Source organism: Orussus abietinus, unplaced genomic scaffold (genome assembly GCF_000612105.2).
Source record: "Orussus abietinus isolate OABI.00-Male unplaced genomic scaffold, Oabi_2.0 scaffold44, whole genome shotgun sequence".
Taxonomy (NCBI): domain Eukaryota; kingdom Metazoa; phylum Arthropoda; class Insecta; order Hymenoptera; family Orussidae; genus Orussus; species Orussus abietinus.
Window position 1 is genome coordinate 471,770 of NW_019394518.1, and position 138,669 is coordinate 610,438.

Consider the following 138,669-nt stretch of genomic DNA (forward strand, 5'->3'; position numbering starts at 1 on the left):
CGCAGGAGTTACCAATGCCGCGGCGTTGCCGGAGCCGGTGGAGGTTGCCGGCAGAGCAGCCTCAGGACAGAAGAGGGCGTCGCGTCGGGGTAAAAGGATGGACCTTCTCCGTGCCCGGACCCCTCGGTTCTTCCATTTGGCAGAATATAATGACTCGTGTTCCGGCAGCTCGGGAGTTCGACTCGCTCCGATGCGCGCCCGGCTCTATTCCTCGTACCGGCAACGAGGGAAACGGGACGAGGACGTCGTTTATGACTGGAAGTCGTGCAATCCTCGCTAAACCGAGCCCAGGCGTAGATTGCTAGCTCGGCAACCGGTTCGCCGTTTCAATGTCCAATTTTGAACTCGTCTTAACGTTTACGAGCTTTTATAGAGGATGACGCGGCTCGGAAAAATATTTAACTCATGATATAAGTGTACGTGAATAAAATGCCTTGTTGCAAACACTTATTTCTTACTAAATTTTACAACAATTTTAATGATTTTATTTTTGCATAAGTACTCTTGTCAATATCCAGTGTCGCAGAATTAAAATCCTTAAGGCGGTATGAATGTGGCGTCAAACAGCGTTTATGAAACTTTTCTCCAAACTGGATGTATCGAATCGTATCAAACTTTATAATGTGAATATGGAGGCTGTAAGGAAGGTTCTGACACCCATGAAATTTCAATTTTTTAAAAATGTGTTAATAGAAGTTTGTTTAATCTGTTATAAAAATCATATTTCATGAATGTCAGGACCTTTCTTATGGCCTCCACATTCGGGTTATAAAGTTTGAAACGATTCGATACACCCAGTTCGGAGAAAAGTTTTATAAACGAGACCTCTTTGACGCCACTTTTGCATCCCCTTAATGGTGGAAGCAAATTTGTACATTAGGTTTGAAGGAAATATTCACAAAGGGACAATGGCAAAATGATCGGAGGTCCATGGGCGGCCTTATTCCAGGGATCACGGGCGAGAAGACGTGACCATTGCCTAAACAACTGATACGGCTAAACCAAAATTGTCCCTACGAACAGTGGACAAAAAGGACACTCAGTCTTGAACGCCAGAATCGAGCAGTTGGCTCTTATTCGGAATACTCTAGTTTTAAAGCATACACGCATATTTGTCAAATAATAAGCCATTATACCAGGCTGCAAGATATACAAAATATAGGAAACTGTCAATAGTAGACACATGTATTTTTAATACCTCCTACAGGTTGATGATCACCCAATCATCCTATCTCTTGTGGAATGTGAAGCATGGAAATGACTGTTATAAAACGATTTTGTTTCGGCTATTGGTGGAATCCGTGAAAGAAATCCCGCTGGTAGTCCTGTTTATTCATAGAGACGTAAGCTTTCGCTATCGTCGGCCTATAAATCCGGAATAGTTACTCATTGCAGTTCACTCGACCGGTAGAGTAAACATTTACTCGCCTTTGCTTTCGCGGTCTACAAACCGCGCGTGTCTGCGATTATTCTCACGTATGTAGGTGAGCGATATGTAGTCGGTTGTAAGACACACTCTTAACAAATCTAACGACCCCAATCATATTAACTGTCGCAACGATCTTGTAAGGGGATAATACCGTGGGTTTTTAGCACACTGCCCCCGAGAACAGGAAGCATATTAAGTACGTAAAAAGATTCTCAGCTGGTGGCTCGACACCGGAAATGACTCCACGAAATGCTACATTCGAGTGCGGGGGAAAAAACAAACGCATGCGGGTATTCCACTCTTTCGAGAAGGATGAACGGAAGACTTGCTTTTATCCGGCTGTTTGAACGACGCGTAACTTCGTCGCCTCGATATTCTAGTAAACTGCGTCGCGTTTATTATTAGGACACTCCGACTCCTTAATTACGCAGTCGAAAGATACTAAATCAGATTTAGGAACTGGGCTACGGTTATATGTAGACCAAACGCGCGGACGAATCGATACGTTGCGCAGGTTTCGCGGCTTTTCCAGAACACCGCATTTTAAATTCAGTCGCTAAACAGTGTATCCTGGGAAAAAATCCTTCCTATGAAAGTTTTCATATACGTTATGCCGAGCAACTTTTGTGGGAAACATTTTTTTCTAGAGCGCATGCTTAAGCCTGTAATTATTAATTTTTGACACCGGGTCTCTGGAACGGTCGAGATGGATTCATTATCACTCCCTCTCCTGCCACGCGATATGCCATGTTCTGGATACATCGACTAATAATCCTGAATGGAATATGTACGTTATTAAATAATTCTTATATTCTATTATAATTCTGGGAAGAGTTCAAGAACCGTGACACATTCTCGCAGAAAATCCCTTTGGAATCCGGATTCCCCTATATTGTCTCATATTAATCGCTTCGCTCGTTGTTCTAATCATAATTCCAAAGAAATGTTACATCCAATTTATTCGACTCTATCTGTGGCGAATAGTTCTCAGAAAAAAAAAATTCCTTTAAACCGAAGAAATATTTTGTTAATTCTTTGAACGAGTATTATTTTATTTGAATTAGCATACACGTGTATTCTTTGAATTAACAAAATATTTCTTCGGTTCAATGGTATTTCTTTTTATTTTCTCAGGGTAGGTGCACCTCCGTCGTTCGATAATTCTCGTGAATTCGAAATCGCGACGTCGCGTCGACGTCGTCATCGATTGTCATGTATATTGTCTGCGGTTTTTTGCTATACTGAAGCAAAGTCGAGGGTCGACGCAGTTTTCGTCTCAACTGCGTTTGGGATTTCGTCATAGCTTCCATTCCATCGATCGTTCTCGGGATTTCACCACACAATCTCGGAGTGTCGTCATTACTAACACGCTGTACACGATTTTACTGTATCATCGTGAATTCTTACGCCTCGTGGGATCGAAACGTCGCAGTCAGCTGATTCACTTCGTACTTCTCGTAGATTCGATGACGTGGCTCCTTCCAGGTGTACTTACTGAAAATTGATAGATTAAAATAATGATAAATTATTGCAGTACCGAGAAGTATCTTTTGTAAGCATGGCATGAATTAATTACCCTAATTACACGGTAATCAGAGGCTCTGATACATCGTTAATCTGGATATGGCGAATCAGTCTTTTTTGGTCAGAGGTTCGTCCTCGTCGTTCGGATCAACCCTGACACGTTGCAGTCTTCTCTCTTCCAGGTCGTGGGCCAGGTTTTGCAGCAATTCTTTGAACACGTAATTGTCCAGGTTCTTGGCGATGTAGTACAGAAACAGCCAATCACCGAAATAATACTCGTGGGTGACGGTGAGAACGGTCCAGGGATTGTGCTTCCCAGGACAGGCCATTGAAAAGACGAATTTGTTGAACGCGGTGCTCCTGAAAAATGTATTATATGAACTTTTGAATAACTAATATTATGTTTAAATTCTCTAGACTACGGGTTATTAGAAAATTCCTGGAGGCAATTGAAAGAACGAGCTTGTTAAATAATTCCTCCTGAAACATTGATAAATCTCTAGACAACTAATTCCGTGTTCACGTTCACTAGACTACATGTTATTACTAAGAAAATTCCAGGGCAGCATCTCCGCCCCAGTTTGCAGGAGATAAACACCTTGCGTGCAGAAGCATCGTTAAGATCCTCCAGAGCAAGCCCAGGGCGGTAACGACGGCCACTATAATGAACCAGAACCAGAGAAAAGTGTAGATCTTCTCGTTTATGATGTTTAGAGCCATTACGCAAAGTGCATCGTGTCTCTGTATGCCGCCAGAGGCACCATACTTATGGAAAATGCATTTGGTCACTTTGGGGAAGATCACGTCCAGAGGGTCCACCTCTCCCGAGTGATTTTCGGTGACGGAAGTCCCTAGGTCCAGAAAACTTCCTCCCAGGAAGGCATTAGTTATGTAAATCTGCATCAAGACGTTGGTTAGGTTGAGCAGTTCGCAAAGTCCCATGTAGTAGGCCCAAGGCCGGTTTATATGCAGTCGGTTGATGAATGCAGTTCGTATTTTCTGGATTCTCTCATCCCGATCTTTCCTCGAAGGGACCTTCACGTTTCCAGTTACGATCTCTTTCTCATTCAGGGACAAGGACGCCATTTGCAGACCGGATACCAAAACCTTTAGGCGGCCTCCTGAAACGGAAGTGCACCATCGATAAGCAAGCCGCACATCCCACTCGTATAAATGCTTTTAAATGACCAATCGTTTCCAGTAACTTGCAGACAATCACTACCGATAAGGTGTAACTCGTGGTATGTCTGGAATCTCTCGAAAAATGATACCTCTTCAAATTACCGCGTCAATTTAGATCACTTCCTGTGACGTCTTCTAGACGCCATTTTTCTTCAACAGTTTGAACACACGTAGCTATTAAATTGACAAGGTATTACTCGATTTAAAATTGCACTTACGAGTTACTCCAGTGAAATAAAACGGTAGTAATTATGGTATCTGTAACGGGAATTGCGAGTAATTATAGAGGAGGTTCTGCCGAGTCATGATTACTCCTCAAGAAACCCACGAGGCGAATTCAAATGGAAAGTACTGCTGCTTTCGGTGGTAAGCTTGACAAGAAAGAGTAATCACGTCTAAAATTGTCATTACATCCGTGATTTTACGGTGTCATTGAGTGTACTTGCAATTTTCATTCTTTTATAGGACTTTGTGGATCAGTTATTCTGGAGCGAAATTTAAATTGATTGCTTATGACGCGGATAGATTATCGCTTTGATGTGCACCGCTCTGTCGCCGTTTATCATTTACCATTTATCTCTAATCCTACGATCGAACTCTAAGTATATTCGTTACGTGCGATCGCAGAAAATGATACCAATCGGGTTCTTCAAACTCGAATCGAACAGACCTTCGATCTTCTTCCAGAGATAATGAGGAATGTAGAAGAGGATCGCTTGGAAGAAAAGAACAAAAGGAACCCATTGATAATAAGCGTGATGTATCACAGGGTCGTTTTTTGTCGCTGGTCCAATTCCTGGATGAGGAATGTCGCCTAATTCTATGGATGTTATGTTCAGATGTTTTACCTAAAAGAGAAGTTAATTATTGATATATGTCAGAAAGAATTAATATTAACGTGGAAATATAAAATCGGTATCATATGATTACCACTGTGTAGGTCGACGTAAAGAAGCAGAAGGTGTTGATCACGTCTGATCTTATAGCGTTATCAGCGATGCACCTTCAAGGAAAATGAAATGATCGAAAGGAATTCCAAGGTGTTTTAAAGAATTATAATATTTTAATGCCTTACTTTATGTGTTCCCCAACAAACTGTCTGGATGTCACCAGAAGACAACTTACGAGTAATGCAAGAAAGGTTGCTCTGTAGTGTAATCTGAAAACTGGTAATTGGAAGTCGGTATAAAAACACTATTTATATTTATATTCGAATTTACTCTATATCATTATTCAGGTGCAATGAATTGCAATGCCCTTTGTTTTCACCAAGAATACGTTGAAAGTAACAGAAAGTGGTTTACCGCTCTGTTACTAGCGGCACATATTAAAAGAAAAAATATGAAACCGCATTTTATTACCTTATCCACCCTGAATAATAAATATTGAAACATTAAAGAGGAAATTCCTTACAAATTGTCAAAGAAAACCACTAAAAGCCGCAATGTCTATCTCACGTGATGAAAGTACATTTTCTGCCACTTAAAATTGTAAACCATGTACTTTCTAGCTACAAATCTATCTCCCCCTCCCACAATTTAAAAAAATCACACAATACAAAATTGTCTCTTTCAGCACTTGTTTATTTTACCGATATTATCAATGGCCACCGAGTTTTCATTGATCTTCAACTTGACATGGTCCTTGAGGACGGCGAAGGTAGAGAGAACCGTGGTGGCCATTTTGCCCGATCAACCCGTCAAAAAGCACCGATTTTCCAATTTTACAGGACTTGAGAAAAATGTGGAACCAACGATCGCAATGTTTCTTAAAGATCTTAGTTGGTTACGGATCTCGGCCATACTGAAGAGCTCCGATGGTCTTTGTCTTATCTTTGAGTCAAGCTGTACACATACATTTCTGAGTGACACGCTTAGGGATACGTACAGTCGAAGAGGCATTGTGAAGTCTAGCGTGATAAGGAGTGATAAGCTGGAATCGAAAGGCCTAATATTTTGTGATAAATCCAGAGAAACGATCTTCCGTCGAAGTCAGCATACTTTCGACTCTTCTGTAACAAAGGCAGCGTTGATTTTGTATAAACTTTCCCGGATCGACTTAAATAATGCCGCCGCTTCATTATTCAATATGTCTACTGACTCGAGACTGACCTGATAGCACGGACAGTGAACCGTGCGAACACTTTTGTTGTTATCCCCGCAGTCGATTTCTTTTTTTATCCACGGACGCGCACATGCACGTAAGATGAAAACGCTTGACTCGGCCTTTAGCCAAGTTTTTCTTCCGACGTGCGATATAACGCGCTAAAAAATCTCGGTTTTATCGCGAACTTGAGGAACACCGAAGATGTGGCGACATCGACGATCGCGACTTGTCGACTCGCCAGCTCGAAGGTAATCTCTACCTTCTGCGTACCTCTTTCACAAAGCGACACCTTCCTCGCGACTTCTGCTTTTCTTTTACCTGTCGATGACCTGTACGCGGCGAAGTAGGGAAAAACAGGACGAAAAGGAGCGAAGAAACCGCGAAGTTGTCACCGAGACGCTTCTCGGTTTCGAGTGGCCTCTCTCTTCCGCGATTTTTGCACGCGAGGACTCTTCCGCGCCTTCGCCCAGCTATGCCAGATGAAACGAGATAGAATAGGATGAAACGGGATGGAGTAGAATGAAACGGGACGAAGGAGAACGAACGAGACTTCTCGGGGGCAGCGAGCTCTTCCTGAGATGAAAAAGGATGAACAAGGGGCGGCTACCGTTCCGCACCCTTCTAGAAGACATAAACAAGATAGATGCAAATAAAAATGGCTAAAGTAGCGAAAACCTTGAGGTGTTATCACGATTTTTCTCCGGTAATGTTTTATTTTCTGCCTACTATCTATATCACTATCAAGAACCTTGGTCGAGTTTCGCGCCAAGTCGTCATAAAATCGACGTAATACCGCGAGGCCCAGGACTCTTTACCCGAACCAACTCCTCCATTAAAATCACACAATATTCTAGATAGTTAAAAAAATAAAGATAAGAATTGTATTCTAATTTTAAGTTACCGCAAGGATATTTAGTAACATTCACGCGAAGGAAGGAATTCATTTCAGGTAAGTTTCAGTTCCGTCGTCATCTTCGTACCGTTCTTCTCAATTAATTTATTACATGCCTACTCTTTTTCAGTCACGAGAATTTAAAAATAAGATGACACGAATAAGCCAAATCCTAATTACCACTTAACGAACACTTGATATAAAAAATCTGAAATTATGAGAAGAGCATTTACAAGACATGGGCTCTCTACAAACTCGACGTCTGGATCGCCTCCTTGCGTTCATAATACCATTTTTCCTCGCAAGAAAATCTCGTCGTAGCCACTCTTCCATGCTGTACTTTTCTTCCTCTACCTCTTGAAAATCTTTCCTCTTCTCCGCCCTGGTAGCCCTAAAAATTGAGATAAAATGATGAATGATTGAACTCAGCTCCCAAGCGTCGGTTCTCGGACTCACCGCAGCCTCAAGGTGTGCCCTTGGGGCCAGAGAGTCGAGGTTCTACATTTACATGGTCTCGGCCCGCTCCTTGCTCTTCCGCTCGGAATGCCTCCTTACCTTAGCAGAAAGCCGGGAGAGGAAGGGGCAGACTATGGGCCCCGGTCGGACGATCGTGGACTGACCACCGACCACCAACCACCGGACCGTCCCGCGCGATCAAGGAACCGGACGGTGACCGGCCGTTGCCCTCGAACGAGCCGTGCCAACGGGCCGTGCCGCGAGCGAGTCGGCCTCTTCTTCTTTTCGTCTCACTGCGTCTCCCGCCTCCTCCGTCTCGTCGGTCTCGTCTTGAGTCACGTGCGAGGAGACAGGATTCGAGGCTCGCTCGAAAAACTGGTAACGGCTTGACCCGTGATGCGCATCCTCCACTTCCGGAACGGGAATGATCCTCCACTTTCCAAGATGGCGTCAGACGCGCCATTTATATTGACGCCTTATCCGTTGCAGATCTAGGTGGAGTTTGATTTGAAATATAGGAAATTAAATACACATTTAAGGAGACGAGAGATGTTTCACTACGAAAACGGTTCAATGAAAGAGATGGATTGCCTGGAGTGAAAGTTATTCGGCGTGCACGTATTATCACACGTTTCCAAGATGGCGGCCTCCAGCGTCAGTGGAACTCCGAGGGAAGGAAAGTCGGGCTCGTTCGTAACGTGAGAAATGATAGAAAAGACCATATTTTGAGCCGGTTTTTTCTTGAAGCACGTGCAAGGAGGCAGGATTTGAGGCTGGCTTGAAAAACTGGTAACCGTTTTACCCATCGTGCGTAACTTTTACCTGTACTTTTGGAGCGGGAGCGATTCTCCACTTTTCAAGACGTCGCTTACTGACGCTTTTATCTGTAACAGATGTCCACGATGCTGGGCATGAGGAATCCATATAGGAAATTGGATACACGTTAAGGAGATCCAACGACGAGGACGGTTCGATAAAAGACGTCTGGGGCGAAAGTTTTATTCGAGGTACATGTATTATCATACGTTTTCAAGATGGCGGCCGCCGGCGTCAGCGGAGCTCCGAGAGAAGGAAAATTACCGGACTTGTTTGTGACACAATAAGGGATAAAAAGGTCACTTTTTGCGACGGGATGATCTAATAGAATAGGTACTAGTGATATTAACCTATTTGCCTCCTAAATGGCGTTACTAATATGGACTTAATACCACGTACAGGTGGTGCATTGAATAGTCGCAATTATGCGTAAACGTGATTTAGATAATTCTTCCCCGGCAATGTTCATATACCTTCTCCTTACGTTTGCCAAAGGTAGTAATACTAGTGTTTATTATCGTATCGCATACAGCCGCGTTGGTGGTCTCGCGTGCGGTCGCTTTAAATATCTTTATCCGCAGACATGCCGACTCTCTTTTGTTGTTTGTTTGTTTTTTAAATAGAAAATTATTTGACCCTCCCTGAGCATTGACGGTCACCTCCCAGCCCCACCGAGCTAATTCCAAGCCTACTTGGCATACCTAAACGCATTCATTGAAGCCGAGTCGAGTTATTTCGGTACCGGCTCTGCACGCGTCAGCTGACTTTAGCAACAAGTGTTTCGGAATCACTCCCAATTGTAGAATTACGGTCTAAAGGAGCAAAAAAGTGGACGAGGGCGAAATCCTATACCCGGTCTCACCCGTTTAGATCACCGAATGAAGTTATTTCGGTACCAGCTCTACAGCGATCAGCTGATTAATGACGGTAACAGGTGTCCGAGAGTCACTCCTGATCCCAAATTCTTTTCAGGACAATTTCTACGTGGCCGTCCCTTCGCACGTGACCAGGAACGATTTGAGACAACAAACATAACCGAAAGTTAAATCCCCCACACCTGAGTCCGTTCATTCACATGCTAAGTGGAGTTATTTCGGTAGCAGCTTTGCACGGATCAGCTGGCCACCGATGGCAACAAGTGTTTGCGGACCAGTTCGTATTACTAAATTGCACTCCGCCGAGAAATGAGTTGGAACGTTTCCAAACTCTCCAAGAATGGATTAAATGCTTCCACACCACGCAAATTCAAGATCTCTACCCCGCGCCGTGGGAAGTCCTCTCCTGGAAAATAACAATTCATTAACTATACCCACCCTCCGCATAATTACATACGCCGGTCTCAAATTCAAATAAAAAAGATCCCAATAATTTCAAATCCTCAACATTTTCTAGAAATTCACCCGCATTCGACTTGATTTATTGTCGACGTAATTTCAAGTATGTGCACCGTTGAAACGGTATTGCGCTTCTATAACATTGCTTTTTAATTTTTATTCAGACATGGTGTACTAATTTTATAGTACTTACATATTGATCTTCCTACTCGATTTCCGCTTCAATTAATAATTATACCGCGTTCTAATTCTAGAAATTGATTTACAACTCTTTAATAACCGTGCTATTGTTCATTTTTAGCACGTAAAGTGATAAGTTTAGTATGTACTAAAAGTGCAGGAATATTTTTAACAGTGTTACTGAATTCGATATGTACTTTCCGGATGGATAAAAAAGGTCGTTCGGTAGGTGATACGAACCTCCTGTAGGAGACCAAATACTGTCACGTGCTTCACCGATTGCACCCAACCTTCAACCGTTTAACGAGCCGACACTGTAGCTGCGTGTGCAACTACGCGAGTGCGCGTTTAAGACCCGCAATTGCACGCAACGCACGTAAGCGCGTTCCAGCGCATCTCGTTACGGCCCTACGTTGCTCCACCTCCCGGGAGCTACAATGACGCTGTTACGTGTATTTATAACATAATAATGCACAGTAGGGAGGAGGACCCCCGGCTCTAATTCCGACTTGATTGAAGGTCGATCCGGAGCTGCAACGTGGAACTGTAGCGAGTCAATTGGTGCACACGATTTCCCAACCGAAGACCTGCATCTCTGCATTCTTCCTCTCATGTTGAAGACGTTCCAAGGCACTTAACCGATTAAGTCCTTCCGATTAGGCTCCTTCACGATCCCAGAGTGAAATTGCTGCAATCGAGAGGAAATTACAGGATTCGGCGATTTTCATCGGCTTTTTGCGATTTCCTTTTAGAAAGATAATCAGTGTTTTCGCACGTACTGTGGAAATCTTCGTTTATTCTGGGGAGATTGTTATCCAAGGACAGGATATACCTTATCGACGGACCCTAAATCTTGGAATGTCAACGTAGGTGATGTAAGCTCTAAAGCAAGAGCCCTAAATTGGGTTGCGACATGACCAGGAAAGTTCCATCGGAATCGAGCGTGTTTTGCTGACTGTGAGGGGACTTCAAGACATTAAGTGCTCGAGAGACGTCAAGGGATCTTTTGTATTGTACTTTTGACTAGAAATTTTCTCAGCGAAAAATTTATAACAGCGTTCATGTCGAATACAATTTATTGTAACGTGAAGGAATGATGGAAAAATTTCCGACAAATCGAGTGTATCTTGACGAAAAAAGCTTCAAAAAATTAAGTCGCTATGCAGTTGTCATGGGATTTATGTTGTACTCCCAGCTTGGAATTTTCTGCGATAAACATGTAAAACCGTATTAATATTGAATACAATTTATTTTGATTTGAAAACATTAGGTAAAGTTCCATCAGAGCGTACCCTGCTGATTGCGAATTCGCGAGATTAAGAGCTTTTTATCCATCATGGGTTTTTTCTGTGTCGTACTTCTGATTAAGAATGTTCGCAGTATAAATTCGAAATAGCGATGATATTCGATGTAATTTGTGATACGAGAACATGATGTGCAAGGTGCGGATGTTCGCACGAGATTTCCGGAAAAGGCACACTCATTGTGGTTAGTAATGGCATTCTACGGATTGTTCAATGATTGCAATAGCCTCGAGGAACCTTGCAATTCCAGCTCACGGAAGTGACTCAACCGATTAGTTGATCACTCTTTAAACGAATTCAAGAAAGCGATAGTTACCCGGCCGCCTCATACCTAACTGTAAATTATTCTAAGGAATTGCAGGGACTTTCTCATGTACGCGTTTACTCGAACCCAGGTGTGGAGATGGAATAATTCAAGGGAACAAGAGGCTTCCATGTATACTCTTTATTTTTATATTTTCCTTCCCATACAGCGAGCTCTCCTCGCCTCGAATTCTCCTCCTAGCTGTACATTTTTCTAAAAACGACACGTGGAATGTGCGACATCCCTTGGGAGTTCCATCACGGTCGGTACTTAAGAAAGCGACAAAAGCTCAAGCAGTGCCTCCCGAATCTTCTTGGCGAGATTTTCTCCCTAGATGAAAATAATTGTCAGTTTCCTCGGCGTTCCTGTAACTTATCCTCGATTAATTACAATATCGGCAACATGCCACATAACGTTGGTCCTCGTTTATTGCTAACATTAGACATACCAGAGGAGGCCAACCCAAAATTCATTTAATGTTGGCACGTTCGCTTGCGAAGTACTTAATTAGCGAGCGGCCATTTTTAATGTTTATAATAAAACATGATTTATTCTCGCCTCATTAAGAAAAGCAACGGACAACTTTAAAAATTAAGTTGTACCCGGCGGAATGCAAAGTGGAGTCCAGAAAAATAATTGACAAAGGACGCCGCTCACAATCGGCGCATTTTTGTTCTTGTTATAATGATCTCGTGTTAAAAATGATAAATTCTGTAGTCGTATTTTTGCACGCCGTCCAAAAACGTTTATTATCCGAATTAACTCGATGTCAGAGGTTTCAACTCGTTATAATTTAACAGTACACACTATTTATGTTGAAAATCCGAATTTAGAGGACTTTTCGCAGAAGAAGAAAGAAAAGCTCAACTTTACTTTTTCACGTAGCTGAAAATGGGGCGGGGAAAGAAATTACCATGTCCACTTCTCATAATCATTGAAGCTGCTTCGTTATTATTACAGTTATACCTGAAGTCGATTCGAATCATACATACCCTGCTACGAGTTACATTAAATATTACACTTTACTGTACTCTCATTAGGCACACAATGGATTAACCACTGAAAGTAGTTCCGTATAAAATGAGGAAAAAGTTTCGTATAAAACGGCAACGGTACGCGCACCGTTTTTCGAATGACAATTTCACCGGCTTTCCCCGAAAGTGAAATCGCTCTGCATTAAACATGATTTTCATTAAAAAAAAGAAAAAAAATAAGAAGAAGAAGAAAAACAAAGAGGGGGAGATAAATGCATTAGTTCGGATAATAAACGTCCTCGGCGTACAGGGACACGTGTACCTTCACAAAACGTACACGTAATTGTCCCCGCAGTAATTGTTGCACCGCGTACTTCGTAAACCTACGAACGATCGTTTTGCAAATTTCCATACCTCCTCCCGGATATAAACATAAGCGACGACAGAGCGAGTTACTACCATCTACATATTAACATACTACGGAAGATGCGTGTTCCCTTCCTCTCGATAACTCTTACAATATTTGATTATCGCTAACCTACCGTCAAGGTCTGAATCACTCATTTATCCGTCAATTCCAATCGAGCGGGTCACTTCAAAAAAACGAACAATGGGATACATCTCTTAAAAGATGAAAAATCCTCCTCTACCGAAATTTCATTGCAACAAGTACACGGTAAAGAAAACTCACAGGACTAAATTTGTCGAATTACTTTTAAAGACTTTGCTTCCGAAACTGCGGCTTCTCATAGGAAAGCTGCATAACGAATTTACGCTGTTACTTTCATACGTATTACACGATGGACATCATTAGAGCCGTCTGATATAAATTGATCCGAGACGGCGCGTCCGAGATAATGAAATTCCAGTTGAAATAACCGATTCGATTGGGGCTCGTAACCTAGTTGACCTTACATCTAAATCTTGCGTAGATTGTGCGTACACATTTCGTACAGTTCTAACAGTCAGAGCGCGAAATCGCGGGAGAACATGTCCACGAAAAGTCGCATCCTCCCTCTCGCTCGTCGATGAAAAAAAAAAGAAAACAAAAAGGAGAAAAAGGGAGAAAACATGACTCCGCGATATCAACTCCGATAATTTTTCCCAACCGAGGGAAAAATCCCCCAAAAAATCTCGGGGATTTCCGCGTCTAGGCCGAACGACATAACCTATTCCGGCACATCTCGCCGAGATACGTTTACGGAATTAGGCACTTCTCGTCAACTCGGACAGGAACACCGCCGTCCATTTTCCTCATAACGCAACGCATTCCTTCCCCGTCGAATTTCCATAAATCCGACTATTCGTTGACAATGATTCCCATAAAAATCACCCTCGATGTATTGTAAGATCGGGAACTCAGATACGTAATCAAGTCGCACCCGAAAAACGCATACAATAAGCATGTAATAAAACTATTAATATCCACGTAAACGGAGCAATTTGTTGCCGAGTGTATTACGTAGCGAAATAAATTCCGCATGCTCGTTACAAGCGTCTTCGTGTGCGGCCTGCCTTAAATTATTCTGGCTGTCCATTAACACCCTGAGAAAAAACAAAAAATATATGCATCTCACCAAAGAGATATTTCATTGAACAATGTTAAAGAAATATCTTGCTAATTCAAAGAATAATTATCCTACTCGGACTGAAATAAATTGTCATCCGAAGAAACGTTGCATCCAATTTATTCCAGTATTATTTAAGTTAATTGATGATTCTTTTAAGTAAACAATTATTTCCTCGGCACCATTCAAAGAAATATTCCTCAGGTTCAATGGAATAGTCCTTATCAACGCAGGGTCGGTAGTTTCCCTCATCCGGCGCGATATATATATATATATATTTTTCTCTATGCGTCTTCCGATTGCAAATGGCGTCCATTCTTGCGTCGAGGTGTTTCCCATCGACGGCTCGTTTAATACAAATCCGATTCCTAGATCTCGAATCGAAAGCTCGCAGGGATTCGCGGACGCGGGAATTACTTCTACGGCCGCGTAAGTAGTGACTAATTGTAAGGTCGATTAGAAAATATACGACTATTATGCGAGTCGCGTCGATCTCGATCGGCGTAGGCTGCACACGCGAGCCCTCTCTCTACCTAAATCTCTATATATGAAATACGAAAAAAAAAAAGTCTCCCGGGAGACACGCGTGGAAAAGGCTGGAGTGTTCGAATTCCTGGCAGTCTTACTTTGAGCGTAGATTTTTCTCTCAAAAATAGTATCACTCTATACTAGTCAGTAAATACATATATATCAAGGTCGGGAAGAAATACCGAGGAATAGCAAAGACGAGAGTAAGGCAGCTACCGGAAGTCGCGGCCACCATCGCCGGAAGTGTTCGCCCTAGCAAAAGAGAAAAAAAGTAACGAAGAAAAAGAAAAAAAAGAAAAACAAAATGGCGGATCAAGACGCGCGATCCGAAGCGCTGCCCCCTGGCGGAGATTAAAAAAGAAAAATCCAAAGAAGACGAAAACGTCCAACGAGAAACGGAATCGCTCTCGTAAGGACTGCGACCGATGTCGCCATTTTGTTATTCGACTTATCCGACCAGTTGTACTCGTTAACGAATAATTAACGAAAAAACGTAACACGAGGTCGCGAGAGGCAGTAACGCAAATAGGCAACGGTGAACACGTGGAACGAAGGAAGAAAGAAAAGCTACGAAAAAAAAAAAAATAGAAAAAAAAGGAAACACAGGGCTTCATGGAAAAGGCCCTCGCCTGGAATGGAATATTTCCTCATGGGAAAATCTCGCGCACATATACGCACGCGTATATGTACATAATATATGTATATTATAATAAATCTATCTATCTCTCTATATCTATGACCTAATACATTCTACCGCAGTAGCAAGACGATTGGTAATGATAGAGATAATTCTACTGGAAGGGGGGGTCGGCGTTCAACTTTGTCAAGGCTAAACTGGCAGGAATTTGTAGGGTTGAGATGCGAACCGCATGAGAGCGAGAAAATAAGCGGCTAGATTTTGGGAAATTCGAGATAAGAAAGAAAATTGGCTTCTCTACAATATTTCTGAGTTTTCAAAATGTCTATGATTTATCTCCATTGTTCCCACGATATGTCTCTTTTGGTACACGTGAAAAAGGCATTAAAATTGCACTCGTGCGGTTCGTCACGTTTCTGGAAGGATAACAAGTCCTTACGAATTTCGAGGAACGGAAAAGTCCGTCCTGGGACTCCCCCTGACTAATATAAAATACCTAAAAGTCGAATATTCTTGTCGAAAATATTTCTCAGAATACGACTTGGAGACACACATAACCAGTTCGTTGAATTTGCCGGTTAACGAGGTCGCACCTGTACGACGTGGAATGGATTTTTATAGTTCTCGGACCACAATATAGTCGATGTGGAATTTTGCGAGAAGCCACGGTCAAGCAAAGTCAAATATTGGTCGATTGCGACATTCTGGAGAGGCCACGTATTCGACGAATGAATTTTCGAGGGTATTTACCGAGAGCCAGCGAGGAGGCCCAAAAGGGATCACAAAGGACGCGCGGATTCAAGATGGCGACGAAGACGCGCCGTGAGAAAAAAATTCAATATGAATACAAAAAGATCATTGCTCGTAAATCGATGATTGCAGGAATTTAATACCACATAAATCCACTATCGCAGAGGCGACGAATGTCTTTTTTGCCGTTAGAAACGCGCCTGTAATTTAATAACTGTACAAAAATTCCTAAGCCGGTTAAATGAAAACCAGGCTATGTAGGTGGTCCGGGCAGTCTACTGAGGGGGAGGGGTCAAAAATCGTCAGCCGAGTTCTTCGAAGAACATTATTGTCGTAAGGACCCCTGGGAGAGGACCAGGACCCACAAAGGACCGTCGAGGGTCTCGAGGCCCTAAGAAGACCTCCGAAGGCCATTTGCAAGATGGCGGCGATGGCGTCCTTGGGGGTAATGGCAGATTCAAACTTATCCATACTGTACCCATGCAGAGCAGACAGAGATATCGCTTTCCTAAATATATATCCGGAATCTATACGTTTCCGAATTCACATCCAAACGTCCGTGTTAATGTCAGTGCTCGGACGGTGATTTCAACCGACGTTTTCACTGAACGGACGGTACGGTACGAGCACTGACACATCTGAACGGACACGACGTAACACCGACGTATTACTGCAGAAAATCAAATGAATTCCATATTTTTCTCTCTATCTCGATATCCAAAAACGTACGATACTAAATAATGCACAAATGTAGCACAGATATTTCACAGATATGTTAGAATCGCCCTTAAGGCGATGTGAAACCCTGAAACCAATCGCTTCCATCGCCCTGGCTGAAATTCCAGCACAAAGTTTACATGCTCCTAGTTAATGTCTCGACTTTCAAAATTTTACTTTAGAGAAAATCCGGCCAAACCAACAAATTATTATTTTTTTAATAATTTCGAAAGCATCGAGACATTCCTGACGTACGTATTAAAATTTCAGTCAGTTCGGTGATACGCCCTTAAAAAAATCTTTCTCCGAATCGACCGGTCTTCAGGGTTTCACATCACCTTCCCACCAGGAGCCCAGGAGAGGGGCCGAGAGAAAAGGTGAGATACGCAGAGAAAGGTAAGAGAAAGGACGCCGTCCCCCGTTTTATCACACGGTTAGTCTACGAGACCTCGGGGCCGCGGACCTGGGGATCCGCGGGGCCCGTCGTCGAAGTCGTTGTCGCTACTGGATCTACACGAGTCCAGGCCTAGATTCTTGCGATTTATTCGAATGATTCAAACGATTTCCCCGATTTCCACGATTCGAACGATTCGAACGATTCAAAATATTTGAACGATTCGAACGATTCAAAAAATTTGAACAATTAAAAAATTTCGCACGAATTAACGCCTCAACTCGACACATGGGACCTGGACGGGACCAGCGCGGACCCTGGTCGATCCCACGGGATGGCTTTCTCAGACGGCGTTCCGCGCACCTGCGACGCATCGCTGCTTACGTCGGCGTTCATGGAAACTCGCCGTATATACAATACACTAACAGTAATTTAGTTTCTCGACGAAATCGCTATCGGGTCACCCTGAGACCGAACGCGGTCCAAAGATCCTCCGGATCGACCATGAAAGGAGGTATCATTCCCATGATTCTTAAATCGCAGCAAGAACCAGAAATTTCCAAGATGGCGGCTGCCAGTTCGCCAGCCCGAGACGCGTTTATATCCTCAATAACTCCGCCACCGCATATTCCTTGAATACCGAAGTTAATCTCAAAGGCAGCGACAAATCCCACCGTTTCTCCCCATTCGAACAAAGAAAGGGTATTTCACCTAACCTCGACGTAGTCGCATCTTTAGCACCTTGAAGAGACTCGAATCCCGCGCGTTCCTTTGTCCGGCCCCAGAGACGCGTTTACGGGCGACCCGACAAGGATATCGATTCCCGAAAACCAAACACCAGCCTACCCCAACCCAACGCGTAGAACCCGAGGGAACTCGTCGATCCCCCTCGTGGATGGTCCGATTCTCGCTATCTCGCTCCATTATCGGCGATTAAACGTGGATGCGTCGTTTCGGAAAATAGTCCCGCGCAGAGCGGAGTCTGTGCTCGACGAGGTCTTCCAGGATGCGTGGTACACACGTCGTCCGTCCGAAGACGTTCGAAAACGTCCCATGGGGATCCCATGGAGGTCCATAGGGTCCCGGGGGACCCCGCAGGGACTGCGGTTCGCGATGGTCGAAAAAAGCGATCCCTTCTTCGGAAGGGTTCTAGGTTGTTCCCGGACGGAAGCCCATCGACGTCGAGCTATCCCGTCGACCGATCAGTGACCGCAGAAACTCTTCCGTTGGTCGCGCGCCTCGCCCCGAAGAGGGCGCGCGTCGTCTTCGAGACTCGGATTCCTAGACGTCCTCCTTGCCCTCGAGCTTCTTGGCGAGGTCGGCCACGAGCTCCTTGTAGACGAGGGGGTCGATGTTCTTGCCGAGCTGATAGAGGACGAACCAGTCGCCTATCTGGCAGTTGCGGGAGATGGTCTCGATCTGCTCGTGAGGCGAAAGGCGCGACCTGGCCCTGAGGAGGACGAGTCGCAGCTTCGAGCCCGCCACCACGGCCGCCCGGTAGGCCAGGCTCAGGCCGCTCAGGACGGCCAGCAGGATAAACCAGAACCAAAGGAAGACGTAGATCTTCTCGTTGACGATGTTCAGCGGGAGCACGCAGAGCCCGTCGAACTTCTGAACGGTCCCGGAGGCACCGTACTTGTGGAAGGTGCACTTGGTCACCTTAGGAAAGACTCTGGACATGGGGTCGACGCGCTCCTCGGGCTCCATCTCGGTGAAGCTGACCACCTCTGAGCCGTAGGTCGTGAACTCGCCGTCCAGGAAGAAGTCCATGAAGTAAATCTGGCCTACCACGTTGACGAAGTTGAGGATCTCGCAGAGGAAGAACCGGAAGGCGTAGAAGTTCTGGGTGTGCAGGTTCGTGACGAAGTAGTCGACGAGGAGCTTCTTCCGCTCGATCTTGCAGTCGTCGTTGACAACCGGGCAGTTCAAGTCGAGGACGAGCATCTTTATGCGGCCGCCCTCCCAGGACTTCCACAGGTACCTGGGCACGTAGAACAGGATCGCCTGGAAGAACAGGGTGAAGCAGACCCATTGGTAGTACTTGTGGTACTTGATCTCGTCCTCCCCCTCGACGTGCGCCGCCACCCCTGGCTGCACCACGTCTTTACCGACGATGCCCATCCGGTTCGGGATCGTGAAGGTCGAGTAGATCCAGCAGTAGGTGTCCATCACGTGTAGCGGGATCTCGTCTACGATGCAGTCGATCGGGTCGCCGATGTATTGCCTCGAGGTCACCAGCAGGCTGAACGCTATCAGGATTATCACGGTCGCCTTGTAGTGCAACCGGAATACGTTGTTGTCGATGCATACCGAATCGAGCTTCAGCAGGCCCTTCACGGACCCGAACACGTCGAACATGGCTGCCGATTACCGGAGCTTGTCCCTTGGCGCTCTCCTCTCGCTCTCTTCCTCTCGTCGTGCCGTCCGCGCGCCGCCTGGCCCCTCGTTGAGTCCTCCGGGCGCTCCCGCTTTCCCCTGGGCCGCTCGCTCGCGTCTAGCTCGCGCCACCGGGTGCCCGCATCGGCTCGCCGCCACGCGTCTCTCTCTCTCCGTCTCCCTCGCTTCCAAGCGCCCCGCGCTCGTTCTCTCTCTCTCGCTCTCGCACCCGGCGCGTCCTCGCGCTCGGTTAGCTTCGCTTACCGGTCTTGCCACTCATCGACGTCCTCCGCGCACCCGCTCCGTTTTCCAACCCTTTCCTCCCGCGGAGAACGACACCTCGCGACCCGCACTCGTCGCTTCTCTTTGGACGCTGATCCCGCGGGACTCAACTCACTCACTCCTGCCTGGCCACGTAGGATCCCCTGCGAATCTCTCCTCACTCGGTCGCGAGCGCTCACGGGCGTCGGGAACTGACGACGGGATCGCCGCGCCGCTTGCCGCCGCCGCCGCCAGGGGTCCCTCCTCCCCTCCCTTCACTTCGCAGCCACTTCCCCTCCCGGCTCTGGAAGGACCGCTCCGCGGTCACCGTCCCCTGGCGCGCCCTCCCCACTTCTGCCCTTCCCCTCCCCGCGCATGCGTCCTACCAAGAAAACTTTCTATTACCATGGCGACCCGCCGCCACCGAGCGATACCGACGACGCGCGCGGCGCCCGACCGAACTAAGGGAGGTGCGCACCCTATGCAGCTCGGCTGAACTGCAGATTAGTGTACTAATTTAAACGGTCCCTTAAGGTGAAATTAATGGGTCATTCTATGTATATAAAACGTTGAAATATTTAATATAATAATATTAAATTTTTCTCTAAGGTGGGAACACTGAATTATTTGAAATTTCAGCATATGATTATGAAGACCCTAAGGAAGAACGTTGTGCTCATAAAATTTCATTAAGAAATATATATATACCCTTGGTTCTAATTTGAAATGAATAAAAACATTTTCTTTTCAAAAATGAAATTTTGTTAGGAAGGTTGTTCCTTAGGGCTTCCATAATCACCTGTTGAAGTTTCAGATAATTCGGTGTACCCATATTGGAGAAACATTTTATAAATATTTTAACTTTCTGGTTTCGTAACACTTTAAACTTACGTTATAACGTGTAATTACTAATTTATTCCCAACAGGTGTAATGATCGATCAAAGTATATTATAGTAAGTGAAAACTATACATTTACTTTATTGCCGATATTTAGAAAACTATGGATTTCAGTATTACTCGGTTTTTAAAGAACTGACGGCTGCTAGTACTTTACAGTGTACTTGAAATCGTGAAATCAGTGGTTTTCCACGAATACCACTTGAAGCTAACGATAACTGCTTCTTGGGAGTTTAAATTATTATTTCATCGAAGAACAGACCACATTTTCACGCGAGTTTACTTGGTTTCAGAAGGAGGTTCGAGATATTTGGTTAGGCGCTCGTATATGCAAATGTCCGCCGATTTTGGCCAAAATCTCTCCGTCGACCATGACCCGTCCCGGAATTAATTAACATTTTCAAGGCGGGAACGTTCTGGCAAACGAGTCGAAAAAAAATCCAGTCCAGCGATCGACTCCTTCTTGGACGAATCCTCGATTTAATCGCCGGCTCAGAAAAAAAGCGTCGATTCAAGATAATCGATTTTAATCGGCTTTGTCGTTTTCCAATTGCTCAACACATCCGTCGATACATCTAAAATGCGGAGTTTAACAATTTCGCAAACAGGGCGCAAAAACATCTGTAAGCCTGACACGTATTCTCCTACAGCTCTTTCATGGGAATGCAAATCAGTCGAGTGGACGTTAAGGTTAGAGAGAAATTAATTACCTCGGATTGAGTAATCATGAGAGCATTGATTCCTTAAGGCGACGTGAAACCCTCAAAACTAGTCGATTAAAAAAGAAAAACGCTATTTTTTTAATCCTACTCCATCGAGTTGACTGAAATTTTAGCATACGGCTCATGAGCACCTAAGAAATGTCCAGACCCTTTCGATATGTATTATCTTCAATGAATAATGTAGGCACATTCAAGAAATCATTTTAATAAATGAAGAATTTGAAAGTGTGGACATTCCTTGGGTGCTCACGAGTCACGTCCTAAAATCTCAGCCAATTCGGGGGATACCCTTAAAAAAATGTGTCTAATTAGAATCGACTGGATTGAGAGGGTTTCGCATCATCTTAACAACCGATTCCGGGAAGAACGGTCAATTCTTTTTGCTTTTTCAGAGCAAGAATTCTGACTCCGGGTGCATCGAGTCGGAAAGCGACACCACAAGTTCCTGGCGGTCTTCTTGAGTGTCTTGGAGACTCCCACGAGAGCTATGACGCACCGTAGTGGGGAGTGGAGGGGACCTACGTGGCCCAGAGGGGACCAACGGGGCCCAGAGGGGACCAACAGGGCCCAGAGTGGCCCGGAGGGACCCAGAGGGGCCGGGGAGGACCTGTGCCACCTACCGAATTCCGATGTGCTCGCACGGACCCACGTAGGAGCGTCGCACGTTGCCAGTTTTCGACTCTTACCTTTAAACTCGACCGACGACATTGTTGCCAGAACGAGGGAGTTTCCCCGAGGACTGTGGAACGTCAAACCGGTGGAATTACCTGGTCAGGAGTTACCTGCAGGCCCAGGCCCCCGGCCATTATTTATGGCCACCATATATAGCGAGTCCTTTTCGAATCTAAATCCGGCAAGGAGAACCAGAATTAGTCGAGACTCGTATTCAGGATTTTTGACGTCTATCGATACATGTCGAAGAACGTATAGAGACGGACATGAATTTTTTACGGATATTGTCCAAGCAGGGTATGAAGGGGCACCAGAATTAGTCGAGACTCGTATTCAGGATTTTCGACGTCTATCGATACATGTCGAAGAACGTATAGAGGCGGACATGAATTTTTTATGGATATTGTTCTGTCAGGGTATGAAGGAAAGGGATTTATGTCCAGGGTCAAAGCAGAATGCGAGGAGTTCTTGATGCGTTTTGGTACTAAGAATCGCGGGAAATCAGCTGGAAATCAGTGGGGGCATTGTTCAAAACTAGAGATAATGAAAGAACTCGTGGAGTCATTAGAAATCAGTGCACGTAGGAAAAGAATTCAGTCATAAGATGAAATTTTACTTGCGTCAACAAATGTGCATACCTGAATACGAGTCAACGACATTTTTCCTTAGAAACGATTTTGTTATTTCGACAACAAAAAACCGAAATTCCATTCATGGTTGCAATATTCTTTCCCAGCAAGAAATTTTCTCTCGCTCCTTCGTTCGAGTAGTGACAACAAAATTTTTTTAGCCGTTGCTACAAATTCAGAAAGGTTTAAAAATTTACTTTCTGCATCCAAACGAGCCGCGTATTAATACTGTATTCCTCGGCACAGTTAATCACTCGTTACCATCTTCCTGGCAGTTTGATTTAAGCGCGCAATTATCTTTAAAGAAACGTTGCCAACAAAATTCGTTCGCGAACTTGTGAAATAATCTAATATGTTATGTCTGTTAGGATACAATTATCGATACAGGGAACTTATCGAAAAAGTTGGGAAGCTTAGAAACGTTAATTGGAAAATACTCGACAAAAGCGAGCTTTTTCATTTATGTTCAGTTTCTGTCTCCAAATTCGCTTCGGGGTAAAATGTAACGGTGCTGTCTTTGTAAATTGTTAGCGGAAGACTCAAGGCTCGAATAGCATTCGTTGGAGACGATTGGCCGATCCATCGGCTTGCGACAAACGACACCGACTTACGACTTATTGCAGAAGAGGCCTTAGGGGAACTGCTCGTGGTTGACCATTAGCCAGGTCGTGGTCACACGCTGAGGTACTCACGATACGATCGTCTACAGGTAACAGATACGCTGCAGGTTGTTCCCTTCTCATATCCTTGAACTCGATCGTCCTCGATGAACTCGAAATTGAGTTTACCATAGTTTCAGGAACCCAAGTACAGAAAAATGGAAATGAGCCAAAGATGAGATTTTATGAAATAAACTTTCCTCTCAAAAAGGTACGCATCCGTCAAGCGATCGCTTAACGGAACCCAGGTCATTAAATAACATTTAGTCATTCTTATATTTCAATATCAGCTGTAATATAATAGAGTAGTTAAGGTTTTAGAGTTTTTTAGTGGAAATTGAATTTACAATAGTTTCAGGAACCCAAGTCCAGAAAAATTGAAATTTAACGGGTCATTGGAAGAAGCGTAACCATTCACTCCGCTAATTGAAACAAGAAGATCATGGTGGAAAGCACAATTTTTCCACTCGAGAGACAACGGATAGAAGAAGATATTCTCCGGTGACGCAATTCGAGCTCAAAATATGTGTCTATCGTGTTAAGGTTCCTCAGGTAGGACTGAGTGACACTCAACAATGCTTCAGACAATGATGAAGCAACGACTTTTATTTCGCAGTGGATGGCTCGCAGAACAAATACCTGATAATACGGTCCTGTTATCACCTAGGTGGAAGTTTGCTGCTCACGGTTCTGAAGAGTATAAAAGTGTAAATGAATAATCGCTCGCGATTTTGATCGCTAAACATGACGTCAGATTTCCTTAGACAGCTATATCCCTGCAAAGTGGACGATAGATACCGATCAAAGGTTTTTCGAGTAATGAGACTAAAACGGCTTTTAAAGAGTTTTAGAGGTATGAGTTTTCTCAGTTATCAGAATTACAGTCATGCCGAGCATGACCATGATATTTTTCCTCAGATAGTGCAACAAACGGGTGACCTCATCATTTTTAGAAAATGATCATCTCGGTTCCTTAACCAATAGGAGTAATTACAGGAAAGGAAGGAACTCTCATGGTGAGGATATCCGTGATTTTTGGGTTAATCTTATTTATCGCATTTGCATGCCAGACATACAAGGACTTATTCCCAAGGCTGAGTGCGGTGTATTGTCCTGCATCGTGCGTATATCATCAGTTTTTGATTGACCAACGAGTTTTATTTCTCCCAATCTTCATAACTCGTAACTGTCCACGCGCTCTACAGCGTTTAATATCGGTAACGAGTGCTGCGTACGTAATATGCCCTCTCTCTCCGTACCTCCTTGGTGATATTACGACTGGTGACCTAAAAAGCCAAGGGATACCGTCACGGATTGTTGCACGCGAAAGTAAATCTTTTCGCAGTGAAGAACCGATAGCAAGGCGACTTTTTCCATGTTTCCGACTGTTCGTTATACGGAGCAACCTCCTAGATAAGTAGAACAATACCAGTGGGAAACCGAGTTTCGAATCTGGTGATAAAAAAGATGGTGTCCTTACGTTTAGAGAGTAGAGAAGTAGACCGAGTGATGCGAAACAGATACCAGGAAATGAAATTCTAATTTGACCAAACCACAGCTTCCCCTTAGAGCGGTACATATCTAAAATAGATAAAAGTGATAAAGTTCGAATGATATTTACTTTGGCTTCAGAAAATAAAATTTGTTACAGGAACGTTTCCACTCTTTCGCCATGGAGTTTGAAAAGCAAAGCTTTTGTCATTGTCGCTTAAATGGAATTTCCTTGATCGTTCTGGTGGACTTCTCAATAGACGTGAGAGAGTCGTATCATCTAACGTTGCGACATCTTCAGAAGTCGAGTAGAAGTAGAACACCCTTACGTCCCGAAATAGGTCGGTCCTGTGGCGCAACGGATAACGCGTCTGACTACGGATCAGAAGATTCCAGGTTCGAATCCTGGCAGGATCGTTATTTTTTTTTTCCTACCAGGGAAAATTTTACCTGCGCCTGCAAAGCACGCTGACGAGCTCCACCGCCATAAATGCTGGCTGCTGACAAAGAAAAATGCCATGGCAGCGCTAGCGTTTACTCACATTTCTTCGCTATCAGCAGAAATCTTCGTCGACAAGTTCTCTTGTTCCCGCCATATGTTGGAACTCGACTTTAAAACAGAGAACTTTAATTAATTGTTAAGAGTACCTTCTTATGTAAATATGCTTGAAATATTACAATTTTTCTTATATATAATAAAAAATGGAAGCGTACCAAAGAATAGAACACTTATCTACTTAATTTTTACAGTGACTTACTATTGGTATAGAAACATGTGTTTTCGAATAATTATTGACGGTTATAGTGAACATTTTTACGGGTAATTTAAAAATCGGCCAGGTTGAGTTTCGACTTTCAAGAAAAAGTTACCGTAAAAAGTATTTTAAAATCGCCGAAATTTTTATAAAACGCCCAATCTGGACACTTTGTACGGGACGACTGGAAGATGGCCCGAGAACAAGACTCTAATCGGCCCTGAGTAGGACACTAATAGAGAGTAAGAGCAACGTGAGCGTAACTCGCGGGTCAAATAAATTAACCTAACCTACCTATCGTGGCATTCTTGTTGATGCTCGAGGCGCGAGTCGGAGCTCGATACGTGATAACGAAACCTCTGCGTGTCTATTTCTGCAGGATCGGAGATTCGGTGAAACGGGCTCCGTATCGCAGAATGGGATCGAGAAGTTCGGTTCGCTTCGAGACAGTCGTCTGCCCTTGACCCGCCACGGACTCGACGATCCGTCGAGACGAGAGAAAGAGAGTCGCCGGCCGCCATCTTTGAAGCACGCTGGAGAACGGTCCAATGGTCCTTTCCATAGCTGAAAAATTCAAGCGCTCGTCGATGTTTTCACCGTAACGACACTATTTAATGCAACTGTAAATTCACCTCGTCCTCCTTGAATTAAAACCACGCGTCGCTCGAATTTATTGTCAAGCTGGGAAGAGGCGTCGAATACCAATACCGGAATTCCAAAATGGCGGCGGTCCTGTAAGCATAAATTAGCGAACACAAAGAAGCATCAAAATGTCCATTTTACATAAGCACTTTTTCTGGTGTAGAATTCTATTCCGGTAGGGTTAGCGCGGAATGATTGATTAGCGAGTTACGCGACTTCTTCCGGAGTATGCTGAAAGGTATGCACTTCGGTGCGTGCTACCGAGTTGACGTACGGCTTAATTAGTCGGAGAGCTTAAGAGAGACAAATGTCCGTGAATTAACGTCTACGTTAACTGGAGGATCGCTATTCTTGGACTGCACCGATGTCAAGGATTTGTCATAACTGTACGTTTGCGGTAAAATGCTGGAAATCGCTTAGTAAATGGATTTATTCGGGATACACAAGGTCGATCAACGGGTTTCCCGACTTTTTTAGGGTACGCTGAAGAGGAGTCAACGAGTACATGTACGACTTAATTATTCGAGGAATTAGAGAAGAACATCCATTATTTAACAAGTATGTAGACGCTATTCTTGGACTGCACCAACGTTAACAAAATGTCACAGCAGTAAATCTACGGTAAAATACAGGAATCGCATCGTAAATGGATTTATTCAGGATACCCAAGGTCGATCAACGAGTTTCCCCACTTTCTTAGGGTACGTTGAAGAGGAGTCAACGAGTATATGTACGGCTTAATTACTCGAGGAGTGGAGAGGGACAAACGTCCACGATTTAACATCTACGTGGACGGGAGGATCTCCACACTCGGCCTGCATCGAAGCCAGCGACAGTGTGCTAACGTGGCGCGATTCTCCTAAGTGTAAGTCCCTGGTGGAAGGGCGAAGAACGGCCCCGATAGCTGCTCGTCGACGGTAAAGTCACGCTGGAGAAACCAGCATGGAAGGGAAGAGAAAGAGCGGAGAGGGGCCGGTTTTTCTGGTTTTAATCGGGCCTTGCAGCCTCTCCTCGAGCTCCGTCCATTGCTGGGCATTCCAGGCCGCGATTCGCTGCTCCAAGGGTTCTCATGCCCACCTCAAGCCCCCTGGAAGGGTCCACTCCTGCATCCAAAATGGAACAATGGCTCAAGAAAAATTAACCACCACTTGACATCCATCCATGCTAACGTCTCAGTGGATCTCCTGACTTTGGACTTTCGATCGACCGTCCTGTCTCCTTAAGCTGCGATAACTCGACACAAACCGTTTACGTTTTGGCGTCTTATTGATAATGATGCGCATGGCTTGTATCATTGCACCCTGCGTTGCAGTCGCGCGGTGATTCCGCAGTTGGCTTCTCATCGCCTTAAAGGGTTTCTTCTTGCCTTTTCCCGCCTAAGGCTATGAATGTCGTAAATTCTCCCTGTTCCTAGGAATCGTTGCAGGAGATTGTCCCGAACCTTGAAGGTCTTGCATTCTTGTCGAACCATGCAGGGTAATCCTTCCAATCTGGATATACAAGTGCGAAGGCTTGGATTATTTATAACAGGCTCAGAAATATTAAGGAGGTACAGTGTCGATGAACTCACGTGTTCAAAAGTCGCCTTCGAATCCTTTTAATACATGAGAACCGAGTCTGGGTGCGGCCAAGCGCCGCGTGGAATTACCGATTCTTGCCCGTTCGGAGAACTCATTTTTCCCCTCCATAAATCCAACTTCGTGGTTTCTCCTGCCTGTGCTCAGACAATGCAGAATACGTGCGATTTACATTTCTAGCCGTTACCTTTGTACAAAGACTTGACTAGTCATGTGGGCCTGCAAGACCATTTACGTATGCGGAGGGCGAATTAAGTCCGATTGTAGATTTTACACTATCGCATTTATAATCAACCGATAAGGCTGTAAACTGGCGGTGCATTAAATTGAACCGAGTACGAACTCATTTAAATGTTTAGAGCGGCACACAGCCACGGATTTGTCGATAATATCAAGACCTTATGTTTGCAATGTCGGCCGAGTATACAGCGACTTATCTATTTTCCAGATGGATTTTCATGCCTTCTCTCCTTGAGCTAGAAAACTCTGCAGATCTACGAGCAGTTAACTCTGCATTAACTCGTTAATTACCATCCGGCACACATGGGTAAAGTAAATTTATACGGACGACGAACTCCTACGAATTGGATGAACGTTCCCAATGCAGTGACTGGTGATCGAGTTTCGCTGCCGATAATGAAAGGTTTATCTGCGTCTGAAATGCATTGAATAATTTTTCTTCAATTATAATTCACGTTGTACTGAGGTACTATATATTTTTATTTACTTGCCTGCGGCGCCACTTTCAGGAAAACTGGACTTTACGTCTTTGCCGTGAGTAGTCAAGAAACGAAGACCTCGATTGCCGACATGTCCGGGTTTCACAAGCTTTTCAGAAAAATCATTCAAGGACCGGACGCAGATTCCAGCCGGTGCGTGAAAGGATTATCTAACGATCTCGTAAGCAACGTAATGTCGGCAGAAACTCGTTATACGGAACGTAACATTAATCTTAAGTTGCTCTCCTTACCCGCAATTACCTCGGATTTTGAAGAGCAAGGTGTAAAATCAATTAATTAATCGTATCATCACCCTGTCGAATTCTTTCGTTTCACGTCCATATATGGCTCCATTAATTTAAAGCTGTGCGACTAGACTGTATATTTATTGTACGTCACTATAAAATCGTGTATTAATTGTCAATACATAGGTTAATCGTAGTGCTGAATTTCCGGAATTATTGTGTATTAATTTTTTGAACTTTCGCAGAGTTTTTGGGATGTAGAAATTCGGCAATTCTCTGCCGTACGAGAAAGTGTTCTTTGCGGTTATTTGCGCCATCTGTGAGAGGATATTTAAACACGCGGTTGATTGCAAAAAATTCTTTTTACAACAGGTGGCGCTACTTAGAAAGTCTCGAATCACGTGATGAATATCGGCAGAGATAAGTAAGAGCTGTGGTAAGCTGCATCTATTTAACGCCGAAGCGAAGATCGTATCCGTTTAGTTCAGCTTCTAAATTGAAGTGCGTGTTGACCTCATAGACAGGGCGCAGGTAGGATCCGAAATTTGTCAATGAATTCGAAACGGAAACGGAACCTCGTCCTAATATAACATTTTTTAAAACCTTTTAATCCATTTCATCAGACGTCGCGATGACTTAGTTTTTTATTTCTCTTTTAACTTGACCTACATATCTTATATGAGTCTGGACGGTGCTTTCGGTACGTCAGATTTATCACCACTTTTTGTAGAATTCAAAGTTAGAGTGATTACGAAATAGAACGAATTTTAGCACCCTTTTTTGTTTTACTTGTTACAAAACAGGTAATCTGGATACTTTTTTTTTTTAATCGTTCGCTGATAAATCGCGAATACGAATTATTCTGCAACAATTTTAAGAAATATAATAAATGTGTCAAATTTAATTTCAGTTATTAGTGAGTATGTGCAAATTATATATTAACATTTATTCTGTTTGCAGTCTGACCGTCACATATCAGTTGATTCTAGAAATTCTGAAACATACAAGCACAAAAATGTCAATCTCGGTATGTTTGTAAAAAGTTAAAATTTATATATATCCTAGCATCCATTGATCGACACGTATACATTGTTGTTTCTATGAATTTATGCAGGAACACGAAAAGGCCTACACACCTTCGGAGTGGAGCAAGAGATACGAATCTGACAAATTATTATTATATTTCCATAAAAAATCACAAGAAAGTAAGTTGTGGTGGATTTAATTGGAGTTATTTTAAAGAGTGACAAACTAATATATCATTTTCAGTTACTAACGAAGCACAACGCATAACAAAGTGCGAACTCAATGTACCTTATAGCACATCAGAGCGCACCAAGTATGACATCTATGGCACGGATTTACCTAATGGTATAGGATTTAATTTGAGAACTTACAATGAAAGTCATCTACAGCAAATTTAAAATTACTATCGCTAATGTTATAGATGCTCCTATCTTCTTATTCATTCATGGAGGATACTGGCAAGAATTTTCAAAGGACTTTGCTGGGTTTCCTGTTAAAGTCCTTGTATCAAGAGGAATAAAAGTTATTGTAGCTGGCTACAATTTGTGCCCAACAGGTAACATCTACATGGTAGAGGTAAACCGATTTACAATTCCTTTACATTCTTGGTATGTCTTATGCAGTGACATTCTCTCAGCTAATGCAAGAAGTCAAGATTATGATGGAAGAAATTTTGAAGCTTGCTAAAGATAAAGGATCAAGGTGAGAATCTCATAAGTTTTTAGGCGTAACTTCGTATTTTTCTAACATAATTATTCTTTTGTAGTTGCGTTTGGGTAGCAGGTCATAGTGCAGGTGCACAAATGGCAGCAAGTCTTTTGCATGATACCGCCTGGTTAGCTCATATTGCTGAAAAAAAGTATGCCGAGTTGTTGAAAGGTCTGGTACTTATCGGAGGGATTTACAATTTGGAGCCTTTACTCAGTACCAGTTATAACAATGCACTTAACTTGACTAAGTACTTCTGACAGTTTGACTTTTATCAACTAAATCCTTGTTTATATTTGCATTTTTTTAAATGACAACTCGCTATTTATCATTTCAGTAAAGAACTCGAGACATATAGTTTTGGAAGTACGGACACATGTGGATTAAATCCAGTGCAAAATTTAAAAGTTATTGTAACTGTTGGAGAATGTGATTCTCCAGTATTTATCCAAGAATCCCGAAATTATGCACAGGTATTTCTAGAAAGACAATTGATTTCTTTTACACAAGTTTATATACCATTGTTATTAAAAACAAACCGTTACATGTTTATTTTCAGAAACTCCTAGAATTTGTTGACAATGTGGAATTTTTATTATTACGTAACTCAGTCGACCACTTTGACATAGTGGAAAACTTAACAAATGATAATTTTGCCCTGACAAAATTAATTATTAAAAACGTTTATTTGTAATAGCTTTAAATGCTTAATAGTCCTGCAGAAAAATTAAATGCGAAAAACGAGTCATTTTCAGCATATAATACAAAAGAAAAAATGTGTTCAATAATAGAGTGCAAATGACAATGTTGTAGGTAAGATTTATAATGTGGCAATTATTTTTTTATATTCACAGTGATACAGTTATTGTAAGTATATTTTTAACTAAAGATAACATATACACTGATTGCATTTGAATGAATGTGTACCACTCTTGTTGAAAAATAAATTTCACAAAAATACATATTTAATTACAATAATTAATAAATAATTATGGGATACTGGAACATTTTTAATTCTAATTTTTTGTACGCACTTAAGCATTAATAAATATGTGCATGGTTGAATATGTACAAGAATATTTAGAATAAATCCCATTAAAAATATTTAAATAAGCTATATTTCTCATGTAACTACAGCTGATAACTGACAACTTATTAATATTGTACAATTGCAGAATAGTTTATTAATATAATTCAATATTATTTACTTATTTTTAAAAGTCTTGTAGTAGTTTTGACAGTACAAAAGATGTATGCTTCTAGCCATCCTTCATTACAAAATGGCGCACTGAAAGTGCTTATTCACAATTGTATTCTTTTGGAAACCTATAAATTTATAAACCATTAAGCCATACCTCACTCCATGAAGACTCTTTTGAATTAAGGAAGGTTTTGACATTTTTCTCAGGTGTTTTTGGAGCTATCAATGTCACATTTGGTTGAATTAATCGCAGAACTGCATCATTATCTGCTAGTTGTTTTATATTTTAGCCTGTGCTATCTAGTTTGGCAATTCACGTATACGTGCGTTGTATGACTTCCATCATTGGACTATTTGGTGAGTGACCAATGTTAGTTGGATGGATGTAGGAAACTCGACGGGTAGTAACGAGATTGTTTAACCACGTAATTCTTTGTGACGTTTTGTATACTGATGACATGGCTTTTTTTTGCCGGTATTAGTATAGTTTTACCACCATTAAAAGCTGCAAAGGTTTTGGAATCAAGACGAATAGTTTTTATGGGAACACGACCAGTAGGTAATTTAGGTGAGTCTTTTGTAAGATCGACGATAGCTGTTGTTTCTTCCTTTGATGGACTTATCAGTTTTGGCTTCACCGCAGATTCTGGACTGTCTTTCCAGGAGCCAGGAGGTTTTGCGAATGCTCGCACCCTTAGGACTGGCATTTCATCCTTTTTAATCTCCTGTGTACTATTTACAGAATGCACTGACACAATTTCAGGTACATTGTCTACAACATTTAACAAAATCGAGATGCAAATTTACCTTATTATTATATTAGGATCCTCACACAATAAATGTTAAAACATTTAGTACGCACCTTTGCAAGTACTGATGGTTTCAAAGGGAGTCAAAGGAGGTACTGTTGCTGTTTCAGGCATTATCGATGAGACCTTACCACATTTCTCAGGAGACTTGACTATTACATCCTTCTCAGCTTCTTGTATCGATTGAGTTGCAGATTCAATTTCATTAGATTTTGTCACACGTTCATCTACACTTTCGGTGTCAGATTCAACTGTACTTAAGGCATCTCCTCTGGTGTTTTCTTCACTGCTGTGGTTTTGATCACCTTCACTCTCATCTTCCTCTTGATCCGATTCTTTATCTGTCAGCTCAGATGAATCATTCAATTCCAATCCACCAGTTTCTTGTTTTTTAGCATATGTTTCAAAAACTTCAGCAAGCTTCTTCTTTCCTTCTTCTTGGTTCTTTTGTAATTTCTCACTTAAGTCTCTAGACTTTTTTGCTGGATCATTATCTTCTTTTTCCAGATAGAGAGAAAAGGTATCCCAATAATCTGCACGTCGAACGTGTTGCAAATATTCGCCTATACGGGTAAACGCATCTTTTGCTATAAACAAAAAAGGATTTGCAAATATGCACAAATTTATTTACATCTGCATCGCTAATGTTTGACTTACCAATTGCTTCCTGGCGTTTTTTAGTTAAACCTAACTGTTTCTCATCATTGCATTTTTTAAGGCAAGTTAAAATATCACCATAATCAGGGAAGATCACCGCACTTGCAGAGGAAATGTTTTTAGTGGACTTATTTCTTCTAGAAATCTTTGAATTTACAAAACTACATATCGCTTGGTTCAAACAGTCTATTGGAGAGACTTTTATAGATTTTGGGCGTAAATATGTACGACCAGCATCAGCACTTTCTCCTGAAAGCTCGCACCACTTTGTGTACAGTTCTACCATTCTTTGCTTATACCTTTCAGTTTTAATATAATTACTATCATTATCATCATCAAAATCAACTTCAGCTTCCTCTAATTTTTTAATTCGTCTCTCACAGCGTTCCATTGCATATTCCAACTTTTTGAGATACTTTTCAATTTTATGTTGTTTTCTGTTATTTTCAGGTTCTTTTGGAGGATGATCTTTTGGGATTTCGCTGGTGCTTGGTTTCAATATTTCATTACACTTATCATTTTCTACTCTAGTAGTTACAGAAGCTTCATCTTTATTCTGCTTTTCTTTCATCACATTCATCACATCCACAATGTGTACATAAATCTGTTTATCATTTGATAAAATAGCTTCTCTTTTCTCATTTAATAAATTCTTAAAAGTGGAGGAGTTTGCAAATGCTGGAGCTAACTGTATGTAACGTTTCTTTAACTTGCTAACAATTTTCTCCATTTCCTTGCTTGAATCTCGTTGGAGGCACAGATTTAGAAACATCGGAAAAGTGTCATCGTCGACATGATACACATCAACTTTTTCTTTTACAACCAATTTTGGTTTTTCGACAAATTCTTCTACCGTAATGTTTACTTCATCATTCTCCTTCTTCGTCGCATCTTGAGGCATCGATGTATCGGTTGTATTAACAGATGACTTTGAATTTTCATTGCCATTTTCTGATTGCTTTTCCTCTGTCACACTGTTAAAACTTATTCTATTTTTCACCACACCTTGCGGTATCGAAACATCAAGAGCGTTGCCAGTTGATGGCGAATTTCTCTTGCTGTCTTGAGGTTTATTTTCTATTAAGCATATCAATTTAATTTTTTTCTTCGCCATGTGATTAGTCATAATCTTGGGTACATCACTGATTTTCCTCTTCTGAGGGATTTTACTTGTCTTACATTCTGCCAAAGACCCGTTACTTTTACTTGGCTGTAACAATAAATACCTCCCTTAACGTCTCTTCGCATACGACTCAAGTATCATCTACAATATGTAAATAAACATTTTTTCTCAAAGTTTAGTCTCATTGTCACTTACATTTTTTTCATATCCACTGTCATGAGTTTTAGATGATAACACACTTACAATTTAAACACTAGGAATTAACATTACTGAAATGGACGTCTTTAGAATATAAACAAAGTCGGTGTGTGCGTAACGAGAAGGTTACGAAAGGTTATGAATTTCCCGTTTTACCAAGTCTTAATCTCAGTTGCAGTCGAAATGTCGAAGATAAATTTCAAAGCGACTACCGCGCGCGCAACACATGAGACTCAGAAAGAGTAAGCTAACTTTCAAACCTTTAACGGCACGACTTCATCGTCGGAAGAAAGGCAGATGACCTCGGTCTCCATTTCAATTAAATTCCTGTCCAGGGCTCTTCACATTGGACCACTTATCGAAGAATTGTCAACCGTGCAACCATAAAAAAGATTGCCACGGAACATAACGACTACCGTTCCCTTACTCCAAAAGTCGTACGAAGGAAATATGCGCAAACCTGTCGGAACCTGTCCAAACTTGAATAGCTTGCAAACCTTCGTAAACGAACCTCGAGCTTTATCCATAAAACGGAACTGACAATGGCGACGTTGCGCTTCACGAATAGTGCGAGCACTAGGGAGCCACTTTCATGTCACGCAGAACACGAAATCATTACTGAACATTTCTGTTGCTTTTCAATTGGTGGAAAACCAATCGGCAACAACAGCTTAGTTCGTTGAGAACCGCCCATAAGGTTGTTTCTGGGATTACCCTAGATGTTCTCCATTTAACCCTAGACGTCTTCAACATGACGTCATTTTTGGGTGTGTTCTGTTACCGCCGCCATTTTAAATTTAAGTCAACCAATCACGTAACTGGAAATCGTGTGGCTGACTGCTCTTGCGCATGATTCAAGGTTAATTTACTGCGCAGGCAGGAATATGTTCTCGCTTCCTCATTTAGTACATCGTTAATAATTTGTTTACCACGTTCTTGATTAGATAATTTTATATGCATATCAAAATTTCACGTAATTAATCGTACGCACCCTAATTGCGTATATCTTGTAAGGGAATTTACATGACAGTGAAAGTAATTATTTCATATGAAATCCAAAATACTAACATGTAATATTTTATCTGTATTTAATGAATAATTTACTAGCGCCTTTATTTTAATAATTGTTAGTAACTTTTCTGGAAACTGTAGCGATTGAAGCTCTCTCTGTGATCGGTATAGTAGAATGTGATTCCCATTAACAGAAGTTTTGTTAAATTCTTGCGATACGGTCGATAATCTGAGTTAACTTCATGATCTATGGCATCTGTTGCTTTAGCGTGCCATGCCACAGTTGTATCGTGGCTGGATAGCATGTTTCTAGGTTATAGGAACTTGTAATTACATTAACGCGTACTTTACCGATTTAAAAATGGCAGAAGTTGGTAAATATCAATGTAAATTATCAAAGTATCCGCGTATAACAACTTTTTGTTGCATTTTGTAATTTGAATTTGTTTTTCTGTTATGATTACCATGAAAATAATTTAGCGGTAAACACGTGTTTCGAATTTTTTTTAATTACGTTAATGTAGATGTTAGTTTTTTGCGGGAACAAGATTGTAGGAAAACTAAATTAATGTGCACCTTTTAGGAATTTTAATATTCCAGTGTTTGTTGGTATACATAGTAACTAAAGCGTGAACTTAAATTTATAGGTTAACCGGAAAAATGTCTGTTTTAGAAAAGCAAAAGAAAAGCAAAAAGTCTCTTGGAGACATCCAGATGGGAATGAAATGTCTCGTAGAACCATCGTCTGGAGATGTCAAATTGGACTGCAAAGATTGGCCCTTACTCTTCAAGGTAAATATAAATCATGTGAATTTTTGAATTTATGTGACAATCTATCCATTGTATGTTGCAGAATTTTGATAAAATGTTAACACGCACCAAACATTTCACCCCTTTGACCAGTGGTTCTACACCGTTGCATCGTAGTTTGTCGGAATATGTAAAATCAGGGTGCATTAATCTTGACAAGCCTTCGAATCCTTCCTCGCACGAAGTCGTAGCATGGATAAAAAAGATATTAAAAGTGGAAAAAACTGGTCACTCAGGCACGTTAGATCCAAAAGTATCAGGGTGTTTAATCGTTTGTATTGATAGAGCAACGCGATTAGCCAAATCACAGCAGTCTGCAGGGAAGGAATATATTGCAGTATTTAAACTTCACTCAGCAGTTGAAAACGTTCAAAAAGTAGGTATATATTAAATTCATTCAAGTTCTATGCAGCTTCTATCTACAAAAATATACAAATGTGGTATGATATTAATTTCTTTTAGGTGGGCCAAGCTTTGGAAAGGTTACGTGGTGCTTTATTTCAACGGCCTCCATTAATATCAGCAGTCAAACGCCAACTCCGAGTGAGAACTGTATATGATAGTTGGCTTTTAGATTATGATGAAGAACGCAATATGGGAGTCTTTAGAGTAAGCTGCGAGGCAGGCTCTTATGTTAGAACGATTTGCGTCCACCTTGGATTATTTTTGGGTACTGGATGCCAAATGCAGGAGTTGCGTCGAAATCGTTCTGGTATACAATCTGAAAAAGATGGTATGGTAACTATGCATGATATATTAGATGCCCAATGGCTGTATGAGAATCATGGGGACGACTCCTATTTGCGAAGAGTTATTAAGCCTTTAGAAGCCCTCCTGGTTAACCATAAAAGAATTATTGTCAAGGATAGCGCTGTAAGTATTCTGTGGTTTTACTTTTATCCATTCTATATTTTATAGCTCTCATATTTCTTAACTAACCACTTATTAATTTCAGGTGAATGCGATATGTTATGGTGCCAAAATAATGTTACCAGGCGTACTTCTTTACGATGATGGAATTGAATTGAATCAAGAAATTGTTATTGTGACTACAAAAGGAGAAGCAATTGCTTTAGGTATTTTCTTTATTTATAGGATAGTGAAGTTTAATCAAGGAATTTGATGTAATGTAAATTCTTTTTTTTTTTTACAGCTATTGCTCTGATGACATCCCCGACGATGACAGCTTGTGATCACGGTGTAGTAGCTAAGATTAAGCGAGTAATCATGGAGAGAGATGCATATCCAAGAAAATGGGGTTTAGGGCCTAAAGCTTCTCAGAAGAAGCGCTTAATAGTTGAAGGAAAATTGGATAAGCATGGTAAACCAAATGAGAATACTCCATCCACTTGGCTCTCATCTTATGTTGATTATTCAGAGTCTAAGGTGCGCAGACTTACTTTAATAAGATGCACACGCTAAATCTCATTTAGATGATACATTTAAAATTTATAATTCCAGACGGAGGAAAATGGAGTGCAAGAAACTCCTGCTAAAAAAAGGAAGCGAGATGAAATATCAACTGAAAGTCCTGATAAGTCTACTACAACCCCATCTAAACCTGTGGACATATCTACACCTATGGACACGACAGGGCCAGAGCAAATTAAAGTCGAAGCTAGTCAAGAAACTGAGATACAGAAAGAAAAGAAGAAGGAGAAAAAGGAGAAAAAGAAGAAGAAGAAGAAGGAGAAGAAGGAAGCTGAAGAGTGTGAGCCTTCCGAGGTTAAAACTGAAACTGAGGTAACGATTGGCAAATATTTTTGCTCTGTCTTTTTTTAATCTGAACACCTGTAAATGCTGTTATTATTTCTACAGGAATCACCAGTGAAGGAGCAAAAGAAAAAGAAGAAGAAAAAGAATAAAGACGAAGAAGCTCCAACGATAACCGAAGAGACTTCTTAATTATTCTGAACTGAGTTGTAATGATACAATTGTAATTATGGGTATTATATCCCAGAAGGGTGGCGCTTCTGAAAAATGTAAACACAGTCAGTGATTCACAATAAGGTGTACTGCACAGCCAGACCTTAAAAAAAAAACGAACATTATCGAAGTGCGTTCCAGCAGAATGAAAAAGTACTATCACCGATGTTACTACATATGAAACTAGTTGTATACAATGCGCATATAATATCGTAGTTTAATTTTTTAATTACATTTTATAATATAACTGGTATTCAGTGGTCATTGAAAGTGTACAAAAATTATGCATACAGGACAAGTACGGCGCAAAAAATATTCATTGTTTCAATATCCTTCTCATTTTTGCGAGGAGGAAGTATTGAGATACATGGCTTAATAGAATAATGCGTTGTCACAAATTTCTATACATGAGTTGAAATTGGTTCAGACTTCATTTATTTTTGTTACTAATCATTCCCATAGATTATCACAAGATGTATGCAAGAAATTCAGTTACTACATATAACGTTCAGTTACTAGTGAATGTTTTGCACTGAAATTTTCCAAGTGATTGCAAGATTATAATAAAGTTTTTATGTTTTCCTTTACAAATACAGCTAAATGATTTTATATGCAACCAGTAAAAACTATTTTGAAATATTCGCTTTTTTATCTCAATTGTTATAATTTCTAATTACTGTGTAAGAATGTTTTCAAGATAAACATCAATTGTAAATGTATGCTTCCATTCTTGATCATGTTGACGATGATTATTTTCTAAAAATATATATTTTTTTTCCTTTTTAGTGATATCACTTGTAATAAAGAAAGTGAGGATAACATTTGCCAAGACATTTCATTCACTATGTAAATATTGCACCACATTGTACCAACTTTGGTAATAATAAATTGCTAATATTTTATTGTTAAAAAATAATCCATTTCAAATTAAAATCAAAGCTAGAATTAGTAAATTGTACTAGTAATTAAAGAAGAAAATAATGGTACAAAAACATCAAGAAAAATCTGTAAAACGGTTTTATTTTATAAAGTCGTGTATTTTTGTCGTGTTAATTATATTGCAATTAGTAAATTACGAAATAGTTATTTGAAAATGACAGTATCGAGCATAGCACCAAGACACTGTACAATATTTGTGGTCATTAGAGTATCAACCTTTTCTTCGAGATGCCGTTTGGGATCTTGCTTACCAACATTTTTAATTGCCAATTGTTCAGGTGTCATCTTTTCCTCATCTTCCAATGCCTAAAATTTCAGAGTAAACAATTGTAGTCATGTTGCTATAAATAAAAATTTTCTATCTAGTGTAAAGTAAAACTAATGCTAAAAGGAAATATAATTTACCTTGTTGTAGTTTTTAGCAAGTTCAAGCATATCTGAGACAGTGCTTTCATTTAATCTGCTATGTTCTGAGTATTCGGCAAGAGTAAGACCATCCATCCATGTCTTTTTGTGCAAGTTCAGGAGCATTTTTTGTTCAAGTTCATTTTTACGGTAATTAATACTAATACTGTAATAATGACGATTCAACCCATGAATCAGTGCTTGAACAGATGGTTTTTGCAAATGACCTAAATTTGAGGTAGTTTGTCTGGGTTCTTGGCCTAGAACCTTTACAAAGAAAGCCATTTTTTTTTATTCAATTCGATAAGATGAATAATTTGAAATAATATTACTTACCATCATATTAGGATTGATTAATCTAAATGCATCGATGACTACTTTTCCTTTAACGGACTGAATCGGATCAATAACAACAGCCACTGCTCTTTCGCTAAGTGCTTCAAACGATTGCTGCGTATTAATATCAACACCAGAAAGCCAACAACCAAATCCAGGATGTGAATGATACCATCCAACAACCATTTCTGGTCTTCCAGTCTGTTTCAGCATGTCTAACATTTTTGCTTGAAATACTGGATCAACAGCTTCTACACTCACACCCTATTTACAAACATCGAAGTATTTTAAACGTGTCATCTTTTAAATAATACAACGCGATAATCCTATAGTATCACGAAAACATACAGTCCCTGTTTGAGGCATAGCAAAGACGTCGATAACCCTCACGGTATAGTCATCAACAAATTCTCCAAGCATCAATCCCATCACTTCCATCGGAACTCCAGCTCGACCATGCTTTAACATCTTCAGCAAAGCTAACGAAGAGATATAAACCTGAAAACAAGTGTTTTATAACCCCAACTAGCAAAAGAAAATGTGGATAACCAAACTTTGTTGGCAGAAAATAATGTATTTTTTACCTGTTCTGCAGTATCCACTACAGGCCCATCGGAAGGCGGAGGACCCTGATTCAGACCTGGCATACCACTACCTAACCTCAAAAGCCTATCCATTTTTCTTTTCGCTTCGGTTCCAAGATCTGAAATTAAAACCGACTTACATGAGCAGGCCCCGTCAATTTCTAAACTATATACCACTTTATTGTGAGCTTCTTTGAAATCCGATTGCGGTTATGTTAGACCATGATTCGCATAATAGCTGCATTATTTACAATTTAATCGTTTCACGGTATATCAAAGTAACTACTTTACTTACTTAATAAATAAAAACTGAGGCGTCACTTTTGATGGCGATTATTCAACTGTAATCGGGGAATGAACGATCTTACTTTCCATTCCTTTCAAACAATACTGTGACAACCTCAAATCTGCTAACTCACAAGCAGCGCATCACGGGTAACAAATGTCGCCATGGTCGAAAACGCGGAATCACAGAAAACTTACGGCGTTTTACCAAATAGATATGGAGGTGGTCCGCACGGTTTAGGTAAAGATTTTAGAACGTGTTATGAGTTATAATTAGTCGCAATAAAACCAGAAAAAATATTGTACTGCTTTGTGTTTTCATTCACTGACTGCTTGCTTAATAATAGAGGTTATGTTCGGCGTTTTTGAGGTTATATTTATTCCTTTTTTTTTTAATAGCGAGTGATATTAAATTGCCAACTTGTCCTTTACTAATAAAAATTACGAAGGGGCGACCTACTGATATTATAAATTATAACAGTTCTTTGTCATTATATATTATTATTTGTAATATTCACTGTTACCGACATGTAACATTTGAAATTTGTAATGATAACATTACTGAAGACTAGAATTGAATTTCATGTAATTTGAGTGATGATTGTTCATTGCAAAGTTATGTGCTTTATATAGATTGAAGAGTTTTATTTGTTACTTATTTATGTGGTACTTCCAGGTGATCCAGATGATAAATCTCTTAGAAAGCTAGAAAGAGATGTTATTATTACTGAAAAAATGCGTGTCAAATCAAAGAAAGAGAAATGCAAAGCTGAATTTGAAGGTAAAGCTTTTTCATTCCGAGCTGCAAGTTATATTAATCTGTTTCCACTTGTTATAAGGAATCAAGACAGTCTTTTGTAATTTTATTTGGAAATGTAAGATGCATCTTGCCCCACAAAACTAATATGTATTTTTACAGCGTTTAGTGAGTGTTGCAAGAATTCAAACTTGTTCTTAGCAGTGGCATGTAGAAAAGAAAATGCTGATTTTAAAACTTGCTTACGACAATGGTTTACAAATGAGCAGTTAAGAGAAGAATGTACACAAGAGTATTTGGAAGAAAGAAGTGAATACCGAAGAACTGGAATTCCGAAGACCAGATACAGAGGAAGATACAGTCGTAAGGTAGAACCCGAGTAAAAAACAGCATCAGACAGTCCTTTAATTCAAAGCCGAAGATAAGACAAAAATAGTGAAGAGATAGTAAAAAATAAAATAAATTTATTGTTTGCATAGTTTATCGATAAGTTGGTTTGTATACAAGTTCTTATGAAGAATCCTCATCTTCCTCTTCAACATAAATTACTTCTCTAGTTTGCTTTGGTACCCATCGTCTCCACAATATTTCTTTGACAGTAAATTCTGATAATGAATTTGGATGTAATAAATTTGTATCCTGACACAGCGATGAAGGCCATAAGATTTGAGCAAATAGTATTTCCTAAAAAATATACTGCATTAATAATATCTCTATTGATATCTTTGTACATGCTGAGTGTGCATAAAAAATTATAATCCACTGCTGATGATACTATAAGTACTTCTCCGTTTTTTGCTACATACCTTAGCTGCCGTTTCAGATAATCTTTCCAGTCCAATAAGATTATCCCACGTAAATTTGTGAATTGCCTTATCGGACTCTCTAATTAATGTATCGGCATTAACAACATCTATAATGACTATGTAGGAAGCATGATAAAATGGAGGTCCTTGTTTATATAATACTGTAAATTAAATAAAAAACATGAAATCAACAAATTGTACTTAATTCATGACAAAACCATTTTGATTTCAAGATTATAAATTTAGCTATTCAAAAAATACATAATTTATTGAAAATAATAAATGGTAATTGGTTAAAAGGTTAGATATGTTACTTACAATAATCTCCTCCATATTTAAGACCGGGTTTTACAACCCATCCTTTACTTCGAAAGTAATGGTATACAATATATTTTTGAATAAAATGTTGATCTTCCTTGGAGAAATAAGTCCATACATCTTGTATACTAAGGGCATTACCATCAAAATTAATCACTTGTAAACAACTGAGTCCAAACATCAAGAAAAATGTTTCCTGAAAAGTAAGATGCAGGGTTTCCTGGATTGGGAAACCCTCTGATTCTACTTTTGGCTTCACTTCTTTTAAATAATCTTCTGTTTCTGAATCACTATCTGGTAGTACCAAGATTTTTCTAAATTGTGCTACATTTTTTTCTTCAGCATCATATTCATCCACGTATTTAGAGGAATTGCCTGCAGTGTTTGTAACTTCTATTTCTTCATCATTTAACAAAATGACTTCTTTGTTCTCGGTTGGTACTTCACATACATCTTCATCTTCTGCAGAATCAAGAATTACTTCAACGATATTTTCTTCTGTGGTCTTTAAAATTTCTTTTGTATTTTCATCATCGAGTGATGAATCTTTGTGTAAATCGGTGATTGGAGATACAATCTTCAAAGAAACTCCTTCAACATCTGAAACTTAGTTATAAACACGAAGATAACAAATTTCTCATAAAAAGTATGTATAAGTTGTTTTTAATAGAACTTAAATACCTTGTGAGTTTTGTGTACGATCTTCACATGTCACTTTGGGTGGGTTGTCAGAACACTTCTGTGTACCTTCATTAATCTCATTATTTATTTTTTCATTCAAATCATTTGAACGAGATACAAGATCAAATTTCCTAACATCGTCACACCACTCTTGTCTTCGCATCCACTGTCTTCTTCTGACTGTGGGAAGAGCTCTATAATTTTCACGTACAAATGATGGATAACTACGTGACAAGGAGCCTTTGCCAAAAAAACCCTAAATAACGAGTGCTTTGATTATAAATGCAAACATATTATGTCTTTGCAAACCTTACCATTGTATATACAGCTTCCATTTCATCAGGATCGACGATACATGTCCCAGTAGCGCTGAGATGAGCAGTATATAAAGCCCATTCATCCTTTCTACCTACATGTATTGGAAACGGTTCTTGAACCTGCAGTCGCACTCTCTTCTTCTTTCTTGGATCCTTAAGATTCATATTTAAAAAACCTTTACTTCTGTATTTACAAAAAGTTAATATTTAAAAACTATCGTGAAACAGAAAAAATCAGAACTGTGATACTTAAAGCTGAAGATTCGTAATTTTTATTGCTTAACTTCTCATTAACAGGAATAGAACGGGTCATCATTAACGCATCAACCATGACCAATTTCTTCTGATTGTAAATTGATCAGGTCTGACATCTTATTTCTGTAAACAAAACAGAAGTTAAGCTTAAAGTAAATCTTCATAATAATTTAAATAACACTACAATTACAGCCAAAGTATAAATTATTAGATATACTGAATTACTAGGTGAGTGAGTCATTAATATTTTTCTTCGCTATTTCATTTTTACCTTACAGTATCGCAATAATTATGTATCCACCTAATAACTTTACATACAGGACACACTCAAGACTTTTAAATTGTTACACTGTCATAATAATAAATAATTGTAGGCGCATATTGGGAAATTATCTACAGAGAAGAGTTGGGAGATTGCTCACGGGCAGGATCGTGTGATCGCATCCTGTGCTGCCCTCTGGTTTCGTACGTTAGCTTTCACCGTTTTTTGCCCCCAACGGCGGCGCAACGAATTTCTGATAGGAGCTCGCGCACTCGCGATGGCGCTACCATCTACCAGTCGCCGTTGGCGGCTCACGTACTCGTGATGGTTACATCATGCGGCAGTTGACTTACCTACGCTTACCGACACTGCTGGCTTTTGACGGTAAGGGAAGAACACTCGTGACGCTCCATTTGACTTTATCTACTTATCAACTACTATTAAGTACATTGTTGCCGCGAAGTCGACGTGATGCGGAGCTTTGGGGCACACGTCGGTGTGTCGCTTACGGACTCTCATGCAGCGAATCGGTGTAAGTGCGATCGCTCCTAGAAATCTTCGCGCGTCCCAACCAGCCAAGCGCCAAGTTCCGGGTCGAGACGATAATTAGAGTGCCATAATTAGACTGCTCTAATGCACTCTAATTATGGCACTCTAATTATAGTGATCTAATGCACTTTAATTATGGCACTCTAATTATAGTGCTCTAATGCACTCTAATTAGGGCACTCTAATTAGAGTGCTACTGCACTCCAATGCACTCTAATGCAATATAATGCACTCTGCGGCACACTCCGGCACACTTCGGCACTCTCCGGCGCTCTCCGGCGTTCTCCGGCAACTCTCCGCCGCTCTCCGGCACTCTCCAGCACTCTCCGGCACTCTCCGGCACTCTGCGGCAACTCTCCGGCACTCTGCGGCACTCTCCGGCACTCTCCGGCACTCTCCGGCACTCTCCGGCAACTCTCCGGCACTCTCCGGGACTCTCCGGCGCTCTCCGGCAACCCTCTTGCACCCTTCACCACTTTCCGGCACTCTCCGGCACTCTGCGGCAACTCTCCGGCACTCTCCGGTGCTCTCCTGCACTCTCCGGCAATTCTCCGGCAACTCTCCGGCGACTCTCCGGCAATTCTCCGGCAACTCTCCGGCGACTCTCCGGCACTCGACAGCACTCTGCGGCAACTCTTTCGCACTCTCCGGCACTCTCCGGCACTCTCCGGCACTCTCCGGCACTCTCCTGCACTCTCCAGCACTCTGTGGCTCTCTCCCGCAACTCTCCGGCACGCTCCAGCACTGTTCGGCACCTCTCCGGCACTCTCCGGCACTCTACTGCACTTAACAACACGCAACAGCACTGTACAGCCTTCGATAAGACTCGAAAACACTTGAAAAACGCGCGAAAACGATCGATAACGCCCGACAACGCTCGATAACGATCGATAACGCTCGAAAGACGCTCGCTAACACTCGAAAACGCTCGAAGAACGCTCGAAAACTCTCTGAAAACGCTCGGTAACACTCCAAAACACTGAAAACGCTCGAAAACACTCGAAAACGGTTGAAAAACACTCGGTAACTCTCAAAAACGGTCTTAAAACACTCGAAAACGCTCGAAACCGCTTTGAAAATGATCGAGAAACGCTCGATAACGTTAAAAAACGGTCGAAAAACGTTCGATAACGCTCGACGACGCTCGAAACCGCTCTGAAAATTATCGAGAAACGCTCGAAAACGGTCGAAAACGGTTGAAAAACGCTCGATAACGCTAGTAGGGAAATGAAAAATAAATCATACGCGAAATGACTCGGCTTACATCCGGGGTTAGGTAAGCCTCGGGAGGATTTTCGCAGCATTCGACTCTCACGCATACTTGTCGAGTGTAGCGCCGAATGCACACATACTCAACGTCTCGACCCGAAACTTGGCGCTTGGCTGGTTGGGACGCGCGTAGATTTCTAGGAGCGATCGCACTTACACCGATTCGCTGCATGAGAGTCCGTAAGCGACACACCGACGTGTGCCCCAAAGCTCCGCATCACGTCGACTTCGCGGCAACAATGTACTTAATAGTAGTTGATAAGTAGATAAAGTCAAATGGAGCGTCACGAGTGTTCTTCCCTTACCGTCAAAAGCCAGCAGTGTCGGTAAGCGTAGGTAAGCCAACTGCCGCATGATGTAACCATCACGAGTACGTGAGCCGCCAACGGCGACTAGTAGATGGTAGCGCCATCGCGAGTGTGCGAGCTCCTATCAGAAATTCGTTGCGCCGCCGTTGGGGGCAAAAAACGGTGAAAGCTAACGTACGAAACCAGAGGGCAGCACACGATGCAATCACACGACCCTGCCCGTGAGCAATCTCCCAACTCATCTCTGTCTGTTATCTATTCACGAACCAGTTTATGACAGCCAAGCAACTCAAATAATTGTTTGACGTCATTACGTTGTCGGTGCTATTTTACGAACATATCCAGTAATTCAGATAAACATAATTTTCATTGGCCGATTCCGTTGTATCCATCCAATAGAAATCGTTTCATTTTAACAAATCATAATGCAAGAAATCGTCGGAATAATGGACCAATCATATTCGAAAGCATTCGCGGTATCGTGACAATCAAAACATTTGTATTTTAACGAATGTTCTACGGACCGATGGTCGTTATGTGCCCTTTAGATTTTCAAGTTTGGTTGCCAGAATTATTTTGATCGTGGTTTATTGCAGTTTATTGTTCCAGCCAGGGTGACGTAATAATTTTTGTAGTGCAACCACGCCGAGTTTTTCTATCTTAGACGAATTACCGAGGAGCCGAGCAGGTTATACTCACTTCGAGAATCGGGCATTGTTTTGCATGGTGTTTTATTAGATTTTCTTAAATTCTACGAGAATGCCAAACGAAAGCACGAAACCGAAGGAGCATCACGGATCTTGCAATGCTATTTTCTCGCATTCTCCCGCTGCCTTCAGCGCTGACAACGTTCTTTTCGCTGAAAGAGCGTGAGTGATTCTGTTTTACGTTCCTGTCTTGTGTAGAATTTGCGTTTGATTACGAATACCTCTCTTTCTTGAATCTTCCGCTAGTCTATGTTTGGTAGAAGTTATTTTTCAAAGGCATAAATCTTCCCATGCATAAACATTTTTGTGGTGTCTTATTTACCCCCCCCCCCCCCCTGAAAAAAGGGTCAGAAAGCATATAGGGTTATAATTCCGATTACTTGTACCTTTGTAAGATAGCCCTTCTTACCGTCAGCATGAATGTTTTGTTATAGATATGGTTTTTCTTGTAGTCTGAGAACAATTGTAATTCCTTAATAATTATGTATTTCTTATTTAATGATCAATGCTAAGTTTTAAAAAATATTTTTAGCATTCGGGAAGGTTGTCCAACTTTTTTCACTGATCTTCCTACGACGTCAAAACGAAGTACAACTCCTGTATCGTACAAATTTAAGAAACAAGATGAATCGCCAATGCGCCAGGGTAATAGGAGTGATTCACAGGCATCGAGCTTAGTGCGCTCAAAATCTGCCATATCACCAAAGCAAGACTTTGGGTTGTCTACGAGATCCCATTCTGAGGAAAAGTTAAAAATGTCTTCAAGAGTAGGATCGAGCTCTCGATTATCTGGAGATAAAACTCCCGTTACCCACTTCTGCACACCTAAACGTACAAATGGATCTAGGGCACTCCTTTCAACGTCGTGCGGGACTCCAATAAAACGTTATTTTAGTGACAGATCATTACCCCAAGCAACCCCAGAATATTATACAAGAGTTCAAATGGAGACGCCGAAACCTAAGCAAGACATGGGAATTGACGAGCAATCAGAAGGAGAAAGTAGTAATTTAACGGTTGGAATACGAGTTAGACCACTGAACATTAAGTAAGCACTAATCAAAATTTTTAGTAAATACATAGCTTCTGTGATTATAATTATTTTATAGGAATTAATAATCATTCTCGGACTCTTATGTACAGGGAAGTAAACGAGCCTAAGATATTTCCAGTTGTTCAGATAAATGGTCAGAGCATAACTGTGGACTGTGAATCTTCACAACATACCTTCTCATATGATCACTGTTTTGTGTCTCATCTTGATGCATGTACACCGGGACACGCCAGTCAAGAGACAGTGTTTAATACTATGGTATTACCACTGGTTCAAAGTGCCTTCGAAGGATACAATGTGTGCCTCTTTGCGTACGGTCAGACAGGGTCTGGTAAAAGTTACAGCATGATGGGTACTGAGCAAACGCAAGTCCAAACCACCTTCCTAGGAGCAGAAGCGGGTATTGTGCCCAGATTTTGTCAAGAGATATTATCTCGTTCTTCGAAAAATACTCGTGTTGTAACAACAGTTGATATCAGTTATTTCGAAATCTATAATGAGAAGATACACGATCTTCTGGCCAGTAATGGAGTAGGGAACAAAAGAGCCCCGCTCAAAGTACGAGAACACCCTCTCATTGGTCCATATGTCGTGGATTTGAGCCAGCGTGGTATAAAAAATTACGAAGATCTCCAGGTAATTCAGATTGTAGTAAACTATACCCTAATTTCAATTTGTTATTTATCAAACAACATGTATTGTAACTCGATAGTTTTGTTTAGGCTTGGTTAAAAGTTGGAAACTCTCAGCGAGCAACAGCAGCAACTGGCATGAATGAAACTAGTTCCAGATCTCATAGTATATTTAGTATAGTACTGACTCAAACACGTCAGAATGGACCATCCAATGAATCTAACAATGCTGACGAAGGAGATTCCAGTCGACGCAGCAAAATTAATCTTGTAGATTTGGCTGGCAGCGAGAGGTTAAGCCAAACTTGTGCTAGCGGTGACAGATTAAGGGTAAAATTTCGAAATTACGCCATCAAAGCTTTTTATATCGTTAGTAAAGCTCTCGTGCTATTCTACTGATGTAAATAATTATTTTTTCTCAGGAAGGAGTTTCTATCAACAAGTCTCTGTTAATACTGGGGAAGGTGATTGGCTGTCTTGCAGAGAACGCTACCAACAAAAAACATGGATTTGTGCCTTATAGGGAATCGGTTCTCACGTGGCTTTTAAAGGTAAGTGCAACACGTGAATATACATAGCTCGGTTTTTCGTTATCAAGATGCTCTAAATTCCCTAAGGTTAACAGAATATCGTAAATATCGCTCACGTACTGCGCTGACAATTATAGATTGTTTAATTATACCCATTATTATGTATCACCGATAGGAACAACTCAATAATTGACTTGCAAAATTCTAAATACTACCGCAATTTCTCACTTACATTTAACACTCACTTAATGTTTGCTTATCAACCTCTCGATATGCTCAGCTATCTATCGTGACACAAGACCCCCAGTTATTTAATTTAATATCGCTAACAGATGGACCATTTGAACGACACCACGTCCTCAAGAAATACACGCCTCTGTTAGCTTAGTAGAAACGTATTTTATTCAACTATAAAACAGTACTTGTAAATACGCTGCAGTGCATCAAATATGACGTAGTGAATCGTGGAAGACGCGTATATGTCTCATGGCCGAACAACAATGGGAATGTCCAGATGCCGTGTTAGAAAAATACAATCATTCGCCAACGGTCAAAATCGATGGAATTCTCGTTCAATGAATACTAACAATGAAAAGTCCTCTAATTCCAAAAAGAAACGCAATGGCCTCGGTAACGTACCGTAACAATTTTTTCTGCCGAGATAATATTTATCCGATCGAGTTGTACGTATGCGAATTCCCAATATACTCCTCGGTATATTTAAAAATACTCAAAACGAAGATAATACATTAATTAACATTGATTAAGTAACGAATAAATTTCCCATTCGCGTTGCGTCAAACAGTCACCCGGGCAATTATTACACCTACGTAAGCAAATAGAACGATAGTATATCTGGCGGCGCTTATCTGTTGGTCGAAAGTTATACGATAGGAAGTCTGCCTATCATAAAAATTATGCTTACTCTTACCGCGATACAATAATCAGTCTTATTAGTTTGGCTTAGAACTCAAGCCACGCGTCTCAAGAACCGGGGGTCTAACGATAGCGATTTTGAGAACGCGCCATCATACCGTGATTGTATTAAATAAAATACATATCCAACAGGGTATTGCAACATTGGTCGTAGGGAGAAACGCTTAGGAATCGAAACGCCATCAACAGGAGCTTACCGATCGTACAATTTCGACGTGAAAAGTGAACCTTAAGAGTAAACGATACAGCACCTCCGTATCCGCGTATCATAATTAGCATTATTCGTTCTGAAAACCTCTGCTGCTGTTAAACGTTAAGGGTCTTACTCGTACCTCGCTTGTAGCGTTAAAATACATTTAAATGATGTATTTTTGTCTCTTAAATACTACATATAAAAGACGTATTTTAACGTTAAAGGCATGAGCACGGATCCAACGATTTAGCTATTCAGAGCGAGACGTTAGATTCTTATATGCGAATGATTTAGAGAACGCGTGCACAGAATCGACCGTTGGATAGATCTTCACGGAACTGAAAATCTAACTTCCCGCCAAGGGAGAAACATCACGAATATCATGTGCAAATTGAAAACGTGTTTGCACGTCAGTGCCCACCTGAGACCGGCTTTGAGTGCGCGTTTACTTGGTCTTCAAGAACGTATGTTGGCTGCGCACGAGAAACTAGGTTCCCTCGTGCGCGGTATGTACGACTCGTTCCCATATTCTAAACTAGATGATTCTGAAAAGTATGCTTAAGAATTTACATCGCCGAGGTGGAGAGCAGCTACCTCCTCTTCGGCATAGAACGAACGCTTAACGCTACGGCTTTAGGCGAAACTACCGAGGGATACGTCCCGGTCGATAGTCGCTTTCTAGTCCCTTCTCTAGTCCGCGCATTTTCACATTTTAAAGTTGCCGAAACGCGATCGGACGATCACAGCACGAAATCTTGCGTATACGCCCAGTTTTCCAACTGGTCGATTTGCGGCCCCGATGTTCCACTTCCAAGACTTCACCGACTTAGAGTTGGTTCCTTCAGGTTCTCCACGCTTTCTTTCTCGTACTTTGACCATATACCATCGTAATTGCCGTCATCGCTAATCAATTCTCATTTTTTTTAGTTCCAATTCACAGAGGATCTTTGTCGAGGTTCAGGAGTGGTCGGTGCAGTTCAATGGTGCGACGCATCGGTACCGATATATCGGTGGACTGCGACTCGATGAGTATACCCAGTCATGGATATGGCAATATAGTAGCGAATAGTTTCGACTGACGACAGCTGGCCAATCCACGATGGATCCTCGTCGAGTTCAGGACTGATCGATGCAGTTCAATCGCACGACGTATCGGTACCGACGCGGGTAACACGATCGACCGTATCGAACCATTACTCAGACTTCCGACGAAACTACCGAAAGATAGCCACCGAGTTAAAAAATGATCGATGCAGTTCAATGGTATCGGTGACTGCCACTCGACCACTATATCCCAGTATAGTAGCAGTTCAATACGAGGGCGGGAGTGTATCCAACTCTGGATATGTCACAATCGACCGAATCGACCCGTTCAGGCAACGTTTTCTTCGAGATTACCGAAAGTAATCTCCACCGGTACCAATCTTTTAATTTCTTGCCGACCTGCGATCGACCTCGTCGCGCTTCCCGCGTTGCTTGGTTTCCTTTTCACCGGAGTTCGATTTTTTCCCGAGGGCATCCTCGCAGGTTTTCGCCCCAGAGCTCGCGTTCTCCTCTTCGACATCCTCGTCGGCTTCGTAGATTTCCGTGCAGGAGCTTTTCCGGGTCTTTCCTCGGATGTAGGCTGCCAAACTGCGCATCTTGCTCTCCTTGCACAACTGACATTGGTCCTTCGACTGTGATCGTTGCTGTTGCTGGTTGTGGCTGTGGTGCTGATACTGCTGCTGTCGCTGACTGACCACAGACACCGTTCTCCCTGTCGAGAAGAAAATTTTATTTCAAAATGACTGTCTAATTTTCACTCACGCCGAGGAAAACAAAAAAATTTGTCTCCTTTCAATGAAATTATTTATTCGAATGGAGTAAAAGAAACCGTAGCATAAAATCAAAGAGACAGAGCCTTCGCTCAAAAATGCCGAATGCACTACACTGATATCGGATACTTCATATCTTAAATCAATAAAGCAAGAAATCGAAACTATCCGTTCCATTTCTTAAACTCCACTCGAAGAAATAATTTCCTTGAAAGAAATGATATTCTTTTTTATATTCATACATGCTTTCCTCCGCGGTTCAATGGAGTCAAATATGTTTTCATAGCTAAGAAATCAATTTCTTTCGACAGATCGAATAAAAATATTGCGCCGTTATTTGGTGCAATTAAACGCGCCACAGTTTTAAAGAAATTGGCAGAACGTTATCATTTTCCTTGAATCAATTGTTTTTTTTTTTCTTCTCGGTGCAAGAATCCTAATATACAGAGAGATCTGTTGCATCCCATGTAAAGTAAACGGGGAGATAAAATCCTTCGCCTCTTGAAAGCCAGACTTTTAAAGACCAGGCGGCGTGCCTTCGCATAGTGCATTTTTACGTTAATGGCGACTCCCCCAGTCGCTTTGCATTTTCAGACCAGTTTCATCGGGGATCTTCGATTACCTCCTACAGGATGCAATAAATTGAGCCGCGCTTTTTCACGTTTTCAATTGATTGAGAGATAGAAAGCGACCGGTTTTCTAGAAATCGCCGCGCTTTCGAACCGACGACCTTTTCGCGTGACAACGTTGAAACGCGAAAAAAGGAGACGGCGATATTCCGTTATACAATTAATTAGAAAAACAAAGCCCGGGACTCGATTTGCATTCGCGTCGTTCTACGATGACGTCCTTATCTCCTCCTCGGAGTACCCCCAGTTGACTTTGGCGAACAGTTCGCGTTTGCCAATAATTATTCGCTGACGCGCGAGGTCCGGCCTCAATGTCCGATTGCGAGTGGAGTTTTTGCGTGGCAAATCCGAACGAAAAGTGAAACCCGATACAATTTGTATTTGCATTTCGTGGGGACAAAAAAACCGGGTTAAAACCATGGAGCTCAGAAATGGAGACAATGTTAAAGAAGTCGTTGGAGTAGGTTAGACCCATGATGGTTATCCGTTTTATTTATCGATTAATTATATCCATTATCCATATATTAAAGAGGTAGACTGGTGGATGTCTTCTTTCTTTTAACTTTTTAAAATAACTATGTTCATGGTATCGCGTAAACTTAGAAGTCGCTCTCTGTTTAACGTCCTCCGGGCACTTGAACGTATCATATCGTTACTATAGCGTCGTTGTCCATTCGTATGTTCCTTCATGCATGGGTAACAAAGTGTACGTCAAGGAATTTGAAGCACTTAATGACAGATATGAAAAAACCGACAAAAGACGTCCCCCCTGATCCGAAGTAGTAGATTTTAAAAACGTCAATATTTTTTTTCTAATCAAACCCTCCTGGGATCCCGTACAGATGTACTAGTTTTGACATTTCATCCTTACCCTGGACCCCAATTTCAAGATTCAGCCAAAACGGCGCAATATCTGGAACTCGCGTTACATCGACGTCCTCTCCGTTTCCATAACTTCTACAGCCAAGACGCAGAATCCACGTCGGATACAACGAGAGAGCAAGAGAGAGAAAGAGAAAATGATAAAACCTGTATTCGCGATTCGGTGCGATAATTGCAAGTATATTTCGAGGTAAATATCGGCGCCGCGCCGTCGAGAGGCGTCCTTGATTCTCCCAGATCTTCCCGGCCACCATTTAAATTCGAGGCGAGCGCCGCGAAAGAACTTGCGACCTGAGAGCACCGTTTATTTTTAGCGCAAGATAGGCGTAAACATAGACAGAGAGACATAACCTCCGTTCAAACTCTTACGTAAATCGGCGGCGAGCGTGATCGCGTGCGCCGGGTCCTTGCCTCGCACCATTATCGCGACTCGGTATGATATTGCTGACGAAAACGACTTATTTTTTTTTTTTTCCCTACCATTCTCAGGGCCACCACCGAGTCTTTTCCGGCTTTCCCAGGTCCCCCCTCAATAGTAATCGCGCGCTATTTCGAGCCTAATGAGACGCATACTTTGCGTCAACACCGGCAAGGTCCAAAGTCACGTGGAGACCAATTATAGTTCATTACGCTTATTACTACATGTTCATTTTTTATTCCCCCGATTTCAGGTGTTTTACAGTACCTCTCTCTACGGGGCTCGTAATACGGGCAAGGTCCTAAACGGGGGGAAAAAATGTGGATGTTCGTTTCAGGGTCGGTTTCATGGTCGAGCATTTTTTGGCACTTCGTGGGAGGCGTGAAATTGGAGGTACACTATATTACGGGGTTTTGTACGATGTGGGTAAAAAGAAATGCGCACCTCGCGACCTTCGGTGCCCCCCCTCTTGGTTCTGTCTATCACTTTTTTTGATAAACGAGCGATCGGGAATCTATTCGCTGGGGGGCTTTCGAGGCCTTGAGGAGGACGGCTCGAAAATGTCGATTAACGGCGGGATTAATTAACCTTTCGGGGGCTTCTTCTAAGTCTCTTGCTCTAGAGTTACTCTAGGAGGGGCTTTCATTCCACACTAAACATCGTTCACCGGTCGGGTTTTATGCATAGTAATTTTACACAGTTATGTGCCGAACCGTTGGAAACTTTCGTATGTAAATCATGACGCATCGTCAGTCGCGACCAGCCGCAAGCGGCCTATTTATATCGCCGTGTATTCTTGGCGAGTCTTCGTACAGGAAAAAAATCGCCGAATCCACGTTTCTGTCCCCGTCGAAAGTACTTCGTTTCGAGATGCGTTTCGACGTAAAGTCTCCAATCGCGTCGATTTTAGGCGTGAAAATTAAATGCACCGATTCGGCGCAAGCGGCCTGTTTATATCGCCGTTCTTTCATAACGAATCTTCGTGCAGGAAAAAAATCGCCGAATTCACGTTTTCTTCTTACCTGGTCGAAAGTACTGCGTTTAGCAGTGAATAATTTGAACTGAGAAACGAATATAAGAAGTATGAGTGGCGATTATTAACGTATAAGTTTATGTTACCGTTTGCTAAATTTTATTTTAAAAAAAGTTCGGTTTAGCACAGCTTCGGTTTGGAGCACTTTTCTCGTTCCTCCTGCACACGCACTCGGTTTCGATACCGATGTACGTCTTTCTCTCTCTCCCTGTCCAGTTTAACAGCGCTATTTTTAGACTGCCGGCTAACACCGGATATATACTCGTTTATTTACCTGTTGGGTACCTATCGCGTATCTGCGATACGGACTTATGCGCGAGGAAACATCTAGAGACACACCTGGAAACAAGTTTAGAAACGTACTGAGGAATGCGCGGAGAAAAGTGTTCAAGAACGCGTCGTGAAACACACTATGAAATGCTTAACACACAGATTCGATACGTGAAACGTCCCAAGAAACTCTATAAAAAAGGCCAAAAACCCGAAACGCGCCCAAAAATACATAAAAATGCGCCAAGGATCGCTAAAAATATGAGGTCCGAAACGTGAAATGCGTTCCGAAACATCTAAAAACGTTCCAATAAATGTGCCGACAACACGTAGAGAAAAAAAAAAAATCTGATTCTTCGAACGAAATCATTTGATTAACAGCACTTGATGTACTTAACGAAGCATTACGGTTAAATCGTTCTGCCAACTTTAGGGAATACTTCAATCGATAAACTAAACATCTCAGTTAAACGTGCGAAATTCGCTACGATATTTCATATAATCTACAACATTGATACAATGAACAAAAAGTTTCGTCACGTCAACCGTATATTTGATTGCCCGTTTAATATTCTATAAAACATATTCCATGATACCGAACCAACGGAAATTTTATCGATTCAACCAGATATTTATCTGCACGAAGGCCATGTAAAAAAAAAAATGCGCCGAGAAACGCACCATGCAAAACACAGCCTCGGTGCGCGTTCGTGTTCTCCTACATCGACCAGTTTAATATACTTATATACCTGTGTTTATGTACATATGCTCGTTAGATTCGTATCGCATATACCTATCCGGATGAGTACCTGCGATGTACGCTTCTGCACGGGAGAAAACGTACTGCGCAAAACGCAGTGCGTACTCGCGCCCACGCATGATCTCGCTCGATTACGCGTCCCTCGTCGGTAATTTCATACCCGCTTCTTGAAATCCGCCTTTACGACCAGTGTTCCCGATTATTCGCCTCTGACGCGACATTGCGAAAAATCGGCTACGAGGCTTCTAAGAACAGGGATAAAAATCCGTCCCTCCATTCCGTGTATTTACAATCTGATTCTTGTTTTTCCGCGACCAGATTAACGTCATTCACCTGTCTAAGGCGTAGTACGAGACGTATATCGCAAACGATACCGCGATGTAAACATACCAGGACATCAAATCGGTAGTAAACGCGGATATGAACTTTTTTTCTTCCCCGGCTTTGATAGTACCCTTTCAGGTGTCTTTATTCAAGGCGACCGCGAAGTGAGCATACATTATCTCACCGAATTTCCGGCAATTTTAAAAATCGGAGGCTTTGAATACCAATTTGATACGAATAATTGGCAACAATAAATGTATGCCAGAAATATGTAAATCCTCTAAGGAACGGATTCACATTTTTTTTTCTTTCTTTCTTCGACTGTTAATCGATTATCTGCACGATGTGGTGAAGTACCAGATTGCATGTACAAAGAGCAGATTCACTATATGATGACATTGCTTGATAATGACCCAATTTATGTTTAAGGGTTAAGAAAGAAAATGAGGAAATAATTGGAGAGAATGATTTAATTCACGTCCACGTGATTACGTTCATCCGGGGTTCGCTTTTCGCGGTTCGGTCTGCGTCGTTCACCTGTATAAAACCCCGTGTACGAGAACCAGAGATGAGATCACGCGACACCTGAGTAGCTCACACGATATCTCGATAAACCAGGAAACGATTTCCCTCTCCCGTGGTGCAAAAAGAAATATTCGTTTATTCTTTCCGCCTCTCGGAATCGGATCGCCGTCATTTTCTTCAAGATCGTTCCCTCGGCGTTTCTAATGGGGAACGAAAATGGAGTCGACGCATTGGCTCTAGTCACGTGAAGCTAAAAGAGGAAAATTGAATGACTCAAATAGAGCCGTTTAGAGAAGAAAAAAAAATTTACTTGTAGTGCTGGAAGGTTTTCACCGGCTTTGACATTGGAAGCAAAACGGCTACGCAGGCCTCGATTATCAGACCTTGTTAAGAGACTTTTCCTTCCCCTGTAACTAATCAAAGCTGTGGAAAGTTTCTTCGCTATCGGCGATAGGGATGTTTCCGTTGTTTGCGGAACTTTGGTACAAAACGAACGGGAGTGCGCTGAGAAAAAAGATTAGTTGACCGAAACAAATATATACCGTTGACATATACATTGTTGCCTGAATCATATACGAATGCAAGGAACAATTATTTTGTTGAGAAGCAAAAATTGAAGTCGTTGAGTTAAAATTAATTGTTGTTGATTTAAAGAAATTTTGTGCACTCAATCGGACATTTCGGACTACGTGTTTGATCGTAGGATTTTGTTGCCGCAATGCATATTTTTTTGAGTCAACCTACTCTTTTTCTCTGTGTGGTCGGCTCGTAATTATAAATCGAAGTCACGAGGTGTCACTTGTCGATTGCTCTTAAACTATTTATAACGCGTACCGGTATCATAAGGCGCTATAAAAAGTTAAGCGATATCATGAGACACCTCGTGACGCTCATTCGTCATTCCTTGACTCGACCCTTTGGATTTTCTGTGCCCATTTTCGAGCCAGTTTTCGTTTCGAATTAAAATTGCCTGCAAGTAAGAACGGAGTGCGAATACTTAGCACGCGAAGTAATGAACCGAGCGGCGATATATAGGATGTTGCAAAGCGTTTTAATTACCACTTAACCTATTTTTTTCTTCTTTTAACGATCATGAGTAAGAAATAAATTTAGGAGTTCTACCATGAGAGAGAAAAATTCATTGAATCGTAGAAATATTTGGTTAATTCAAAGAATAATGATTTTACTCAAACTTCAATAAAATGAATGCAACGTTTCTTCGGAATTATGACTATTTGAGTTTATTATAGAGACTATTCGAGTCAACTGATAATTTTTATTAATTGATTAATTATTTTTATTAACAATGAACTTCGTGACGAGGTTTCGCCAATTAACCGCGAAGGTGTTCATTCGTATCCCTCTGTGGCCACGAGCGGGTTCGGTCCACACGTTTCCCCTCGCCCCGCGCGACTGCCATCGCAAAAGGGGTTGCGCGTCCACTAACGCGCTTCGGGCAACCTCGGCAAACCTCGGCCGCCTTCGGCGCGCTCGGGTGAGCCTCGTTCCACCCGCCGTGGTCGTTGTTCCCTGCGGGCGGCCTCGCCTTTTCGCACGCCCCCATATCGAAGGATACGAAAGTCTCGAACGAAAATTCAAGAAAACGTCACAAGGTGAATCCTCGTTACCGTCATCGAAGTAGTCCCGGTTCCAGGGCTGCTCATAGTCCCGGTACTGGACGTTCCGCAGGCAGCCGTAGCTCAGAACTTCCGGTATGTAGACGAGGTCCATCCTGGCGGGAGATTCAAAGGACCCGAAGAGAGAAAGAGAAACGGCGACCGCCAGAGGTCAGCACATTGCGGGAGATCGCGTTGCGAATACGGTTTATAAGTCGCCTGGGAATACGAGCTGATCGTTTGCTTTCGATTCCGCGTTTTACGCTTCTGGCTCGTTTATTCGCGAGCGCGACGTACTGCGACCGACTGCGCGCGACTTTGAATGGCGCCGCTGGAGTACTACGCGCCGCGTATCCCACGCAAGCTTCGCTTCCCCCTCCCCGGCGCCGCCGCCTGCGCCGACCAATCAACGCCCGGCTTTCCTCCCCACCACCCGCATTTCCATCCCCACTCTTCCCGTTTTCTCAAAGTTTGGCGCGTTGCCCTAGTCGGCCCTACGCTGGCACGCTGCACTCATCACGTAGGACTCTAAGAACGGAGGGAACGCGTTTCTACCTAATCGGGATGGCCAGATGGGAAATGTATGCCTCCCCGACGGTCACGTACGCGTCAGTAGACTCTACGGGCGAAATATATGTCCCGCCTCTTCTTTTTCCTCTCTCCCCATTCCTTTCTTCCCTTTTCCCGCGGAACCTGCGCAGCAAGATCGGCGCACGCGACTCGGAGCACGTAGTACTCCTTTCGAAACGGATACGCCGATCTTTATATTAAGCAATGGCCGTTATTATTAACTCCTGCACGGAAATTGGGTCATTTTTACCCAATGTCGGGGCATAAATATATACTGAGATAAAAAATTCATCGAACCGAAGATATGTTTCGTTAAACAGTATCTAAAAAAATGTTTTGTTAATTCTAATAGGTTCTGATGAATGTGAAATGTTTTGTTAATGATAATTGAAATTAACCAAATGTAGTCAATCGGACGATTTTGTTAAATGAAGCAAATTTTTTTTTTCTACGCGTACGTGACAGTGGGCAATAATATAATCTCAATCCTTGTCGATTTTTTTCGGATAAGAGACGAGCATATACGGGGGGCAGGTATTGCGCTCGTCTTATCAGTCGAGAAGACTTATCGATATCCTGAGGATCATTAACGAGGCGAAATGTGAAAAGAATGTATATCTAGAAAATATGCGGGGAAGAACTGTCATAAGTACTGTGGTACTAAGCTTGATCGAGTACCATGATTGCAAGATTATCTATCATAGGTTGGAACAGGTTATATCATAGGTTGGAAAAATGACACATCCCCTATAACGTGGCTAAGAATAAAAATATTATTTAGATATTAAGAATTTTTTTGTTAAAATTCCTCTTGTGACGGCACACGGTAAAAATAGATTTTATCCATTTTATATGAGATATAAATAATTATAATTGATGCAACGATCGGGTCACTGTTTCGATTTTTAGCTCTTTCACTCCGTAGAACGATTAAAATTGCTCATCGAATAATGAACTTTACGCGTCGAGGACATTAATTGTCAGATGGAATGAGCAATACGTGCTTAATTGGTCCGAGTAAAAATTTTATATTTTATGACGCTTTTCGTATGGACACAATTATGATCCTGGAATGGAAAGACGTGATTCGCCCGTCAAAAAATTCGAGCGAAATGTGATTGCTTGTTTACATGAACCGATGACGAGTAAGCAGATAAATCGCAAATGATGCAGTCAAACGAGTCGGCCGTGAAACGCCTCGATGCTAAATACACTCATTGAAATTACTTCCTTCGGATAAGTTGCATTTAACGACGCAGCGAAACGAACGAAATAATGAACTTGATATGCAAATTAAAATGTGGCGTCGCTGGAGATATGCCGATACATTCTTATTCACAGTTGTCAAGTTTTTATACTTGATTATATTTATGATTATCGCAATTTCATATACCAATCATCTGTGCGATAATTCATGATCGCACTTTTATATGTACAAAGAAGAATCCAGCTAATCATTTCATCTTGATTAATGCGTATTTTCATTTCGTATCTCCCGGACCGTCATTTGAATCTCCTGCATATTTATTCTTTGTATCAAGTGAATGCTCGAGGCCTTGAAATATTAATTCTCCTGGAAACAACTTACTATTTCCAGAGATTTTCTCTCCGCAGCCCCACCCACCTCGAAGGCGATAAGATTCGCGTGATTGTCCAAATTTGTCGCAAATTTTGATAAGACAGTGTACTGATGTATTTATTTTTTTTTTTATCAGGCGTAGGGATCGAATGGCTTTTACTTATACCTTGGTTTCAAACAATGTTATCTCCTGATATGCGATTAAACTCTCTCAGATCGTCATAAAACCGTTAATTGCATCCAGATTAAACTTATCTGGATTTTACAAGAGTTCCCGTGATCAAATATTATGTACTTACACTAAACTACGACGTTAGACTCATTCAATCGAGTCGAACCCATTTGATAACGATTTTTTTTGTCGTATTAAATGCGTATCGATGTCGCGGGTTTTTTTCGCCGATTTTACTGATATCGATAACCACTCGAAACGGTCGAGGCGTGAAAAGAGTTTATCTTTACACATGATTAAATTCCGTCTCGACGTTTATCGAACCTTTTTTTTTTTTTTTATTGAGAATATTTGTACATCTGGTGAAAGTGGATCGCCCCGCTCGAATTTATTGAACCTTTATCAGAAATCGTGGAGCGACTTTCGGAAACGTTTAAATATTCAGTGAAAGTTCATCTTCAAGGTTGCTTCGAGGAATTCTTAAGAAAGAGATATATATGTCATCATATATGCAGAACAAGTTTATTTAAAAAAAAAAAAAGGAGTTTTCCAGATCTTATGAAAATTCTCTTCATTGAAATAAACATTATCTACAGGCAATAACGATCTCTATCAATTACATCGATCCACTTCGTGAAAGGTTCTTTCTTCCCGTATCACAAATCGAATGTCGCACCTCGATATTGCTGATATTTATTGATAATGACTCGAGAGTGATGTTTCCGAGATAAACATTTTTGTATAGAAAACCGCGACGCAGAAGTTTTAATACTTCCTGTATTGGATTTCCACTTTCGTTAGTCCCAGGTTAAAATTCTCATTCTTAATCTAGATTAAAAGATAAGGCTTTTGCTGGCCTATTTTCAAGTGTTCACATTTGTTGGAGCGAGTCAAATGTCTTGTTATGAATGGTAATTCTTTTTCTGCGTGGACGGTTCTGAAAAAGATGCCATCCTATTTTATTGCCCCAAAGTGAGAGATGGATTTATTTAGTGATGTCGAAATGTTTTCTTTTAACCTGACCCTCGCATGCAGGAAAGTCTCGGAGGGAATTCGAGGACTGCTATGCTTGGAACAGTATCGCCGGCCAATGTGCATTTGGAGGAGACTTTGGCGACCCTACGATACGCGTGTCAAGCCAGGGCCATTGTCAATCGAATCCGCATCAATGAAGACCCCCACGACAGGATCATTCGGTAAGGAAGACCGTGAAAAAAAGATTCCTAATTTTTATATATTTTTTTCAAGCATAAACTTCCATCCGAATTAGGGCGTTTTCTGTTGTGTCCGTTGATAAGTCCAAATCTCGTGATAACTATTTCACGAAGAACGGTGCCGTAGAAAAGCGTGACGTGTCTAGCAGTAATTATTACGTAGGTTACATTACAGTAATGTAATTTTTAATCATTTTTATAGAGAGCTGAAAGCCGAAGTGCTGCGCCTCAGAGGAGTCCGAGAGGGATATGAGAAGCAACTCGGAGTTCCTCCTCGTCGACTCTTGGATTTGGGGAACAAGACGGTGGAATCTGAGATAGGAACTGAAGCCGGAAGCGAAACTCTCGAAGAGATGCGCATAAAGCAGAAGGAGATCGACGCTCTTCGAGAACAACTACGGAAAACGGAACAGGAGCTGGCCCTCACGCAAATGTAAGACCTCGCGAGGTTGTTTTGTGGGAACCACTTTCAGAAAAGAAAAAAAAAAGAATAAATGAAACGCGAAATGTGAGACACTTGTTGCGCTATTAGAGGATCGTGAGTTCCGCACGCTGAGAAAAAATGGTATTAAGGATAAGATATGCAGCTACAGTTTGTACAGTTAGGATTTGTAAAGTTACTCTTTCTATCTGTTGTTGCATGTCATGTCCCTTTTAGCGACTATTTCAGAGCTACTTTTTCTCAGCTCGGAGTAATCGTCTTTCGTCCAAAAGTGTGAAATCCACGGATTGGAGTAAAAAGTATCGTATCGGTCGATCGCGATTTCGAGCCTACGACCGTAGCCTTTACAATGGCAATACCGTGAAACGAACTGGCACTTTTTCTCACGTGCTCCTCTAATCGCGCTTCTTGCCTCCCATTGTTGTACAACAATCGAATATGAAAAAAAAAACCTTGATTTATTTCTGGCGATCCGGCTACGACTTCCAGAATCGCAATAAGCTCGAGAAACGTTGCGATGATAATCGTTATCTCCAGATCAACGTGTTTACACATCAATCGGATTATATCGCCGTAATTATGATAATGGCCTAATTAAAAGATGTTAAAAAAGAAAAAGTGAATTCATCCCATATTTCATGTGATCAACCTATATGTATTAATTCTGTAAAATCACGCATTACGTGTGTACAATTTCTTTTTTTGTTTTTACACAAAGAATAAGGGTAGACGCCTTTGTATCGTGGCTTCCTTCGAATGAACTTCGCAAACTCACTTTTCCTTTTTTATCGAATCGGTGTAAGAGCTTTGTTGAGACTGTGGGGGGAGGAAGAAAAATCAGCGAAGCTACTTAATGGGCAGCTTCCCATATTTCCAGGTCGCGAGGAGAGAAGCTGCAGGAGGCGCAGTTGAAGAAAGAGGCCGAGCTGAAACATCTGAGACGTCGCGGCATCGCGGTCGAGTTCGACCTAGGGGAAAAATCCTCTCAACCTTGCTTGGTCAATCTCGCGGCCGATCCTATGTTGTCCGGCACATTGTTGTATCTGATTCCTCCCGGTGTAGTTCGGGTCGGTCGGTGCACCAACCCCAGATTCGAGCAGCCGGAAATCGTTCTGGAAGGGCCTCTCGTTAGGCAGCTGCACTGGTTAGTTCAGACAATCTCCCGCACCCTCCTCTCTTGCATGGGGATGAAAGGACGCCTTCCTTCCTGAGAACCTCCCACGTGTAGGACGGCCTTCTTCGGGGACACCGACACCCAAGTTTCTTCCGAAGACGTTAACTAGTCTACAAGTTATTCCCCCAGGATCGCTTCGTTCAGCTGAATCTTCGAAAATTATCCCTGGCATGTTTCACTTGAATGCACTCTGCAACTTGTATTAACTGGTTCCATAAATTCCTGGATGAATTTTCTTGAGATATTAAGAAACTCGGTTTGTTGAATTTATGGAACTATTTGTTGTATTAACTCGGTGGATTTCAACGGATTTGGTAACATCGCACCGTTCTTTTGCTCGCATCCCTGCACTTGATTTTTTGCTTTATATTGGAATGGTGTTTTTATATCTTAATCGGATGTGACTACTGCTAATTAATCTAAGCTTTTGCAATTAACAGCACGATCGAGAACAAGAACGGGAAGGTGATACTGTCGCCAGAAGAGGAGGCGGACACCTTTGTTAATGGACAGGTAAATATTGACAAGGGGTACTCGTCCTTCGGCGTGACGTCATCGGTGTGTTTAAAATTGTCTTGGATTTATTTAGAATGAGATCTTCAGATTTCTTTCATTTTTTATCAGAGAGTGGCGGGCAGAACTCTTCTCAATCATGGAGATCGGTTGGTCATCGGTGGGAATCATTACTTCAAGATCTCGAATCCTCTTGAAGAGCAAGGTGCAACGCACGTCTCTGTTCAGCCGGTAGACTTTGAGTTCGCTCATCAGGAGATACTCAGGATACAGGAGGAAAAGTGAGGTTTTTTTCCAACGCAGCTGGATTTCACAAACCCTAAAGTGATAGGAAAATCGCGTAAATCGTTTATGACTTTGCTTTGAATTTGTCTACAAACATTTCTCAATTTTTGTTATAAAAAATTTAATTTCATGGTTGTCAAGACCTTCTGTAGAGCCTTCATAGTCAGGTGGAAAAGTTTCAAACGATTCGGTACACCAAATTCGAAGAAAAGTGTCATAAATGGCTCACTCTTCCGGTGCCACTTTCATGTCGCCTTAAGCCCCCCCCCCCCCCCCGTAGAGTAGAGTCGGCCATTTTGAATTATGACGTCAAAGGCGAGGAAATTCTGCAAAAATTTCAAACCGGTATTCTACGAAGCGAATATTTACCTACAAAGACCAGAACCCGAATACCCCAGGTATTCACAAAATGGGTCAACCGGTCAATTTATGACGGATCGTGCACTACGAAACGAGATATGGCTTCTCGAAAATTGGCCCGTTAAATGCCTACAACTCCGAGACGATAACCCGACAATGAACACAATTGACAACTGTGCACTCAAATTTCGACGAAAGCGCTTGTAAAATGTGAAAAATGTAGCCGAATAACGGCTGGGAATTTTACGCGATTTCCTCGCCTCTGGCGTCACAACTCTGGATGGCCGCCGTACCTCTGCTGGGGCCTTGAATGAAATTTGTATCCAAACTGGGTATACTGGATCGTTTAAAACTTTACAACGTGAATATGGAGGCTACAAGGAAGGTCATGACCCCCATGAAATTTCACTTTTTTTTTTCATTTGTGCACAGGCACTTTAAAGTTTGCATAAAAAATGAAATTTTATGGGCGTCAGAACCTTCCTCATTGCCTCCATATTCACGTTGTAAAGCTTGAAATTATTCGGTACACCCAGTTCGGAGAAAAATGTCACAAACGATTGACTCCTCAGGTGCCACTTTCACATCCCCTTAACTTGGCTATTCCCAGTCATATTAATACGAATATTTTTACAGACTGAGAACGGAACTCGAGGAATCGAAGCACAAGGCGATCAAGGAGCTCGAAAATGCAAAACGAGAGATAGAGGCCCAGTTAGGGTCGCAAAGGTTCACATTTGAGCGGGAAATTCAAGCGTTGGGGTCGACCGTGGAACAACAAAAACTCGCCCTGGAGGAAACAAACCGCAAGAAAATGGAACTCGAGCTGGAAAGAGAACTACTCGCAACCCAGCTAGAGACCAACGACAGGATTCGTAAGATCCAACTCGAGGAATCCAAGTCAACCGTGTCTCCGTACAAGACCAATTTCCTGAAAGACGTGGAGGACCTCTTAAACGAGACGACCGCCGGCGCGGAAATTGCTCTCAATCTGAAGAGTAGCGCCGACGCTATGGAGACTGGAGGCGTGAGCCTTCACGAGATGCTTCTTTTAGTCCGGGAAGCGACAGAGCGGTGCAGAGAAGTCGGAATTAATTACGTGAGTGCTCTTTCTCTCTTTCACTCCCTTTTCTCTGCGCAACTTGCCACGCCGACTGGCGCCGCTCGCGCAAAGTGAAAGCGCGCTTCTAGATTAAACATTGAAAGACTTGAAAATTACGGCCACAGTTAGAAAGTAATTATTAATACCTCTTTGTATATACAGGAAATACATGATTTCGGGTCCGTTACTTCTGTTCAACCGGCTCGTTGGTCTAGGGGTATGATTCTCGCTTAGGGTGCGAGAGGTCCCGGGTTCAAATCCCGGACGAGCCCTGTTTTTTTTTTACATGGATTTAATGCAACTAAATAAAAAGGGAATTAACAGTACTTTTGACTTAGCTTAATCGCTTGTAGTAGTGAAAGGATTAATGAACCTTTATGCGAAATTTTGTGCGATCCGCGTCTCGTAAATTCGGTTTTTCGGGAAGAGTCTTGTTAATTTATCTTTTGTCTTACAGGAATTCTACCAACAGACTACGATAGTTGACAAAGAGCTGCAACGCGTGATACGAGTGCGTGATAAGGATCGCAAGGTGGAGACTTTGTGGCAACCGATGCGTTTCCTGGACTGGGTGCATCGTTTGCGAGATTTTGATATCGAGGACTCTATTAAAGAGCTGCGCGATTCGGAGGATGATTGGGAACTCTACGATGATAGCGACTTCACGCAGGATTCGCTAAATAATAGCAGGATATCTATAAACATAACGCCCGTGAAAAAGCAGCTCAACGAGAGCCTTCACCAGCTGTCGATGGACTCGTCGATCTTGGAGTGCTCGATAGCTGATCAAACGGCCGAATCTGTTATCTCGAAGCGTCGTGACGACATCCTCCAGTGTCTTTTACAGATGGAACTTGCTGCGCGGACTCTTGGCAAACTTTGTCATTTTTACGAGAGTCGAGAGGTCAGTGGCCAAGTCACAAAATCGTTAGACCAAGTTCACAGCATAATTGACAGCCTGAAAAGTACATTAGAGAGTAAGAACTCGAACGAGACCACTAATTGCAGCGCCTCATCGAACACGAGTGGTCTTAACAACACCGTGATAGAGAATTCCGAGAATGTTGTCTCTACCTCCTCGTTGAATAACTCTGCAAAGCATGTTCCTCGTTGGGATGCTTCACCCACGAGGCCAAACCTGAAAAGCGGTTGTCCTGTTCTTCAAAATGGTACCGCAAAGTCGGTACGGTTTGATGTTAATTAAGATCGTTTTCTACTTTAGGACAAATTAAAGACTGCAAAAGTTATTCGAGGATTATGTTTAATGAGCGTTCACTTTAAAGTAGACTACCAAGGGGTACGATGCACTATCTGGCTATATAACGTTTGTTATGTAGATTCTGTCTTCGAGGACTGAATTTTTACTCGACTATGGGTAGACATTTTCTTTCCCCTTTATACTCGGAGAATACTGGGCCTTACAAAAAAGATATTTGCCATTATTTTCTTTTATTTAACTTTAGGTATTTAAGTTTTAAATATGGATTCAATTATTAAAGAAAGTATTTATTATCATTTTGGGGGCAAGACACGAGTTTACCATTTCTTGTCACGTTTTAATTACTTTTACTTGAATGGCTCTTAGATATTGCCACGCGTATCGAAGAATTCGACATGGGAGGATGCTTCAGAAGACCTTACTGTGATTACTACCGTGAAAGGTAGAATTCTGAGTTTTAGTTTGCACCTAGTTACAATTGAACGGAATTGATTGTAGTTTTTAATACAAGAGAAGACTTATTTTTGGTGCCATACACAGAAAGGCATTATACGCGAATAAATCCGTAGGTAATAAAAATAAAAACATGCAAATTAATTATTGGTAACATATTTGTAAGCAATTTTGGTATGTTTTTAATAAAATCGCTGAAAACAGTACAATTAACTCACGAATATTATTGTAGGGTGTAAAATGGGACAAGAAGTATTCGTTGACTTGTTTAATCAAAATAGTCCTCGATATCAATATCGGGATTGAGCAGATCTTCTCCATAGGAGCTCAAGTCTAATTGATTCAGAATTAAATTTTCGCACATTTCCTCCAAGTCGGTATCACCAATCAATACTGCTCCCTGCATTTTACCATTCTTTAAAATCAACTTTATATACTCTTTGCCTTTGGTCATCCTCAACAGAATCTCATAATTTCTATCCAACTTCTGTCCATTGTACAAGCCAAGTAAGACTACTTTATACCCAAAGAACTTAGTGACATGGGTGAACAGTTCAAAACAAAAATCTTGAAGAAACTCTTCATCTCTTAGCGTAGATACCATTGCTTTTGCTGCGTATCGACCCATCTGTTGTGCTTGAGTCCACAATCGCATTTGGAACCAATGTTCGGCAAGCTCCCAATTTGCTGTGCACACATCACCAGCTGCAAAAATATTCTTCTCCGATGTTTCTAACTTCCAATCGACTAATATGCCTCCATCTTCCGCCTTTTTTAATGTTTGTAATCCGGTCAGTTGAGAATGTGGAATGACACCTGTTGCGGAAACTATGAAATCGCATCCTATTACTTTTCCATTTGTCAGCTTGGCATATATTGGCCATTGTTCGGTCCTTTCTTCTTCGCTTAGTTCATTTGGGTACAAGACTTTACTAATTTCGCAGCAATATTCAATGTTAACTTTGGTGGAAACAGTAGAAACACCTTTCATTTCAAAGCTGTTATGCCAGTCAGGACCAAGTGCTGGTCCACCTTTAGTAACTGTACCATTTGTTATCGTGTACTTCATTCTTTTGACCGGTGAACTCTGTGCATGGTGATCGTATGAATCTTTTTTAATAAGCTTATCTTGAAAAAATTCTGCAGCTCCAGGATCCACGAAGGTCGCTGAAATATGATCATCCTTGATCACCCAAATAACTTCTACGTCTTCCACTTCGTGCACAATTTCTGTTGCAATTCCCCCATTTCCAACTACTATGATTCTTTTAGAATTCCTGATTCTTTCAGAAAAATGCTCAACGGATTCTGTATCTCTTATACCAATGACGTATGGATTATTTTCAGCAATTACTTTTGGTTTAGCACCAGTACAGAGACAAAGTTTCTTGTATGAAATTTGTATTCCACCTTTAGTTTCAACTAACTTCTCGGCACAGTTTATTTTCATTACTACATCATGGATAACTGAGATAGAAGGGTATGTTTCTTTGAAGCTTTCAGAGGAGCGCTCTTCGACGTCAAATTGCATCAAAGTCTTTCCAAGAGGAATAATATTTGTGACGGCCTTCAGCAATGCACTGTCACTTATTAGGATAACTTTTTCCTCTGGTACAAGAAACGCCAGTCCTTCGGCGCAAGACACTCCAGCTATACCCCCACCGACTATCATGAAAGTCACTTCAATTGCTTTGGAATCCATTTTAAAGTATAACACTATCAATATCGAAACTTCTGCAAATACACGGTGGTAATTTTTACATTATAAGTATTAACACTGGTGATCTTCGCAGTCAGGTTTGTACCATTCCGAATAATCATAATATCTTAGTGGAACGTCGAAAGTTATAGTGCCAAAATCTTTGGCCTTATAAATTGCAACAAGGAGCTCTCGATATTTGCGTTGACAAATTCCCGTTTTCCTGCAATGATTAAATGAAAAAAACAGATAATACAGTTTTAAATACAATATGTACAAAATATATAAAGGAATTCTTACTGATAACTCAGAATTTCTCCATTATATTCAGAGATGAACTGCTTCAACAACTTCACGTTCCTGTAATCGAGTATTAAATACTCGTCTCTGCAAATTGGACAAGGACTACCAGTGGAGATCACTCCGTTCCTCTGTACAGGGCCAACAGATATTTTAGGTTAGGGAATATATTTTCTACATCTTTAAATTCATATCTCACGTACAATACATAGTTTCCGTGTCTTTTGTGGTGGAATCTGGCCCTTGTGATTTCTTCTGTATAGCTTCCACACAGGATTCGATCCGTAAGTTTCCTTATAAGCTGAAAATTAAATGATATATCAAAACAAAGTTACATCAATTAACATAACCATCTATACAACTTACCTTTGCTCTCAAGGTATCTAATGCTAGTTTCTACAGGTATAATTCTAGTTCTGTCTTTACTGGGATCAATTTCCCTTTGCGATGTCCCATCACCCTCTTCCGCAATCTGACCCACAGCCTCAGCTGATCGAAAAGAATTGGTTACTGATAAATTCCTTAATGTAAAGCCCTAAAAAGGAACACAAAATATTACAGAAAGTCATATTAATAGTTTGCACAATATTACTTTACCTTATTTATCAGACCAGTCCACAAAGACCCTACTGTTCTGTGCAGTCCGAGCGAAACGATTGACATTGCTTTAATACGCACTATACACGCGATTAAAGACAGAATCAAATGTTTTGACTCGGGGTTAACAGTATTACTTGTGAATCTGCAGCAGTGAATTCTACTCAACCCTAGCAACGCTCACACGTGTATTTTATCGTACGTTCGACAGTGGATGAGAACCCCTAACCTCTCTAACCTTAAATTGAATGCGTAACTCCACCGGCGTCAATTCAGAGTCGAACGTGTATTTTAATGATCCCTTCGTCGGTGCCAATTGACGCAAAGAAATGATACGAATTGTAATATAATTTCATTGCATCAATTCTTCATGCAATAAACATATTGCTTGTTATTTCAATATGTAAAATTTATTATCTTCCGAAAAAATGTAATCGCATTAATGAAGGTATTAACGGTTTACGAAATTGTCATGCGAGTACAGGAAACATGAAAATAATAGCGAATTCGTTTCCTAATGTCCCAATTCATGCCTGTAAAACCATTTTGCATAGAAAATCAAACATTTACCGGTTTTGGATGAACTCAAAACTGACAAAAAAGTTCAATAAGAATGAACGACTGCATTGCTGATTTGACTCGCACGTTCCAGTACCGCATTGATCAGTGCAACAATAAAGCGACTTTATTTACCACTTGTTATTGCCACATAATACTTCAAGACATCGAAATAAAAAAACAAGGTTAGTTTATAATTTCGTAAGGTACAAGAAATACATGTAAATTTCCTCATTCGATGATAGAAACGTTAATTCATATCTGTACACCGAAGCTGATTTGACTCCGGAGTAGGGGAAGGACCAGAACGAGGAGCGAAAAGCCGAGGCGTATTTCCGATTCGCTTTGGGCAGCTGGTGCTACGTAAAGTTAGGTGAGGACATTTAGCCTAAAGTCAGGGATATTTCGTGCTCGGTCGTCGCGGTACATCGAGGACTCGTCAAGGAAGGTGACTGGAGTAACCCTCGTCGGGTCTCTGATTACAGATGGCAAAGTACGAGAAGATAAATGTCGATCCCCGAGCCTCGTAGCGCCCTCGACTGCGATATCGATTCGATCGGTCTCTGGGCTCGCGGCCACGACACCGCGCCCTCCCCACGCCAAGGGACACGTTTTTCGGTGCACAGGAGATGCTGCATGAAATTATGCGTTGCTGTGAACGTTTGTTGTCGTTAAAAAGGATTAATAGTTGGAAAACCGATGTGAGTGGCTCGTAGAATGAGCTCGCGCTGCACCTCTCATTCTCTGTCTGTATATATCTCTCTCTCGCTCCCCCTATCTCCGTCGATCGTTCGTTCACCCGTTCGAAACGGCGGAGTCTTTAATTTTCTGCAAGAGACGTCACCCGAAACGCGCGTACCCGAGTTACGATACGCGAGATCAAAAGACAGGACTTCGGCGAGAAAGAGGAACGAAATTCGGGGTCGAGTGATGGTTAACGCAACATGAAGATTTCCGGGTCCCGCTGGCCCAGGCAAGCCGAGTCGTCGTCTCGGAGGGACGAAGTGACGCGTCGAGAACGCGACGGACGTTGTGGCCGGGAAGTGACGAGCGGACGTACGTACAACCTGATCATTAAATCGCCGGCCGCGGCCGCCTTTTGCTCGGCTCGCTACGGCTAGTAGCTGGTGCTATTAATAGATGGAGTCGTGACGTATCGGTGCCCGATGCGCGAAGAATGGTGCGCCGTGCCCTCGGCCGGGGAGGGGCCATGCCGATTGGCTCGCGGCGCGGCCACGCCGGCTTCCGATTGGTCCGCCGAATAGCGGTCAAGGGTGGGGGATGCGCAGACCGCCGTTGCGCACCGTCCGAGTCGCCGAGGCAGTCGACTACCGAACGAGGCCCGCTCGCCGAAGGACTCCTGATCTCGCCCTCGAATTTTTCCTAGTTGCAGCGAACGATCTTACCTATTTTACTCGATTCACTAGACATTAGATCGGCAAACGGCCGAGAACGGAGATTCTTACGAAAAAGCGGAAGGATCGGTAGGACATTGACTTTAAAGACGAGCTCGGTTCGGCCGAGTCTCGCGAGGCTAGGGCGCGGCGAGGCGACATAGCTAACCCGACATTTAAGGACTCCGTGGCCGCAAACGGCGCCCTGGATATTGCCTTGCCGATTCACGAGTCGATTCACGGTTAGATTCCCTCGATCTCGTGTAGGCACAAGTGAGTCTTCGCTGATTTCGGCCAGTATACTTCGGGCACGGAAGAGCCCCGCAAAGATGGCGGCCATTCGGGTCGGTTACGATCGCACTTCGGGTGACGCACGAGTCCGGTTTGCTCCCACGTAAAACGGGGCTTTTTGTGTTGTCTCGTTACAGATCTCGTAACGATCCGTCGACCTACGGGGCGAAATAAAACGGCGAGGACGCGCGTGCTACCGGAACAAAATGGTGAGTCCGATATTTTACGATGATCTTTTATTATCTTCTTGTAGGATGCTTTTGCAACGTCGGCCATCTTGATTCGTCGAGTCGCCGCGCATCGTGCGAGGGGGCGCCATGAGCGACGCGACCCCGCCCCACTACGCCGACTCTCTTTTACCGACGCGACGAGTTCCCTTCCTCGGGAATTATATTCCGTTTTCTTGCCAAGACCTCGAGGGATAGATTATTCTCGCGCGAAGCGGTCGTTCCCGAATGCACGGCTCGACTTGGTTGCGCGAGTGCCATCGAAGATATTCTTTCACAATTTTTCCATCTAATGTTGCTACTCTCAAGATACGCTTGCACAGTTGACTAGGATTAAAGATCGCAAGGAATTAGTGCTCTTTCCAAATGTGCTTTGGTTAGAATCATTCCAGTCACGTCGCGCGTTATTACATCTGCTGAATGGTGAAGGTCTGTACCCAAAGCAGAGAATTGTGCATGCAAAAGGGAGGAGATGATTGTTCATATCGTTGGGTAGATTGCGATTGGAAAATGATTGTAGATTGTATAAATGGATGTAAGCGTCGGCCTCTCCTGGTACATCTTTCGACGCCACGTACATAGATTAGAATAGCTGGGTCTTGAATAGATTATACCTTATATTGGAGTACGTCACGTAACTTTCCTTAGTTGGGTCAATTACACGGGTCGGTTGATTACTTCTTATCTTGCTGCGCAATTTGATTAGACACGTTGCAGGTTATAAATAATCGAAACCTACTGCTCGGTAACCCAGAAGGAGCTGTAATGGGATCGTGTACACTGTCAGAAGTAGGTTCTTGTAGATTGAGGTTAACGTTCCATTTTTTGCTTTCTGTTGTAATTTAAAGATGTATTGGAGTATTTGAAGCTAGACTCGTAATGACAGTGCCTGTTTCAAAGGAAGAATCCTATTATACGTCACGTATAGCATGTATAATGTACTAGTATATCTTAACTTTCTTGACATCAGTTGATACATCCGCATATATCATGTTGCTATTTTTTTTCACAATTAAGAAGCGTTCTTATTCAAAATATAGAGTTAATTTTAAAATTGCATGTATTATTCTCTAATTCAGTAGTTCTATGAACAGTTTACATTTTCAAGAGAATTTTAAATAGTATCGACTTCATTTTATAGTGTAATGTCTAGCCCACCCATTTACGTTTATAAAACAGACAAGTATTACGGTCCTTATAGCTACATTTCAGAAACTTCCTACCAAGTCTTAACCGACCCGAGAGGTTTGAATCTATTTACATAACTTAAAAGAAATCAATAGCAAACCTTATTACTACAATTGACTCTTTGTGTGCAACGACCTTCGAATTTCCTTTTAAAGCCATTGTAAAAATAATATGGAGAAACTGGAATCTTTAAGACGCGTTTATAAGTGGTCAAAAGTCCGCAAGATTGATTATTCATAATTGGCGCCGAAAAGTAGGCGGGCTAAGGAGGGGGAAGACTAATATTCGGGTATCTTCGGGAATCTTCGTGAGTAGTCGGTAGTAATCGGTACTGCGCCCAGGGTGGGGTTATCGAGCCGGAGAGCCGACTTCTTCCGACATTCTCGCGCCGTATGCGCAGGTGATAGGATCGTAGTTGCGTAAATAAAAAATTTTTATCCGTTTTTTTTATTTCTACAACCTTTGGACACAATACTGTACACACCATCCGGAGTACTAGTAATCTATTTTATCTTAAAATAAACATGATTAAACACGTCGTCACTGAATCACCCTCAACGCGTATCAAGTTATGCACTATACAAGAATATGGTACGTGTTTCATAAATGTTTGTACGAAATTAAGGGGAGTGACTAAATTCATATTATTTATACATATCACCGTGGTCTGCATAAAATAAAAATTATTTTTTAAGGTAGTTTAAAAGTAGTACAATAATTTTGTGGAACTTGTATTGCCATTTTAATTATTATTGAGACTGAATTTTTCACATCGAATTTTAAAACGTTTTTATTCATTTGTGAGAATTTTTTATGGAATGTATTACAACATATGTACAGGAAAGATTGAAGTCGGGAGGCAATTATTTTACAATCGCAAATCTTGTTTTGATATAAATTGAAGGACAGTTACAAATTATTGAGATAACACAGTAAAGCTAGTTATGTATAAAGATGTCAAGGCAAGGTTACTGCAAAGTTGGATATCGATAAAAAGATGTACTCTGGCGAAGCAGCCAGGCCTTAAATCAGTTCCGTTCTTAATCTGTTTCCAGCCACGAATCGACCCATTATCTTTGCTGAAGTGTCTCAGCGTTTTGCTGGGACCCGATGGTGGCATTAAAAGTAAGGAAGAAGTTCATCGGTTAGCTAACCTCATGACAAAATTTTCCAAGAAGCTCGTCTCAAAATGTATTTACATCCAGATTTTGAAAACTACCAATACGGATCTTCTAAGCCAGTGAGTATAAGTTCTATCAAACATATTATTTAATCCACTATAATTACACGTCACGATCACACAGAGTGTTGTAGTACAAAGGGGTTATTGGCTGTTCACAGGATTAATAGTTTGTTTATGAAGCTGTGTTGAACGCTGGATTAAATATTCTCTAAATTCTCCAGAAAAGTATTCCATGTATGGTTATTTTTTTTGAACTACTAAAATGTAATGATGAGTAATTTCAAGTATTAATGTGAGGAATTAAGTTTCCAGCATGTCGAGACACACGAATGTTGCATAATTGTTCGTACGTGTGAGAAATAAATTGTACATGCGAGAGAAAATTTAAAAGGGACTCTGAACCATTGGGCGGCAGCATTCTATGGGCCGTGCTTACTGATATGTGTCCCACAATTACTAATGTTCATTATAAATACTGTGAAAGTATATGCATCAAATTTAGAGTCTGCGTCTTTGGTGGAAATCGTTATTTAAAATTTACATGTCGAATTCTGAGATTAATAAATTAAAAAAAACTTGTGTACAAAGCTAGCGGACTGAAATGTTAAAGTCCATTATCGTTAAGTATTTCAATAATTAAAACGCAACGCGAATTTACATAAGTGTCCATTTTTTCCTTGATGCATATATTAATTGACCACCATATCACACTACATGGAGGATTATCCTAGCACTGAATATTTCTATTTGCCGACAATTGCTTACAATCATAAAATTTTGACAAGCTATCGATGAATAATTTTAAAACACTGATTCTGAAACTAGACTTTAACGTATTAGAAAGCCATAGTGTTCCTGTAAATACTAAGGCATTGTCGGTCTCGTTAATTCGTACATAAAAGATTTATCATATAAAAATGGAGAGAACGGATAAACTCCTTACAGCATTAATTGTACCCTGAGGACTATTCTTCCCCAGAGTAACCATGTTACTCGGGCCAGGAATTACAAGTTTGTCTCTTCTGTTCCAGGTTTATGGGGGCGGGGGGTTGGAACTTAATTCACATGTGGCTGACGGACGGGATCCTCGCCAAGAACTGGGCGCTGATCCAGGAGTTGCTAGAGCTACTGCTGCTGTGCCCAGTGGACATCGAGCGGCTGAAGAGCAATAACTGCCCGAAGCTGATAAAGGGCCTCTCCAAGGAGGGGAGTCACCAAGGCGTGCGTATCCTGGCGAGCCGATTGGTGGAGCAATGGCTGAAAATCGTGAAAGGCGAGGCTGCTCCGAATTCGGTGCCGGCGCAGATCATGACATCGGTGTCCGCGGCTTCCGGGACAACGACGACGACGACGGCGCCCGCGATGCTACAGCTCGCGCAGCAGCACGCTACCCTGGAGGACCACCGGCTGGAGAAATCGAGCGACGACTCCACGGTGAATCTTCTCCAGGAGCAGGCGGACAGGGTGGCCGCGCAGGTGCAGGTGGTCGTCAAGTCGCAGACGACGGCCCAACCTGGGCAACAGCACCACCACGTGCACCACAACCAGCAGCAGCCTCAGGCTAAGCGACAGTCCATCGTCGTGGTCACCTCCTCGTCTTCCCAGCCGCCGGTGCCGGTCTACAAGATCACGATCCGGGACGGCAAACAGGTGCTGACCAAGGTGGAGACCGACCTGTCGAACATAAGCAATGCCACGGACGTGGAGGTGAACGGCGACGCGGGCCACGAGGAGGAGGACGCGGCGATGGCGCAGGAGGACGACGGGGATCAGGAGGGGAGTGCACTGGACCAGGAGGAGGCACAGGTGGACGCCGACCTCGCGGAGGACACGAGTTCTCCCGAGGAGAAGAGCATGGATAAGGTCGACGGGGCGCAGGCGAACGAGTCTTCCACGGTGTCCGCGGACCGAGTCTCCGCGGAGGCCAAGGTCGGCACCAAGATCGGCAACGAGGTCGACGTGGCCAAGGCCAAGGACGCGAAAGAGGGCGCGGGGCCCGACAGTGGGAAGCTCAGCGACAAGGAGAACCGGGACTCCCTGAAGAAGGACGATAAGAAGGGCGGCGTCGGCGCCGAGAAGAAGGGCACGAGTCATCACGGTTCCTCGACTTCGAAGAGCTCCTCGAAGCACTCCTCGAGTTCCGGGTCCCACCGCTCGGGGTCGAGCTCGAGCCATCGGGCCGGGTCACACAAGTCGGGATCGGGGAGCTCGAAGAGCTCCACCTCCAAAACGGACAAGTCTTCCAGGGAGAAGGAAAAGGCTCGTCATGGGAACTCGTCGAACAAGCACGCCTCCTCCGGGAAGGGCAAGACGGACCGTGACAAGGAGCGGGAGAAGGAGAAGGAGAAGCTGAAGAAGGACCAAGCGGAGAAGGACAAGGCCACCCTGGAGAAGGTCCAGGGCCTGGCGCTTTCGACCAAGATGGGCAAGATACCGAAGAAGAAACCCGAGGACGAGAAGTTGGAGTCCTCAAGGAAGTCCTCGACCGAGTCCAAGGAGAACAAGGACAAGACCGAGACGAGGAAGTCCGCCGGCGTCGCCGCCGAGAAGAAGAACATCTCAATCTCCATCGAGAACAGGAAGAACTCCCAGGACACCGTACCCAGGCCGAAGACGGTCAAGACGTTCAACTCGAAGTTCAGGTCGACCGGGCTCGAGGAGGAGGCCAAGCCGCCGCCCCCCAGGTCGGTCAAGAAGCCCAACCAGCAGGCCGAGAAGAAGGTCGTTCCCCCGAAGCCCCTCTTGTCCCTGAAGAGGCGATCGCCGTCACCGCCACTCACCGCCAAGGACGTCACCGGCAACTCGACGACGGGCGCCTGCGCGAACTCGACGACAACGCCGCCGCCCGATAAGAAGCCGAAGCTATCCCTGGAGTCGCCGCCGCCCGCCGACGAGAAGAAGGGCGGCATCAAGCTCATTCCTCCGAAACCGAAACGTAAGTATCGCCCGGCGCCGGCCGGCGCCGATCTCTTCGCTATCAGTCCCGGTCTGCCTATAATAAAGTGCTTTCTCTTATTCCCAGGGCTCGACCCACGACTCACGCATCTCGTTCGTAGGCTAAGTCCTCTATCTCGTCTCGTCCCGAGTTTCGCATAGCTCTTAAGGTACTGGAATTCCGAGGTAGACGAAGACGCTTTCTCGAATACCATTCGAGTCTCCCTTGACACGTTTCAATGAGTTTCATTTAAAGTAATTACTACGTGGCAACCAAGTCCCCTCGTAAGATCCTCCATCAGATCAGTCATTTAATTTCTAGACTCTGCAACTTTTCTCGTAACCTCGTTTCTTTCTTTTGTTCATCTTCAGTCTACCTTACGGTACGCAATATTCTTTGGTATTCTTTCGAATTCATGGGGGAAAAGAAAAATCTTGGTTACGGTGCATCCGTTACCCAATCGAATCAGATTATGAAATATCTCGTTCTTAGAAAAGTTCCTCGGTTCGTTGTGCATTCTCATGAAATATTCGTCATAACCGTTAGGTTACAGTATTAAATCGGTTTCCTTTTACCCGCGGTTTCTTAAAGACCCTGAAAACCTCGTCACGTTGATGTTCACCGGGCGAAAAGGCGCTACCTCGGAATAACCAGTAGGTCCCTCTACCGGGAAATGAATTTAATTAACATTTGGATATTGAGTTTGCAGGTGGACAGATGCCGACCGGAAGTGGAAGCCGAAACGTGGTTCGCGCCCCGCGCGAGAAGCCCCACGAGCGGCCTCTGCCGGGCGTTGAACGAACTATCGTTCTCTCGCTCTTTCTCTGTATTTATATTGTGCTCCTTATCGTACGCTCTGCCAGGTCGATCTAACTTGAGTGACTTTCTTCCAGGCATCCCGACGCACGTATCTCATAACCTCCTCCGGTGGTGTGTCTCTGTGTCTCTATCTCTAACCCCGGTCCCGCGTTCCCTCCGAAAGCCCAGGCTCGTAGAGATGTATCTTTCTCGGTTTCCGTTAAATGAGCGCGGCGGGCATAGATAAAAGAGAGTCGGAAGAGCCCTAACCTCCCCTCCCCGTCGGCACGCGCCCCGAGCATCCGGCGCCGACTGGAGAGCGGAGGCCGACGCCGAGGACTACGCCAACGCCGACGCCGATGCGCCGCAGGCGAACCCTGGTGGTGGTACCGAGAAGAGAGAAGACCTCGATTTATTTCTTTAATTACGAAGACCTAGCAGGTAACCTCTCGATAAAGTAATAACTATGGACTGTGCTCGCTACGAGGCCCGTGGAAGGGGTTGAGAGGGCGCGAGGAGGACGCCGCGACGCGCGTGCGCGCGAGCCTAAACTCCTCCCCCTTCGACGCGTGTGTGTGTGTGAAATAGTGATTTCGAGAGTAGATAATGGGAAATGAGATAGGAGGGAAAAGAAGGAAAGAGAGGAAATTGACAATCGAAGGAATGGGAAGAGAGCAGGATGCCTGGTGCATCTGTGCCGAGAGAGAGAAAAAAAAAAATACGGAGTCTCGGGGGAATAGCGAGAGAGCTTCCCCGGGACCGAACTGGGGCGCCGCCCTACCGGCGTGTCGCCTAGCGGCCGCTCCTAGAACTACTACTAGGTAAGGCCCGCCGATATAAAACTTTTTTCCTCCCCTGTACATGTACACCTATATATATATTTTTAATGGAGCGTTTGAAATAAATCATTCAGAGATCTGGAAACAAGAGCTTTGGGTTTCTGCTGTGAATACATATACATATAGATATATTAGTATGTATATATACGACGATGTGTAGGTACACAACGTACGTGCATATACATATGGATAGTTATCAGGTCGGTCTGAAAGTTCCGTCGCTTTTTCACCTATGTATGGGGTACTCGAAACGAGGGATCTTTTCGAACGAGCTGATATATTACAACACACAAGTCTCTCGCTGACCGAGCACTCGGCAATGCGACGTGCGCGCCATTTTGTTTTTCTTCCCGACGGCCGGTGGTATCTTTTCCGTGTTGATTCGAGCCGTTTCGTTCGTTCCACCTTTCCGCCATTGGGAAATCCGATTCGTGGGTTCTTGTTTCTTTTTTTTTGCTCGGTTGTTATTGTTTACACTTCTCGAGACGCGGGAGAGTGTGGGAAAAGATTGATGAAATGGGCTACGCCCTCCATCGCGGCATCACCTTGACGAGTGGCCGGGTTAGCTCTCTTTCGAACGTGTCCGCGACCCGATTTCCTTCGCCGAGGTTATTTTTTTCCCCGGATCTGTCTCGTTCCCGCGATGTTTATATCACGTGGCCGGGGCGATATCTTCTCCGCCATGATCGGATATGTACGTTGAGATGTACCGGCACTTTCAATGGCGGCATTGGCCGTTCAGAGGGAATCGAACGCCCGGTCGAGCAATGTCTCAAGTAAAGAGACGCGGTCGTGCCCCGTGCTCTTGTGAGACGCTACCGCGATTCTTGATCTCGCTGTTCGTTTTCGAATTTCCGCCGGGGTGTAGCTGCGATCAGGGCGATCTAACTCCGGAGGGCTCGAGGGGATGGGAAAGGGGTGAGGGAGATAGCAAAAGACCTGACTAGATATCCCTCTTTGTTCACTCGATAGAGACCTACCATCGCTCGCGGTCGATTGAAACAAAGGCCTCGAGGACAGCTGCTCTCTCGCGAGACAAACGAGACGGAAAGATCGAGAGGCCCTCGCCTAATTTTGGAGGCTGCGGAGGAAGCGAGAGAGACCGACCTATGCCACCCACCGTGGCCGGGAAAGAGAGAGGAACGGTCCTTAGAGAGAATATTCGAAGAAGAGACAGAAAAGAAAAGGAGAACAAAAAAAATGGAAAAACGACGCGGAGTCAATCGCAGATTTCGAAATCGCCGTCCACGACTCATGACCCCCGAAATTACGAAACGTTCGCTCATTAATACGCTCCAATATACCAGTATATGCATCAAAAGAAAAGCGAGTAACGAAACGCGTTTTCGCCTCTGCGGATAGTCCTACAGTATATATATATATATGCATTTTTGTTTGCATTTATTTATTGCGTCTATTTGTAGGATCTCTTTTTAAATCGTGTTTCTTACGGCGGATGCACGTGACGCGATAAATCCGTGCGAATTGGACTGTATGTAGACATTCGGTAGAGTCTCGCGCCAAGTTACGTATTACGTGTACATACGAACGGCATTGAGTTTGTTAACTTAGGTTTAATCGAGGGTTTAAATGAGGGTTTGACCACGGGGATGTTGAAATACTTGATTTAATTACGTGGATTAGGAGTCGCCGCGTGCGTAGACACCTTTTATTATTTGTACGGTTCCGTTATTTGGGGTTTTCGGTTCGTTCTAGTCGTTCCTGGAACGGGAATTGTCGGGGAATCGATAGGCAGTCGAGAAGGGGGGAAACGAGCCGTTTCTGTTTCTTTGTGTGCCTCGGAGTAGCTTTTCCACGGAAATTTGTCCCAGGGTGGATTCGGGAAAACGGTTAGACCTGCTTCCTTTCTACTGGAAGATACTCTACAGATTCACCGGCGAGTCGCTTCCACTTTTCAAATGAAAATCCCAGCCTATTCTCATAATACTGAGGAAAATTACCGTATATAACAATAATAATCGCCTCTATTTATTCTTCTCCTAAATCGTGAGATTATTCGTTCCACGATAATCGAAAGTCCTCGTTACGTACATTAATAATTAGATAAACCGTTACTACCGTTTATTTCCCTATTCTATGAGATTATACTTATTCTACGAGTTCTCTGTATTTGTTTCTATTTTTATTCGCATCTAAATCGTGCTGTTATGCCCGAATTATCGAGAGTTCTCAATACAGTACAGTAAACCGTTATATTACCTATTCCTATGTTCTACGAAACTATTCTTGGCCTTGTGAACATTCTATAATATTCATCGCATTCAAATCGTGCAAACGTTCCAGAATAATCGGAGTTTTTATTACGAAACCGACAACCGTTACAATTTCCCGATTCTACGAGTAAAAATAATCGCCTCTCGTATTATTCGCATCCCGAAATCATGCGATCATTCCAGAATAATCAACCATTTTCATTACGCTACCGAAAACCTTTTACAATCGTTTATTCCCATACTCTACGAGTACTCCAACGGAAATAGTCGCTCCCGTTCATTCTTCGCTCTTACTCCTTTCGACGTACGGGCGAAATTCATGGACGCGTACATGCAATAGTCGACCAAACGTAAAATATATACAATTCGCAGCTTAAGGTTTAGTTTAATCTATCTTAGCGACTATTAGCTCCGGGTTAATCGGAAGTGATGCATTGTTTATCTTTCGGAGCAGTTAATTCACGGCCTCTTGGAATTCCGTGCATCTTTTATGTATCTGTGGTCAGGGGTTCGTCATAGAGCATCGAAAACGAAGTCTCGGGGAGGCATACGGGGTATTATTAAACTCGAGGAGTCGGCGAGGTCGCGCTAATCCGTCGCAAAAAGCTGCCAAGTGCCCGCAGCGCAGCGTCGCGTTGGTCGTCCGGGGGTGGGGGTCGATGTTTTCGTGACGGGCCTCTCCCGTCGCGCGTCTACTCGTGTCGGCCTCCGACCGCTACTAACCGTCCCGCCACACGTCGACCCTCCGGGCTCGCGCCTAGTGAGAGCATTCGTCACACCGCCCGCGTAACGAGATCGCTCACCGACGTCGACGCGCGTCGAATGCTCTCGATCGAATCGACCGATCGGAGGCGTTCATCGTCCTCTTATGCAACTTTTCCATCAAGGAACTCGTAAAAACTGGGAGATCGAGAAACTCGGTAGAGCCTCGGCCCAATGCTTTTGAAATTGGAAAATATACCATGGAAAAAGAAACGCATAAACTGACGTTTCTTCAATTCTAAATTAATACTTTTCTAAGAGGCGCGTCTTGATAAGTGTCGACTTTCTAGAGGTGGCTTTACGCCCTTGTTTTCGAGTTTACGGGTGGGTATTTTTTTGGGGGGTTTTGCTTTTGGTTTTTTTTTTTTAACGGCTTCCGGAGATTGGAGGCTCTGTCTGAGAATAATCGATTTAGAGATACTTGTTAGAGTACTCTATTTAGAATTGTAGGAGTTTATTGACTAAGTTAAACGTATCGATCGAGAATTACTCATTCGGCAACTTAAGGTTAGGTACAGGCAGTTCCCACTTTACGAATTTGTATCCTCGCGGTTTTTTTTTATTTTATATTGTTCGAGGAGTATGGTTTCTCGATTTACGAACTGTCGACAGGGAGTTATTAATTCGTAAGTGGAACTACTTGCAATGTATGCAACGGAATGGCTCTTTTTATTTCTAATGGCTTTGAGAATGACTCGGTGAGATACGTGAAAATGTCTTCCATTTTTCCTCATCTCGTGGAAGGTAATTTGTAGAGTCCTTCCATTGCATCGTAAAACGGCCAATATTAACGCGGAGTAATAATCTATCGATAACTAGTTGGTAGCGTTAGGTATATTTCTGAATTAACGATTACCCGTTACGTTCGATTTTTAAGTCCTCGGCCACTTTTTTATTTTTTTTCTTTACTCAACTCGAGCCTGCGTTGGACACTGCGACTCGACCTTGGAAGAACGAAAGTAAAGAGATATTAAAATAACGACATTGTATACACACTCGAAACGAAGCCTCGGCGAGCATTATTATTTTATTCCGACTCCGTAAGAGAATGCGAAAATCCCCCGTGCCCCTTTCCCCGATTCCCTGCTTGTCTTTTTTACTTGTTTGAACGTTACATCCGTGAGAAGGTACATTTATAGTATGCGTAATGCGTGCACGTGTGATATGGACAGGATATTAGGCGCTTCTGTTGAGCGGCCATGTTTTTTTTCCGCCTAAAAAATACGAGTTTATGGAACGAACTATAAATTATCCAAGAGGGATACAAAGTGACGATGCAATTGCGTATAATATTGCACATGCGCCGCGTGAGGTCAACGTTATATGCACTTCTTTATGGAAATAAGGTGCGACTCCTCGATGATTAATCGAAGCCTGGAATTAAAGCGACCGTTAGAAAAAAGAAAACAATTCGATTAGATTTAGTAGATTTACGCGTTAGTAATATTTAATGTAGACTCTTATCGGTCGTATTTTACCTCGGACGTGACATTGCAAGTTATGTGCAACGTGCTTGCGGCCGATAAGGGTTTTTAAATATTTATTCGTTAATGCCACGCGTGTTGTGTACTTTTCCCGGCCTTGTTCGACGTTGACCGTGTTTTGCGGACGAAAAAAAAAAACCGCGCCTAATTGAACCGATTGCTGTCGATGCGGAGGAAAGCTTTAATTTACGATATTATCGCCGGGGAATAAGGTGCAGGTTTTTAAGAGGCATTATTATCCACTTTGCAACCGAGCGAGACCTTGAAGGCCCCTTCTGTTAAAGCTAAATATTCCCGCTGTAAGCGGTTGAGTAATGTAATGTTTGCGCACTTTCTGGGTATTATTTAATTATCGCATTCTATATCTTACTCTGCTAAGTGTATTGGGAACTGGCAATGCACTCGAATGCCGGTAAAACTGCGTTTTTCGCGGGATGAGTACCCCGACCTTTGTCGGAAGGAGCGGGTCTTAAAACAAAATGGCGCCGAATTTCCACTCCAAATCCTCGGGATCCTTTCCACTTTTTTCCTTTAACGTGTTTCCTGGCAGATCGCCGATGGACGGTCGACGATGGCATCGTGCTCATGCAATTCTTTTCGCAGGATATAAACTCGCGGATGCACCGAAGCCGAATTTAATGTCTGAAATTAATGAGACGTGCATAGGACGCCGGGATTATGGATGTATTTCTCTTGATGGAAATATGCATATATATATGTGTTAACGTACCTACGTCTGCTTTTTGCTCATTTACCGCGAGATTTCCTGATTGGACGAGATCTTAATTATATTCCCATTTCTTCGGAATTCTTTTAGATTTGAATATAACGATATCTTGGCTTGCAGTTATTTGCCGGGGATGGACCATCACTGGATCTCGTGCATGCAATTGTTTCCAAATTCGTTTTAGAACATTCACGAAGGATCTAGGCGGAGTCGAAATTTCCTTGGAGATGCCGAAATCTGGAAACCACTTCTCTGGACATGGAAAACGAGCTCAATTTATAAGACTTGTTAACTTTACGACGTACAGGTTGAGTGACTCACTTCCGGGAAGATGGCTTCCTCGCATCTCTTTTTATACATTTTTCTCGAATATATTAATCCATGGGTCCTTCACTTTCATGTAGTTATTCGCACAGGACGATTCTTCATCGAAGGACCGACCAGGACGGAGGGTCTAGAACTTGAAATATTTCCTATAAACGGAATTGTTCGTAAATAACTTTCGGCGCCCAGATCCAAGATGGCGGCGGAGGACGAAGACATTCCCGGACGACGCTGATGCGATTTAATCGACTTTTAGGGGTGTTGTTGCATTGTTGACCTCGTTTTTTTTCCTGATTACAGCGATGGTCCTGCAGGAGAGCGACATGTTCATGGACGCCTTGACAGCCTCGACGAAAAGTAAGGAACCCAGGAAAAGGAAGAGGCGGACGTCGATCTCGAAGGAGGGCGAGGCGAAGAAACAGGAGCTCGCCAATTCCGGGAATAGTGAAGGACATCGAGACGTCACTCCACCACCTACTTCCCCTCCCAGTTCTGACGACAAATCGCCGGTTACCCTCAAGCCTAATCTTAAAGTAATTACTAAGTACCGCCACGATGCGATTTATTATTTCATTCACGAGCCCAATCGCCGAGTACCACGAGAGGGTCCCGAAATTGTCCAAAAAATCGATTATCAAATCACTCATTCATGTACTTTATGTATCATAATAACGTTAGGTTTAAGTGGTATCCTTAGACTATTTCGATTGGTTCTTTTCTATCGGATCCCAAATTTGCATTGTTAATTCCCATTTATATTTAAACCCAGTTATGGGGTTTCCGATGCCGAAATAATTTGATTTTAACGCCACTTTTGCTGCTCCATTAAATTTCTGCTGGGCTCAGTCTGCTTTTCTGGAATTTAAGCGGCAGTCTTGAAAATCAACGAAAACAATGCAAACATGCCGTCCAATAACTGAAAAGGACCTTTTTCATTTCATGTAAAGGAATATTTTGTGGTCCCTTGGCAGGACTCGGCGTGGCTCTCATTATTTTTCCATGAACGTGTTAGTTGGACGCGAAAGGGAGAGTGAATTGACGCTCCGTTATTTTCCTCGCAGTTTTATCAAGATACGTTAGAAACGGACGAGGAGAAAGAGGAGAAGGCCGAGGACGACGCCAAGAAGGACAAGGAGGAGGAGTCCGACGAGAGGAAGGAGGCGAAGGAGGTCAATGACGAGGACGAGAGGAACGGCAGTAAGTATTGGTCTGCCATTATCTAAAAGCTTTAATGAAATATTCGTCAATTTAAGGTGATATGAAAGGGTCATTTTACATATCTAAAACATCAAATATTTATAAAATGTTCCTCCAAACTGGATGCACCGGATCGATGGAAACATCACCATGTGATTATGGAGGAGGTCCTAAGAAAAAACCTGGTGCCCGTGAAATTTAATTATCATTGAAATATTTTTTTTGTTTAGCCCAGACTAGAACCAAGAATATATATATATTTTTTTTTAATGAAATTTCATGAGCAAAACGGTCTTCCTTACGATCTCCATAATCACGCGTTGAAATTTTAAATGATTCGGTGCACCCAGGGAAAAGTTTTATAAATATTTTTACGCTTTATATGCATAGAGTGGTACTTTCATATCACCTTAAAAATCATTTATTTTGTTTGTTTTATTAATTGAACGTGGAATCGTCGCATTTGCAGCGCCGACCCCAGAGGACGATGAAGACACGAAGGGGTTGGGTTCTGACGAGGAATCCTCGCCAGAGGGTTCGGATTCTCGTAAAAAGGACTCCGGTGCGAGTCCTCGCTCCGAAAATCGTTTCGTCGATGGACTCAAGAGCGTCCTCCTGCTCCAGAAGCGAAAGGGCCCGAAGAAGAGCCTGAAGTGGAAGACCGACCTGGAGTCGATCAGGTACTTCGAGCTGGACGAGACGGAGAGAGTCAACGTGACGAAGACGTTCACGGACATGAAGCAAATGGAGAAGCGATACGAGCGAGAGGCCTTCCAGATGGCCAGGAAATTAAGTAAGTGTCCCATTGTAACACCCCGAAGAGGAAACCCTTAACCGGAGATTGAGTCATTTTGACCCTAATGTCGTCATTTAATATATCCCGAGGATTATGAAAGCGGCCTAGGGTAACTTTTTGTTGCCCACTTCACATTACCATAATTCGGATACAACGCATTTTTTACTTAGCATATAAAATTTATGAAATCAACTAATAATTGCACATGAATTAGAGCCTTTTTGGCCTAATGCCATACATGCTGAGAGTCATGAAATTTTTCTTTAAGGAAACTAAGTTCACATTATTGGAATTTAAATGGATATAACATAAGATACGGGATAAATTCATTTTTTGTTTAGTTTTTTTTAAATCTAAACTATATATCTTGTATCTGCACTTTGCACGTGCAACTCGGCACTTTATGTTCCCAAGCTGCTGCGATTAATGATAGTCGAAAAGAAATGTGACTGTCTTTTTTTTTTTAAGCGGGATATATATATTCTTAAGGATTTATGGTCATAATGTGCCAATATCTATTCAATGGCTAATCGGTCATGAATTCCAGATCTAATGGAATTGAATTTCTCAGGTACCGAGGATCACATGGAGGAGAAGACGAGGTGGAAACCTTTGATCCCTGTAGACGTGCCGCCTGCTCTGGTGGAGCCCGGCAAGGACAGTCGAGAAAAAGATGTACAGTATGCCAGGGAGAAGGGAATACTACAGGCGCTCTATTTCAACCGGAGCATGTAAGTGGAGTCCTTAAACTCAAACACCTTGGATGATTTTCCCCCAAACGTAACCATAATATACCCTACAATGACTACATTTCCATCGTACTCCTAAATCCGGGATTCATCGGGTCTAAATTCTGTAAGTTCGAATTTAAGTACCGATGGAGACGCTCAGGATCGAATCTGCTTATTTATTATTTCCATGGAGACATGTAATTTACTGGATCCGGGGACCCGATAAATCCCGAATTTAGGAGTACGACGGAGATGTATTCAATGCATCTAATTTGCCCTGATCATTTTGTATGCATAAAGACCTGGTTATTATTAATCTGTCAGGGTAAATAACCGTATATCGACTCAGTTTGACTGTAGTTTGATAAAACTGCACCTTCAGTACAATACCAAGTGATCGGTGTAAACTAAGCCAATGTGCCTCTGCTTTTACTTGCCGTGATAACGAATTTTATTGAGATATTCAACTGATAATTAATAATGAACCCTTTCCGAATAAAGGATCCCCGACTCGGCGGCGGAGCCGGACGAGGAGCGGCACCATCCGATGACGGACCCGAAGGTGATCCCATTGGACGACCTGACGGGGAACAAGGAGAGCGAGAAGGACTTCACGTTGGTGCCGTGGCCGGAGCCGAAGACGCAGGCCAGCCCGACGCTGACGACAAATTTCCACTATCGAACCTTCCCGCACGGCCAGCCGACGATGATGGCGCCGATGGGCGCGCCCCAGGGCGCAGTGGCCGGGATGGGCCCGATGGCGCAGATGCCGCCGATGGCGCAGATACCACAGCAAATGATGGCCGCGGGGGGTCCGGGCCCGATGGCGCAGATGGGCCCCGTAGTGTCTCTAGGAGACATGACGTCGATGCCGCCGCCTCCGCCGCCGCCTAGTTCGACGGGGGCGGCGGTAGGTGGTGGATGGCGCACGGGGGACGGGAAGGTCGTCGTGCCGGACGTCGCGATGAACCCCGTAGGTTTCCCCCAGCCCGGGATGGACGCGCCCATGGGCCCACCCATGATGGGGGGGCCCCCCATGTACAACCAGCAAGAGGGCTTCGGCATGATGGGCCCCGAGGAGATGGGCTACGGCAACATGCCGGGCGGCTTTCAGGGCCCACCGGGCCCCATGATGTTCGGCCCGGGGCCGAACTTCCACGGCGGGCCCCGACCCGGGGGCCCGATGCATGCGCAGAGGGGGAGAGGCGGGCCCGGCTGGTACCGTGGAGGGGGCGCAGTAGGCGGGGCCTCCGGGCCTGGTAGGGGCGGCGGGTGGAGGGGAGGAGGCACCTGGAGGGGCAGCGGCAAACAGCCGCCCGTGTGTAGGCAGTTCAGTAAGAACGGCTACTGCCGGTCCGGCGACAAGTGCCAATACCTCCACCCTGGCGTCAATTGTCCGCCATATTGAGGGGAGACGCTCGCACGCCGTGAAGAACGGAATTGGTGTCGGACCTTAGATGGCGCTCCGCGGCCGTTGGAACGGCTCGATGGAGATCCTCGGGATGCCCGGTAGAGGGCGCACTGCCAGAGATTCTCCCGTTTCGGTCGGTCCATTGTCGTTTCTTTTTTCTTCTTTTTTAATCTGGATGATAATGGACCGCGGGGTCTCGCGAGAATTGTATGCTCGTGTACATTCGGCTGTATATATGACAACGTATGTGTATAATTTTGTACAGGATGGAGTGGATGGCAGTCTCGGGACGAAGCGTTTTAGAATGCGACGCGCCTCGTACGTGTGATAATGTCTGTGTATAATTGTACAGTTGATCGGGAGCCCTCAGGGCCTTGCGAATGAGGAGCAATGATTTAGGTTAGTTGCGAGGAGCGCATGATGTACATTCTAATTAAGGGACACATCGCGATCGAGACAACCTTGTATTAAAGATTTTTTACCGTCTAAGTTAAGAGTAGCGGTTACTTTTTTTTGTACATGGTTGATCGTTATGTTTGTATATATCGATTGTTATACGAGAGCTGCTTTAGGAAAATACAGGAATTATAATTATTTTTGAAGATGCCTCGAAACGTGCCATGCTTGTTCATTATTTCCTTTTAATCCGTTCCTTCCTGTGTTGAGAGAGAATCGATCTCCTGTTCATCACAGTGGAATCTTGTTTGTAAGACTCGGTGAAATAATCATTTCCTAATTTCTATAAAGATATTGACTGCCAGGTGCATTTTATTTTAATGCTATGTCACCTGGATATGGGTGACGTGGCAGTCAACATGTTAAAGAGTATTTATTAAATTTATTTCTTGTCTTCGAACTTACGGTAGTAAGACTATTTGGTAAAAAGATGAACACTCATATATACTTATGTACAAATATAAATCATTACGAATTTATTAGTGACAAAATTATGTAAATGAATCACATAACACGGTCGTCCTATTTTTAAGATATTACTCGTTAATACGGTTTGGTATTGCGGTGGTACATATGATGCTTGCCAGCGTATCGCTCTATTCTTTCGCTCCTGTCGTGATGCCGTCGATCCCAATTGTGATTACGGCGATTTTGATTTTGACGATTCCATTCGCTTGCGGGTCTGCGAGGCTTGTTGTACCATGGGTCCACAATTGGTGGTTTTCTTGGTTCTGCCGAGTAAATTGCCATGAAGTCTTTGTCCTTTTCTGAATAACGATGTGCAAATTCCTCCTCGCATTCGGCTATGAAATCCTGGTTACTTCCAGTTACTGTTTGTGTCTCTGCCATTGTGCTGTCTATGCTTACACAACTTTTAAATCACTCCAAGTCTACATCTGGAAGATAAATAAGCAAATTAATCCTTTCTTATGAATGATAAACATTAAAATCTAATTCTTAAAAAATCTGGTTTAACGGTATGGGTATTGACAAGATTCTATCGATTAATTCGAATACTTAATGTAAATTTCATAAGAAAATGGGAATAAAAAATTTACTATCAAGATAAAACAAGTTTGAATTAGTAGCATATCGTCTTATCACTGAGTATCTCGATAAAATCACGTCGTTCCTTCCATCAAACTAACCTCTTTTGACAGTATCTAATGTTTACTTACATTACGTACCCGTTACATACTATACAGAGTGATCTTTTTGTAACGCTATCAAATCATAATCGAAATTAAATATTGTACATCTTTTGTGCGGGTTGGTTTGCCCATTCGCAGTGAATTTGCTTCGTTAAATCTTCGCGAGCGCAAACTTTATTCGTGTATGGACACTGCTATTCGCCGATGGCATACCTCGCGAACCTACTGCCCTCTCCGGCCGCGTGGCGTACTTAGCGGTGGTAGCAGCCCGAAACAGAGATGAGTTGGGAGATTGCTCACGGGCAGGATCGTGCGATCGCACCCTGTACTGCCCTCTGGTTTCGTACGTTAGCTTTCACCGTGTTTTGCCCCCAAGGGCGGCGCGACGAATTTCTGATAGGAGCTCGCGCACTTGGGATGGCGGTACCATCTACCAGTCGCCGTTGGCGGCTCACGTACTCGGGATGGTAATACCATGCGGCAATTGACGGTGGGGGCTCACCTATGCTTACCGACACTGCTCGCTTTTGATGGTAAGGGAAGAACACTCGTGTCGCTCCATTTGACTTTATCTACTTATCTACTACTATTAAGTACATTGATGCCACGAAGTCGACGTGATGCGGAGCTTTGGGGCACGCGTCGGTGTCGTGTACGGAACTCTCGTGCAGCGAATCTGTGTAAGTGCGATCGCTCCTAGAAATCTTAGCGCGTCCCAACCAGCCAAGCGCCAAGCTACGGGTCGAGACGTTGAGTATGTGTGCGTTTGGCGCTACACTCGACGAGTATGCGTGAGAGTCGAATACTGCGAAAAATCATCCCGAGGCTTACCTAACTGCAGATATAAACCGAGTCATTTCGCGTATGATTTTTACATTTCCCTACTAGCGTTATTGAGCGTTTTTCGATAGTTTTCGAACGTTTTCGAATGTTATCGAGTGATATTTTAGTGTTTTCGATCGTTATCGAGCGTTTTTCGAGCGTTTTCAAGCGTTTTTCGAGCGTTTTCGAGTGTTTTCGAGCGTTATCGAGCGTTTTCGAGTGTTTTCGAGCATTACCGAGCGTTTTTCGAGCGTTGTCAAGCGTTATCGAGCGTTTTTTGACAGTTTTCGAACGTTTTCGAGCGTTTCTCGATCATTTTCAGAGCGTTTTCACGCATTTTCAGAGCGTTTTTTAGTGTTATCGAGTGATATTCTAGTATTTTCGATCGTTATCGAGCGTTTTCACGCGTTTTTCGAGCGTTTTCACGCGTTTTTCGAGCGTTCTCGAGCGTTTTCGAATATTTTCGAGCTGTATCGAGCGTTTTTCGAGCGTTATCCAGCGTTATCGAGCGTTTTTCGACAGTTTTCGAACGTTTTCGAGTGCTATCGAGTGATATTCTAGTGTTTTCGATCGTTATCGAGCGTTTTTCGAGGGTTTTCGAGTGTTTTCGAGCATTACCGAGCGTCTTTCGAGCGTTATCGACAGTTTTCGAACGTTTTCGAGCGTTTCTCAATCATTTTCAGAGCGTTTTCACGCATTTTCAGAGCGTTTTCGAGTGTTATCGAGCGTTTTTCGAGCGTTTCCCGATCATTTTCAGAGTGGTTTCGAGCGTTTTCAAGCATTTTAGACCGTTTTTGAGCATTACCGAGCGTTTTTCATCCGTTTTCGAGTGTTTTTGAAGGGTTTCGAGCGTTTTTCAAGTGCTTCCGAGACATATCGCAGGCCGTACAGTGCCGTTGAGCGTTGTTAAGTGCAGTAGAGTGCCGGAGAATGCCGGAGAGTGCCGGAGAGTGCCGGAGAGTTGCCGGAGAATGCCGGAGGGTGCCGGAGAGTGCCGGAGAGTGCCGGAGAGTGCCGGAGAGTGCCGGAGAGTTGCCGTAGAGTGCCGCAGAGTGCCAGAGAGTACCGGAGAGTGCCGGAGAGTGCCGGAGAGTTGCAGCAGAGTGCCGGAGAGTGTCGGAGAGTGCCGGAGAGTTGCCAGAGAGTGCCGGAGAGTTGCCGGAGAGTGCCGCGGAGTGCCGGAGAGTGCCGGAGAGTTGCCGTAGAGTGCCGTAGAGTGCCCTAGAGTGCCCTAGAGTGCTGTTGAGTGCCGCAGAGTGCCGCAGAGTTGCCGCAGAGTGCCGGAGAGTGCCGGAGAGTTGTCGTAGTGTGCCGCAGAGTGCCAGAGAGTGCCGTAGAGTATCGGAGAGAGCCGGAGAGTTGCCAGAGAGTGCCGGAGAGTTGCCGGAGAGTGCGGAAGAGTGCCGGAGAGTGCCGGAGAGTGCCGGAGAGTGCCGGAGAGTGCCGAAGAGTTGCCGGAGAGTGCCGGAGAGTACCGGAGAGTTGCCGCAGAGTGCCGGGGAGTTGCCGCAGAGTGCCGGGGAGTGCCGCAGAATGCCGGAGAGTTGCCGGAGAGTGCCGGAGAGTGCTGGAGAGTGCCGGAGAGTACCGGAGAGTACCGGAGAGTTGCAGCAGAGTGTCGGAGAGTGCCGGGGAGAGCCGGAAAGTTGCCGGAGAGTGCCGGAGAGTGCAGGAGAGTTGCCGCAGGGTGACGGAGAGGGCCGGAGACTGCCGGAGGGGTGCCGCAGAGTGCAAGAGAGGGCCGGAGAGTGCCGAAGAGTTGCCGCAGGGTGACGGAGAGTTGCCGCAGAGTGCCGGAGGGTGCCGGAGAGTGCCGGAGAGTGCCGGAGAGTGCAGGAGAGTTGCCGCAGGGTGACGGAGAGGGCCGGAGACTGCCGGAGGGGTGCCGCAGAGTGCCGCAGAGTGCCGGAGAGTTTCCGCAGAGTGTCGGAGAGTGCTGCAGAGTGCCGCAGAGTGCCGGAGAATTGCCGGAGAGTGCCGTAGAGTTGCGTAGAGTGCCGTAGGGTGCCGTAGAATGCCGTAGAGTGCATTATAATGCATTCGAGTGCTGTAGCACTCGAATCAGCGCGCCTTTGTTAGGTCACTTTAGGTTAGGTCAGGTACGTCAGGTTAGGTTAGGTCAGGTAGGTCAGGTTAGGTTAGGTCAGGTAGGTCAGGTTAGGTTAGGTCAGGTAGGTCAGGTTAGGTTAGGTCAGGTAGGTCAGGTTAGATTAGGTCAGGTAGGTCAGGTTAGGTTAGGTCAGGTAGGTCAGGTTAGGATAGGTCAGGTAGGTCAGGTAAGATTTGGTCAGGTAGGCACTCTCCGGCACTCTGCGGCACTCTACGGCAACTCTCCGGCACTCTGCGGCACTCTCCGGCACTCTCCAGCAACTCTCCGGCACTCTGCGGCACTCTCCGGCACTCTCCGGCAACTCTCCGGCACTCTGCGGCACTCTCCGGCACTCTCCGGCACACTCCGGCACTCTGCGGCAACTCTGCGGCAACTCTCCGGCACTCTCCGGTACTCTCCGGCACTCTACGGCACTCTACGGCACTCTCCGGCACACTCCGGCAGTCTCCGGCACTCTACGGCACTCTACGGCAACTCTCCGGCACTCTGCGGCACTCTCCGGCAGTCTCCAGCACTCTCCGGCACTCTCCGGCACTCTCCGGCAACTCAGCGGCAACTCTCCGGTACTCTCCGGCACTCTACGGCACTCTACGGCACTCTCCGGCACACTCCGGCAGTCTCCGGCACTCTCCGGCACTCTACGGCACTCTCCGGCACTCTCCGGCAATCTTCCGCACTCTCCGGCACTCTCCGGCACTCTGCTGCAACTCTCCGGCACTCTCCGGCACTCTCCGGCACTCTCCGGCACTCTCCGGCACTTTGCCGTACCTCTACGGCACTCTCCGGCAGTCTCCAGCACTCTCCGGCAACTCTCCAGCACTCTCCGGCACTCTCCGACACTCTCCGGCACTCTGCGGCACTCCCCGGCCACTCTCCGGCGCTCTGCGGCACTTTGCGGCAACTTCCCGGTACTCTGCGGCACGCTCCGGCACTCTCCAGCAACTCTCCGGCACTCCCCGGCACTCTGCGGCACTGTACGGCACTCTGCGGCACTCTCTGGTACTCTCCGGCACTCTCCGGCAACTCTCCAGCACTCTGTGGCACTCTACGGCACTCTACGGCACTCTACGGCACTCTCCGGCACTCTACTGCACTTAACAACACGCAACAGCACTGTACGTCCTTCGATAAGGCTCGAAAACACTTGAAAAACGCGCGAAAACGATCGATAATGCTCGACAACGCTCGAGAAACGCACGATAACGATCGAAAACACTCTAAAAACCCTCGAAAACGGTTGAAAAACGCTCGGTAACGCTTAAAAACGGTCTTAAAATGCTCGAAAACGCTCGAAACCGCTCTCAAAATGATCGAGAAACGCTCGAAAACGTTCAAAAACGGTCGAAAAACGCTCGATAACGCTTGTAAACGCTCGAAACTGCTCTGAAAATGATCGAGGAATGCTCGAAAACGCTCGAATAACTCGAAAAGCGCTCGATAACGGTTGATACAGCTCGAGAACGTTCGAAGACGTTCAAAAACGCTCTAGAAACGTCTAGAAACGCTGGATAACACAGGTAGGGAAATGTAATAATCATGCGTGAAATGACTCGGCTTATATCCGCAGTTGGGTAAGCCTCGGGAGGATTTTTCGCAGTTTTCGAGTCTCACACATACTTGTCGATTGTAGCGCCGAATGCACACATACTCAGCGTCTCGACCCGTAGCTTGCCGCTTGGTTGGTTGGGACGCGCGAAGATTTCTAGGAGCTATCGTACTCACACAGATGCGCTGCACGAGAGTTCTGTACGCGACACCGACGCGTGCCACAAAGTTCCGCATCACGTCCACTTCGAGGCAACAATGTACTTAATAGTAGTAGATAAGTAGATAAAGTCAAATGGAGCGTCACGAGTGTTCTTCCCTTACCATCAAAAGCGAGCAGTGTCGGTAAGCGTAGGTAAGCCACCACCGTCAACTGCCACATGGTATTACCATCACGAGTACGTGAGCCGCCAATGGCGACTGGTAGATGGTACCGCCATCGCGAGTGCACGAGCTCCTATCAGAAATTCGTTGCGCCGCCCTTGGGGAAAAAAAACGGTGAAAGCTAACGTACGAAACCAGAGGGCAGCACAGTATGCGATCGCACGATCCTGCCCGCAAGCAATCTCCCAACTCACCTCTGTCTAGAACAGTGGTTCATCAATTGTTGGAAATGTAGAGACGTGAACGGTTTCGATCCCTCTGTCGCCATCAACTGCGTATAAAGTAATGCACTAGGTGCTCGCTGCTGCGTAGATGGCAGCACGGGTGTAATTCAGAATGGCGGATCATGATTAATTTCTCAACTCATCTCTAGAAAGAATGAGCCTATGTTTGTTACACAAATGAATATCGTAAGAAGCATAAAAAATATTCCGAAAGGTTTAATATCTTAATTTTGACGTGTTATTACACTTTATAAGAGCGACAGTCCTATTAATGCCCTAGATACATCATATACTGCTGATTAATGAGTATACGCGTGTGCGGTATCCTAAACCTGTTACGTATAGTTCTTCTATATTTACTAATTATAATATATTTAAATTATTAATTAGGAATAAGCTGCTCGTTACGTGATGTGTTCGCACTCAACTGTACCTGATGATTTGGTTGACAAAAAACGTGCACATATTAGGTATCATGTTTTTAAGAATACTCATTGTTAATATATAATTTTCAAATATCACATGAATTTTATGGTCTTACATTGTGATGTATTGATTTTCAATGAAGTTGCGTTTTATTGCGTTTGTAAAATTCCTTAACAAAAACTGCAAAAAAAATTCCATACAATTTGTAGAAACAGACATTAAATTATAGATTCACGCCATCACAAATAGTTTATATAAGCCGCCAAATTATATATTTTTATTTCAGCGAAAGATAATTCACGTTCTCACTTTGACGTTAGTATAAATTACGCAGCGTTTAAGATTGTAGCTAACACACGCTTGAAATTCTGTATTATCTAGAGCATTTTTATTCGGTAAACGCAATGTCTTTCTTTAATAAAAATTAATATAATGTTACGAAGACTGGGATCATACAAGGCAGAAATCATTTCGGCAAACGTGTTTAACATTCTGCAAATATCTCCGATTAATTAAAACAATACTTTAAATCATAGTGAAATTTAAAATACTTAGCAAAATACACTTTCTTGCGAGACCTATCGCGTAACGAAGGGTAACCATTTTTTAATAGTTGTACACGGATAAAAAGTGACGCTTCTATTTCGAGCATGCCATTACATAATAAGAAACAATAATCTCTTTTCTCAGATCACAATACATCTATTCTTCGAACAGCCTAGACGAACATGAATTTCGAGAGAAGCACAAAGAGAAATTTAGTAAGATCGTCGGTGTTTTAGAATTTAATTGACAATATTGTTATATACTTGGACAAAATTGTTGAAATCTCAACCTAACTCTGTAATAGTAGAACCGCAAGTTAGAGTGCAAAGAGAGGGAAGATGAGCCACTCCTGCAGTTAGCGTACATAGCAGAACAAGTACAAAGTTTCACAGCGTGTACTTAGCCATACGCTTAACGTTAAATCGACTAATTATCATTACCATAACTCTAGTTAGAATTCGTTATTTTGGCAACTTACGGTTCGGCAAAAGTGTTATATAATTATTCTTATCGCTGAGATATATCATGCATGTTACTCGATATCAGTATCATTGTATCCATAGTAATTCGTATGTATTTCATTCCTTTTCACTGTCATACATCCGACAATTGTTGCTTCCCGTATTTTTGACTTTACAAAAATTTATTTATATATACGAAAGTAAGAAAATACGAAACGACGCTAAGGAATTATTATTGAGTGATAAACGTAAACATATTCTTTTAAATTACATGGTGACGGGGCTGTCGGGCTCAGGGGACGAGGGCCATTGGGCGGGGGTTAAGTTTACAATAACTATTAATATTACGGTAGTATTCGTACAGATGATTTTCTTGTTTTATGTATAGTTGTAAATTAGTGTTTAGCTGTTTATCATGTAAAACGTGAGCTGCGCGTGTATTCTTATATTCTTCGTGTTGATAGACGGTATGTCAGCGGCGGTGGTCCAGGGATTCGACAGAGCGTGAGGTCGTTTCTCTCTCTTTCCCTCTCTCTTGCTATTCTCTCTTTCTCCCTCTCTGCGTAAGGATGGGTCAGGCTTAATCCGTTTTAGTGGCACTGTTACTTGTTAGCTTAATGCTGAACTTCTGCTTCCTTCTTACAGTGCTTACGGCTTCCCTGCGCATGTTAGATATCTTGCTAGTTACGAATATGACGCCAAAGCGGTGGTAATCTGTTATTGCAAACAATTGCGATTTGCATGCGATCTCACCAGAATTAAATAAGTCTTTCCGTTTGAATATTTGTTCTTCCCCTACAAACACTCCTCTTGGCTTTTTCTGACGCACCTTGCCACCTTCCGCTTGAATTCCGTATAACTTTCCCTCCATTCTTTCTATAACGAATAGCATATGTAACTGAGCTACCTTCGTGTCTTTGAACTTATTTTACATTTAGTTATAATGGCCTATAATTTAAACACGTATAATTGGGTTAAAAAAAAAAAAGAATTAACTTACGGCGGCATCTACATTAGCTGGGCTTTCATCATTTGGATCAGCAAGCATGCTGATGACACTAATGAGAATTGTTTCAACCGTGTGAACGGGCAGCCATCGCTCCGATGCTTTTTCATATCCCCATTTGTCATCCCCAGGTTCGTGCAGAATCGATATGCACACATCTCCATTTTTCTCAACTATGACAAAAACATAGACGATTATACTCATACTTTCCTACTTCAGTTGGTTACAACGAATGCTAGGAAATGAGTGCTTATTACTTTATAAATATTTTACATATTCATATTTGCTAATGTATATTCTACTATTACCAGTAAAAAATAAGTTGATGCAAAAACCTTGCCTGAATGTTATCAAGCATTTTCAAAACGTTACATGGTACAATGTCATATGCTGAGTATTGCAATATGTATTTCAAAAGTTCTGAGTAATATACTCACTATTGGGATGCCATATTTCTGTTATAAATTTCATTCTTGGTGGCCTGAGCGGGTACTCTTTGGGAAATTGTAAATGTGCTTTGAAGAAACCACCTTCGCTATAATGAGGTTTAAGATAATTATGGTTTCATTAAAAAAGATACATTTTCTTATAAAAATCTCATAACGATTCAAGGTTACTCTATTAGTAAAATAGACTTACTACAACGTATCCGGAGGTCCAATAATAAGCACTTCCCATCGATATATGTCATTGTCGTCTATGAGGCCTGCTGAAAACCCTTCCACTGGGTTTTTATTTAATTCTGTAATAAAAAATATAGGTATATTAATAATATGCTTACCGCAAAGAAAAATTGAATATGCTCGGTGCTCATTTTCTTTTTAAATATAATATTACAACATAATTAATAAACAAAAAGTAATGCGTGGAAATTAGTCACATTTAACAATGTGGGTGCATTATGTTTACATGATGGTTAGACATCATTGGAATGATCCACACGATCGAATTGTTGTCCTTATCCTTGCATAGATGAATGTATTGAATAACAGAAAAATTATTTTACCAAGGAAAAATAAACATAAATTGAGATTTAAAATAAAGAAGTCTAACTTTAATTTCTCATCATTTTGATCTCTCTGAGAGAAAATACACTTTCGAAAACAGAATCTAAAGCTTTCATTGTCGATGACTGAAGATCAACGTTTCTCGTAACTACAAGCATTGAAAGAATCTGCCATCATTAACATATAATTGTTTTTTAGTGTCTGGTTTAATATTTCATTTAACTTTAATTTAATTTAATTTTTAACACTGAAATGGACTAAATTATAATCATAATGTTATATGTATGATATGATAATAAGCACCATTACGTTTTATCACATATAGTTAAGCGAACTTAGAAATAAAACAGATTAGATGAATTCATTTACAAGAAAAATAAAATCAATTACAAAATATATCATAAGTAAACTTGTAATTATTTATCTATATCTACAAAACAATGTAAACAAAAGGCAGGGATAACGACAAAGCATGATCCTCGTACACATTTATAAAATTAAAAGCACATTATATTAGATCGCTATATATATATATATATAGCAGCTGTCTTTCAGTAAATGTTTTAGTTACACAGACTGATATTCCTAGTTTAAAAAAGCATAAAACAAACTATCTGTGCTAGGATATACAATTTCTTGTTAGTAATTTTTGAATTTCTAACCTAAGGTTAAAATTATAAAGAAGCATACTCTTAATTCCAAATAATATGTTATATACATCGTCTAATAAGTCCAAAACGATTTCACTGATCTTCAAGTGTAGACTTCTTCGTTAATCCTTATAATTATCAATCATGCACGAGTAATTGATTTTCAGTATTCAATTAAATCTTTTCAATTATAAGAGTTGAGAAGAAAATCACAAATTTGATTCGAAGCAACTTGTTCAAGCAAGAAAAATATGTAACGAGTTAAAATGCATTTCATCGACCTTCATTGTCAAAAGGTCTTTTTTCTTCCAAAATTACAAGTCACTCATGGATGATTTTTCAGGTTATGTCGGTTAGGTCTTTTCTCATCAATTAACCTCGGTAAGCGTCAAGGACACGAAAACGGTGAACTTGGTTTGTTAAACCTGGCACCGAAAAGTTAGGTTAGGTACACCTAGACGATGCCATACGAGTTAACGTGTCGGGCCGAGCACGAGATACTTGACGTAGTCGTTCAGAAACGAGTACGACGCAAGGTGGGAAGGGAAGCCGCAGATTGGCACTTTGTCAGCTAAGATCGAACATTAAGAAATCTCGTGTAAATTAAAAGCGAGGATGCGTTCTACGTCACGTCGATCTCGACAGGGACGGAAACGAGAGATGAAGAAAGACTTAACTTTCGAGTCGTGTACAAGCGCGGGGCGAACTTTTTCCTTCTAGCACCTCGGCACGGGAATCGCTCGAGGTCTATAAATAAACGGCGATGTGGCATTATCGTCGGGGCAAGATTTCCGCGTCGGGATGGAACCTAATCGAAGAATATTTGAAGACTGTTCATCGAGAGAGGGATTGCTAGGTTAACACGTTATTCATGGGGGACACAATCACGGGTCGCGCTGTATTGATTTTCACATCCCGATCGGGGCGTAGGGCCGAAGAATGACGAAGAAACCGACACTGTGGCTCGATCTTCGGTGAAAGACCAGTTAAGAGACAATCTCAGGACCGACAATCAGTCACAAAGGAATCCCTGCCAGAGCGACGGCGGTGGCGAGGTCGCTCGCGAGGTTTCGCCCCTAAAAATGACTCGGATTTTAAGAAGGTTTCGTCCCACTCCCCGGTTACACTTAACACTTAACCTGATCTTTCAGGGTACCTGCTAATTGTTTTCGTAGTAGAAGCGCGGACTGTGGCTCTGACATTAATAAAAGTTCAGTTAAATAAGACTAAAGTTGAAAAACAATCACTTTTGCTTGACTGGAAAGATGGCTAGGTACGTCGCGGAAGCGGTCACTGCGCATGCGCGACTGCTCAAACATATGTTCTTCCGTTCCGGCAGTGCGCCGGTCCGAAGGCGATGCTTGCGCCACTTGGAAGTAGAGAGCGGAACATTCCAGATCCCCGGGAACCGTTGTCGATAAGGTAGGGTACTAATTGGCCAATTGTAAGTTACTCATAGAATTCAGATGTATAACGTTCAGATTACTGATGCTAGGTAGCGCCACATGCCTACACATGTGCACAGTGAGTGAGAGATGGCTCATGGACAGGTAGCGTTTTTAAATCTTCGAGAATTTAAGTACGAGTAATATAACCGAGAATGTTCCAGTAATTTAAAAATCCCGACAACATTTGTACGAATCTAAAAGAATTATGAGAATTTCTATTTAAATTAATAATTTATTGCTTTTAATACGTAATATTCATAAAGTTAAGGTATGTATATATTAACCGAATATAGTGTCCCATTCGTTTGTGATTCGGGAATTTTTGAAAAATATTATAAACATGTCTTTCCTGTAAAAATTCATTAAAAGACTACTAACATCATAAATAAAAAAAAATGCACAATTATTCTTCTGCGTATTATTTCTTTATTACGTAAATCATTCTACGTCGCATCTACCTATTATTAAACAAAAGACGAATAGAAGAAGTTAATTTCTCGTTTCCTGCAGAAAAGTCGTGGCAATGAATTTAACTGCTCTTTTTGACATGGATTAATCTTCCTTGGTCGTGTATGAGAGTGTAACTGAAAACTAGAAGGAAAGGGATAGCGGAACTCGTTAAGGAAGAAACTTTTATCGCGATTGAGAACGACGTTCGTTCGATTTGTCGGGACACGGAGAGGGCGTTAAATGGAAAGAGAAGTTGACGGTAGGAGGAAGATGCAGGAGAGAAGAGGAGTCGGTCCAATACGACGATACATCTTTGCTTCCTCAACAATTTCGCGTGGTTACATGCACAATTTATGGCTCGATTTCAATTCCACTTCGTGTTGCGGTTTATATACTTATTGGCATCTACAATATGTGCTCTAACTGACGTTATGCTTGTTTTGTATTGTGATCCTATCACCTGATATGATTTACAGTATTTTACACGATGCAAGATAGAAATACATCTAAAATAGAAACAGCGACGGAACATCCGTACGCACATAGCAGTACTTTGGGTGAAATAAGAAAAAAAAATCAATAAAATTTAATTCGTTATTGTTCCAACACTTTTAAGCAAATTTATTTGCATCATTTCTTACAAAAACACTGTATTCGTGAATGCAAACTGGTTTACTTTTCGAAATTCGCGGTGTAAATGGAACGCGGTAGAATGAAAAGCCGATAAACATGCAGGATTTATTATTATTATAGTGAATGAAATGAGTTTTGCATATACTGGGACTCGACAGGGTGGTGAGGGGGAGTGTTTCTGCATGCAGCACTGCGAGATCAAATTAAATTCATTGTTCCACGCTCGGGAGAGTGCGTTCGAAATTGTACACGTCGTGCGATATGAAATTGTAATAGCTTAGGTAGAATGATTAATCACGTACAACAATGTCCGCCAGGATAAAATGAACCATACTTTGCAATGAGCTTCTAAACATAAATTCAGGTGAAAATTACACGAAGAAGAAGGTGAATATAAATTGTTTGCATTCACCTGAAAATATTTTTGAATGCATAGTCCAAAAGTGGTATTTTTGGTTAATGACGATATTTATGAAGTAAAAAATAAATATTTGTTACCAATCAGAGGATGGACAAACTTAAAGCGAATCAAGATGACCAATTTTTATCCAGAAAAATTGTAAGTACCTGAATCGGGTTTGGAGTACCTTCCATCCTATAATGGAAGTTTTTATTTTTTGTGTGAGGTATTCCGAAAAGTAGTACAATTAGATGTGTCTAAAGCTTTATATTGGTTTCCGAACTGAATAGGGAAAATGGATAAAATTGTACAGAGTGGTTTGTGAAACATTATGAAACCCAAAGCAATTGTAGGTATTTGTCAGATTAAGATTGATACTGTGTAAACAAATTATAAAGCGTAATAGCTTACTGTGAGTAGCAGTGATAAGTACGAACAAATGGAACCTAGTGATTTTTCGTAGTTTTATTACTCGTATTATGAGTTACATTGTTTGACAATAGATTATACAGACGTACAATATCCAGGGGTTTGTATCTTCCACGTACATTTTTTTACAAGGATGAAACCTCTGCCCCTTTTCAAATATTTACAGCACGATTTTCACGTTTACATAGAATTCCGTAGTACTAACATTGATACCTCAGCATATTCCTCATAAATAATTCAAAGGAACTTGCTTTATTCGGGATCACAATGACTGCCCTGAAGAAAGATGCAATTCAGTTAAAGAAAAGCATGAGCTTCTTTCTACCTGTTGTTTGCTTCTCCCGGGACTGACCTGTCTGTACTCAAAGTACTCAACTCAAAGAGTAACAACTTCTCCAATCATGTAGGTCGTTTAAATTATCGCAACAAGGTGATTCTCCTCATTCGTTTCCTTCTTCTCGCGTATCGAGCTCGATTTTCCGTCGCTTTCATTATTAAAGAAAAATACTCGATATAAAGTGCTTCGAAAATAATGTAGTGCGTAGTTTTATAAACGGATGTAACAAGAACACTTGCCGTTGTAAAATAATAAATTCACACGTCGAGATAAATTACATTATACTTGAATTAAAGTCACGTAAAGGAACGTTCATCGTTTAAAAAATAAATTCAGTTGGTGCATCATTTATGGCAACAATGCATTCCGTACTTGATGCTCTCGACAGATCGCGCAAAAGCGCTTATTGACGTGCTAAAGAATGAGATCTTGAATTCAGTTCCGGTGCTCATGCAAGTCGAAATTTTATTTAAAATCAGTACTGTCATGAAGGCGTAAACAGTATTTTTCTGTATCCTTTGCCGCTACTCTTGCAAAAGTCTTCGACAAATTACGCGGTAGTAAGAACGGAGGGGTCACTGTGTATCTAACAAAGTATTATACAAAGGATTCACTTGAGTTATGTACAATAAAATTCTTAAGTTTACTTTTCATCGGACCGAGAAGTGCCTGGCACTTCGTTTTTAAATCTCTCACTTGTTAAGCCTTGTAGTATCGCGTTGTCACAAATTTCGCGAAACGCTGGATATTCGACCGCTTTTGTACAGTAGCACATTCGATCTGACCAATGCTACGCAATGGTCCTTTGATTTTCGAAAGTCAAGAATCAAGTCAAAAGTAAGACTCGTGGCTAGAAGCCAGACCTCATACTTATGACGAGATCATTCTGATTTAAATGTTGACTTTATTCTTAACTTGGGAAAGCGAGACGTTATCGTCTTCTTGTAATACGGCCTCAATCAAGCTCTTAACGGCGTCACTTTCGATATTTATTAGACGTTTTACAGCTACCTCAATGACCCTCGTTCGATCTGTAATAATCAGTCAATTTTGCGCGATTAGTATGGCATTGATGACGTCGTTGGGAAACAGTTGCACGATATCCCAGTGTTGCTTATTACTTTCAAAAAGAGCGCATTTTACAAATTAAAGGCATTTGTTGACATACACGGTACAGAATTATTGAAAACTTGGCTAGACAATACGGTTCATAAATGTACTTTCATGTGGGATTATTATGTTTTGAGCTTCTATACATCGTAAATGGGATGGTATAATTTATAAAGTGCACATTAGAACAGAATGATAAGGTGAAACATCGTTTACACATTAGGAATTACCTGAGCTTATTGAAAGCAAGCTCGATTAGGTAGTCTATTTACCAATATAACCGATCACTTGCGGTAGAAACTGATTTACTGATATACGTTATTCCATCACAAAGTGATAATGGTGATTCTAAATTGCACGAAAACAGAATAGGAATAAAAAGCATAAATTTATTTTGGATACTCGAATCCTTATCGGAAAGATAATCAAATATCACTGGTATTCTCGTTCAGTGTTATGTCTTTCCATCTTGTCTAAAATTATTTTGACACCTCTCCAATTACTTTCTGTTTAGGACGTCTTTATCCTGGCATTTTTCCCTCGTTAAGAAGTACGGAATGATTTTATAATTTAATATGAACGTGATTTTCAGTTGCTTGTTACAAGATTTCCTCTAGTGATTGGATGAGGGAGACGCGTAGGTGTAAAAGAGACGGAGTAACTTCGTTTTCTCAGGTCAGGATTCTTCTGACGCTGTCTAGGGACGAAGTCACTTTACCCGGCGGGTTCCATGGCTCTAGAGGAAGATAACTCCCCCGGTGAGTTCGAGTTTCATTGGAATTTTTCCCGTAAAAATTGGCGAGTAAAGTTTCGAACTGGCCGCAATGTCCGGGTCACTCTGACTCCGTTATATTTCCCCAGGGAGAGTGGGAAGGCAGGAACCATAGCTAGGAGGCAAACCTACGAAAAAGAACGTGAAAACTAGGATCGAGTGTCTTCCCAAGATAACCGAATTTATCGCTCCAACTTACGCCGTGGAATCCTATGGTACTACCGACCCTGAGAAAAAATGGAGACTCAACTCTTTTTGCAATGATATTAATGTTTTCTTCCTACCTGATGAATATAAAATAGCGAAATGATACAAGTTTTGACTTAGAAAAAAGAGAAGATATCAGAAAAAGATGGAAATGCACGTCAAGCATTGGTTTGTCCCATAAGTTCCTACTGCTTTTTTGTATTTAAATAAATTTATTTCAAGGAATAAGATTTATGAATATTGATCAATATATTCCCCTTCGTTGTTCATTTCTTTTTAACGTTCAAGCAGTTTTTCGATCCTTCGCTTAGATAAAATAACATGAAAAAATTTTAATTATTTAAACAGCACGAACTTATTGGCCAACTCAATGTATTTGAAAAATAACTGGATATATAACTGAAAGTAATATTCAGAACAGAACAGGCAATTTTTAGAACCGGTTTTGATTTATGTAGTACATGTCTATTTTTTCTCATTCCGTGAAATAAAACATTAGAAGTTAATATAGATACAGTAGTTTCCTTTAAGTAAAAAATGTGCATCAGTCCATTTTTTATAGATGTATAAAATACGATTATCGGAACATCGTGGTTGATTAGTTGAATCATTTTTAAAAATGCCTGTTCGATAACCTATTATCATTTTCAGTCAAAATGTGATATTCTCACCCAGAAAGTCATTGCCGCAGTAAATGAGAAGTACGTTAATATGAAATTTGACCATCAAATTTCTTAGATGCATGAACGTATTTAATATTCCTATTATTGCCTCCATTATTTTATTAAGAAAATTCTTACTACTTCGGATATTATTAATAAATTTATTCTTTTGAAAAAAATGTATGAATCGATCGATTCGAGGGTCGTTAATTGGCAAGCTTCGTAAATAACTGTCGTACTATGCAATGCCTCGTGGTATTCATTCTTTACGTGTCGAGTGTCTTAGAGACGGTGATAACGATAATTAATCGTAGTAACTGCTCACCAACATCGATTGTCATTAGCCACCGTCCTTATCGCGAATTAATTGTGACGAATTCCGGAAAATTCGACACAAAGTATCGTAAAAGTTTACCTCGTCGTATCGCAAGTAACGATCGAATGCGACACAACAAGATAATTCATTATCCTATCTTATGATATGTTAAGAAATAAAAACGGACATTACTTCCATTCTCCCTGCATGTCTTTCATGTGATTTATTCTTATGAATCGCAATTCTTTCATTCGCGAGTGTGAAAAGGCTCATCAATCGTGAAGTTGAGAGTTTGAAAAAGTTCTCGCAACTTTTCTGGGCCTGTAAGTCTAGGATCAGAGAATTTTGAAAATAATCCTCGTTCGGTGTGCATATCCTTCTCTTATTAATACGTTGAAACTATCTCGTATAACTATACTCCGAATACCGATATTGAACAACTGGGATAGTCCTTCTAAATGCAACATTCTTAGCGATTAGTACCTAACCGTAATCATACCTTAATTATTGTTCTTGAGCACAAAATTCGATACCATCGCTCGATACGTCTTTGCTCTCGAAGAGTGCCTCACGAAGACGCACTCAAAATAAAATTTGCCTTTACTCAAAAGTTTCAATTTCCTCTTAATTCATACTTCTGTGAATTATTGTACACAGTCTTCCTCTAAGCGTCTCATTTCCCGCGGTCCTTTTTGCGAGCAGATGTATCGTTCGATAAGTTACTATATTACAGACAAGAACGTGTTTTATTTCGCGCGCATGTGTTTATACGCAAATATAAAAAACTCTTAATTGCTATCTAAGTAGGCTTGTAGAAACGTTATGCGACCCAGCGCTTCCTCGGGATGCCCTAATTGCGCCGACGATGTGAAATTTTGTTTGCGTGATTCGTAAGAAAACTTTGCCTTTAATAAACTCTCTTCCACAAACGAATCAGTTTGCGCTGTTCGATCAGAACGGTGATTCAATATTGGGCCGTCCAATGTTTGTTCTATATTGAGAGAAAAGGGAGGTCATCGCGAATACATAGAAACGTTATGTAACGTCGGGTCCTGTGACATGAACTGGATAGCGTAGCATGAATCCATAAATGAGATTTTCTAAAAAAACGGGCGATCTGAAAAATTTTTAGACCGTACCATTGAGTTATTCCAAAAGATCTTTTACATACTCTGAATGACGAATGCAATATTTTATATAAAAAGCTATTAACACATTCGCGACCGGCAAGTTTTTTCCGTTTCAAATACTGAGTACCAGCGAAAATAATGAAATACTGAAACCAGTAGCCGCAAACTTGTATCATGGATCGTTATGGACGTGATTCACATCAGCGGCAATCAGGAATAGAATTTATAATGCTGTGAATTCACGTCAGCGGCAAACAGGGCTAGAACTTGAAAAGACGTGAATTCACGTCAGCGGTCGCGAATGTGTTCAAATTATCGAATGCAGTTCGGGGCATTACTGTGACGTAAACTGGTGTTTTGAAACTTGCCCTCGCACTTTATAAGAAACTTCATTTTTAGACTATAAAGAGTATTATTTTTGTAAAAACAGAAATTATATATAATTCAAGTGCATTCAGTAGAATCAAGTAAAATGTATCATATAATAAATATAAATGTATTTATATATCATATTTAAAAAATTAAAATACTTGTTATTCAATTTTTATAAGCCAGGTTCATTGAATGGCGATTCTTATGAACGTTTTAATAAAAACAGTTTCTCTTTCGACATCCATTTCGAAACAGGAATATTATTTCCTATTTATGAATTAAATATTTGCGCACACGAGAAAATTGTCGTTATCGTTAGAATTCTCCTTCGATGATTTAGAGCTTCGTCGTTTCGCGTTAAAATGTAATTATTTTCATTCCAGGCGATAAAATTCCCGGGAAGCCTTCGGATAATCGCGGTATCTCTTCGCGAATTATGGATTTAGCTGCGGAGTCCGAATCATTTAAGAGGAGTTCATAAGAAAGGAATGGAGGTCCATTCGTGGATAACTATTATAGAACTCAAACGATTAATCTTATAAGAGGAAGTTTCTGCGATTGCTTATCATTGATTACGTGACTTTTAAACCAAATCAACAGAAAATGAGGGAAAAGCACTAGAAAATTAATGATTTAACTATTTTTATGGAAATAATTCATTTTACGCTGACCTGACTGATTAAATTCAGTTACTAAAAACAGGAAATACACATTTTTGATGTTTCTACTTTTACGAATTATATTATCGAACTATGTAAGAAAATTCCATTCTGACCCAATATACATAATCGATAATACCCACAAACTGCTAAATGATCGTTCCTTATGTTTAAAGATGGAAAAATTACGTAGCTTCCTGTACAATCGCGTAAGTAGAGAGATTAACGGATAAACCAAAAATGAATTTAAAATCGGTTAAGTGCAGATCCGATTAATCATTCAAGTGTATTACTTTTAACCAGCAGGACGATATTGAGCTTGTAAAATATATGTATCAGCTCGACAAATGGTCAACACGCGAAGTTGTGCACTCAAGATTCCAATATTGTATCTGTCGGAGGTATATCCTGAAAATTGCTTGGGGATGTCATTTATATTCATACCTTAATACAGCAGAAATGCAACAAGAATATAGAAAGACCACAGTATAAATATGGCAAGCGTGTATCAAAAATTCCTTTCAGTACCCTCATAGTGAAAATACACTATTAATCTATCTGTAAACATAGTAGAAAAAAGCCTAATTACATTTCGAGTCTATATCACATTTACAGTACACGTCTTAGTAAAGTAATACTTCCGGCAGATATAACATTAGATCTCATTTGTACGTCGTAAAGGATCTCGTTAATTTCTGTGCCTTATTATGACGGATAAATTTCGAATCGATTCCAGACATATTTTCGTTTATAGCTATACGTTTCGTTTCCCTATTAATCCAAGACGCGACAGGACATACGTTAAACATATCCGTACAAGTATACACAGGGAGCTTGAAAAAGTTTCTAAAATTTCTTATAAATAAATGAACCATGAAAAAAACATCATTCCTTATGACCGGATAAACCAATTTCTATATAGGTTGCGAACAAGAAAAGAGTAAATTTTAGAAGAATACGTAACTACCAGACTTCCTAAAGATCTACCAATTAATGGATAATTTTCAGTGGTTTCGGGAACAGAGACAGAGGCTACGAGGAGGACACCCCGAGGGCGGAAATCTTTCGAGAGGGAACTTCATTGGAAGTTCTCGCTCTTCGTCGTGGCCAGGATGTGCCACTTACGTGGCTGTGTAATCCTCACATCTCCGTATTCTCCTCGGCTTCTTCGTCGACCTCGGGAAGGGTGTATACCGCCATCATTGGTCCTAGATGATCTTCGAGTTTGAGCACGGGTTTACAGTCCCGAGTGACGTCGACCTGGTTATAGGAGTCCTTCAGGATGTTGATCTCGTTCTCGTGGGCGAATAGGCTTGTCGGAGCGTCACTGCAGAGGGTCTCCTCGGTGACGTTCCTGTGGCGAAGTGTACTAGTGGGAAATTGTCACGACGTCAGGGCGAACGGGTCCGTCGTCAGCTCGTCCACACTAGGGCTGGCCTTGACCTGCTCCTGCTTATCCTGGTGGGTCAGTCGGTGCACGATCTCGTCGTGGAGGATATTGAAACACATCGCGGTCAGGGCCATGCCCGACATGATGTAGCAGGAACAGAACCACACGGTCACGTTCCTGGACTCAGCGGGGTTGGGCCGTGGGTAGGAACCAGGAACCATGTCGCCAAACCCGATCGTGCTCAGGCTCATGAAGCAGAAGTAGCTCGCATCTGCGCCGACAATAAGCAAACCACGATTAAGTAGTAGATTAGGTTCTACGTCGTTATTTCATAGTTTGAGAAGGAAAGGATTTAATGCGAGCGGTAATTATTGTTAGCTGAAATAGTACGTATATTGGAATGAGACCGAGTATCGTTCTTAACACTTTACCGACCGGCGAATTTGGAAGTAAATGGCGATTACGGGTATCGCAAAACCGATTAATAGGCTTCCGGTCGGTAAAGTGTTAACTAATTCTAAATATAACCCGACTTCCCAAAAAGTTTGGAATTCATCGTTCATCTTGTTAATCGTTACTCTCGATTAATCATGGATCGGTAACAGAAGAAAGTTGCTTACTGACCTACGAAGGACCAGCCTTCAAGTTTGTGCAAGGTGAAGGCGCCCGCGACGATGTAGCAGAGCATCGCACCGAGACAGATACTGATGGGAGCAAGTATGGTAACATTGGGTCTGTCGCCGGAGCCGAGGCTGGAGATCTCGTCCTTAGGACTGGCCTTAATTTCGACAGAACTGGGAAAGGTGGAGGCGTTCGCCCTCACGTAGAAGGGTTCTTGTAGTTGTAGCTGTTGTTGTTGTTGGGCGAGCTCCTCCTGTTGTCTCTTCTTTCGCATGCGCCGTTCCTTTTCCTGCCGGTACCAGATCCTCCGTTAAGTTCGTGACAAACGTTCAGGCAAAGTTCACGTTGTTTCTTGATTTTAATGTTAGGTTCAACGATAAAAATCAAAATCCGTTTTAGAAAGAAACGAATTAAAAATAATTCATCAATGCAACAGTTTCATTTCTCTATTTGACTCGAATCACGTACGTATTTTCATTTGTATTTGTCTTCTATAATTGAACTTCCACCCGGAGTTAAGCTTCGAGTTACTGTAAAAATCTATTAATTGTTCCAAAAGGTACCATCAAGAAGATCGCATCAAGTATGACTTATGACGATGAGGTACACCCACAAGTTACCGCGGCCTAACAATACAATGAGCTAAACGCGAATCGCACTATCGGAAACAAGTCGGCCTCGTAACGCTATGTTATAGGTCAAGCTTAATAAATGCTTAAGGAATTATGATTGGCTACGTGTTATCGCTCCACAGCTTCCGATTACAGGACCATTTACCAAGTTGCTATATAACCGTGTGTTCGTAGTGGCAAAGCGAGAGCACTGTCTTGGAGCGTTCCCAATATTGGATAGGATGTACAAAGCGTTCGGTCCGAGTAAAAATAAAACTACGTCGACTACGATACAACGACTTTGTAATCTCTAAAAGCGACAAAATAGGCGCAACTTATTTCCCCTTAAACATTTTCTACCACGCCCGACTGTACGGAGAGTATTTAACGACGGTGGCTTTCGTCCATTGTTTTTAGAATGAGATTTCAGGGCACGTTCTTTGACGATTTCGCTCCTGTGTGCTCACCTGCATTCGTCTCTCGTCGTAGCAACAATAGCCGCAGTTTGAACAGAGGCAGCAACACAGTGCTCGTGTGAAAACACCGCGCGCACATCTTGAGAGCAAGCCTCCGGCGCTCGACAGATACACCAACGTCAATGGGATGCCTAGGCTTGCATAACCCATGGTGACAACTTTGCCCCAGGTGGACCTCGGTGCAATGCTGCCGTAACCTGAGAAAGGAAGGATATTTAATGTAGCGTTTTCCGAAACTTTACAACAAACTCGCTTCAACCGTGCGAGCCTGCGCTGCAGTCGTGTCTTTCTTTTAGGGCCCCTCTTTCGGAGAATGTGTTCCCGACGGCTGCAGGAAGGTGGAGTTCGCAATTGCGACGAAATTAGTTGGGTTTTTTCTACAGACTGGGAAAATGAGAGTTCCCTCTGTAATTCTTTTCGGTTGCAGGGCATCGCTCTATTTCGTTGCGTTTGGCACACAAAGAATGCCCGTGGTTGTGTTAACACTTTTGAGGAACAAAGTTGGAAATTGTATTTTACAGCCGCAGGGATGTAATAGATTGAATTTTCAAGTTAACCGAAGTAGAAAATATACTTGGGAGTTGTGGGTATTCTCTGTAGTTTCGTTGTTTGAAAATGTATTCCTACTTCGTTTCCAGCTTTGCAATTAATTCACAATCGGCCATTTTAGCTTTAAAGGAAAAAAATTATTACCTATTTTCAACAAAAAATTCAAGGTATTCGTCTTTATAATGTCATTGTTAAGTATCTGATATTTAAATCTCGCGCAGAAATCTTAATTTGACGATCTATCTGTCGAAGGCTGAATTGTGGGGTCTATTGAAAATCTTTTCTCGACTATGGAAACTCAAGGTTTTAATTTTATCGCAATGTTGGGCAGAGTTATCCGTTAATTGATCAAGCGAGACAAACGGAGTCTCGATAAAGGGCGTGAATATTTTTCGTGTTTTCCAAGATATTTCCATCAAAATCGTAAGCCGGGATAGGCAATTGAAGTTTGATTAATTTATTAACTTATTCTAGATTGCCTCCACGTGTTGACTAGATATACGTTCGAGCTTTGTTTTGTTATCCCGTCATGGAGGTAATAGGTTCTACTTCTAACGATAATATTTTGGTTGGTGAAATTTGAACTCTCCATTAATGTCCAAGTGAAGAAATAGAGAAAGATGCGACTTCTCTGCTCAACTGATATATCAGATTTTCAATTAGTGTCTGGTTAGAGTATAAACGGGTTTCGAGTAAGTCCATATATTTCGTTGGGCCAATAGAAATCCCATATATGAACAGACCATAAACCATGTACTCATTACTTTACCGATTACGACCTATCATCGTTCAACTATTGCTCGATGTAGATATACTCTCCTTTGCAACAAGTCGGTACAATTTCCGGCACAATTCCAGATATGCAGATCGTTCTCTTTCGTAGCTTCGTCGTCGTTCAAGTTCCGACGTCGACTTCTGTACGAACTTCTATCGCTATTTGTCCAACTCTTGACGCATTCTAAGGGAAATATCTTTCACGAGGAAGTCGAAATTGATTCCTCCCGGAAATCGATTTGGTACAGACACGCAAGTTAATCGGATTTGACTTGTCATTCCGAGATTTACAACCTTGAAAAGAGACCCAGAAAAATGGTACAGCTCGAGCTGCACAGGTGGTATAACAAACGGCTTAGTAAATAAAAGTACAAGCTTATGGACTCAAAATGTGATAGTTCCATCCAATTTCGAGGTACCTATTAAATTTGTTTAGAAATTCATGTATTCGAAAGAATTCAGATGTAGAAAAATGTGAAATGATAATGTATCTACAATTCAGTAAAAAAGACGTTACGTAGTACAGTAAGTTATTTGTTTTTGTTTTGAAAAGTACCCGATGTTTTCAATAAGTTACGCCCTTAGTGCTCTATCAGAATGTAAACGATTAACGATGGTCACTGAGAAATCTGAGGTAGGATACAGCATTTACAACAAATTACGTTTAAAGTTTAGGCGGCCTACTGTGCTCGGTGATTTCTTGAACGATATAATGCAGTTAATTACCGCTTCGAAGACTTATTTTATGCTTCATAATTTGCTTCGTTTAGTTATGAGGAAATACTAAAAGTTGAAAACCTATAATTCTTGATATTAACCACTTAATGTAGTCCGTGTCTGACGTAAGCGCATTTTACTGGAATTTCTACACGCGCTCGAGGGTGCATAAGTATAAGCTTTGTAGGAAATAAAATATTCCATCACTTTTGATCCAAAATTCAAAATATACTTATACATTAAGTGGTTAAGTGCATGATACTCTGGCGCTTCGAATTTCCTTCCACATCTTTCACACCACTCTCCCGTCCCAATTACTTCGCGCTCCGCTATACAAGCTTTATTCATTTAAGGAACATTACCTCCAGGTACGAGCAATACCCTCTAAACGCGTTTACTATTTTCAGAGAGAATCGTTACGCGATGTTGAGAGCTTAGGGTCGTTTCCCATCGGCATTAAAAGCGGGAGTCAAAATGCGATGGAGATCACTAGGAACGCTCGAAGCCGAAGCGTCCGCTCGAGGAGATCCGATTAAAACTTCATCCGCTTGAAGAGCGTCGAAATTCGAATTTGCCGGTCCCATCACTCGGCTCGCACCTCTGTACATATCCACCACTCGACCGTTGAATCGAATAAAGCGCTCTGTCAATTTGTCTTCGAAAATCGGAGCCTCCATTTCACATATCGTGCTTTGCCCGAAAGAATTCATCTCCGCGAAACGCCTCCTAAGTTTCCACCTCGAGGCGTCGAAAACATATTTCGGATGAAATTAGGGCTATTACATTCTCACGGTATATCAGTAAAAAAGTCCCCACTTTACCCACACATCCTGCATTCACGTCTATAGACCAAAAGCCATACCGATCCCGAAATACGCACATCCACCAGCACTTGTTCCACTTTTAATCGAAATTGGGACATTCCTTTTTCGCAATTTCTATCGAGTTGCGGGAGGAGATTTACAATGGATGAAGCGAATCTGCAGGTAATTACGGTAAAAAACCTAATAAAAGGGAAAGTACTTAATCGAGCCGGGAGATCATACCCAGGAATCGATCAATTACTCTGAAAGCATTTGTTTGCAGGAATCGGTACATACAGGTGGAAAAAATGAATCAAACGACGACCGCATTTGCTTCAGGGGCGCAGTGGTCCGGCTCGTGATAAATTATCCTGAAAGCTCAGCCGATGGTAATCTGCACCGAACAAAATCTGTACGACCTGCAACGACAGCCGCCACTATTTGTTTTCAACGTCGAATCGCGAGCGGAGCCGCAGCTAAATTGCAAACCGAATCGGACGGGCTTTCGTTTCCGCGCATATACCTGTGCCGGACAAATCGTGTCGGCCGAAACGAGTCGGTGTCGTCGAATCTGCTGTGTCAACACATTCTGTATTTTTCCCACTTTATCGTCGGCATTGTGTAATTCGTGAAGTACGCGAGGGTGCATTACGGAAATCCGTTCGGCTAGGTTGATCGACAGGTTCGATCGGTCCATTTTCTAGACGATTTTTTTTCTTTTCTATCTCGAGCAGTACAGCAAAGGGACTAATTCTTGCTGAGTCGATATTTTGATCCTGTTTAAAACTTTTAATTGCAGGTTGGATTTTGAGATAATCAGAAAAAGAGTAACTTCTATACAATTGAGATCCTACTTAAGACTGCAGGTGGCAAATATCTTCATCCCTTCTTCTTATTTTAGGCTTAAAGTAGGACTTGCATCGTATGAAGTAGGACATAAAATGTGAAATAGAGCCAAAGGGAGAATACTTAGGTTACGCAAGTTCAAAGTAGGGTTTAAATTTCAACTCGTTATCACTAGGCAATTTATAAACGCACTTATATTAATTTCACAAATTTCGCAGATATTTAGATTCCGTAACCATGTGGTAAGATTGCGTAATGCATTCTCGAAATTCTTAACCTAGAAGTACTGCTCCACAGTGCAGATACATCACACATCTTTGGGGCAATTTACACGAGGATTCTGGCACACGAAGGACGTGGACCGGCGCAATGTATAACGGAATGTATGATTTACGGCATCGTGGTTTAATTTCGCTGCTTATGAATTTGCGACTACGTGCCGAAATCACCACGCCGTCCATTCGTCTTGAGTAGCAATCTGACTATTGGTTCAGCATTCTTAAGTTTGTTATATTTTAATGCGTTTAAATAGACCACGCTCTAATACGCGTCGATTGTACCGATTATATGAATTTCAATGTGACTGGTTAAGTACATGACTATATTTATCCAAATCCAGCATTGTGTCGCTCTTCATGATTCGTACGGCTCAAACATGTCAAGGAACATAAAATTTAATTATCAGATAGCACTAACGTGTCTTTCTTCGCTATGTGTTAGTGAACTAACGTGTATGTGCGATTCTACGAATGAACATTTGCCACTCTTGTGTCATATAAATACAAGCTTATCAGTTTCCACCTTTAGTTTCTTCTTTGCACCGCGGAGGCAGCTTACCGTTTCTTAGCTGCCAAGCGGTGCCATCCGAAGTGTCAGTACCGAAACGGCGTACACTATTTTTAAGTAATAGAAAGTTATAACAAGTCGGTCATGTTTTTCATTGCCCAAGTGTGCAATTTCGCGATCATCTTGTTCCTTGTTCCTCTACGAACTTTGTTTACGGAAGCATGTTGGCAGGTGTGAAACTTATTTATTAAATAATATATTTAACAATAGAAGTACTGCGGATGACACACGTTCGAATCTAACACTAATCATAAAATGAATATTAGAGCTCAAATAATTTTCAAACGTGTTTTATTAATAGCTTTTGAAATCAAAATTTAAACTCATCGTTCATTGTATATATCGATTCTTAGATAAATGGACAGCTGGCAATAAGTGAGATTTTAGTTCTATTGCAGACATTGAAAAAGAATTTCCTCCAGACTTGTGAATTCTGGTGGAGATGGGTAATATTATGATACCTTTAAAAGTATGCATAATTAGTAACATCGGTCAGTAATCGACGGTTCGTGAAATTGAGACATGAAATTGAAATTAAACAACGTTCAATCCATTTTAGAATTGCTCAGTGCTCTTGTCAAGAGTTATCAGTAAGTGTAACAATACCGGGGATTATTCGGGAGCGCGATAACGTAAACAATGGATGGCAGAACTAATTCGACCTCAATGACCGGTGGAATATTAAATAGCAATAGTTTGCTACTAAATTGTGCTGGGATCGTATGATCATATGAAAATAGTTAATAAACTTGACATTTGATTTTCAGAATTCTCATCGCCATCACGTCGAGAAAAGATTTCATTCGGTAAGTTAACAATTCAAAAATACAATAAATTAAAAAGAAATTAAATATTTAGAGGGGCAAAAGACTGAAGCTTTTGAGACGAGGAAAATTCTTCCGATACTATTTAAATACCTTTTAAGCCACAAGTGGATCAAATACCGCAGGGACTGTTTAGGAGGAATTTAATTGCTTAAACTATATTTAAGTTGTAAATTTAAATAATTTCGTTAATCAATGTTTTCTTGTCTTCCTATTTTGTTGCAGGAGCCAGAGTATAGACAAGACCTGCTGCATTACAATGACGATGTCGGTGATGAATCCATCACAGGGTCGGACAATGGAATTCTCCGTAAACGCCGAAGAGTTACTCAACTAACAGGAAATATCAAAACTGCATTTCTTCCGGGTGGTGGCATTCACGCCAACGTCAAAATCCCTTCGATCATATCTCCCATCGTCACTCAACATACCTGGTATCTCCTTCCAGAGTTATATGCAGCTCTCGCCCTACGTGACAATCTAGTGTACAATTTTGGCTACCTTCTTCAGGTACCGCACAATAGTTTGACACAAGATCAGTACGAGGCGTTATACTTGATCCATTCGGCTTTAAGAAAAAAACATGTCTACACGTACAACTTACTAAGCAAGTTGTGCAAATTAAACGAAACCTCGAGAAAGCGACAGATGCAAATATTGTTGGACAACCTTGCAAATAACTTGTCGCCAGCTTTACAGGGTGCTGCGAAATTCTTGGCCTCTGAAATTCTTCGGCATCGTTTGAACGTGGATCATCTTCTAGAATCGGATGACTTAAACTTTTACGCAAATATTGACATGAGGACGATTGAGATCTGTCGAACCGGCTTGCAAATTAAGGAGGCCCACGCTGCGAATCGTGAAGAGGATAGAATCCAGGAGACAATTGGCAAGGTGTTTGTAAAGATACTAAGAGACTTCAAAGCTGGAAAAGCTACAATTCCTCTGCCTCAACTCTTTGGAATTATCCTGGCGAATTTACCACTCAATGAGGAAGATCCGGTACTTGAAGAACACATTCAGAACATTCTGAGTATATCGAAAACGAACAAAACAAAAGGGTGGCCTAAAACAGTGTATACCTTCGATGTTTATGAGATCGTACAGGAGATAATCGAGGAAATCCTGGAGAACGTAAATTTTCATCGGGATCCTCAACTCACTGACTTATACGACTCTCTGATATACGTTCGCGATCACCTTAAAGTTGTTAGCCCTGAGAATTCCAATCCATTTTACCTTGACTGGAATTCGATCAATGGAGAGGGTCTGAATCTTGATGCTCTACTTTCGTTAATCCCAGTTCATTCTACCGTAGCAATTAGCCTCAAGAACCGCATATTGCACGATATACAAAAGTACTCGATCGACATTGACCAATTACTTAACGGTTTTAATAGATTTAATTATGAGAATCCTTTTGATTTGTTGCTTGCCATTTTGTCCAGATTACAGAATAGGTTGTCGTATTATGAAGATGCAGGAGCCAGTTTCACCAACGATAAAATTGATAAAATCCAAGCGGATATTAAAGCTCTTACGGCATACCTTATCGCGTCTAAGCATCTTCAAAATTCACCCAGAGTTAAGCCAGAAATTAACGTCTCCCTGCTTCTATCAAATCTGCAGGATCCCAGTTTAGGATTAAAAGTCAATGGCTACTCCAGTACGATTATGAGTTATATCAGAGAAGTGCCCGAATATGAGGAATTGCTGAATGATTTAATTCCAGACCAAAAAGAAAAGTGTTCGTCGCCAAGAATTTGTTTGATAAATACTTTGAAGGAAGCTCGTAAGATCGAAGGACGTTTACCTCACAAATTACGTCTTGAAATTAGATCGTTGTTATCTTTAATAATGCCAGACTGCGAATGCAATGAAATGGGGAAACCTTCATCCACGACGACCCAAAGACCAGAAACTTGGACAACTTCTGCATTGTCGAGCACTACATTAAGAACTATTCCTTTATCAATTAACCAAATGCCTGAGCCATCAACAAAGAAAGGACCAATTGTATCGCCGAGTACGCAACAAAGGTTCAAAACAACCGAGACCACCGAGCTCGGATCTTTGAGTACTTTGGCACCTCCCGTCCCTACAACTATTCAAGAAAAACCAACTGAAATGGAAAGTGACGAAAGGACAACCGATGCAATCGAAACTACGTCGTCCTTGCCAACTGCGATAACAGAAAGTGTACCGTCAAATTCCGCCGACGAGGCTCCGATATTGCCACCTGATATTGATCCTAAGAACTCGATGTTTTTATACCTCGTAAATGGACAGCCGCAACTCACTACTGTAACTTTCAACAACGACTTGAAACCCGACATTATACTACCATCTTTGACAAATCTTATGAAGCCTGTGCAAACTGATGACATAATCCTGGAGCTTGGTGTTCCGTTCCGAAAAGATGTGATTGAGCCACTTAACGATATCCTTGGAGAGGACAAGGTAAAGGATCTCCTAAATGACACGAATCTACCTAATCAATACAAGAGTAGGCTTGCATTGATGATGTCCATTTTGAAAATGGCCAAATTACGTCTTGATGATTCAGCTCCTACAGAATTAGTCAATATTATTGATCTATATATTAAATCCATCGAAATCATTGAACAAACTATGGTATTACCGGTAGTCGCTTCCGCGAAAGGAATACGCGATGACGTCATTTACATCTCCAGCGATTCGAATGATTTGGAAAATACTGTTATCTCTGGAAAACCACCGTCCACCCAATCAGGAAAGAGAACTGTAGCTATGCTGCATCCAAAGTTCCAATTGCGACCCGTCGACGCACAAAAGCCCTTTGAGGAATTGCTGCCGCAGCTTCCAGAGGGAAGTCCTTACAAGATTAAGTTGGAACCACTGATAGCCTTATTGAAACAAGAGAATATAACTTCGTTGTTGGGGAAAGACTTCGTGGCTACCAGCTTTCCCAACAGAATGCTTCTTCTAATGGCTACGCTTCGGAAGTTGATTGTGCTACCTGAAATTAAAGCTGATGCCGCGCTAGCTGAAATAATAAATGAATATCTCCAGACCATTACGATACCGGTTGAACCTGGACAAATTCCTGATGATATATTTATGTCAGCGAATTCTACTACTCACTGGTATCCAGAGCTACTAACGCTTTTGGTTGCTCTACCGACGCCGAAAAGTTCATTAGAAGTGCATTACACAAATTTAATAAAGATTTTATTGTCACGTGAAAATTTGTTGGAAGAGTTGGGATTACCTATTCCGCCGTTGGGTACAACTCGTGGTGAATTACTTGAAATAATAATTGAAGCAGCATTGAAAAGTGATACGATCACCCTTGATAAAACCAATTTGGATGCTCTTCGGTATTATAAAGACAAGATTTTACGCACAGGTCCGGGATCGTTATTTATAAGCTGGGTGTGGATCGTGATTATAGAGACTCAAGTACCTCTCGGAGACATTATCGACGCCGTTATCGACTACGATAAATTGCCCCGTGATATACAAATAATTTATAACAAAGTTATTATTTATTTAATTGAAAACCCACACTTACTGCAGACCAGTAGTTTTCCATTCGAAAGTTATCATACGCAGGGCACTTTTATTAAAGGACTCTTCCTATACCTTGCAGGTCAAAAGGACGTATCGGAAGAAGCCAAAAAGGATTTGAAAATTCTAATTCCGTACGTGAATCTCAACGATAAAGGTTCGAAACCTATGCCAAAATTAACATATTAATTATTTTAAATATTGTCCCTGCCCGATTTAGATTTACGTATCTGGAGCTTGTTAATAAATGTATTTATTGAATCTTTACATCTAGTCTATTTAAATTACCTGCCTAGTCTAGATATGGTATTTAATCAATTACACAATACTATAAGATGAAATTTTATTTCATGGCTGAATTGTATAAGGAGAACTGTTATTCAATTCTTAACAAATATATTTGTCCTTATACTTTTCAAAGTAGGACGGTTACAATGGTTATTAGAATTATTATCTAAACAGTAATATCAAGTGTAAATCGTATGATATTTAATACATACAATACTCATACAATGAACAATAATCCAATTCATGTCTCGAAACCATCTCTTTTGGTAAATACATAAAGTCCCACGATTTCTTATTCAATAATCATTATTCGCAACACTATTTATATCGGACATTAACTAAAGTTAATACTGTCCATAACATAAATAGTCATCTAATAAGCAGTGTAATTCACAATAAATTAACTTCTATGAATTGTTCTCTTTTGGACCGATTTTTTATCTTTCAGTTATCAGAAATGCCAATGGATATTTCATGTTTGTAAAAGCCCTCTATCGTATCCGAGGTGTTTTCTATTTGGCCGGCGATAAGAGGTACCCCTGAGTAGTATTAATGATCCGTAATTTCCTAACATTCGCAGCGAATTATGCTACCAAGTAACGTCGACTGGAATCGATACGACTAGTAAGTATGCCCAGTATGAATCAAACGGTCTTTAGAAAAAGACTCATTCCAGCAGGATGGCCAAAATTAATCTGACCTTGTTTCTAAAACTGTTGGGGACCCTTGCACTTTCAAAGGTAACTCCAATACGATCGATCACGGTCCTGTAATCAGTCCATAAAAATCAGGTGACAAGAATTCGATGGTTTTTAACCACCATTTTGTATTTCAGTTGATTTTGTGTGAACCGCAGGACACCATATCAAAGACGTCATTTTTCGGTCTTCGCGAGGAAAATAATTTTGGGCACAGTGGTTACGTGTACCTTCCTTCGGATACCAGTCAACCTGAACTGGGGTTCACAAAATGTCAGGTTTATGATACCAATAAGACCGTCTGCGACTTTATTGACAAACTTCCTCGAAATGGTACTGATCTAATGGTAATAAAAGCCTGGACCGCCGTGACATTGCGTGACAATATCGTCACGATGCTGGGGTACCTGTTACATCAAACCAACAATACTTTGCCGCAAAGTGTATACACACCTTTGTATTTAATATATCAAGAAATTCGTCGAAACAACATTAAAACGATGGATCTCCTTCCATGTCTAAAATCTATGGTGAAAACGAATCGACCAAATCAATTGATTGCGTTGTTCAAATCTCTCCATACTGTCATGCCAAATTATTATAAAAATGTCGCGGATGACTTATCTAGAGTTTTCACGAAGAAGAAGAACCTACTAAAGACTTTCCTACTGCCTGAGTCGGAAATTAAAGAAATAGACCTTCTGCATGATATCGATCCAGCTTTGATAACACGTTTGAGATTCAAGAGTTCCACTTCGAAGTCCTACGACAAACGGATAGAGACCCTCCATGGCAAGGAGTTCGCTACGTTATTCGCGTCAATCGCTGATGGTAAAATTCTCCTGAGTCAACCCGTGTTAGCTGTGATTATGTTGAACATCAGGTACGATTCTATGCAACCGGATGATATAGAGGATCTGCGATATCTGACTGACGTGCTCAGAAATGAAAAGATTAGGGAGTGGTCCTACAACGTCACGCAGGATAGTCAGATAAAGGACCCGTACGATCTTGTTCATTCTGCATTGACGAAGATATCAAAAATGCCAAATGTGGATGCCATTGTAAAGGATTTGGTAACGAAATTACTTCCATTGTTTGTGAGGCCAATTGACACCAGCGTAAATCCATATTATGCAGACATGAAGCCATTTTTTGGAAGGTCACAATTGAATATCACACTTCTCTTGACCAGGCTCGCTGATGAATTCATCAACATTTCTGAGGTCACAGCTCTTTCTGATATGGTCGACAATAACGAGATAAATCTTGTTTACGCTATGAGAGGGTTTATTCGATATTATTACGACACTCCAAAAAAATTACTTCTCGCATTTTTGGATCGTGTTAAAAATCGCGTTCCAATGAATAGTATCCAGAACGAAGTTTTAAAAAGCCTTGTTTCTCAACTACACGAGAAGCATCAAATGACCGTCCAACAGACGTCGGACAAGATAGGAAAAGGTAAACGAAACATGGAAAATATTAATGTAACCGATATTAGTAAAATCCTTCAAGACACGAACCCTTCAAGTAGCGGTAATGATAGCGTGATGATTCATCGACATAATTTGACGTCTTGTCCTAACATTACCAACGGTATGCCTCTGAAAATCTGGTTGGAGTCTCTCAATGACTCTGCCACAGATACCAGTACTTGGAAAACCGTGAAAAACGTCAGTTTCATTTTGGGAAGTGTCATGAACAATTCGCAAATAGCACAGCAGTTGAAGAAGTTCTATAAGCGACAAGAAGGGAACTTCACCGAGAGCAAGAGGGATCAATTAATCCGCGTACTAAAAGGAATGCTAGAGTTGAAAAAGATTCAGGCAATACCGGTATTTCGGTATGAATTGGTCCGCGTGTACTGTATCTTGATGCACGGCTCCGAAGAACATTCAACCGATCGTTTCTGGAATGGTTCTAAATTAGAAGAGAGACCTTCCTCGAGTAAGCTCTCGGGAAGTTTAATAGGAAACGTTAGTCTCCCTCTAGCGAAATTACTGGACAACGAGACGTTCCTGAAGAACTTCTCTGACATGAAACCGGGAAACTATCAGAACAAGCGTTTACTGCTGATTTCTGTACTTCAACGTATGCTCCGTTCGGAAGCTGTCAGGAACAACTCCACTCTCTTTAATGAGATCATCCGACTACTGAAACCGATTCAGGACCTCAAAATCCGATTTGACGAGTTAGACTTGATAGTGGTGGCGGATAGTCCGGAGAACGAAGTCCGACTGAACGTCATATCGAATTTCCTATCGCGCCGAAATTTGCTGACCGATCTCGGAGATGACTTTGATGTAGGTCGTTATCATACCAAAGGTTCGCTTCTAAGAGCCATTCTCGAGAAAGCAGCGGATCGGGTTCAGAATAATTCAGAACTTGCAAAAGCGATTCAGGCTATGTTACCGAAAATCGATTGTTCCGATGTCGGAGCAGAACCCGTGGAAGCTTTGCGGGACTTTGCTATGTCAACCAACGTTAATTTTGAGAAAATCCTGGATGGGGCTTTGGACAAGAAGAAGCTTACCTCGGACGTAAAGCGAGCCATATATCACATGACTTCGGGATACGGCGGAACTTTAAATGCTTTGAAGTACGTTCATCGACTAGACGTTTCAGTCTTCGAGACTAGGGCGGATTTTCTCGAGGGGTATTTCGATGTTCTCGTAAGAACCTTCGAGCAAAATATCGATACAATGAAGAAGGACGTCGCCTTGATGAAATCTGCTATATTAAAAACAGGCTCTGGGGCCGAGCCCGTTGATTACCTCTGATTGCTTTACAAGAACCAAAGGGATCATTTCCTTCACTGAACCACATTGCTTCTTTAAACTAATATTTTTTTTTCAAATATGGTAAGTACCTTCAATAAGAAATCTATAAGATGTACGAAAAATTAAGAAAGAATAAAACATTCAACATTTTCCGTGGACTCTTTTAAGGCCAGTATCGATCGCTATAATTTCATTATTTCCACGTTAGAATTTTTCTACTTTGTCCCATTTCTATTTAGCAAAATGTTTATTCGCGTTCTCGTTAATCGTTGCTAATTTAAATTGCTAAATTTAATATATTTCAAATAACGATAATTAGCCACTTGCCACACAGACTATTTTTCATTCGTGATAAAATATCCAGCCTATTGTTAAGTTTGACAGGAGCATCCATTCGTCGCATTCCCTCGTGGCAGTTGCACCCGAGATTTCTGAGACCCCCAAAGTCGTGCAGTTGCAACTTGGAGTGCTTGCGCCTGCTTAACCCGAGAGTATTACCGAAAAGGCGGCTTAACGCCTCTGACGTTTCCTGCTTTGTGCCTCCTTCGTCGGTTTCTCTCTCTATCTCTCTCTCTCTCTCTCTCTCTCTTGAAACTCCGAGCCTAACTCCTTCGCAGGACGATCCACCATGAGGAATAACGTCTCGGTGAAGGAGTTAGGCTCGCTCTGTATGCAGCGGGGGTATTGCACGTTCACGCACCGATACCAAGCGTTGCAAATCCGTAGAGTTCGGTAAGTTAAATGGTTCCCTTTTGACTTCTCACTCAATTTGCTACACAGGCAGCTCGCTAACTGCTCTCTTTTGAGTACCTCAGCACCATCCAAAATCGCTTCGCAACAGTGAGCATTGCTTAATAAGACTTGCCACCTTAACGGTAATACCGAATCTTTGAACTTTCCTTCGTCTGATTGCGTTTGCTCCAAGTTTCACGAAACTCGTAATACCACCCTACAGTAGGGAGGTTGAGGCTTGTGTTAACATTTTTATTAAACGTATCAAAGCTTCGTGGTTAAGAGTTTCCTGAATAGTTTTCTTTTTGTAAGTCTTAATAATTCAATGAACACGTAAAATGAATTTTAATAGAAGAATTACTGAATTATTATATACGTATTAAGGTAAAAGTATAGAGATTGTGACGGAATATGAACAAACAATGGTCTGAGGAACGAGGTGTCGACAACGGACACCAAGTTCGGGGGGGGGATTCCGGACCCGCAGCGCCCGGACGATTGCTCGTCACCTTCGCCCGATCGTCTAGGCGGATCCGTTCGAGCCACTCAAACTGATTTTTCCCGATTTCGGGAACGAGACACTAAGTTGGGCGCCAGGCCTCCCCGGAGGCCAAAAATACTCAACGGCAAACTCTCAACTCTCGAAAATCTCAACGGCTCAAAATTTCAGGACTCTCGAACAAATCTCGACAAACTCAAAATTGACTCAAAGGACTAGGCTCGAACGATCTCCGCCTCGACGATCGTCGCGGCGAGGCCGACTAGCTCAGAGCGCGCACGCGCCAAGGTTCGGAGAGGGCGAGGGTAAGACCAAGATGCGGGGGACGAAGGGGAAAACTTCAACAAATTTGGGGAATTTATCATAGGCTCGAGAAAGAACAGGGGAATTCAGCCACTCCTACTCAAAAGAAAAACCAATTCGAATCTGGTACCAATTTTTAACAAATTTATTTTAACAATAAAAGAAATGAAAAAACAATTAGATTAACAAAATGACGTGAGAAAAACAGAAATGTGGCAATAAAATAGGGTTCGGCGGAAGGCCGCCCCCAAAAGACAATTAAATTAGAAAGGTAACTCTCGCGAGACAATTAGACGAGAGATAATTAAAGCACGAAATAGAAAATCAATGGAATATCAGATATATTAGGAAAATGACTAGCTTTCTCGGTTTATCGCCGGGAAAGACAATTTAACGCGAAATATTCAAAGGGGGCTCCGATCAACGCAAAGTGAAGAGTTCGTCAACTCCCAGAACTTTTTATCTCAACGGGCTCCGAATGGCCACAATGCAAAAACAATTCTATAATTCAAGTTACTAAAATTTCACAAAAGGTTCACTGTACTAGACAATATTTGCCACCTAAATTCAAACCGTACGTAATCAAAATTTACAAATTCAAGTATTCAAATATTTTCGCTCACGTTCATGGACTAATCAGCTTCAAATTATATGACAGAATCTGGACTCTAAATTTCCGCAACGTTATACAAGATTTACTCGACGGATGAGTTACAAAAATACTCTAAAAATTATTCGGCAAAACAAACTCAAAAATCGCAACTTCAACCGGAAGAAAAGCAGGTTTTCCGGGGAAGAAAATGGGTCGCGGACGCGAGCGACTACGTAGTCGCCTCGCGGCTTCTCCGCCTCCGACCCCGAAGGAAAGACAAGGGACGCTCCTACGACTCGACCTCTGGCCGCGACAAAGGACTCTAAATTTACACTATCACAAGATCTTCGCGCCGAAAGCCAAAACCATTCACAGATTTTCGGGTGAGGATCGCTTCAAAACATCTCGAAAATGGCACTTTCCCCGCCGCGGGCCCAAACCATTTACAAACCGGCATGAGAAAAATGACTCTACTGGACTCGAAAATTAGTCTGGGTGGAAGTCAAAACCGTTCACAAACTTCCGCCAGACAAAGAAAATTAAGCTACAAAGAAACTCGAATTTCACGGCCAGACAATAGAAAAGGGGACTCGAACTGCGCGCTTTTACTCAAAAGGAGCGCGACAGAACATTACAAAGAAAATGGCGAGAAAATTACGGGATATAGAGAAAACTACGGGACACGACTCGAAGAAAACGAAAAAGTCACTCTTGTGTCGGCTCGAGGAACCCCGCGGCCTCCCGAGAGGCTGACTCAAATCCTGGTTTCCGTGAGTCCCCACGCAGGCCCCACCAGGGCAAACCGGAAGATTGCCCGCGTGAGACTCACGAAGACCGACTATGCGGTACGCTTCCGCTCACCGGCGCGACACGATCCGGGCCCTACGACCTCGCGGATTTACGCGGCGACTCTAATACTTCTCCACCGAGGAGACAAAGAAAACGAAAAGGGGGTCCTCGAGTGAGCACGTGGCACTTACTTTATTCTAGAAAATTCGCCACCGCTCGCCGGCCCCTCGGCTGAGTCCCTCAACGAGCCGAGAAGATCTTCGGGTCTCTGGTGACGTGAGACAATTAGACAATGCTTAGAAAAACTGTTCGGCGCAGGTCCAGTCGGTCCGACGATCGTAGGCAGGGAAGATCGGGGTTGTCTAGGCGCTGTCCTATATAGGGCTTCAGCTGGCCAGTCCGAATCCCAATCGGCGCCGTTGATTGGCTGAGATGCCCCTTAGCACCAGATTTTCGGCGGAATCGGTGTGCGCCGGTCCGATTCCTAGGGCAGGGGGTTGCGGCGGCGCGATCTCCGTGCGCGGTTGCTGGGCAACGGCGTTGCGCGCCTGGCGCACGTCGAGCCGCCGGCGATGTTACGTCCGTGCCGCGCGGTGGTCCGTCGGGTCCCGGCGGGCCCTGGTCCTCTGGGCCCCCGATGTTTTCCCCTCCGGGGGATCCTGGCTTACCCGGGGACGGACCGTTGGGTAAGCCCCGGGTACTCTGGCGAGGGCTTAGCATCCACGCCTCGCCTCGTCGGTGGCAGCCAGGGTCATTTAGAGCTCCTGCCTCCTGGTCCGGCTCCTGGCCGGGTATTCTTGCTGCCTCTGCGGGCGGCCGCACCCGAGCCTCCAGGGCCCGTCTGCGGCCCGCCCCCGCAGGCAAGGCCACCAGGGGATGTAGCAGGGCCGACTTGCTCTCCGGGTGGATCCGACGAACGGGCCGTGGCACCGCGGCTGATGAGCTCGATCCTGATGCTCTTGCCCGCCGAGGCTTCCTCGACGGCTTCTTTCTTCCCAGTCGGGGCGACGAGCGGTAACGCGCGCGCGAGCGCGACCTCCGAAAGGTCGCCGATGTTGACACTCCGGCCTAGCGACCGGAGCCTCGCTACGCGATACAGAAATTTGGCGAGCTCTCGATCACCTCGCCAAATATTCATTCCGAATATCTGCGAGTGCTCGAGAGTACGTCCGGGAACTCAAAAAAAAAAAAACAAATGGATGACCCCTTACAGGAAATTTGGAAGAGTTCCCGCGCATCGCTAAATTAGGCTGCAACAAAATACTAAACCTAAATCGGTTATTAATTAGGCATGCTTTCCCTCTCCCTCGGGTCGGTGACCGTCGGACCTCGGACCCTGCAGCTAAAGAATGCAAAAAAAAAAATGTCGGCAGAAATTTGGGGTCGCCGTGGGTAGGAAAAATATACCACGTCACAAGATATAGGACAGAAGTCATATTAAATCTCATCATAAGGTATTAATACATAATAATACGGTATTAGTACATAATTAAAATCTCATTATCCGTCGGAAAACTATACGCTATATTATTTAGGGAAGTACAATACGGTCAATATTGTTCGCAGTCACCTCGCTAGCGGTCGAAAGCGTCAAACTGTCAGGAATAATCCTCTAATCCTTGCGTTCGCATAGAGTCCGGGTGGAAAGAAAGCAATAAATTTCCATCCTCCGGTGAATAATGCCCCCGATGAAAAAAAGGAGCACGAAGGGGTCGCAATCGCGGTTACCGGCATAAGGGCAAAAGGGGAGACGCAAATCCTCGTCGTTTCCGCCGGAAGGGGAGTAATGCGAGAAGAAAAAGTGTAACTCGTGGCGACGATCGCAAAAACGGGAACGGAAGGGCGGGAGAAGGAGGCGAGCGGCGCCCTAGACGCGCGGAATTATTTATTTTGCGGTGACCGCAATCCGCGGGCATTTCCGCGGACGCGGCAAACTGTCCGGAAAACGAGGAAAAATTACATCGGGAAATGGTAGCGCGACCACGCGAGCGTAGCGCAAAGGCGTTGCGACGCCGACCTACGTCAACCCGCGGAGCAGCGCCCGAAAGTGGACCGAATTAGGCCGCGTCGCGAATATAAGCCGGTTGATATGTAAAGTTTTTCCGCCGAGCTTCCGCGAGAACGCGGCCACTTATGTCGCCCTGCCCCCGCTCAGACGTTACACGGTAAAAAATGTGGCGTTAATCCAAGTTTATACCGTTTGCCGCAGTTTTAACGTCCCTTCATGCGTTCTAACTTACGCCCTGTAATGCTCAACTGTTCCTGAATATGCATGAATCTCGTGAACTATGAGTTCCGCATTCCGCGTTCCAATGCCAACCCGCGTAAACCCATTTAAATGAGTAAACTGGGTTACGAATTGCATAGGTTAACGGGTTTTAGGTTTTTCTTAGTTCGTTTCCAAGAGGGCAGATGTGCCTTCGATTACGATGGATATCTAAGTATTATTTTCTAACGACCGTACATTTCTGTGGATGTGTTAGAAGTTTCCGGAAAGGGAGAGGAATAAAAGGAAGGGTCTGGGCGATTGGCGTCGACGGATTGGCGAAACGTTTATTTTGCGATGATGGCGCCCCTTGAGCGTCGAAAATCGCTACCACCGTTTCTGGGATTAGGATACGGAGATCAGTCCTAGGGAAACTCCGGGGAATTAGGGAAGCTTCTGGTACGTTTATTCGGGAATTAAGGACGTGCTAAGGATTAGACCTGACGACCGTCGTCGTTTACGGCGGGTCGTTGCTGGGCTTCGGCATTTAATTAAAGCCCTGGCCAAAATAATTTGCCCGGACGTGCAGTCGGTCCAGGGGCTGCAATAAGATCCAGAAGATGAGCCGTATACCGCGTCAGGGAGATGCACATGTAGCCCATGGTGCTCTGCCAGCAAGAGGGTGCAAAGGGGTGCATCGCTGCTGTTGGGGAACGGTTGAGCAGCTTCGGTACCGAAAGCGGTCTCGAGGTCATAACGATAAGTTTCCTAACGGAGGACAGCTCAGAATTAATAACACAGAGTCGAGCAAATATAGCATAATTAAAACGATATTACGATCTAGGACCCCAGCATGACTTTCGGTGGCGCAGGGTCGAAATGCAGAACTCTATTATTTCGAGTCTTCCATGGAGTCTAAACAGGTGGTGCATAATTATCTCGGATAGAAATGTCCAAATCAGCTACTCCAATTTAAAAATTCCGACGAAAAATTCGAAGCGAATAATCAAAGGGGCCACGGATTTTGACATGTCACCGAAAATGAGAAATGCTCGCGAAGGAACTAGGTTAAATAAGGTAATATCGGTAATAAATGTATAATATAAGAATAGCAAAACTGTAGTTTAAAGGGAACAATATCCAAGGCCAAAAACGAGACGACGACAAAAACTCGGTCGAAAAAATTGATGGACTTGGCAAATTTCCCTGGCGGAAACAGATTCGCTGCTTCTGATACGACGCGATTGCTCGTTGGAGACGCCAACAATAAAATGGATCATTAATTCCTTATCTTTTGAGCAAAAATAAAAATTTCCTCACCATTTACAATGAACCACCGATGAAAGTTTCGTTTTATACCCCGATCAAGGAGCGATTCCTGGGTAACGCGAGGATCAAGACAGGGTCTCCAGTTATCCAGCGCAGATGCACGGGAGGACCTAAATCGAGGAAAAGCCCTCACCGCGTGTCCTTTATTTCCAGGCCCTTACGCGGAAGGATCACTGGACGAAGAAGCTGGGTCTCGACAGGGGCACCGGTAACCGGCGAGGTTGTATCAAGGCAGGGAAGGAAGATAGAGGACCGCTCGTTTGCAGGGTTGAAAAACATCCGGGGGGATGAAAATGCAGAGGAATTCCCTAGCGGGCGCAGGTGCAGGGTATGCGTAGCCAACAAAGTAGCCCGAAACCGCGGCATTTATGAAGCAGGCCGAGTAAAAAGTGGCCCTCGACCCGCGAGGCTCACGGCTCGAGGGAGGATAGCGGCATGAACGGGCGACGAAACCGCCGGGAGCGGGAGCAGGCCCGAGAGAGGGCAAAGGGGATGATGGGGAAGGATGTTTAGGATGAATGGCGACGGGGCGAAGCGAAGCACCAGAGACAGTACGGCTCTGATGTATGAGATACTCCGCGACCGTTTCTCCGCACCGTCAGGGAAATGCCGGCCCATAAAATATATCTCGAGCGCTGGCTTATGCCGAGGACCGGGCAAGATGTTTCTATTTCATAGAAACGCGCGCGGGGGAGCGCGGGCGCTGATAGGACGAGATCGTAAATCACCCCAGCTATCCGCGGGACCATCTTACGTCTCTGCTTTGTGTGGACTCGGGAGGTGGCGGTCCGGAGGCCGCGAGCTCCGGGCCATTCCGGCCAGAAGCCGAAGCAGAGAGCTAACCCGTCCGAATGCGCCGATCTCTCTCGGTGGGATCAAAGCGGGACCCGGCGCTCGACTTCGGATCGATTACACGGCTCGAGAGCCGTGTAATCGTGAACCGTGTATCGTCTCCGATATCCTGCAACGGGATACCGGGATTGGGTTAAAGGGAGTCATTTCTTATTTCGCAGCTGGACGGAGGGACTTGGGACGGTGACTCACACCGAGATTCCTTCGCTCCTACAGTGTTTTGCAGGGACTGGAGAGTTGAGTTACAAAGACGAAGGGGAACTTTAAACTCCCAATGAGGAATCCGGGGATAGCAGCGGATCGTTGTAAACGTTGCATGGAACCCGGAGGAGAATCTTTGACGAGTAGGTATGTATTTTTGCAACGTTTGTCGTAGGTGGTCAGTGTTGTCGAAATGTCGGCATTATTAGGGATATGTAGTCTCGGCGCTCTCGGTTGACGAAGTATAACGTGAGCAGGATTCGATATCCGAGATATCCCCCGAAGACGGGACTCATAGGTATGCCCCGACGGTCTTTCGTCGAGTTCGATCGAGCCCGGAAGCTGTCCTGGATGGCTCGACGTAAACTTAACCCCCAGAGCCCTGAAGGGACTTCTCTGGCGACGAAGTTTGTTCCCGCGCAAGGGTTAACAGGGGTCACTTCGAAATCCCGCCGGTACATCCGTAAATCACCCCGGCTATCCGCGACCCCATCTTGCGTTCCTGTTTTGTGCATGCTCCCAAAGGATGTTCTTGGGCTCCTGGTTTTATTTAACCTACATTTTTTCAAAGCAGTTGATAAGGAAATTTCTCTTCGCAATGGCACCGAGCCGAGATCGCGTCTCTTGAGATCCATCAAATTTCTCACCTCCTTTTCCGTAGGTCCCTTTACTTCCCGATTGAATCGATGCGGAAATCTTGCACCTCGGAGATCCAAAAGAACGCTCGAAAATTCGGGAAAAATTTATGGGCTAGATGTTTACCGGGGCGGAATGCACGAGGCGAGGAAAGCTTGCCGAGCCCCTTTTCGCCCTTGGCACTTGAAGCCAGCTATTAGTAGTAATTACTGGAGCAATAAGTCTTTGCCTAACACTTCGCTCTTCTCCTTTCCCGGCACATATATCCCACATACCCAGACTCTCGGCGTCCCCTCTCGGTGTTTCCTCCCGACTTTTTCTTCCCTTTGTCGCTTTTGGGGAGGGAAAACTAGCGTCCAGGCCGCCCCTTTAGAGGATCCAGAATTCAGCGCGAGTGTCTCAAATTAAAGAGATTTCGTTCCTCTCTTCTCTCATATCCGTTTTCTCTTCCTACCGTATATTTCGCCTATTTCTCTTTCTGTCCGCGAATATTCCAAGCGACGTATTACAGCTACGTGCTTCCGCAAATACGCGGAGTCGTACATGCGGATCCGTTAATCGTCCCGGCCGACGTTAAGAGGATCAACTGTCCTAGGAATAAGGATCTACTTGTGTCGGACCAGAGGGAAATGAATAAAAGATGTAAAAATGAAATCCTTATTTTACAACGGCTGCTTGTACTAATTGTTACGTATTTTCTAGAAATTCAAGAAGATTGATTACGCAAGAAATGCAGCTATCTAAGATGAGGATGACGTTTGTAACAAATGTGATTTAACATAAATGTAACGAAGTAGTCGTCGTTACGGTTGTAATTATTAAACGTGCTTAAAAATACGAGTTCTAATGAAATGTTCCTACTAAGTAAAAAAAAAAACATTTAACACAAGAACTACCAAGCTCAGTCAAAATGATTGGTTTTAGATGGCCTACCACAGCCAAAGAAAAATCCGCCGGTAGTTCTAGTGTTAAATACGTTACCAGGTTCTATTTATCACTCGAATTTCACCCGTGGCCGTGCACATTTCCAGAAAAATAAATTTCCACATTTCCGAGGTCATAACACCCACAGTTTGTTATGCAAAGTCATTTGCAACCTAAGGGACGGAGAATGCGACGCATAAAAAAATCAGTCTATGCATTTCTGTTTTCCACTCTTGCCGCTCTTTGGGAGTGAAAATCCGCGTCAAACCCGTTCCTGAGGGAGAATTCAGAATTCAACTCGGAGGTCTGAAATTAAAGAGATTCTGCTCCACTGTTCTACCGTATCCATCTTCTTGTCCTCCTATATATTTCTTTCTTTCTGTCTGTTGAATTTCACATCACAGGCACGTGACTTTCCAAACATATGAAACCGAGGCTCCGTGTAATTACTGTGCTTAATGTTAAGATTATTTCCTTAAAAATTGGACGAAGCTGCTGTTGGAAAATATGAATAAATGTCATGAAACTCCAAGAGTATGATCGTTCTCGTAAAACTCGGTCTTGTAAAATCTTAGAAAATCGAGAGGAAATGCTATCTGAAATTTCATCAAAAAGTCAGTGTGCGCACTTGTTCGGAGCGTTCCCTATATCCGCGGCGTGATATTTTCTTTCTGGAATTCAGGATATCGGATAGAAGAAGAGCTTCGATGCAAGGATCGGCTGTAAAAGTAAGCAAGCTCGTATAAACTCGAATTTATCGCTCGATAAAAAATCGAGTATCGGGAGTCTTTGCTTTCTTGTGCGACTCGAAGCATTTTATTGACGACTTCGCTCGCGTGAACTCGCAAAGATTCGTCCGCAGGTTCCGCGATACGGGACGATTTCCCTTTGGAAGAGGTCCGAGAACTTTCCCAAGGAACGGGCATGAGCAAAAGGACTGCTGAGGAAAAGAAAAAAGTAGGAAAAGTCGTGCCAAACCCATGAAACGAGGGATGGAGGAGTTTGAAAGCGTTTCGTATCGAAAAAGTGTCATGCGAGGGACGCGTCGGCTCAGTGAGGATTTCTACTTACGTCCAATATGTGCCGATTCATTTTTCTTTTAAATTTTCCAAATGAATAATAATTTGACAAGGCTCGCATTTATTCAGAAGCTGAAATGTATCGACTGTACATGGTAGCTGAAATAGTGTATAAACGAATTATTTTCAGCATTGTTGCCAATGGTTTTATACATTTGATTACTTTTTTCCTTTTCAAAATAATTACAATCACCGCTATATTTCACGGCATGCACCAGGAATTATTTCTCGGCGTTCGGTATCATTAACACAAACGATTTCGGAGCGAAATTGGAAGGAGTAAACAAATGTAAAACATTCAAACTCGTTTTTTCAGGTATAAAATCTGTTACGTCCGTAAGAAAAATGCGTATAGTAATTAGAGTACATAGTTATAACTTCACGAGACCTCGTACCATCCTGGGAATTTTGACTTTCTCCGCTTTCTCACGGTGTGCATTTAGCCGCCAAATGTTGTTTGCCTTTATGCGAAGGAACCGAACTTTCGCGAAATTCTGGGTAGAGAAGACCATAAAAAATACCCTCGGACGGTACGTGATCTTACAAAGACATGGTCAGGCCGTCCTCGACCTGGCTACCCTTTTGCTACCCTCGCTGCCGAAGTCGTGGGAGGCGACTTTTTTGGGCATCTCCGCCAACGAACCAATCACGTAAAAGTTAGAAAACATTTGTATCCCTTCCACAACGCGGCAACATTTTTCTGAGGCACCGCGAGTCCTTGCGTGACTCCAAAAGGACAACGAAGGAAGTCCTCGAGTCTGAATTAGAACAACGTAACGCGAAGCTGCATTCCCTCCGTACGCTTTATCCCAGTAGAACTCTGGTTTAAAAACAATTAATCAGAACTACTAGGAGCTGTTCGCCTTCTGGCGTGCAGTGCAAAGAACAAAATCAATGTTCCGTGTAATTCCGTGGACGTCAAATCGTGCCCTGTTTAATCAATTACTATGTCCAGCGGAAATAGATACGCAAGTCTGCTTGATTCTGGTCTTGGTTGTTTATGTAAATAGAATTCGATAAACAGAGTGATGACCAATATAACGTAAATTTAGCGTCAGCAGTGTTGCCTTTTTGAAATGAACGCGTATTTAACTTATTAAAATATGAGGAAATTAATGACGTCTAAAGGATGACAAATAAATTCAGGATGATGTTATAAAACCATCATTTTAATTTTATTCATTTTTAACCTTTATGTAACAACTGGGTCACTTTATTCCACAATCAAGAAGGCAGGAAGAATATTTTTATACAATAGAGTACAATGTAATCTGGTACTTTGCCAAACCTTCACATAGATAATTGCAATTAATAATACTTGAAAAGCGATCAAAAATATGAATCCATTTTCTAAAGAAGAGTTTATATTTTTTGTAAACTCTTATGAAATTTAGAGGTCATTGTGATTCAAAATGTAAATTATTCAGAGATTGGGTTCCAGGTTTGTCAATTTTCATAATTCAGATAAATAGGTTTAGTGATGACAAATTTCATCTCAAAATCGTCAAAGATTTAGTTTGAAACTTGCGCAGATCTGAACAACGTATATTTTTGCTTGAAGTTTTCTAATGTGTAAAAGGTTCTGAAATATAATTTTATTCAGTTTGTCGCGTCGTCAGAGAGCTTTTGGAATGGATAAAAAATTGTTCCGGATGTTTGGTTGTATACCGGTCGCAATCGGTGTTGCGAGTTTCATTACTCTTCGTCAACAAGGGTGCAGCTGCACGAGTCACATGCCGATATTATTAATAACAGTGTTGACGTATTCTGGGGTGGGACAAGTGAACCTGGATATTAGTTTAACGCGAACACAACTCAATTCGACATAAGTTGCTCCAAACGTTCAGTTATTCCCCTCCGCAGAGAGTTCATTGAGAAAAACTCCCTCAAGATGTAAGTTTTTTCAGCAGAGTATTAGCAAGAATCGATAAGTTAACATGCTAATACGCTCAATATTTACCATCTCTTGGGCACACAGTCTGCCTCTATTCCCTCCGTCTGTAGAATGGATTAGAAACTTGCTACTACCTAACATGATCATAGAAACCTCTCTTCCTCCTATTTTGGTCCGCTAAAACGTATAGTCTGATTTTTAGTATCAGCCAAGAAAAATGTTTTCTAATCGTACATATTTCTGGAATTTCCTATAGGAGTTTCCGAAATATCGTTGCTGAATTACCTCGATTCATATTCGATATCCTGCACCTGGCGGAGTAATAGAAAATCGGTTACAGTTGCGGAGAGACAGCATCGTTTATGATCGGCTCAAAGTTCCGGCCATTCGATAGGCCGATTCCCATTGGTCGTGTCCATGATGGAAGAGCACCAACGAAGGAGCCCGGCGCTTCGTAAAACAACGATTACTGCGGCGGCTAACTGCACGTACATCGGTGGTACGTCGATCGCAGCTGCACGCGCAGTAAACCTCCGGCGAATTAAAGACCGCGGCGAACACTGGGGCGCGATAAGTTACGATTCGCGGGATCGAATTGGCGATTTGCGATCCGTCCGAATTGGGCGGGAAAAGGATCGGTCGGGTACTCCGTAATTTGGGCAATCCACCAAAAACCTGATCGATTCTTCTCGGTTTTATCGCACTCGGTGGCGCCCCAACCCGATTATTTCGGTGATATCCTCACCGTCGCGACGCGTTTTATTGCTTTCGCCAAATTCAATTCTTAGAGCCTATTAGCCAAACGATCCGGTTCAGGGATTTCTATGATTGCATCGGCAGAGCGGACGAGTCATGCGAGAATATTGCGAACTGAAACCGAAGCTAAATCGCGATCGGGTTCCAGTTTGCAATTACTTCTCCTAACTCGCCGGTCCTCGCAAATGCATTCTTGCTGTGCCAGGTGCAGGGGCTAACTACGTTTATATTCAGGGCTATATGTGCTTTTAATAAGCTCGGAGTTGAATGGAGCACTCTTCTAGTTTCTCATTAGTACACATTTATTAGTATACATTTATACATTTTCGCTATTGAGGTTGTGTTTTAATGGTTTTCACATGTTTGTAGATAGACCGTTTGATAATTGACCGATTATAATAGTAATGAATTCTATGGTTGAAAGGTATACCTTTTAAAGAAACCATGTTCATTGGGAAGGGGGCTCGATATTTAGTTAGCGAAAAGTAGCTCGGTAAAGAAATGGTTTTATTTTCAATGCGATATATGCGGAACATTTTTATTTAAATATTGCTTATATAAACATGTTTGAATTCTTTCGTTTTTGAAATTAAGGAATCGTTTAAAGTTACGCCCTTTGTTACGTATATTACATATAGCGACGGTATGCCTATGTACTTATCTTGGCACCGCACTGAGTTGTGAAGACAAAATTAAAGTTAATGCAAATAGCCGGAGAATTTCATTACTACCGTACTCTTTCGGTACACTTATAAATTGCCCTCTCGTGCACCCACCGTCTTTGCCTTCCTCTGCCATTTCATTGACGTTTGTTTTTTCCTGATATTTCCATTTTTTAGCAATTAGTTCTAGCCGTATTGGGCTGAATTAATTTTTTTCCCGGTGGACAGTTCATGGCGCGCTGTCAGTGCATTTAATGCAAGTACCATCTGCATAATATCCAGCCGTAAATCCAGGAAAAGCCGGACTGGTCTACCAGAAATGGAATGGCGGGGAGGGGGGTACTTCGTGAGCGCAAACGGCACCG

The 138,669-nt window shown here is 42.5% G+C and overlaps 17 protein-coding genes and 2 non-coding genes across 37 annotated transcripts; 8 read left to right on the forward strand and 11 right to left on the reverse strand.

The window, feature by feature from the left end:
- Positions 1–2,217: 2,217 nt before the first annotated feature.
- On the reverse strand, positions 2,218–5,921 carry LOC105702084 (innexin inx7). Its single transcript, XM_012429366.1, has 7 exons — positions 5,727–5,921; positions 5,211–5,301; positions 5,066–5,138; positions 4,806–4,983; positions 3,552–4,074; positions 3,006–3,313; positions 2,218–2,923 (listed from the first exon to the last, which is right to left on the reverse strand). The coding sequence occupies exons 1-6, from the start codon at positions 5,815–5,817 to the stop codon at positions 3,061–3,063; spliced, it is 1,209 nt and encodes a 402-aa protein (XP_012284789.1). The 5' UTR covers positions 5,818–5,921; the 3' UTR covers positions 2,218–2,923; positions 3,006–3,060.
- A 5,732-nt stretch (positions 5,922–11,653) lies between these two features.
- On the reverse strand, positions 11,654–19,931 carry LOC105701478 (innexin inx2). The gene has a single exon (XM_012428251.2). It carries the CDS (start codon positions 19,451–19,453, stop codon positions 18,377–18,379), a length of 1,077 nt encoding a protein of 358 aa, XP_012283674.1. The 5' UTR covers positions 19,454–19,931; the 3' UTR covers positions 11,654–18,376.
- A 5,216-nt stretch (positions 19,932–25,147) lies between these two features.
- Positions 25,148–25,220, forward strand: Trnar-acg. Its single transcript has one exon. It is a non-coding gene; the product is annotated as a tRNA-Arg (tRNA).
- Positions 25,221–29,142: 3,922 nt separating this feature from the next.
- Positions 29,143–31,439, forward strand: LOC105701121 (kynurenine formamidase). The gene is made up of 9 exons (XM_012427568.2): positions 29,143–29,272; positions 29,702–29,768; positions 29,856–29,946; positions 30,011–30,112; positions 30,189–30,323; positions 30,391–30,469; positions 30,534–30,725; positions 30,813–30,948; positions 31,035–31,439. The coding sequence occupies exons 2-9, from the start codon at positions 29,757–29,759 to the stop codon at positions 31,167–31,169; spliced, it is 882 nt and encodes a 293-aa protein (XP_012282991.1). The 5' UTR covers positions 29,143–29,272; positions 29,702–29,756; the 3' UTR covers positions 31,170–31,439.
- Positions 31,440–31,575: 136 nt separating this feature from the next.
- Positions 31,576–35,032, reverse strand: LOC105701050 (death domain-associated protein 6). 2 transcript variants are annotated; one of them, XM_012427467.2, is made up of 4 exons: positions 34,724–35,032; positions 33,143–34,352; positions 32,539–33,072; positions 31,576–32,448 (listed from the first exon to the last, which is right to left on the reverse strand). In XM_012427467.2, the coding sequence occupies exons 1-4, from the start codon at positions 34,775–34,777 to the stop codon at positions 32,048–32,050; spliced, it is 2,199 nt and encodes a 732-aa protein (XP_012282890.1). In that variant the 5' UTR covers positions 34,778–35,032; the 3' UTR covers positions 31,576–32,047. The 2 variants fall into 2 exon arrangements, with proteins under 2 accessions (XP_012282890.1, XP_012282900.1); XM_012427477.2 differs by lacking the exon at positions 34,724–35,032 and adding an exon at positions 34,461–34,709.
- A 711-nt stretch (positions 35,033–35,743) lies between these two features.
- Positions 35,744–39,029, forward strand: LOC105701063 (H/ACA ribonucleoprotein complex subunit 4). Of its 2 annotated transcripts, none has more exons than XM_012427488.1 (8): positions 35,744–35,848; positions 36,148–36,266; positions 36,328–36,660; positions 36,747–37,157; positions 37,240–37,360; positions 37,438–37,670; positions 37,746–38,027; positions 38,103–39,029. In XM_012427488.1, the coding sequence occupies exons 1-8, from the start codon at positions 35,836–35,838 to the stop codon at positions 38,187–38,189; spliced, it is 1,599 nt and encodes a 532-aa protein (XP_012282911.1). In that variant the 5' UTR covers positions 35,744–35,835; the 3' UTR covers positions 38,190–39,029. The 2 variants fall into 2 exon arrangements, with proteins under 2 accessions (XP_012282911.1, XP_012282918.1); XM_012427495.1 differs by having other exon boundaries at positions 35,769–35,848; positions 36,122–36,266.
- Positions 39,030–39,204: 175 nt separating this feature from the next.
- LOC105701110 (26S proteasome non-ATPase regulatory subunit 14) lies at positions 39,205–40,904 on the reverse strand. The gene is made up of 6 exons (XM_012427557.2): positions 40,770–40,904; positions 40,475–40,593; positions 40,239–40,388; positions 39,891–40,154; positions 39,555–39,821; positions 39,205–39,455 (listed from the first exon to the last, which is right to left on the reverse strand). The coding sequence occupies exons 2-6, from the start codon at positions 40,565–40,567 to the stop codon at positions 39,294–39,296; spliced, it is 936 nt and encodes a 311-aa protein (XP_012282980.1). The 5' UTR covers positions 40,568–40,593; positions 40,770–40,904; the 3' UTR covers positions 39,205–39,293.
- On the forward strand, positions 40,895–42,061 carry LOC105701132 (COX assembly mitochondrial protein homolog). Its single transcript, XM_012427579.2, has 3 exons — positions 40,895–41,000; positions 41,436–41,540; positions 41,679–42,061. Exons 1-3 carry the CDS (start codon positions 40,925–40,927, stop codon positions 41,897–41,899), a joined length of 402 nt encoding a protein of 133 aa, XP_012283002.1. The 5' UTR covers positions 40,895–40,924; the 3' UTR covers positions 41,900–42,061.
- Positions 41,964–44,359, reverse strand: LOC105701078 (tRNA-splicing endonuclease subunit Sen2). 5 transcript variants are annotated; one of them, XM_012427547.1, is made up of 7 exons: positions 44,316–44,359; positions 43,923–44,016; positions 43,636–43,791; positions 43,322–43,577; positions 42,641–43,246; positions 42,323–42,483; positions 41,964–42,200 (listed from the first exon to the last, which is right to left on the reverse strand). In XM_012427547.1, the coding sequence occupies exons 3-7, from the start codon at positions 43,654–43,656 to the stop codon at positions 42,027–42,029; spliced, it is 1,218 nt and encodes a 405-aa protein (XP_012282970.1). In that variant the 5' UTR covers positions 43,657–43,791; positions 43,923–44,016; positions 44,316–44,359; the 3' UTR covers positions 41,964–42,026. The 5 variants fall into 5 exon arrangements, with proteins under 5 accessions (XP_012282970.1, XP_012282962.1, XP_023288382.1 ...); XM_012427539.1 differs by lacking the exon at positions 44,316–44,359 and adding an exon at positions 44,165–44,307; XM_023432614.1 differs by lacking the exon at positions 44,316–44,359 and adding an exon at positions 44,165–44,307 and having other exon boundaries at positions 43,322–43,591.
- A 2,417-nt stretch (positions 44,360–46,776) lies between these two features.
- Positions 46,777–67,542, forward strand: LOC105699866 (kinesin-like protein KIF14). Its single transcript, XM_012425259.1, has 12 exons — positions 46,777–47,150; positions 47,521–48,036; positions 48,132–48,678; positions 48,765–49,004; positions 49,097–49,225; positions 61,961–62,121; positions 62,342–62,572; positions 63,459–63,725; positions 64,196–64,268; positions 64,380–64,549; positions 65,550–66,012; positions 66,473–67,542. The coding sequence occupies exons 1-12, from the start codon at positions 47,041–47,043 to the stop codon at positions 67,217–67,219; spliced, it is 3,654 nt and encodes a 1,217-aa protein (XP_012280682.1). The 5' UTR covers positions 46,777–47,040; the 3' UTR covers positions 67,220–67,542.
- Positions 49,330–58,958, reverse strand: LOC105699890. Its single transcript, XM_012425296.2, has 2 exons — positions 58,617–58,958; positions 49,330–52,089 (listed from the first exon to the last, which is right to left on the reverse strand). Exons 1-2 carry the CDS (start codon positions 58,717–58,719, stop codon positions 51,761–51,763), a joined length of 432 nt encoding a protein of 143 aa, XP_012280719.1. The 5' UTR covers positions 58,720–58,958; the 3' UTR covers positions 49,330–51,760.
- Positions 66,216–66,287, forward strand: Trnap-agg. The gene has a single exon. It is a non-coding gene; the product is annotated as a tRNA-Pro (tRNA).
- A 303-nt stretch (positions 67,543–67,845) lies between the features above and the next one.
- LOC105699875 (pyridine nucleotide-disulfide oxidoreductase domain-containing protein 1) lies at positions 67,846–69,423 on the reverse strand. Its single transcript, XM_012425270.1, has one exon. It carries the CDS (start codon positions 69,387–69,389, stop codon positions 67,956–67,958), a length of 1,434 nt encoding a protein of 477 aa, XP_012280693.1. The 5' UTR covers positions 69,390–69,423; the 3' UTR covers positions 67,846–67,955.
- Positions 69,424–69,431: 8 nt separating this feature from the next.
- Positions 69,432–70,841, reverse strand: LOC105699883 (28S ribosomal protein S18b, mitochondrial). Its single transcript, XM_012425282.2, has 5 exons — positions 70,284–70,841; positions 70,053–70,221; positions 69,890–69,987; positions 69,687–69,817; positions 69,432–69,609 (listed from the first exon to the last, which is right to left on the reverse strand). The coding sequence occupies exons 1-5, from the start codon at positions 70,347–70,349 to the stop codon at positions 69,459–69,461; spliced, it is 615 nt and encodes a 204-aa protein (XP_012280705.1). The 5' UTR covers positions 70,350–70,841; the 3' UTR covers positions 69,432–69,458.
- Positions 70,842–71,125: 284 nt separating this feature from the next.
- LOC105699835 (serine/threonine-protein phosphatase 1 regulatory subunit 10) lies at positions 71,126–89,970 on the forward strand. Of its 7 annotated transcripts, none has more exons than XM_012425218.2 (10): positions 71,126–71,214; positions 71,327–71,897; positions 72,664–72,735; positions 74,997–75,181; positions 76,156–78,059; positions 85,528–85,760; positions 86,289–86,424; positions 86,894–87,217; positions 87,792–87,951; positions 88,453–89,970. In XM_012425218.2, exons 3-10 carry the CDS (start codon positions 72,733–72,735, stop codon positions 89,357–89,359), a joined length of 3,852 nt encoding a protein of 1,283 aa, XP_012280641.1. In that variant the 5' UTR covers positions 71,126–71,214; positions 71,327–71,897; positions 72,664–72,732; the 3' UTR covers positions 89,360–89,970. The 7 variants fall into 7 exon arrangements, with proteins under 7 accessions (XP_012280641.1, XP_012280632.1, XP_012280623.1 ...); XM_012425209.2 differs by having other exon boundaries at positions 71,327–71,542; XM_012425200.2 differs by lacking the exon at positions 72,664–72,735 and adding an exon at positions 72,780–73,182 and having other exon boundaries at positions 71,327–71,542.
- Positions 89,971–90,263: 293 nt separating this feature from the next.
- LOC105699185 (RNMT-activating mini protein) lies at positions 90,264–91,213 on the reverse strand. 2 transcript variants are annotated; one of them, XM_012424001.1, is made up of 2 exons: positions 91,006–91,213; positions 90,264–90,714 (listed from the first exon to the last, which is right to left on the reverse strand). In XM_012424001.1, exon 2 carries the CDS (start codon positions 90,665–90,667, stop codon positions 90,362–90,364), a length of 306 nt encoding a protein of 101 aa, XP_012279424.1. In that variant the 5' UTR covers positions 90,668–90,714; positions 91,006–91,213; the 3' UTR covers positions 90,264–90,361. The 2 variants fall into 2 exon arrangements, with proteins under 2 accessions (XP_012279424.1, XP_012279416.1); XM_012423993.1 differs by having other exon boundaries at positions 90,997–91,212.
- Positions 91,214–96,946: 5,733 nt separating this feature from the next.
- On the reverse strand, positions 96,947–101,444 carry LOC105694160 (ubiquitin-conjugating enzyme E2 G1). Of its 5 annotated transcripts, none has more exons than XM_023432607.1 (6): positions 101,307–101,444; positions 99,133–99,235; positions 98,931–99,023; positions 98,488–98,666; positions 98,241–98,363; positions 96,947–98,146 (listed from the first exon to the last, which is right to left on the reverse strand). In XM_023432607.1, exons 2-5 carry the CDS (start codon positions 99,182–99,184, stop codon positions 98,283–98,285), a joined length of 405 nt encoding a protein of 134 aa, XP_023288375.1. In that variant the 5' UTR covers positions 99,185–99,235; positions 101,307–101,444; the 3' UTR covers positions 96,947–98,146; positions 98,241–98,282. The 5 variants fall into 5 exon arrangements, with proteins under 5 accessions (XP_023288375.1, XP_012269990.1, XP_023288376.1 ...); XM_012414567.2 differs by having other exon boundaries at positions 98,931–99,028; XM_023432608.1 differs by lacking the exon at positions 101,307–101,444 and adding an exon at positions 100,528–101,128.
- Positions 101,445–108,299: 6,855 nt separating this feature from the next.
- LOC105704117 (two pore potassium channel protein sup-9) lies at positions 108,300–111,917 on the reverse strand. Of its 2 annotated transcripts, none has more exons than XM_012433070.2 (3): positions 111,650–111,917; positions 111,090–111,375; positions 108,300–110,736 (listed from the first exon to the last, which is right to left on the reverse strand). In XM_012433070.2, exons 1-3 carry the CDS (start codon positions 111,650–111,652, stop codon positions 110,459–110,461), a joined length of 567 nt encoding a protein of 188 aa, XP_012288493.1. In that variant the 5' UTR covers positions 111,653–111,917; the 3' UTR covers positions 108,300–110,458. The 2 variants fall into 2 exon arrangements, with proteins under 2 accessions (XP_012288493.1, XP_012288502.1); XM_012433079.2 differs by having other exon boundaries at positions 111,555–111,917.
- Positions 111,918–116,689: 4,772 nt separating this feature from the next.
- LOC105694805 lies at positions 116,690–125,000 on the forward strand. Its single transcript, XM_012416248.1, has 6 exons — positions 116,690–116,879; positions 117,476–117,514; positions 117,758–121,267; positions 121,950–121,993; positions 122,046–122,109; positions 122,205–125,000. Exons 1-6 carry the CDS (start codon positions 116,793–116,795, stop codon positions 124,848–124,850), a joined length of 6,390 nt encoding a protein of 2,129 aa, XP_012271671.1. The 5' UTR covers positions 116,690–116,792; the 3' UTR covers positions 124,851–125,000.
- The last annotated feature ends 13,669 nt before the right edge of the window (positions 125,001–138,669 follow it).

Coding starts and splice junctions, on each gene's coding strand:
- LOC105702084 (XM_012429366.1), bottom strand. CDS start 5,817: ATGGCCACCACGGTTCTCTCTACCTTCGCCGTCCTCAAGGACCATGTC. Junction 5,302..5,726: donor GGTGGCCATTGATAATATCG/GTAAAATAAACA, acceptor TCCAATTACCAG/TTTTCAGATTACACTACAGA. Junction 4,984..5,065: donor TTACGTCGACCTACACAGTG/GTAATCATATGA, acceptor CTTCTCTTTTAG/GTAAAACATCTGAACATAAC.
- LOC105701478 (XM_012428251.2), bottom strand. CDS start 19,453: ATGTTCGACGTGTTCGGGTCCGTGAAGGGCCTGCTGAAGCTCGATTCG.
- LOC105701121 (XM_012427568.2), top strand. Junction 29,947..30,010: donor CCATAAAAAATCACAAGAAA/GTAAGTTGTGGT, acceptor TATCATTTTCAG/TTACTAACGAAGCACAACGC. Junction 30,949..31,034: donor AATCCCGAAATTATGCACAG/GTATTTCTAGAA, acceptor GTTTATTTTCAG/AAACTCCTAGAATTTGTTGA.
- LOC105701050 (XM_012427467.2), bottom strand. CDS start 34,777: ATGGAGACCGAGGTCATCTGCCTTTCTTCCGACGATGAAGTCGTGCCG. Junction 34,353..34,723: donor ATGAAGTCGTGCCGTTAAAG/GTTTGAAAGTTA, acceptor TTATTGTTACAG/CCAAGTAAAAGTAACGGGTC. Junction 32,449..32,538: donor AACCATCAGTACTTGCAAAG/GTGCGTACTAAA, acceptor TAAATGTTGTAG/ACAATGTACCTGAAATTGTG.
- LOC105701063 (XM_012427488.1), top strand. Junction 37,361..37,437: donor AGGAGAAGCAATTGCTTTAG/GTATTTTCTTTA, acceptor TTTTTTTTACAG/CTATTGCTCTGATGACATCC. Junction 38,028..38,102: donor AGGTTAAAACTGAAACTGAG/GTAACGATTGGC, acceptor TTATTTCTACAG/GAATCACCAGTGAAGGAGCA.
- LOC105701110 (XM_012427557.2), bottom strand. CDS start 40,567: ATGGATAGGCTTTTGAGGTTAGGTAGTGGTATGCCAGGTCTGAATCAG. Junction 40,155..40,238: donor CTATGCCTCAAACAGGGACT/GTATGTTTTCGT, acceptor GTTTGTAAATAG/GGTGTGAGTGTAGAAGCTGT. Junction 39,822..39,890: donor TAATCAATCCTAATATGATG/GTAAGTAATATT, acceptor TTCTTTGTAAAG/GTTCTAGGCCAAGAACCCAG.
- LOC105701132 (XM_012427579.2), top strand. CDS start 40,925: ATGGTCGAAAACGCGGAATCACAGAAAACTTACGGCGTTTTACCAAAT. Junction 41,001..41,435: donor AGGTGGTCCGCACGGTTTAG/GTAAAGATTTTA, acceptor TGGTACTTCCAG/GTGATCCAGATGATAAATCT. Junction 41,541..41,678: donor ATGCAAAGCTGAATTTGAAG/GTAAAGCTTTTT, acceptor GTATTTTTACAG/CGTTTAGTGAGTGTTGCAAG.
- LOC105701078 (XM_012427521.1), bottom strand. CDS start 43,803: ATGAATCTTAAGGATCCAAGAAAGAAGAAGAGAGTGCGACTGCAGGTT. Junction 43,578..43,635: donor TGGAAGCTGTATATACAATG/GTAAGGTTTGCA, acceptor CTCGTTATTTAG/GGTTTTTTTGGCAAAGGCTC. Junction 43,247..43,321: donor TCGTACACAAAACTCACAAG/GTATTTAAGTTC, acceptor TTTATAACTAAG/TTTCAGATGTTGAAGGAGTT.
- LOC105699866 (XM_012425259.1), top strand. CDS start 47,041: ATGCCAAACGAAAGCACGAAACCGAAGGAGCATCACGGATCTTGCAAT. Junction 48,679..48,764: donor AAAATTACGAAGATCTCCAG/GTAATTCAGATT, acceptor AGTTTTGTTTAG/GCTTGGTTAAAAGTTGGAAA. Junction 62,122..62,341: donor CCCCACGACAGGATCATTCG/GTAAGGAAGACC, acceptor TCATTTTTATAG/AGAGCTGAAAGCCGAAGTGC.
- LOC105699890 (XM_012425296.2), bottom strand. CDS start 58,719: ATGGACCTCGTCTACATACCGGAAGTTCTGAGCTACGGCTGCCTGCGG. Junction 52,090..58,616: donor CCGGGACTACTTCGATGACG/GTAACGAGGATT, acceptor TCTTCTCGACAG/GGAGAACGGTGTCTGTGGTC.
- LOC105699875 (XM_012425270.1), bottom strand. CDS start 69,389: ATGGATTCCAAAGCAATTGAAGTGACTTTCATGATAGTCGGTGGGGGT.
- LOC105699883 (XM_012425282.2), bottom strand. CDS start 70,349: ATGTCAATCGTTTCGCTCGGACTGCACAGAACAGTAGGGTCTTTGTGG. Junction 70,222..70,283: donor GGACTGGTCTGATAAATAAG/GTAAAGTAATAT, acceptor GTTCCTTTTTAG/GGCTTTACATTAAGGAATTT. Junction 69,818..69,889: donor AGACACGGAAACTATGTATT/GTACGTGAGATA, acceptor GGCCCTGTACAG/AGGAACGGAGTGATCTCCAC.
- LOC105699835 (XM_012425192.1), top strand. CDS start 73,519: ATGGGATCGTGTACACTGTCAGAA. Junction 78,060..85,527: donor CATTCCTCCGAAACCGAAAC/GTAAGTATCGCC, acceptor TCCTGATTACAG/CGATGGTCCTGCAGGAGAGC. Junction 86,425..86,893: donor CGAGGACGAGAGGAACGGCA/GTAAGTATTGGT, acceptor TCGCATTTGCAG/CGCCGACCCCAGAGGACGAT.
- LOC105699185 (XM_012424001.1), bottom strand. CDS start 90,667: ATGGCAGAGACACAAACAGTAACTGGAAGTAACCAGGATTTCATAGCC.
- LOC105694160 (XM_012414567.2), bottom strand. CDS start 101,352: ATGTCAGAGCCACAGTCCGCGCTTCTACTACGAAAACAATTAGCAG. Junction 99,029..99,132: donor GGACCTCCGGATACGTTGTA/GTAAGTCTATTT, acceptor ACCTCATTATAG/CGAAGGTGGTTTCTTCAAAG. Junction 98,364..98,487: donor CAGCTAATGTAGATGCCGCC/GTAAGTTAATTC, acceptor TATTCGTTATAG/AAAGAATGGAGGGAAAGTTA.
- LOC105704117 (XM_012433070.2), bottom strand. Junction 110,737..111,089: donor TGAAGGCTGGTCCTTCGTAG/GTCAGTAAGCAA, acceptor TTGTCGGCGCAG/ATGCGAGCTACTTCTGCTTC.
- LOC105694805 (XM_012416248.1), top strand. CDS start 116,793: ATGTTTTTCATTGCCCAAGTGTGCAATTTCGCGATCATCTTGTTCCTT. Junction 116,880..117,475: donor TTACGGAAGCATGTTGGCAG/GTGTGAAACTTA, acceptor TTTGATTTTCAG/AATTCTCATCGCCATCACGT. Junction 117,515..117,757: donor TCGAGAAAAGATTTCATTCG/GTAAGTTAACAA, acceptor ATTTTGTTGCAG/GAGCCAGAGTATAGACAAGA.